General features: G+C 32.1%; 3 protein-coding genes and 3 long non-coding RNA genes across 6 annotated transcripts in view; 2 read left to right on the top strand and 4 right to left on the bottom strand.

The window, feature by feature from the left end:
- Positions 1-17,669: 17,669 nt before the first annotated feature.
- LOC134236547 (uncharacterized) lies at positions 17,670-21,162 on the bottom strand. Its single transcript, XR_009985636.1, has 3 exons — positions 20,959-21,162; positions 20,193-20,451; positions 17,670-17,777 (listed from the first exon to the last, which is right to left on the bottom strand). It is a non-coding gene; the product is annotated as an uncharacterized LOC134236547 (long non-coding RNA).
- Positions 21,163-35,643: 14,481 nt separating this feature from the next.
- Positions 35,644-48,745, bottom strand: LOC134236546 (uncharacterized). Its single transcript, XR_009985635.1, has 3 exons — positions 48,699-48,745; positions 45,452-45,541; positions 35,644-35,736 (listed from the first exon to the last, which is right to left on the bottom strand). It is a non-coding gene; the product is annotated as an uncharacterized LOC134236546 (long non-coding RNA).
- LOC134236544 (uncharacterized) lies at positions 38,194-40,263 on the top strand. The gene is made up of 2 exons (XM_062718715.1): positions 38,194-38,520; positions 38,762-40,263. Exons 1-2 carry the CDS (start codon positions 38,316-38,318, stop codon positions 39,949-39,951), a joined length of 1,395 nt encoding a protein of 464 aa, XP_062574699.1. The 5' UTR covers positions 38,194-38,315; the 3' UTR covers positions 39,952-40,263.
- Positions 48,746-51,826: 3,081 nt separating the features above from the next.
- Positions 51,827-83,353, bottom strand: LOC134236528 (uncharacterized). The gene is made up of 16 exons (XM_062718703.1): positions 83,274-83,353; positions 82,808-82,904; positions 74,435-74,654; positions 74,188-74,310; positions 70,948-71,023; positions 70,729-70,865; positions 69,444-69,512; positions 67,587-67,643; positions 67,262-67,324; positions 61,431-61,496; positions 58,099-58,152; positions 53,863-53,913; positions 53,684-53,746; positions 53,360-53,422; positions 52,633-52,692; positions 51,827-51,933 (listed from the first exon to the last, which is right to left on the bottom strand). The coding sequence occupies exons 2-16, from the start codon at positions 82,853-82,855 to the stop codon at positions 51,827-51,829; spliced, it is 1,257 nt and encodes a 418-aa protein (XP_062574687.1). The 5' UTR covers positions 82,856-82,904; positions 83,274-83,353.
- A 5,282-nt stretch (positions 83,354-88,635) lies between these two features.
- Positions 88,636-102,572, bottom strand: LOC134236527 (uncharacterized). The gene is made up of 7 exons (XM_062718702.1): positions 102,501-102,572; positions 101,995-102,211; positions 101,435-101,551; positions 101,144-101,195; positions 97,879-97,991; positions 97,210-97,251; positions 88,636-88,757 (listed from the first exon to the last, which is right to left on the bottom strand). The coding sequence occupies exons 1-7, from the start codon at positions 102,543-102,545 to the stop codon at positions 88,636-88,638; spliced, it is 708 nt and encodes a 235-aa protein (XP_062574686.1). The 5' UTR covers positions 102,546-102,572.
- A 17,915-nt stretch (positions 102,573-120,487) lies between these two features.
- Positions 120,488-123,183, top strand: part of LOC134236543 (uncharacterized) — a 3,325-nt gene continuing 629 nt past the window's right edge. Inside the window, exons 1-2 of the long non-coding RNA XR_009985634.1 lie at positions 120,488-120,669; positions 120,937-121,083. This is a non-coding gene — a long non-coding RNA (uncharacterized LOC134236543). The remainder of the gene's footprint in view (positions 120,670-120,936; positions 121,084-123,183) is intronic.

Here is a 123,183-nt window from a genome sequence, read left to right as displayed (position 1 = left end):
CTTTATAATGAAAGACAATAAACACTTTAAAATGCCAGATAAATGGAATTTTTAAAACCGAATCCCTCTAAGAGAAATTTGCCGTGGTATTTCATTTTATTTTTGCCTTTAATGACGTAAAATGGCGTGAAAACATTACTTTAATCTATCCAGAGGCCTATTCAAGGGCAAACGTTTGCGAGCGATCGCCAAAGTTTCTTATACCTCCAACAGAAATGTTCGCGGGCGCTGAATTTGTTGATTTGGCCTCTGATCACGAATGAAAAGGGACAACATTTATATTGGTTCTGGCCATGTTTGAGCAGATACTCGGCAGAAGATGTAAAAAAAAATACTTGAATCATAGACGCATTTAGGCATTTTGAGATGCCACCTCTGGTAACAAGACAGTAGAATTCTCTGTTCGTACATATATTGTATGATAAAGTATAGATACCGCTCATCAAATATTATAGTTTGAGGAAAACGTCTATCGTAGTATTTGTATAATTTGCTTTAAAGTGATAAAAATTGGCATTTTCCTATATAATCCTATATATAGTATATGTACGTGGATTTTGAGATGGTCCCTCAAAAATACCTGGAGGGTAGATTTCCCCCAAACTTTGAATGTACACTGAAGTTAATGAAAGTTATATATGGTATAAAAATGACGATTTTCGCCTTTGTAGTTTTCAAACAATAAAACCCCAGTTGCGCCTTTTACATTTTAAAGAAAAAACATGTCCTTCTAGAGCTCTTTGCAAAGTTGTAGCAAGAAACAATAACCGAAATATGACAAATGAACTCCGTCACTACTACACATTTCTTTTGAATCTCAAGTAATCTTTAGGTATTTGAAAAAGACCTCCCTGCCTTGACAGCAACTAAATCCTGGGGTTTAGAGATTCTGATTTTACACTAAAACGCCTGGTATCATCATATGAAAATTCTCTTTGAAAACACAGATTTAAACCACATTTTTCAGAACATGCAGTTTTGCAATACCCATATTTTTATTCAGAAACAGATTTCAAATCAACAATCCAAATGGCAATCGGATATTCAAAAATCAGCAAAATTACGGACGTACTGCATTATTAAGGAAGAATATGGTCTTGGACAATACGTTGCTATGGACTTGCCGAAATCAGTTAGGTCTACAATGGCGCAATTCCGGCGCAGGGTGCTCCCTCCGCGTATCGAGACTGGTCGCTACCGCGGAGAGCCAATTCCAGATAGAATATGTAATCTCTGTGATTTGAACGAAGTAGAGGATGAACTTCACTTTCTTTTTAAATGCGATCTATATAAATTCTGTAGACAGGACTTTCTAGGAAATATTGGAATTTCAAATTTACAATATAATGATTTAAATGTTCTCTTTAAATATCTGTTAACTCACTTCCCTCGTCAATCTGCAAATTTTATTTATAAAGCCTATAATTTAAGACAAAGAAAAATTACACGCATGTAAATTGTAATGTATATAAATTGTTAAAAGTGACTTATAGGTCCGATGGGCCGGGTGTTGAACATATATCATGTTTAATTGTATAATGAATGTTAAAAATAACTGTATATACACATGTCACTATAATAAAATATTTACTTACTTACTTATAAGAAAGTAGTTCACAGTACATGACAACTATGCTATAAATAAATTTCGATGAATTTTAATTAGTAACTCGGACATTTTTGTATGTGTTATAAACACTTCCAATTATATAAACATTTGCTTCTGTATTCCTTTGCAGAGTTTAGATACCACTGAATGTGAACATCAGTAAACTTTGATGATCTAGGCCACTCTATTTGTTGCAGCAACACCAGCAGGCGTCGGACATTTATAAAGTTGAAAGAACAAACCTATGACTTCAACACACAATTAGTGATCTGAATATAGTTCACAAATTTAAGGAAAGCAACTATTAAAGACATCCAGATCAATGGTTAGTACATGTTAAAAGTGCCCATAAAATCAAGACAACAATATTATTTTACAATAAATTAAAACATAACCTTTAAAGAAAAATCAACATTATCATTAAAAAATATATTTTGCTGTATTTCTTTTTTTGACAGATTTACATGAAGTATGAGTTAAAGACTTTTCAGAAGAACAAGCACAATCCTGATTCATTCTTGCCATTGCCTTCCCCAGAGGGCGACATTTAGGACCTGACTTACTTTTCAGAAAAAGAAGATGAATCGATTTTTGAAAGTTGATCTAAAAAAGATAACATTAACATGGGTTGAGGATTTGAATTACATTTTCTTGATGGGCAACTAGTTTCAAGTATTTGGTTGTCTATTCTCAAGTTACTGGAAACCTTAAATTAACTTCTTGATTATTCGTTAAATGTGAGACCTTGTGTCACTTGAAGTAATGATTTTTTGAATTGAGCTATGTAATCTCTGATTACTTATGTTTATGAGTAGTGTTCAGCTTAAAGACAAAAGGATCTTTTATGAACATTGCATTCGGCATGGCGAATTTCTATACATTGACAGTCATAGTTTTTGTCTTTTTTAATATAGGATTAAACGTTCTTTTTTCAGAATTTATCGATGTCTAAACTCTGCCATTTTACTCACAAACTGAATAAAAGTGCGAAGCACATTTATGTAAAGTTTGTGAGCAAAATGGCAGAGTTTACACACCGATAAATTCTGAAAAAAGAACGTTTAATTCTTATAATTCCAATTATGAATTTTTAAAATTATAAAAATTTTTAAAATTATAAAAATTATTTCTCTTAGAGGCCGCCATACAATCCGTTATTTTGTACGGCGTAGGAATACTTCATGCCGCAAAGAAACGAATACAAGATGAATATCGATAAAATATCGATAAAATCCAACTTAAATTGTCAAAACAATCAATAAATAAACTTATAAAAACTCATTGAATGTTGTTTAAGTCAACAAATATCGTAAATACGCGTATTCTCCAGAATAATTCGTACTTGACCATGGCCATGTTGACTAACGACAACGCTCATAGTGAAAGTAGCAGACTGACGACGTCCTCGATTTGCTCTGGTTCGTTCAAAGATTTATGGAGAATATGGGATCTGTAGGATGTAGGGGAATATATGAATTGATGCTGATAAGGCAAGAGTCTGAGGTACGTTTCTTTTTCCTATATGGAACGTCGAGAAAATGACAGCTAGCATGATCAGCGATTTTTTTTTTTAAATTCACACTCGTGATCCGACAGTGACATAAACATAATATTCCCGTCTCTCAGTCCTGTTTGTCGCCAGTTTTATTTTATTTTATTAAATTTGAAGTTTCTTGTATTCAATATTTAGCTAAAAAGATCAGAAATAACTGCTTTCATTGTTTATACGATAGCCCAGAAGCTTCGTCAAGAAAGTAGTTCTGATTGAAAAATTCATCGATGTGTAAACTTTTTCTAAAACGTGCTCTCGTCCAATCAAAACACAGATAATCAATAAATAAAATGAAGATTGGAATTATTTAGCGATCTCATTTTAAATGTGAGAAATAATTATTAAACTGAAATATACATTTATGTTGTTAAATTTTTATTTATTTATTTTTTTTTTTTGAAAATTATAAATCAATTGTTTGTTGTTTGTTGTTTTCTCATTTTATTTTGGGGAATGGGAGTGGGGGCACAGCTGTTAGTTTGAGTTATTTTCCAAAAGGATGTACATCGTTATTTTTGTTTTAAGATTAATTTTAAAATGCAAAATGATGAGATATTAGACTACACATTTTTTTAAAAAACTTCATTTGAATTAATATATTTTGTTTAAAATAAGTAGCAATAACATGCAAGTTTTAGAGTTATTTGACAACTCACTATATACTTGTTTTGTTTTTTCACAGCTATGAAGATTGTCTCAAATTTTGAGGGTTTTTTCTGTGTTCTACATTTATTGACATGATACTTATCTGTGTTCAACTTGTCGAGTAACTGAAAAGTTTAATTAATTTTTTTTTTAAAAATCAGGATTATCTCTTTTTTTATTATTATTGATTAACAATGAAATTATGTATGCTTTTGATGCATAATGTACACTTGAAATTCATGCACAAGCAGATTCAAAGGAAAAATTTTCATTAGAAATAAGCAGTAAAGATAAAGAGATTATCCAATTAAAAATAGTTTGAAAAATGTTTAAAACAAAATTTCGAGTATGTTATCAAAATAGGAAAAAGTATAATGAGTATTGTTTAGTATTTTTTATAGTAAAAAAAGGATATGACGTACTTGCAATCGCATCATCTCACTCAGGGTCTTTCCGTCAGAGTTCGGAAAAACAACCTGGAATGTATTAACATCACCTGATGTTAAAAGTTATGCTTTTCTTGTTTTTCAAATATAGGATAGAGGGAGTAAGAAGTCCCTTTTATAGTATATTTGAGGTTATATCATTACATTGAATAAAGTTAAACTCCATATTCCACAGATAAAAGTTCTTCATGCATTTATTTCGAAGATCGTGAAAAGGGGGGTTGTTGCCATGGCGTCTACCTAATACGTTCGAGGTCGTTTGTCAGCTAGTCAGATAGGCCCAAGAAGTTGCTATTGAACATAGTAGGGGTACTTGTACTTTTATTACCAATCCCTGGTAGAGTTTTTTGATATTAGAACATACTGGGGTTGTCAAACACTTAAATTCATATGGTTACTGGTATCTGTTACATGAGAACACAGTGGGTTTGTTTGTTTATCACTCTGAGGTTACTAAGATGTCTTATATTTTCTATCAGAACATATTGGGGTTCTTGTCTAACACTTCATGGGGTTAGTGTTGTCTATTATCTTTATGAGAGTACATAGTGGGGTTGCTTTCCAAACACTTTATGGGGTTAGTGTTGTCTATTATCTTTATGATAGTACATAGTGGGGTTGCTTTCCAAAAACTTTATGGGGTCAATGTCATCTGTTATCGTTATGATAGTACATAGTGGGGTTGCTGTCCAAAGACTTTATCGGGTTAGCATTATTTAATTTTTCATGAGAGTACATAGTGGGGTTGCTTTCCAAATACTTTGTGGGGTTAATGTTGTCTATTATCTTTATGAGAGTACATAGTGGGGTTGCTGTCCAAACACCTAATGGGGTTAGTGTTGTCTGTTATCTTTATAAGAGTATATAGTGGGTTTGCTGTCCAAACACTTTATGGGGTTAGTGTTGTCTGTTATTTTAAAAGAATACATAGTGGGTTTGCTGTCCAAACACTTTATGGGGTTAGTGTTGTCTGTTATCTTTATAAGAGTACATAGTGGGGTTGCTGTCCAAACCCTTTATGGGGTTAGTGTTGTCTGTTATCTTTATAAGAGTAAATAGTGGGTTTGTTGTCCAAACACTTTATGGGGTTAGTGTTGTCTGTTATCTTTATAAGAGTACATAGTGGGGTTGCTGTCCAAACACTTTATGGGGTTAATGTCATCTGTTATCGTTATGATAGTACATAGTGGGGTTGTTGTCCAAACACTTTATGGGGTTAATGTCATCTGTTATCGTTATGATAGTACATAGTGGGGTTGTTGTCCAAACACTTTATGGGGTTAGTGTTGTCTATTATCTTTGTAGGAGTACATAGTGGGGTTGCTGTCCAAACCCTTTATGGGGTTAGTGTTGTCTGTTATCTTTATAAGAGTACATAGTGGGTTTGTTGTCCAAACACTTTATGGGGTTAGTGTTGTCTGTTATCTTTATAAGAGTACATAGTGGGGTTGCTGTCCAAACACTTTATGGGGTTAATGTCATCTGTTATCGTTATGATAGTACATAGTGGGGTTGCTGTCCAAACACTTTATGGGGTTAATGTCATCTGTTATCGTTATGATAGTACATAGTGGGGTTGTTGTCCAAACACTTTATGGGGTTAGTGTTGTCTATTATCTTTGTAGGAGTACATAGTGGGGTTGCTGTCCAAACCCTTTATGGGGTTAGTGTTGTCTGTTATCTTTATAAGAGTACATAGTGGGGTTGTTGTCCAAACACTTTATGGGGTTAGTGTTGTCTATTATCTTTGTAGGAGTACTAAGTGGGGTTGTTGTCCTAACACTTTATGGGGTTAGTGTTGTCTGTTATCTTTATAAGAGTACATAGTGGGGTTGTTGTCCTAACACTTTATGGGGTTAGTGTTGTCTGTTATCTTTATAAGAGTACATAGTGGGGTTGTTGTCCAAACCCTTTATGGGGTTAGTGTTGTCTATTATCTTTGTAGGAGTACATAGTGGGGTTGCTGTCCAAACCCTTTATGGGGTTAGTGTTGTCTGTTATCTTTATAAGAGTACATAGTGGGGTTGCTGTCCAAACACTTTATGGGGTTAGTGTTGTCTATTATCTTTGTAGGAGTACATAGTGGGGTTGCTGTCCAAACCCTTTATGGGGTTAGTGTTGTCTGTTATCTTTATAAGAGTACATAGTGGGGTTGCTGTCCAAACACTTTATGGGGTTAGTGTTGTCTATTATCTTTGTAGGAGTACTAAGTGGGGTTGTTGTCCTAACACTTTATGGGGTTAGTGTTGTCTGTTATCTTTATAAGAGTACATAGTGGGGTTGTTGTCCTAACACTTTATGGGGTTAGTGTTGTCTGTTATCTTTATAAGAGTACATAGTGGGGTTGTTGTCCTAACACTTTATGGGGTTAGTGTTGTCTATTATCTTTATAAGAGTACATAGTGGGGTTGTTGTCCTAACACTTTATGGGGTTAGTGTTGTCTGTTATCTTTATAAGAGTACATAGTGGGGTTGCTGTCCAAACACTTTATGGGGTTAGTGTTGTCTGTTATCTTTATAAGAGTATATAGTGGGTTTGTTGTCCTAACACTTTATGGGGTTAGTGTTGTCTGTTATCTTTATAAGAGTACATAGTGGGGTTGCTGTCCAAACACTTTATGGGGTTAGTGTTGTCTGTTATCTTTATAAGAGTATATAGTGGGTTTGTTGTCCTAACACTTTATGGGGTTAGTGTTGTCTGTTATCTTTATGAGTATATAGTGGGTTTGTTGTCCAAACACTTTATGGGGTTAGTGTTGTCTGTTATCTTTATAAGAGTACATAGTGGGGTTGTTGTCCTAACACTTTATGGGGTTAGTGTTGTCTGTTATCTTTACAAGAGTATATAGTGGGTTTGTTGTCCAAACACTTTATGGGGTTAGTGTTGTCTGTAATCTTTATAAGAGTACATAGTGGGGTTGCTGTCCAAACACTTTATTGTCATTAATATTGTAATTTATCTTCGTACGAGAACATAGTGGGGTTGTTACATTTTATGGGGTTAGTGTTGTCTATTATCTTTCTAAGAGAACATAGTAAGGTTGTTGTCCTAACACATTATGGGGTTAGTGTTGTCTATTATCTTTATAAGAGTGCATTTTGGGGTTGTTTTTCTTATACTTTATGGGGTTAGTGTTGTTTGTTATATCTATTTAACATAGTGGGTTGTTTCTTTAACACTTTCGGGGGTTATTCTTGTCTATCATCTTTTTGTGAAAACATGATGGGTTAGTTTACTTTGATGCAACAGTTATCCTCAAATAAAAACATTTTTTGCATTGTTACCGCTATGAAGTAGTCGAAAAATGTTATAGACTATTTCCGTTCTAAGTTCTTTATATAAACAGTAACAATTTTAAGTACTTATAATTAGTTGCTTGTAAAGTTGACTTGATATTAAATAATTAATCTTTAACCCAACAAATATGCTTCTTTAACCCCACAAATATAGATCTTTAACCCCACAATATGCTATTTGTTTGAATTCCTAATGAAACCTCTGAAGTCACCACTGTACTATTAATAACCCGACAAAGCAAAAAGATAAACCCGCACCTTCCGTAAAGCTAGAACGGACGGACGCACGCCGGACAAAATGTGATCAGAAACGCTCACTTGAGCCTTCAGCTCAGGTGAGCTAGAAAATTCTTCTTAAGTACTGGAAAGCCACGATAAGTGACATTTATATAAAAGCATACTCAGGTACTTTATTCTAGTTTGTTCAAATCATAACTCCTTGGGATAGGGTGGAGTTAAAATCGGGGGTTCAAGTTTAACATTCAAATATATTTTGAAAAAATCTTTTTTCTATAGAATAGGAAAGCCGTGGTTAGTGATATTTAAAGGGAAGCATCCTCAGATAGTGTAGAATTAAATGTGTATAAATCATAATCTCGAAGGGTAAAGAAAGTTATCAGTGGTGAATTAAAGTTTTAAATAGGAAAAAAAGGGAAAAATCTCAAATACAGAAAAGCTATGTTTAGTCATATTGACATGTAAGCATCCTCATGCATTGGATATTTAAATTTGTTCAAATCTTGAGTACCCTTTGGAGTAGGGAGGGAAGTAATGGGGAGTCTAATTCAATTTATTATAAATTAAAGTATTATATACCAACAAGATGTTTAAAAGAATGTATAAAAATCTTTTTTTCTCAAGAAGTTATATGCAGTATTGATATGGAGGCATTCTCAAGCAGTATTAGAATTCAACCCCCCTTCCAGTAAACTCTTCATTCCTGATCTGATTAATGTGCATTTTTCAAGCTGATGTACTCAGGTGGGCGATGTGGCCCCTGGGTCTCTTGTTATTTGATGAAATTATGGCTCAAAAATTGAATGTTATTTTTCCTCAACAGCTATAATATTACAGTTTTTGTTTCCTCATCAACGTCACTATGACCATGACTGTCAATTTTTTTTTTCAAATTGATGGCTACATATATTTATTTTATTCCGCAATTTATTACGTTATCAGTAATTTTTTTGGGGGATACAAGGGTGTACTTATTTTCCTTATTTTTTACTTGCAGGATGGAACTACTAATATGCACATGTAATTCAGTCAATAACGTTTACTGGATGGTTTGTATGGAAAAATTATGAAATGGAAAATAAGTAAATCTCTGTTTATCAAACACCTTCAGTACGAATTTAATGACAACCCTGTGGAATCTTCGAATCCCTGTTTCTGTCAAAATAATATCCAGCGGGAATGATTGATTTTCATTGTTTAGCGCTGACCATGTAATATTTAAAGCCATATTTTGACATTAACTAACAGGAAACAAATGAATAAAAATAATGTTACCATGTTCACTTTATCTAATTATAGTTCACATTTATACGTATTTCAGTTTATGCACGGGAAATTTTTAAATAAGAAAACATTTTAGAAAAATGATTTTTCCGTTGAAAATCGGTATTATATCTTAGAAAATGCATTTGCAAAATTTACAGAAAAGCATATACCCTCAGGTACTCCTTTGACATGTTTGAAGAGTTCGAATTCATGTTCATTGCAATTGGATTGGATCATCGTAATCCCCTTCCTCTGATTGATTTTCAATTGTATTTGTTCTTCCTTTATCTATATTATGATCATTGTCTAAAGCTTTACATCAACGACCGTATTTCTTCTTTCATTATTTTAAACTGTAAGATATTTCCTACAAATCGACATTTTAGTCATTATAAGTTTGTTACAAAATAATATTTTATTGCCTATATAGATATTTAATACTCCAATTTTTTCTTTCTATTTTTTTTTTTTTTATAAATACATTTATTCAAATATGAGCCAGGATTTTACATTACCCCTACAACCCAACCTGACTAGGGGGTATGGGGTATTATAACTTATATCACATTCACTCACCCATACATACAGATAGACATTCACTCAAAAGGTAGAAGAGAAGAAAAGGAGAGGAAGAAAGTTACTCTGGCTGTTTTTTTATACAAAACATATATACATTGTTTGATATAGTTACATTGTTTTTTAAAAATAAACTTAGTTCTACTCAAATATGTTTCTATCTATATATGTATGTTTGGGTATTTTTGCTAACAAGAAAATGGAATTTAAATATAACAACTTGAAAAATTAAGCTGTGCATACATTGTCATATATTTGCATTCACACATCTCATATTATTGTAGAAAAATTGATTCAAGGACAAATACAGAGATATAAATTTACTTTTAAACAGTATTACACATTACTCATATATATACAAACTTATTCATTAAGTTTTGTGAAAACCTTCCATTTTTCATCAAATAAACTAGTACATTTGTTTTTAACTGCTCTTTGTTTTTCAATTTTATACAAATTAATCCATACAGCTTTAAATTTGTTTAAATATAAAGGATTTTCTTTACATCTAGAACAGTTTATATAATATTTCAAATGACAATTTATTAAATTAATCATTTCACTTTCAGCACAACCAAACAAAAAAGTTTTCTTGTCAATTACAATATTTAATGAAAAAAAAAATCATTAAACCAAGCATAAACATTTGTTAAAAATGTATTTACTTCTACACATTCATAAAAGAGATGTTCTAGTGTTTCACTTTCTCTATTACAAAAGCTGCATAAATCATCATCTATTTTCTTAATTTTTTTCAAAAAGGTGTTTGTTGTTAAGATTTTATGATTTATTCTGTATTGCAACCACTGTAACCTTCTATCACTGGTCACATCAAAAACATTTAAATTTATTCTTTCCCACTCTTGTTTTGACATTAAAAACTGCTGATCCCATTTTTTTTTTACCAGTGGGCTTTTCTCCACTATCATTTAGAATTTTGTATACTTTCTTATTTTCCTTATTATCCAATAGAAGAGGGATAATATGTAATGGAATAAAAGGTTCTTGTTCTTTATTTAAGTTTGTAACTGAGAAGTCTTTCATACATTTTTTAATTGCTTGCGTTACACTTAAAATTCTAAAAAGTTTGTTTTTACATTTTTGTATACATTCATGAAATTATTGTAGGTCATAAACTTGCCCTCTTCATCCAACAACGAATTAACAGTATGAACATTATTTTCAAACCATGATTTTATAAAAATAGACTTTTTATTCACCTTAAAATTTTCATTAAACCATAAAACATTTTTGCACATTTCTTTGGCCATGTTCTCCTTTTCATAACATGTACAAAGCTGTTTCCATGACTTAAATGCATCAATCCAAAACTGATTTTTATATTTATTAACTCTCTGCATACAATAACTTGGTCTAAATTTAATCAATTGCAAAATATCAACATCTGATCCAATAACTGACTGCCATTTGGTTTTAGCTTTGATTATTTTTTTAATCCATGATATTTTCTTTCTATTTTAGTGCATGAAGGTCATACCCGAATCTATGCCCATTAATTTGTATGATTTGATTCATAATGCATATTATAGGAGAGTGGTCCAGTAAAATCGTTGACAAAACGGTTTTGTCCGTTAATAACAACAACACTAAGCTGAAATTTTCAGCAAATGTTTATTTTGCATATTTAAGACCATTTTAATTTTTTGTTATAATATATAGACCAACAAATTTAAGATTTTATGCTTTTTATTGCACAGGGAACTGTCCTACAGCGCACAATAAAAACCTCAGAGTTTTATTAGTAAATACATGAGTATTTGCGATGTATTTCAAAAGACATAACAATAAGCAAGATTAAGGTAAAAAAAAATATTTTTAATCCACAGTCTATTGAATTATGTTTTGAAAGTCTGTAGGCATTTGCTTTATATTTGTCAGTTCTCCCCACCGTTTATTAGAATATACATGCTTTAATTTTTTTTTATCATAGGATAAAAATATTCATTCGCATCCTCCCTACTTTATTGATCCCCGAACAAATATACGGATGTCCTGGATTGTCACTCAATGTCCATAACTTAAGAGCGATGTGACAAGTTCCTGGGCAAAGCAATATTAATTCTTAGAGTAATTCTTTCTTATGCATCAGTGAAACCACATTAAACAACCTTTTAAATTTAATCATTCTTGCCAACGGCGAAATAACCTATATACATATTTTTTTAAACAAAATAAAATTTTGATACAGGTAGTATTTCATCATTTCAAAGCATCGTAAAAGTGACTGGATTCCCGATTGTCAGATTTATTTTCTTTCTCAAGGAAAGCCAACGTGTCAATGTATTCTTTTTCTGAAGGAAGAGGACATTCTTTTCTAATTTCTACTCTAATGTTCTCGTCCATGTCTTCGTAAAAGTTTTCTATTGTGCCTTCATTTTCAGTTCTCTTTTTAGACTCTTTTTCAAGATTTCCTAACCCTTGCTTTCTTTGAACAATCCTAGGGTTATATTCTTTTACTCTTTTCCAGATTATTCTTCCACCGACAATGAACACCAAGAGAGCCAAGAAAGATGCAACACCGGTGAGAATAACTGTTAACTGGGACCCACTTTTTGGGTTATTACTCTCTCCTTCAGATTTAGTAGAATTTATATCTCTTAGCATCTTGTCATTTTGAGGTGAATCTAAGAGAAGATCATCAACTTTTATCTAAACATGAAAGACTTTATAGTTCGTATTTGTAAAAAGGATAGGGAATGTTTCAATGTTTTGTGGATGTATAAAACATAAAGCAAAAGTAAATGCACTATCTTTGCTAATTTTACATCGACTTACAATGTATCTGACTTTATAAGTGACATTGTCAGTCATTTACAGGTATATTAAGAATAGTTACCGGGACAGCCTGTTGATATGTCACACAACTCTTCTGAACAGTTACATTGCTTTTGACAGTGTTTGCCATATCCAGGATAGCGACACTCCATGAACAATTAAAGCCGATGTAACCAGAAGGACACTCTTTGAATGTAAAGTTAAACTATTCTGTGTTAATGATTATAATAGAATTGTGTAATCTCCTGGTGCAATAAGAATTCAAAAAGTCAACAGAGCTTCAATAAAAGACAAAGACTGTCAAATTATCTACATCTTGAACACATTTTAATTTATCTCTCAGAAAATCAAAATATTTTTTTAATATAAACCAAAAAAAAAAAATGAATAAATAGCAGCGATTTTTTTTTCAAATATAAAATAAGTATAACTAAGGAGACCGTAAGAGTTCGACTTTGATACATTTTCTTTCTAATTTTATTTTTATGCCTTTTTTAAACAGCAGTTAACTTATAGCTTTCAATTATATAAAGAGTATCAAACAAATACTCCAGACAGCATTAATGACTTTTGTTTTCGATCTTTAAAGTAGGATTCTCCTCATGTTTCTTGTATTTAAAAGTAAACAAAATTTTCACAGAATCAAGAAGGAAAGATCAATAAGTGCGAGTAGCAGTGAGATTAAGTTTGACCGTTTTATATTAGAGACAAGGTCAGGTCAAGGTCATTATCTCTTTCCTTGACATAAAGAATAAAAAAAATACTGTTTCCAATCTTGTTATGCCACGTCTATTTCAAAAGTTTAAAGATTGTTCTTTTTGCCCAAAAAGATTCTACTGTATTGGGTCTATATATAAAACATGATATTACCAAATTATCAGAAATAATTCAAATAAACTGGATATTGGCTTATCCGATTTTTCTCTGTTTTTCTTGCTTTTTAAGGATATATTTGTTATTTCCATATGGTTCCTATTTATATATTTGTTCTTATTTTCACAGATTATAAAGCAGTCTTATAAATGAAAAAAATAATACAAAAACAAAAGGTTCTGATCTTTTACTTAGAGAGGAAAATACTTTTCCTGGATTTTTGGCTCAAATCTGCAATTTGATTGGAAGCGTTTAATTACTAACATGGTTCTAGTTTGTTTGCAAATTATATTTATTTGATATATTTTGAAAGTTTAGTCCCTTATTATTATTTTGTCTTACATTTGAAAATTTCATAAAGTCTTCGATTGTGTAAAATTTATAACTATATTCATTGTTATATCATAATTTTGAGAGGCAGAAAAGAAGCGATTTTCATACGCCACCATTCCGCCAAAAATATAGTCCCTGTTAGTTTTCAAACGCAGTTTGACATTTCTGTTTAAAGTTGTACAATTGGGATGAGTAACATGAAAAATATGGTCTTTTAAATTCCTTACACCTAAATATATAAGACATGTAAACAAATATGCTTTGAATGTTTAATCTAGTCAGAAACCAGAGAAGAATCCTAAGAAACCTTTTCATCAATAAAATTTGTCAAATGAAGCAAATGAAACTATGACACTTCCAAAATATTTGGGCAAACACAATTAAACTACTGCTTTTGTAAAAAAAAAAAAAAAAAAAAAAAGCAATATACAACTACAAAGAACAAGAAAAAAGTAAAAATTACTCATCAATATTCATATACATACGAATTCCTCCTCCTGTAGCAGCATTAATATATAGAACAACTGTTAAAAATAATAAAGAAATCGGTGTAATCGGTGTTAAATTCATTTTCGAATTTAACAGTTAATTTTGATGCTATTATGATCAGCATTTCCATCCTAACCTTATATAGTTTGTGAACGGACTTTTCACACGTGACTAACTGAACTGATTTTATTCCATTGCATTTTGTAGAAGTATCAGCTGTTTGATTTACTTCCTTAATGATGTTTCATATAACTTTATTCACATGCCGAATTTCCTTTTCACTTTTGTTCTCAGATCCAACACTGGAAGAAAAATTTTGTTGATGAAAAATTATTAAGAAAAAAAAATAATAAATAAAACTAATTTATAATAAATAAAATAAAATGAGGACATTCTTTCATTTCATCAATAAAAGTCGTTTTATACGGATAATTTTTTTTTTCTCTCTTTTAAAAAAAAAATCTAAAATCCTTTTTCAACAAATAATCAGATTTTTTTTAGTTTTGATAGTTGTTTACTTAATATTAAAAAATATCAAATATGCCTTAATGCCTTATTTCAAATTCAAAGAATAAATAATTTACAATTTATTATTGGAATATTTTTTTTTTACAAAAAAATATGCAATGGCTTGTACTTTATACATACATGTAATTGTAGAATACAAAAAATGATATAATATTCTGAGACTTTGTCCAGCGATAATCTTCGAAAATATCTATAAAACATTATTTTCGCCGTCCAGAAAAGAAATCACTGTTATACGATATAACATAACTTATGAAGCGTAAAGTACCCAAGTTGAAACTAGTTTCATTCCTTATGATTAAATTTCAGTGTAGACAATGAAGCAATTTTTCATCCGGAAAATGGCTTCAAATTTAGCTTATTTTAAATGTAGCCATTTTTAAGTAACTTCAAGCAGAGAAATACGTTTTTGACGTAACTTATTGACACCTTTTATAGTTCAAACACTAGTTTTGATAAAGCTATCTGGAATTTGCTAATATATATGAGATAACAAATGCGAGATTTTATTTTTATACTTGACGTAACGACATAGACGACCTGTGAAAATTAGAAGTTACAATATACTACAAATCATCCCTCTACAACCCAAATAAGCCAACGGGGACCTAAGTTGTTTAGAACTTCTTTTGCATTATTAAGATGACAGGCTGAATCATTATTTATTATTCATTCAAGTTATTTTGGTTATGCATGAATTTACTTATAAGTTCTGTAAGTTATACATGTGTATTACTATTTTGTTGTCAGAAAACAATATTGTATAGGGTCGTATACCATAACTCTATAAATTAACTCTTTTATTTTAACATGAACATAAATGTAAAAATCAATTATAATTATCAATACATTAAATAATAACAAATCTATTCTCCTTTTCCGTTTTTTACGGAAGCCAGTTTGCACCAGGTACATGAAGAAAATATATTTGACCGGGCGGCAGCCTTATAAAAAGATATGGCGTCCGCCAGATACTTTTCCGTTGCCGCCAAAAATTATATGGTGGCTCTAAGATCTTTTTAACAGACGGCCGACAGATATGTTTTCGGCAGGCGCCTGTTATTTTTGCAGTGGCACCAACCGTTCTTGGCAAACAACAGAAATAAAAAAAAATGATGCCATTATTAATTCCTTGAATTGAATATATATGCCCTTGGTTTCATATTAGACACAAAGAGTTCTAGTTAGAGTCAACTTCCCTGTATCTCCTCCGCATACATGAAAAAGCTTTTCAATACACGAATGTCCTGTATTTATAATAGTGATTTTTTTCAATATTTAGTAACAGATTTATTTCCTTCAAAATCGACAAATTATTCTATCAAATTGAAATGTTTCTTTAACAAATTTTATTATGCACCTGGATCGAACGATCCGAAGTGTATATTTTTTTGTCCTGTCTGCCTGTTTATCTGTTTGTCTGTTTGTATGTTTGTCTCTAAACTTCAACTTTCACCATAACTTTTGAACCATGAATGATTGAGACTTCACATTTAGTATGCATGCTCAACTAAATATGCTCTTTTAAATGACACCAAGGCCGATGACCTTGTGCCTTGACTACTACCTATTTGCTACAATTATAGTTTTTCTGCAAACTTTAATCTTCGCCATAAGTTTTGAACCATAAAAGATAGAGACTTCATATTTGGTATACATACACCACTGATTATGCTCTTTTAAAAGACATCAAGATCAATGACCTTGTGACCCTGAACGTACCTATACGCTAAATATAGTTTTTTTCGACAAACTTAAACCTTTGCCATAACTTTTAAACAAAGAAAGATAGAGACTTTATATTTTGAATATATACTCCACTTATTAAGCCCTTACATATGACACTAAGGTCAATGACCTTGTAACCTTGACTGTGAACTATATGCTAAAATAGTTTTTTGTATTGTTACAGATTTTCCCCTTACCAAAACAACCCACAAGATTGGATCACCCCAATTTATGCCCTAGATATAAAATCTGTATGTTGTAATTTTATTTGTAGATATCATGGGAATATCACCAATTATCATATATTATTATTGTACGCTTTATAATTCATCGCTTATGTTTATTTCATGAATATTGTTTGCTTGTATAGTACAAACCCGAATTTCCTCCATTGATTAATCCTATCGTAATGAAAAATGGCCGCCTGGCATTGTTATTCGACTCATGTAACTCTAAATACACTTGGCATCATCTCCAAAGTAATTCCCAACCAATAATTCATCCTTTTCCAGCGTTTGTAATACTTTTTAGAGCCTTGTTTACTTGGTGCAAAGTTGTTGACAAATGTCGCGCGAATAATGGCGGCACCGCACGTTATTCGCGCGTGGAGTATTTCGCACCTATCAACCAAAAGGTATATAACAGACGCTCTGAGAGAAATTCGTCAGTAGTGCTTGCGCTGCTCAACCGGGCATGGTGCCTTCAGTGCCCATCAGACTGGTACTCTACCCATAGGTACGTTTTGTACCATCAATTTGGGTAGGTCTGATGCCATTACAAACCCAGTGTTTTTGTGTCCCCATGCTTTTCCTGGGTAAACTCACATTTTTATGGGTAAAACGCCCATTTTACGGGTAAAACACCCTTTTTGTGAGTAAAACACCCATTTTCTGCAGTTTTTGCCACTTTTTGTTGATTTTGGCCATATTTTAGTAAATTCCTGACTTTTTAGCTGTTTTAACTGTTTCTCTTGATTTTTAATAAATTTATAGAAATTTTCAACCTTTTCTTATTATTGGGTAAATTTCAGAAATAAGAGACCCACGTATAATTTCTCTAACGGGGTAAACCATAGAGTAGTTAAAGAATACAAAGTATTCCAAAACCACCACTATACCCAGAAACGTTACAACTGGTGTCAAAAGTGGGATTTTCTCTTATCTTATTTTTGTTTACCCATAATTAAGAAATAGATAAAAACATTTTTTACTTAGGTAAAATTTTATTGATTCAATACATTTTTTTTAACTGTACCCATTTTTGTACAAGATGGAATTAGAAGAAAGTTTTGAAGTAACTTTTAAGTCCCTTCCATCTTCACCTAACAACTTGGAGAATGATAGGGTGGCCACACCCGTTTCCAATCCTCCTTCTCCATCAAAGGCATCAGATCTTGCCCAACCTGTGAATGAAAAGCAATTAGACGCTATCATGTCTATTATGCAAAATGTACACCAACAATTGTTGGGAATGACAAATGAGTACCAAAGGTTGAGAGAGCATGTTGATAATTTGGAAAAAGAAATAAAGAGCCCTAATCAAGATAGGGGAGATAATCGTCACTTTCCAAATTTTATACCCAGACCCATTCACCCGGTCAATAATTATGACAATTTTTCTCCCCGAAATCATTCAAACCCAGTTCATGGGCAAAGAGAATATAACCCTGGTGAAATGTCGGGTACCTGTTATTCCCCCTTACCTGAAATTAACAGGAATGTAAACAGAATGCCTTCCCCATTCCTACCCAAATCTCACGTAACAATAAAACCCCAAACATTTGATGGCTCAGAGGACTTTGACGAGTACCTCGCCCAATTTGAAATTTTAGTTGACCTACATGGGTGGGATTATAAAACAAAATCTCTGTACCTTGCCAGTAGCCTTACGGGTGGTGCCAGAGCCCTACTGAGCGAATTAAATGAAATTCAGAGAAGAGATTTTAACTCCCTTGTAAAAACCCTAAACAGGAGATATGGCTCCATTGAGAGATCTGAAATGTACCGTGCTCAACTCAAAACCAAAACTAGGGGTACAAATGAATCCTTGCCCGAATTGGCTCAATGTATTAAAAAATTAACCCGTCAAGCATATCCAACAGCTGACCCAACCATTATAAGCATTCTAGCACTGGATCAATTTATCAATGCCTTACCAGACCCAGATATGCGACTATGGTTAAGGGAAGCTAAACCCAAAGACATAAATGAAGCAGAAATTTTGGCCATTCGATTAGAAACTTACAGATTAGCAGGTGCCCAGAGAAACAAATTCTTCAATGTCATTTATGACACTGACCCGATTTCATCATTAAAGCAAGACAATCAAGACTTGCGGGATGACATACAATCCCTTACCCAAGAGATTAGAGCCCTTATAAGAAATGGTCCAATGCCGACCCATAATTTTGGGCAAAACCCCTATGCAAATTATTCCAATATAGGCTCATACAAAAACCCAGTCAAACCTAACTACCAAGGGCACAGACCCACAAATCATGGACCAAGACCCCAGGGTCCACCTTACCAAGGAAATTCAAACGATGGGAGCAATCACCCTCAGAACTCAAAAGAAAGTCCTTTCCAACCTCAAAGACAGGGAAACTACCCAGAGTCGAATTCGGGGGTGGGAAGTCGACAGGTTCAAGGGGCAGGCCCCAACACTTGCCAATAAATATGGCTCAACCACTCTCACTAAAGCCCAAACCCAGTAATGAAAATAAAGTTGAATCTGAGAAAGAAATCTCTTGTACTGAACCTACCCCAAAAGAAATTTTAGTGAGAGATATAAATGGGGGAAATGATGGAATATATGTTATTGGAAAAATTGGAAATAAAGAGACAAATATACTAGTAGATACTGGTGCTAGTATGACTATTGTCAGTACCCAATTCTTTGAAAGTATAGATACTGTGGAAAAGCCCCAAATTACCCCAGTATCTATCAAACTTACATCTGCAAGTGGTGATGCAATCCCAGTTAAGGGAGAATGCTTAATCAAAATATCACTTGAAAATGTTCAAGTTACCCATAAAGTACTTGTGGCTGATATACAAAACCCATGCATATTGGGATTAGATTTTATGACCCAGAATTCATGTGAACTTTTTGTAAAACACATGAGACTAAAGGTACAGGGTCTAGACATCCCCTGCTTTAGTAAATCTTGTGTGAAAGTTGTGTCTTGTGGCAAGATAAGTCTTGCCGAGGATATTGAAAATCCTCCCCATTGTGAATATGTTGCCTCGGCAAAGGTAGATAAACCTTTATTTAAGGATGAGGTTGAAATAATAGAACCTATCCCCAGTTTTGTTGAAAAAAATGAATTGATGATTCCCAAAATCCCTGAAACTGTAGACAGAGAAGTCACAGTTTGTCACATGAATTTGAAAGATGAATGTAGCAATGGTTATGAAAATACCCAAAATGCCACAGTCAAATGTGTTGACAAAGTACTAGATAAATGGGAAGACCTAAACAATACCCATATCCTTAATGATCCTAGCCAAGAACTCAAACCTCAGTTTCTAGACCACTTGCGATGTACTAATATTGAGAAAGTTCCCAAAGAAATTACAAATGAACCAAAGCAAGAAGTTCATTTGAATGAAAATTGTCATGTAGCTTATGACAAACTCAAAAGAGCCCTAACGAGTTCCCCAGCCACATCCTACCCTGACCATGAAGGATTATTGAATATCCTAAATACTGATGTCTCCAATAGTGTGCTAGACACAATACCCTCTCAAGGACAGAGTGATGTAGAAAAATCATCTATGCTATACCCTACACTAAGCGAGCCATCCCTAGTTCATACCTTGAGGAATCCTTCCAGGCCAAGTGATGTAATTCCGGATATGGATCCTGACCATTTTCCGATGACGCTGAATTCAAAATAAGTGAACGTGTGCTGGACTATGTGGACATCTCAAAGGAATATATTATGTAACTGTGTTAACTGTATAAAAATGTGATTTGGATGAAATCAGAACACTTGTGATGTGCAGATTCATGACCCGTCCCAGTCGTGACTTTTCGATTCCAATGGATCCAGGAAGTGGTGACGTGCAGATGAACTGTGATAAATAAAAACAGTTTTAAATAATATTTTCTGGTAAAAGTTATGTATTGATAATTGACGAAGTGTTGTTCATATTATTGTTATTCATGCCTATGTTTATAACTTGTTGACCACATTGTTATTATTGATAATGATATTTATATGTTCTTGTGGCCCATGATTATGTTTATTGCAAATATGTTACCCATTGACTATGTTTTACTTTACATGGCCATATTCCCATAAGAATTTTAGTCCCAAAAATGAGATTTGATAAAACAATCCAACATTCGGGACGAATGTTTTCATGGAAGGGGGGCTGTGTTACAGATTTTCCCTTACACAAAACAACCCAGAAAATTGGATCAACACAATTTATGCCTTAGATATAAAATCTGTATGTCGTAATTTTATTTGTAGATATCATGGGAATATCACCAATAACTGTATGTTATTAATATGTGCTTTATAATTCATCGTATATGTTTATTTCATGAATATTGTTTGGTTGTACAGTACAAACCCGAATTTCCTCCATTGATTAATCCTATCGTAATGAAAAATGGCCGCCTGGCATTGTTATTCGACTCATGTAACTCTAAATACACTTGGCATCATCTCCAAAGTAATTCCCAACCAATAATTCATCCTTTTCCAGCGTTTGTAATACTTTTTAGAGCCTTGTTTACTTGGTGCAAAGTTGTTGACAAATGTCGCGCGAATAATGGCGGCACCGCACGTTATTCGCGCGTGGAGTATTTCGCACCTATCAACCAAAAGGTATATAACAGACGCTCTGAGAGAAATTCGTCAGTAGTGCTTGCGCTGCTCAACCGGGCATGGTGCCTTCAGTGCCCATCAGACTGGTACTCTACCCATAGGTACGTTTTGTACCATCAATTTGGGTAGGTGTGATGCCATTACAAACCCAGTGTTTTTGTGTCCCCATGCTTTTCCTGGGTAAACTCACCATTTTATGGGTAAAACGCCCATTTTATGGGTAAAACACCCTTTTTGTGAGTAAAACACCCATTTTCTGCAGTTTTTGCCACTTTTTGTTGATTTTGGCCATATTTTAGTAAATTCCTGACTTTTTAGCTGTTTTAACTGTTTCTCTTGATTTTTAATAAATTTATAGAAATTTTCAACCTTTTCTTATTATTGGGCAAATTTCAGAAATAAGAGACCCACGTATAATTTCTGTAACGGGGTAAACCATAGAGTAGTAAAAGAATACAAAGTATTCCAAAACCACCACTATACCCAGAAACGTTATAGTATCTTCACCATAACTTTTGAACCACGAGAGATAAACCCTTCATATTTGGTATGTATGCTACACAAATCAAGCTCTTATAAATGACACCAAGATCAATGACATTTTGACCTTGACTATGACCTATATGCTAAAGATATGGGTTTTTAAACTTTATTGCCCCCGTTGCAAAGTGTTTCAGATAACATTTTGTAATAAGCATGAGGATTTTCATACTTCAGAATGACAAATGAAAAAAAAAATCAGCAATATCAGGTACAGTGTAGACTGATGTTTTTACCACTTTGCTTTTTCTAGTTAAATTCACCTGGCTTGGTTTATTTTTATTTAATTTATATTATACTTTTAGCACCAAGGAAACATTCTGATCTTTTTTATCTGTAAACCTTTACTGATTGTGTCTTGTCCATATCTGTAATTATATTGAAATATTACTAACATTTTCCAAGTCTATTTCATTCTCCAGTTCATAGGAGAAACAATTCTAAGAATTATCCATTTTTCTAAACTTGTGATATGATATGTAGTCTTCTCCAAAGAAAAAAAAATTGAAAACATGTTCATGTATCCCTTGTCCTTAATATGAAAATTTAAATGGAACTCAGGGAGGCTGGATCCTGCTGTCCTAAGAAATAAGAATTGTTTTAATCAAGTATATTTTAGAGTCATAAAAAATCAAAACAAACTAAAGTGTAAAATTGCTTCCTTAGGCACTACGAAAGATTTTGTATCACTTGTTTGCATTGTAATACTGTGTTCTACAGAAATTAAATTTTAAAATCTTTCCCTCAATATTTCTTTTTTAACTCTATTAAATGATAGAAAAAAGTATAGTATAATTTTTCTTTTTTTTTTAATTTAACAAGTAATATAAAAGCAAGAATTATTAAATGTATCATATATATTCAGAAAATTAATATGAAAGTCCTGGCTCCTGATGTAATTTTTTTTTTAGGTGTAAATATTAAAGTTGTGTTAATTTTGAATGTATCAAATAGGGTTTATTTTTTCCTGAATTTTCATCATATATTTGGTATATTTATAAAATCTGAAAATAGAATTCATAAAAATGATTTTGATTTATTATTAAGGACTACAATAAAAAAGGGTTATTATTCTGTGCTGTTTGCAAGGAAATATAAGATTCAAATTTACATTTTAGAATGCTTATAATACTTCTAAAGAGAAAAAAAATATCATAATTTTAAAAAATTCTTTTCGACTCAAATATGGTCACTTTAGGCATGGAATGTTAACATAGGACTTATAAACTGAACATGACCTCATTTGTATGTTAAGTGATTGTATGATCTTAATCTTAACAAGTGCTAAAAGTAATAGCAGAATTTTTTAATAGATCCAGAGATCAAAACAAAATATTGCTCAAAAGCACAGAAGCAAACCTCTTTAAATCTTCCATAAATGATGATTCACTAGTGTTGTATAACTCTATGCTTCTATGAAACAATACTTTGAGGATATTTTTTTACATTGATAACAGAGTTAGTACATGTAAATTGCGTCCATTTAAAAGAAGAATAAAAGCATAAAAGGAGATAATCTTTCTTCCAATAATGGGGTTTATTAAAGAAAGTATAGAAAAAAATCTCTTAATTTGAAATTATAAAGAGAGAGACCGATTTAGATACGTTTCATTAATAACATTTCTATCAAGAGGGGTCATATTCTGTTCGCTTCATAAACCGGAACTGTGAAAGTGTTAAGCGTAAATAGCCCCATTCAAAATCAGAATTTAAAAGACGTAAGCCTATAACTTATATATGTCGGCATCCCAATCCCCTTACAAATACCCTTAAATGGGATGTAATGGATTTTCAACTTTAAATCGTTTTGTCATTATGTTTTGACTATTAGAAGAATGTTGTACGATCCCCGTATCCTTTTCCTAAAATTATACGCCAAACCCCACAATATTAATTAAGATGTATGCTTTGAATATGAACTATTCAGTATGTTAAAATATATTTTCAGTTCGTCAAAGCATTAACTCTGGCATTGTACAAGGATAACTGTAAAACAACAATAAAAATAATTCCTCACTTTTAATTTAAGTACCTTTAATTTGGTACAAGTGCTATCGAATGCTAAATTTATTGTGCGCTAAGGGATTTATAAATATTTAACATTATTTGTAATCAAAGCAATCACATTAATAGTGCATGTAAACTGGAAAGATATTTATATATTATGCATATACACTCACATGGGTAAACGTTAGGATCGACCGGTTTATGTCTCTATTCAAATGATGTTGATTCTCAGACAAAAAAATAAATAATAAAGAGTTATTGTTAAAACTAATTGTATCGTTTGTTCTCCAAAGCTAACTTAATTCATCTAATCTTTTTATTTACACACTGTATTATAAGTATACACGTTTTTGCATGTTGATTTATATCTTATGTACCATGATATCATGAAATTGAGAGGATAAAGTAAATTAGATCGAATGAATCCTGAACGTTGTTAAATCATTAATTAAACATTTGCTTGTTGGTACCCGGTACCTCTCATACGCACTTCCAAACTTGGGCTTCCCTTTTCAATCATCTGTTTTATCGAAGAGAACAGTTGGTTCAAGCATGGCAATCAACTTCGCAGACAATAAATGTACCTAATTTCGTTAACCAGTTTTCATCGTTGAATGCATACATGCAGTTTTACTATGAATAAAATGCATGAACACCCAATAATAATGTATTGAAGTGACAAATCCATGTGCTTGCAACACCACGGAGTTACCTGGAACCTGAAAATTGAATTGCGTTTGCAAAATAACCAAAAAAGTCTATTTTGAAAGGTTTGTTTTTTGTTTTCCTCCACAAATTTTACATAAAAATGATATATATATATATCTATATATATATATATATATATATATATATATATATATATATATATATATAAGGGTTCCATGAAGAGAATATCACAGACCTCTACACCCTTTTCCCGTATACTTATTGTGATTATTAGCCAGCTGCTGAGAACACTCAAAGCTTTAGTGATATGGACATTTCACTGAGTGACTCACGGATACAAATAACTTTGTTTTCCTTTTTTTTTAAAATTATTGAAAAATCAAACAAAATTGGGGAATTGTGTAAATTGAAAAATAATAGACACCAATTTATTTTGATGGTTTGATGTAGTGGAATAATTTTCGATGTCATTTGATTACCTTGTACAAAACAAACTAAATGAGCATGCGCAGGTGGTTGATTTGTTTCCTTTAATCAAGAGTCGCTTTTTAGTTGTAATTGCACCGCTTTGTACTTTAAGTTTTCTGTTTTGTAATATACAAAGAGTCTTGGGATTGGTTATTATTTTAGGACATAATTTACAAACACATTGAATTGTACAATATATTTTAAATTTACATGAAATATTTACTCTTTTATATATTTTTACATTGTTTTTAGTTCATGTATGCATATATCAACCCTTGTTTCTTTTTAAATTATAGGTATTGGCCGTTATTCGAAACATAAAATTTTAAGATAATAGACAGTCGTTACATGTATGCCCAGAAGTTCAGTAAAACAATATTATTAAACATTTGGAAGAACAAACACGGACCTATGAAATAGAGTTGAGTCAAGGTGCTAAACAGGAGTAAACACCGCCCGTCAGCCTGCAAGACTCGCCCTATGCCAATGTCACAATGGGGGAAACAGAAAAATCAAGAAGGAATTGGTTTTTATTTACTTGACATGTTTATTCCATCCCTTTAAAAAAGATTTTCAAATCGTTTGAATTCAAACTTCAAAAGATATCCGTCACTAAACTTTTTAAAATAAAAAGATGTTTCTTGAATGCCTTAATGTTTTCAAAAACACCTAGACCCAGTAAAACATAGCATTGAACATTAGTTTAATCTACATATATAATAGAAGATGCGATTTGAAAACACGTTAAAGTCCAAAATAGGCTGCCTTTTATATAGAGTACCCAATGTTCTTTTTATTTCATTTTGAGTTTTATGGCGTTCAGAAATGGTTATTTTTGTTAAGTCTTGTGACAAGTGTTATTTTTTAAATTAAACCTAATTAAATGAAATTTAAATTTTGAATCTACATGGAAGTTCTCATTTGTTTCAAATTTAAAAAATCCTCCGAACTTTCTTTCTGCATTAGATACCATGTTAATTTGCTGTAACTGGCTCAAAAATTAAAGGTACTGCTTTTTTTTTTACTTTGATCAATGTCATGTTGACCATTCCCGTCATATTGATTACCATAAATATTTACTCTCGTTCTACACATCATTATTTTATCAAAATGCTTTAATTATATTCATGGGACAGTTAGTTCAGTTTTGAAAATGTATTGAAGATACATAAGATCAGGCTGCATCATTCTTAATCAGTCCGGGATATTGGTTGGAAAAGTTATGAAAGGATTTTCAGTACAAATTCCATTACTTTTCAGATATAAATTAATATTATAGCTTTATCCTGTGAAAGCCAGGAAATTTATGTCAAAGTCTCAATCAACAGGAAACAAATTAATAAAAATAAAATGCTCATGTTCACTTAGTTTAACTGAAATTAATATTTATATATACCACATTTAAGTGCATTTAAACACAGTTAAAAAAAACAAAAACAAACAAAAACAACAAAAGATCGTCATCGCATTCATAGGGAAATATTAAATTTCACACATTCTTAAAGTCTATAATGTACATATTTCTGCCATGGTAAATCGGGTTGGTTTCTGAACTTCTGAGCGTCGAAAAAGATACAATACTTGAAACGTATGGATTTTTTTTTCATACACCAGACTTTCATAGAACTTCCTTCTGTGTGAAGAAAGTTTTAAATATATTAAGCCTAAACGTTTTACCCAAAAGTTCGTTTGAAGAACCCTTTCGCTAGCCAAAGGTTTCTGATATGCTACGTACTGTCCTAATAATCCCTTGGTATACGGTGCCTTAAAAAGATGGGATTTTTTTTTTCATCACGTGATTTCAAATTATGAACAGTTACACAAAAACTGCATCATCAACAGAAATAAATAACGAATTTGAATTATGAATGTTTTTGAAGAATAAGTAACAAGAAGGAATTAATTCTTCATTTGTTTAATGTCCAAATCTACATCTTCAGAAAAGATTCCTATTCATTATACTTTGCACACAATATCTTAATATTTTGGAAGACACCATATCTATTCAAAGAATAACGTTCGCGTTGTTTACTTGAGTTTTTAATTCCCGAGAGCGAAGAGTCAAAATATGTCCCGAACGCAGATATCGTCATTAATTTACAATAAGACAATTGCTGATTGATCCAGCGGTGTCGATCTTTCCAAACACAACTTGAGAAGAAAAACAAAAACATTTTCTTAACAACGTATGCCGATGGCTAATGAGGAGAATATCGTATCATAAATCCTTGGCTAGCAAAGATGTTTGAAGGTATGCAATCTAAAACAGATCACGGCGTTGACCCCACATACCTACATCTAAAAGTACATGAAAAAGTAAAATTACTCGAAGTAAAAATCGTTGTTCTTTCGTTATAAACAAAAAATACTGATCTGGAGTACTGAACAACAATGTAAATGTTCAAATGTTGGCCAGGCAAAATTTATTTGGAGTACTCGTTTAAAATATAAATAAAAGTTTCAAAAAAACTACAGAGTTAAGATTTCAATGAGACACTGGTCGATAAGTGAGCAAATCTACTGAATATCCCTAAAGGCTTTACAGAGTTTGATCACGTGACCAACTAAATTCATTTCCTTTTGAACGTTTACATTGTAACACTCTCTGTTTTCTTAATTTACCAAATTCAACAACTATCCAGATTTAACTATATTATATTTTAATGAATTGAATGAAGTTACTGAAATGTAACATCGTATTAAGAATAACTCCATTAGAATAATACTTTTAGAATACTGTTTCACTACATTCATTCATAGTAATATTTGATGATTTGTACAGAGAAAACAGATTACCTCCTTTTTCAATGCTGATGCAGCCGACAATTTTGTCACAGTATATTTCACTGCAATTACATTGTTGTTGACAAAAGCGGCCATAACTAGGGTAGCGGCAACGTAAAGAACAATTTGGTCCCGTATGGCCAGTAGGACATTCTAAACTCATGAAAAATAAGTGCATGAATATGCATGAATTCATTTTAATGATGTAATAAATCAATAAAAAATGAAAGTCTTTAAGCATTTCAAAAGAACTAAATAAATCCCGAAGACAACAACAATCGACAGAGTCAACATTTTCACTCTAAATTCAAAAAACTTTTCTTATGGTACGCTGTATACGAATTTAAGATCAAACATATGTATTACTATTATACAATGCTTTAGTTATCATTTTAGATATCCTTCATTACTCAGTATACCTGAGTAACGAGTTAGGTATAAATTTGTAGCCCTTCACTTGCAAGTGGGGTGAACAATTCGAGAAAGACGTCAAACAAGAAACAAATTCAAACTAAATTAATATAGTTTGTTTTTACCTTTTCAAGAACCAGAGGCGGATTGATTATATTTTTTTTACTCTACAACTTGTATATACTCTCATTTTAATCAATAGATTAAATTTCGTTGGAATGATTTAATTAATATAGTAAAATTATCAAAGTAAAACTTCTTCACACATAGAAACAATGATCCCCCATTTCTGGAATTAAAAGAGCCTCCAATACTTCGCCAGTGATTAGTGATGTTAATATGGAATTTTCAATCATTATTATATCATTTATCGAGGCCGAGTCTAATTATTTCTACCCTATGGATTTTGATAATTTTTTAAGAATCAATTGTTACTGTTATATTTATTGTTTTAAGATTAAAAAAATCGAAAGTTTACAACCCCTATATCCTAGAGGGCTATCTCAAATGTGGTCAAATTTTACTACTGGACAGTATAGAATTTGTTAAAGAACGCCCAATTATTCACATTTTTTCATATATATTTTGTACTTCTGCCATAGAGATTTATTTTTTATTCAAGTATATGAAAGTTATTATAAAAAGTCACCAAATCGTGAAATTTAAAAAAAGTTCACCATCTAGATTGGTTAAGGAATTAAAAATTAAAATGTCTATTTTTTCAAAGCCCAACACCTCTAAAATTGCTGAATTACAGCATAAATACATTTCAGTGTAGATGAATTATCGGCGCATATATGATTCAAGTTTAGATTGCTAGTATGTTTCTTTGGATGTTCAGTTTTTAGTATAATATCTATGGACATACAAGCGAGTCATATGTCATTCTTCAGCGTCATGCATTGCCTACAAAATCCGACAATAGTGTGTTAGAGCCATTTCACCCCCACCCCCCCCCCCCCCAAATTATTGTCGTAAAACACACTGGTTTACAAATAATGTTAATTTTTTGTAATATTTGGCAAAGGTGTAGTGTCGCACAAATGACTGCATGAAATTAAAAAGCTGTGCAAAGTCATGCGTACTCAAATTAGACTTGGCCTTTAACATCAAATCATGGACCCGAGGCTAGGGTGGGGCCAAAAAGGAAAATCAAATTTTTACATACATGTAGATAGTTATGAGATAGTTATAAGTAATTATAGTTGAAAGAAGTCGGTTAACTTTATGCATAAAATGGCCCTGTAGACATACCAATTAATTGATTAACACTTGTTAATTTGAAGCATTAAAATAAAATAGAGACTTCATGTTTTCACATCGTATTAAAACTTTTCTCCTAAACGTCCAGGTCTCGGAGAACTGACTTTATGAAATTGCAATGTTTTTGATTTTTTAGGTAAACAGGTATAAAGGAGTACCTCCAGTGAAGAAAAATAATATGAGCGCACTCTCTGATCTAAGAAATAAAACATGTCTTTTAATCCTCAGAAACAGTTCTATCATTTTATAGTTGCATACTTTAGATCAGAGGTTGCACTCTATATTAAATATCGAAAAATAGCTTTGAAAATTGGCCGATTTTGCAGATTTTTTCAGAATATGAGGACATTGACGCACTTCGTGACCTCATAATGCATTGACTAGCCAGAAAATAACGTCATTTTTGATAGATACGCAATCATCAAAGATCCAAGTGATATTCAATGCATTTTTAACAAAAACTATGTAGTTTCAGTTTTTCAGAAATTCACAGGGCCAAATAAGGCAAAGGTGAACCTTGTTCTTAATGGACTTTTCCCCATCCCTTTATTTTAAAATGATTTCAAATATAGTCTTTCGTTACCATGCATAACTATTGACTATTACCTTGGCATATACTCTTCTCAAAATTGTATATATATCCTGTGCAGCAATCTCCGAACGATGCACTACAGAATAAATAAATGAATAAACACATATGTATTTTACGTACGTTTCATGTACTTATAGCAGCTTATATGTCGGTTATATATATATATATATATATATATTCGTCCAAATAAAAAAAAAAGAGTAATCTTTTTAGAATGGTTATTTTGATGAAATAAGGAAAATGATGATATAATTGATTATAATATATGTACACTCAAACATGTATTAATGTAATATATATACACAAGAACACAGCAAAATGCAATTGAATTTTGTTGGAAATAAACAAATTTGAAATTCAAAAGTCGCTCTTACCTTTTACATGTCCCTAGGATTTCTCTTAAGCCGACCGTAATAAAGAGAATGAATGCGAGGTACATTATTATCTCAACAATATCAACATCTCCGTAAACTCACCATCATCAAATGTCTAATGCACAATTTGTTCACTCAATTTGCTTTACCAAATGCTTTATTCTGACTTCGTTTGGAAATTTTAAATATTGATTTTCCCAGAGGAAACTTTTATTGATGTAAGGAAGTAGGAAAAAATACGATTTATTTCGCCCAAAAAATAACTGGCAAAGTGTTTGGCTCTCTCTCTCTCTCTCTCTCTTATTAAACAAAGCGATTCTAAATGATACATTACTATTTGTCTTTACATATTTGCAGTTTAAAAGAAATATGACAGTTTGCTTTCGTGCAGAATCTACTACATAATGAGAAATTACCAAATCTTTTTTGAGATCTATAGATATCATTAAAAATGCCATATGCCATTTGTTTGGTTCGAAGCGTTGACATACCTTGGCAAACAGTAGAGATGAAAAATGGAAAACTGGAAGCGCATTACTAGTAATAAATGACAAGGTCTTTCAGAGAAGTCTGCATGGACATGTCCTTTCTATTGTCGGTATTATTCCAAAACTTACGTAGAAACAACACGACTTTGACAACTCAATTTCTGTAGCACTTACTATCTTGACCGGAATGATACATTTAAAATGATGACTAACTATTAGTTCTGAAAGTTTAAACTTCTGTCGTTTACTTCTCGAGCAATTATGAGAACAAATTCTAATTTTGAGTACAGGAAAATACGCCAGCGGAAGTTAATAATATAAAAATCTCCGATGTTTCTTTAGACAAATGCGATATCTACAACATATATAAAACTGTTCAAATACATTCATCAGTTAAACAGTTAAAAATAGAAGTAATGTAGTTTCTCTCTTATAACGAGAAGTTGACGTTTTTGTTTCCAGTGTGATTAACATATTTTTGAACTACAAATAAAATGCAAAAGGAAAAGAAAAGTTTACTCTTGTTTTATTTCCACGATTACTTTCTATGACGACCGGAAGTGTCGACAGACGCGTTTAACTCTGTATGTTTCGCGTACTCTTCAAGGTCTTTTACTCATAAGTTTGACCTCTTACTCTCTTACACTTTCAGAGGTGTCGCAATGATAACTTCTTATTTTGAAGACGGGAATCAGGTGACCCGAAATAAATTTTGCAAAAATGTCAGACAATACCCTTGACATTTGTAGTCTGAATATTAATATATCAAGAAATCATTTCAAAGACTTCATCTATAAATGAAAATTATGGGAAAATAAAATGCACAAAATAAAAAAAAAACACACACAAAGTAAGTAGGTTTTTCTCTTAACCGGTCGATGTAGTTTTTGTTTCCGACGTGATTAATATATATGTACTTCGAAAGTACTAATGACATACACAATTTTAAATGAAATTTCGGATTTCTATTATCACTTCCTTTGACGACTGGAAGGACAGCTGAAGCTCTTAAACCAAAAAAATTGCCTACATTTCAAGATCTATCAGGCATATAACTTTGGTGGTTTAATCTCTTTTACCGTTATCGATTTGACTGCATTAAAAAAAAAGGAAAATAAGAAATCGTACGACCGGAAGTGAGTTGTGAAAAAAATTAAATATAATGCCCCACTGTGGAATTCTAAACCTCAAAGTAAAGATCAGCACATAACTTCGCGATTCTAGAGTAGACACTCTAAACACTGTGCTACTCGGGCGAAGTGAGAGAGACTTTCAGAGCTAGCTAGTCATCGCGGCTTAATTAGTACTAATTTCCCCTGAATGCAAAAACATCTAATCTATTTTTTCTTACAAATCCTTGTCAGCATTTACTTTCTAATTTCTATTTTTTTTTTCAAAAATAATTTTCAGCAAGATAGTGAAACAAAATTCACATTGCAATTAATAAATGATTTACCACTTGAAGGTATTTTCATCTGATTTTTAAAATACATATCACAACTTACCTCTGTGTTGAAATTTCTTTTTATATACTTTTGTTCCTGGACTCTTAATATTTACAGTCAAACAAATGAACAAACAAAAAATAATTGAGCGATTAAATTTTCGGCATTTTGATCATTAATAAAAGACATTTTAAGCTGTTTGTAAGGAGTTTACATTGAAAAAGATTCATCGGTTTCATTGAAAACACACTTACATTTAATTTTATTATCGGATATTCATGTATGTGTAAAGAAATCTACAATTACTGATAAAATGAAAAAAAAAAAATGAAACGAAATGTTTCTTCTATTGTTTTCTTAACATAAAATAGATCTATTCAAATTCATTGTTTACGAAAAGAATCTTTAAAAAATCTTACTTATTTTACTTATCAATGAATTTCGAAAATATTATTTTCGTGATCAATACTTGAAAGCTTTAAATACTTCTTAGATGAGTAGTAGATGAAAATGCTGAAGTTGTACTTGTATTTTTAAAGGCTTCTTGATTTATTTAAAATGAAGATCATTTTAAATATTTTTTTTTTATTCAAATAGATAGGAAACAGATAACTTTGAGATATGTCACCAAACCATTAGACTTAATATCATTTTTAGCTCTATAAATCAGAGACTATAAGAGCTTATCTGATAGTAAGGTGTCCGTCTGTCTGTCTGTAAACATTTTTTTCATATTTTTGACCTGATTCCAAATATAGAACGTAGCACACAAGTTGACTACACTAAGATACACAATCGCGTTTTGAATTTGATTAACGGTGATGACGTGGTTACTCCAAAAAAATACCTGAAAAAGTTATTCCTCCTATAGTGTTAGATTGATTTTAATAAACATAGGCACACAAGGAGACTACACTAAGATACACAATTCTGTGTTGCCGTGGATACTTAGAATAGAAATTTGAAATTACAAAGTTTGAATATACAAAATTTGAAAGTTTGAAATGCATGCAAAATGCTTCTCATCATAGAGTTTTGTTTGATTTCAATATAACTTGGCACACAAGTACTTAAGATACATTTTCTGTGTATCGGTCGTGGCTACTTAGAATAGAAATTTCTTTAAAATACTTTCAAAATGCTACTTTTCCTACAGTTTTGGTCTGCTTTTAATATAATGCAATTAAGTAGACTACAGCGAGATACCGAATCCTCTTTATTCTTTTATTTTTATTTTTATGAATGGTGTTGCCATGGTAACAAAAATTTAAATTTGTCTAAAATTATTTAAAAGCCTTGAAGCTACTCCTACAGTTTTAGTCTTATTTCAGTCTTGTCACAAAAAGATACTAAATCAAAGATCATTATTCTGTTCACTACTGTTTCAAAGTTTCAAGACCAACTGCTACTTTTCTTGTGATATAAGTGCAAACCAGTAGAGCTACAGTCTCGACAGAGACTTCTGGTTATTATTAGAACATTTCATTTGTAGTTCAGTGCCTTAAGCTCAGTTGAAATCATTAAATTTACGGTCAAAATAAAGCAAAAACCCTACTTTTTGAATATAGAAAAAAAATTATATCTTCAAGTAGTATGTCATCGTTCTTTTTTTGACACCGAACTAAAACTACTTTTAGATTTTAAACGTTGCAGTGGACAATGAAAATATTTGTGATTGTTCCATCAAATGGATTTGTTTGCTGTTTCATTTTTTATTATATTTTTCTGTTCCCACAGATTGTTTTATTTAGCTATTGATGGTCTGAAATACAGAAATATGTCAATAATAAAAAAATACACCCTTCCCACCAAATTATTTACTTTACATTAACATACTTAATAAGTTTTAATTGATAAAGACACATGAACATGAATTAAATACCCAATGTATGATAACAATAAAATATAGATGACATGAATATTTAGAGAAAAAAATGTTTAGGAGTAATAGTAATAGAAATGGTTTTAATAAACAAAGTCAAATTAGATAATGGAAGTAAAATGCCATACGTTTCCTTCCAATAGCTGTCTGAAATTAAAAAAAAAAAACGACTGAAGGAATTTCATTTTATTTAATACATCAAATTACATCATATATTTTGATTTATGATAAAGCATGCGCTTCACACTGATTTTCAAAATAAAAAAAAATACATTTTTACTTTTTAATGCTGTATAAACACTCTTCAGACATCCATAACATACTAGTAAACAAGTATAGAAAAGAGCTCTAGAATGTCCGATTAAAATTATATTTTGAAAAAATTACAGTATGTAGGTACATGTAAAAACGTAGGCAATCTACTTAAACTCACCGAATACATTATTTCTGTACTTACTGTGATTTCTCGGGGAAAAACGATTATTGTTGATCAATCAATATACATGTATGTACAATCAACTTCTTACTTACCGAAACATAAGGTTTTTATTTTTTTTATTTATATTTTCAGAAATGTTGGAAAAAAGAAAATACCTTTATTTCTATACATGCAGATAAATTGTCAAATAAAAGCAAAAACATACTATATATTTTGGTGTTTATATATGATGCTATTTACACCATTCGCTTCACTTGATCATATGTTAGCTTTTTTATCTGCAATGTGCAGTAGTTCATCTCTGATAACAAAGATAACGTTCCGTTAAAAATGCAAATTTTTGAGCTGAATTTTTGACAAACATTGTCACAATGGCCATAATACAAGAAAATGTAAACGAGATTGCATGCTACGTGTAGCCCTGCATCGAAGTAGGGGAATTTTGCCTTTATATCTATATGCTAGCAAGTAAATCGTAGATGGTAAGGAAAGCAATTATTTTGGAATTAACTACTTGAAAGGCTAATTAAATGTAGTTTTCTAAATTTATCTTTTTTATATATTTATTTACAAGATTTTATAAACAATATTCGCTAGATTTTGCCTAACTCAGATCAAGAAATATTGTGATATGTATAAATACGTACAGGAAAATATAATACCTATATTTTGTTATAAAGCAGAATGTCCAACAGAGATTAGTTTTGGGCCGAGAGTTCTTAAGGAATCAAACAATCTTTTGTTACAAGGTTTACTTCAAAATGTAAAACTTTACTAGAGAAAAGTTTACGATAGAACTTTGTACCTCAATTAAATTCTTATAAAACTCAAACAAAACTATAAAAATTAGCTAACATTTCATAAAATAAAGAAAATAACCATATGAGGTAATTATAAATATACAAAATATAATCAAACAAAATTGTTCACAACACATACTCGTATAATAAAGAACTTTATTAGTCAATTTCTTTATTCAAAAATGAATTAATTCTGAAGTCAAAGCAATTTTTTCAAGTCATTCTGGTAAATAAATTAATTTATCTTCAATCAAATTCCATGCTGCTGAAAGTTTCGTCCGTTGGTGAAACAGAATGCTGTGTTTACTCCGAAGAAGATTTTGTATTATCCTCATTATTATCATTGTTTTGTCCTCGATCTACATTAAAAGAATATGGATATACTTAAATAAAAAAAATAAAAATGAAAAACGATAAAAAATTTCATGCAGTAACAATATAATTTTACACAGAATCGTGAAGAACAATTGTTGTTCTCTTAAATTGGGCTGTCCAAAAAATATTTTGTTTAATTAGATAAACAACACTACCACAGGCATGAGATGGTATTCAAACAAAGACAATTTTTAAGACATCAGTACCCGCAACTTTATTTTTAAATTGATTCAGGTTATACGGCGCCGCTGAAGGGCCAGGTAAAAAAAAATATTTTTATTTGTTCGGACAAATTAGAAATTCGTTCGGACGAATTAGTTATTTGTTCGGACGAAGTAGATATTCGTTCGGACGAATTAGTTATTAGTTCGGACGAATTAGATATTCGTTCGTACAAATTAGAAATTCGTTCGGACGAATAAGTTATTTGTTCGGACGAATTAGATATTCGTTCGGACGAATTCGTTCGGACGAATTAGTTATTTGTTCGGACGAATTAGATATTCGTTCGGACAAATTAGTTATTTGTTCGGGCGAATTAGATATTCGTTCGGACAAATTAGAAATTCGTTCGAACGATTTAGAAATTTGTTCGGACAAATTAGATATTTGTTCGGACAAATTAGATATTTGTTCGGACAAATTAGATATTTGTTCGGGCAAATTAGATGTTTACACAAATTATCCTTTAAAGAGAGATATACAATTTGTCTATTCGGGAGGATTCATCCTTTTTTAATACATAAATAGCTCTTTGGACCATGACATACACATGTAGCAACTAGACATGTGATATTAAAGTCGGGTATGTTGATTGTAAATATTCGGAAATAATGGATCTATACCGGTATATATTATTGGCCTAAAGTCTGCCAAGAAGTTACTGCTTCTTTGAAAAGATGAGATCCACTCCTTAAGGTTTTACTCCTACTGCAGGCAATTGGTACGGGAAAAAATTGGCATTGAAAAAGTAAGCCCCCCCACCCCACGAAATAGGACTGTCAACTTTGGGCAACTTTTCCTGAGTCACCCCCCTTTTTTTTGTTTGTCAACTTTTCAGGTAACTATTTTTTTCTCAGGCTCCCCCCCCCCCACTTTCAAAAACGATACTACGTGGCTGCATTGTATTAAAATATCGAGCCTCTTATTCGAGGGTCTTAATTTTTTTTAAGGTGGGGCTTACTAGCTAGGACATTTGTAGAATTGCTTCTATACCGCTGTTCCCACATTTAAGTATTTTGTGATAAAGGAACAAAAAGAGGGAATCTCCATCTCCAATGGATTCTTTCTAAGATCGTTAAAAACTACTATTAAGTATCTATATCAATTTTATTTTATATTTAAATATCAGAAAAGCGCATGAATTAAAACATGCAGGTATAATATTGATCAAATTAAACACACACCCCTTTCCGGGAAAAGGATAAAAAATAGATGAATACATGTACGTTCCTAGAAAGTGCAGTAAAATTTAAAAACACATCATAATGTAATGCAAGTTATGTAAGGTTCTCAATGATTAAGACAATCGATCGTTTTTTAAATAGAGGAGTGGGGGGGGGTTGTTACTTGAAAATATTTTGACATTCATTCATGATTTATTTTCCCCGTAAAAGGGGTTGCTTTCATAATTTCCCTTTCTATGTGAGTCATTGGCCTATCAGACCTTCGAACTCATGGTACTCAACTGTAAAAGCGTATAAACAAAATTAAGAAATGCTGAAAGTGAAATTAAATAGTTTGTTCGACTACATGTACCTCTTCAATAACGGGAGGGGGCTATAATTATGCTCTGAAAATCAATGGACTAGGGAATATACAAGATTGATCGGTTGACCTCGTAATTCATCGGCTCGCAAGTCATATGAACAACCTGGGATCAATACGGACAGGTTCATTTTTGTGAAGTTTTCTAAATTCACAAACAGGAATATTTAATTAAAAACTCATTGAGGACTTTTTAATCATTTTATACACCGCATATGTACCAGATTGATTGATTGAATGTTTTACGCCGAATCGGCAATATTTCAGCTACAAATCGGCTACATATGTATCAGAAATGAATTTCAATAATCATTCACATGTCATGATTAATAACTGCACGGTAGTGAATATGTACATAAAAATCATAAGAAAGAGATCAACATTAAAACGACTTATCTTCAAAATATTTACTGATAATGTTGTTCATTAAAGTTATTTTGCAAGAATCAAAATAAAATGAAACGTCTTGGTGCAAACCGAACATTATTCGCGGTTTCCTGATAGTTGTTCACAATTTCTCTAATTTGTCCGAACAAATAACAAATTCGTCCGAACGAATTTCTAATTCGTCCGTACAAATAACTAATTTGTCCGAACAAATTTCTAAATCGTCCGTCCGAATTTCTAATTTGTCCAAACGAATATCTAATGGTTTAAAGTAGTGAGTTATCGTTCCTAACATAGTGGCGCTACATGTCCCGGTCCTTGTGATACTTCCGCTTCGTAGTAAACACACGTGAAACAATAACGATAAGAGTACATAAGTAAGTAATTAGTTGAATTAGAACACACAACAATGCCCAGTAGTTGCTGCTGTGTACCTGGATGTCATGAAAGAGGCGGGCATCAGTTCCCGACCGAAAAATCAAGGAGAGACAAGTGGATTATAGCAATTAAACGCTTGGACGAACATACGAGAAAGTTATGGGAGCCTTCCAAGTCTGCCGTTGTTTGCAAACGACATTTTAAACCTGACGATTACGTGACAGAAACAATACAAGGTATTGTGAATCAACATTGTTTTGATCACTGTCGAATGTTGTAGCAAATGAAAAGATAACATTTCTTGCAAACTGTGTCAGCTGTGTGTATAGCCGATTTGTATTTTTATACAACCCACTTTTTTTATTTTCATGTTCTTTAAGTTGCATTAAAAATTTTCATTGAAGCACACATATGTGAAAACGAATAAAAACAGCGTTTTCAGTATCAATAGATATACACTACATTGTTTATCAACAGGACAGAAACCATTACATGGAAGACTAAAGAGCTCCTCAGTCCCTAGTATTTTCTGCTGGACAAAGTCATCGGCGGCATCAACTTCAAGATCTTCTCGAGTAGAAGACCGGGTGCAGAAAAAGAGAAAATTTGAGGAAGCTTGCCATGATGACCTTGAGGACAGCATTAATAAATCAAATGTAGATTTTGTTGAAGAGATTGTGTCAGCTGATGAGTCAACAAGCAATGATACTAACATTACATCATATAGTCAAGAATTTAGAGAAATGCAGACACAAACACAACCACAACCATTATTTTCAGTAGATCATTTTGAAAAAGATGATGCTGCCATTCACTTTTATACAGGTCTAGAAACATATAGTAAATTTATGTATGTACTTCATTCACTTGGACCTGCTGCATATTGTCTCAATTATATTTTTTTTCGAGTGCAAGGAGTGTCGATTCCAGATCAATTTTTTATGACTTTAATGAAATTAAGAAGGTACACTACAAACTTTGAACTTTCTAGATTTTTCAATGTATCTGAGAGCACTGTAAAAAATATTGTTTATACTTGGATTATATTCATGTCAAAGCAATGGCAAGAGGTGTCCATATGGCCACCTCAATCCCTTGTCAGATATTTTTCACCTTCAGATTTTAAAGCTAAATTTCCTAAGACTAGAGCAATTTTAGATGCAACTGAGTTTCCTATTAAAAAACCAAGTTCACCAAGAGCACAACAAGCCACATTTTCAACCTATAAAAACAGAAACACAATGAAAGCTTTGATAGGTTGTACACCAGGGGGTCTCATAAGTTTTATTAGTCCAGCATATAGTGGTTCAACCAGTGACAGACAAATTGTAGAAAGAAGTAGTTTGAAAAATCTGTGTGATCAAGGTGATAGTTTAATGGCTGACAAAGGTTTTAATGTACAAGATATATTTGCTACAAAAGATATTACAATAAATATTCCTACTTTTTTTAAAAACAGAAATAGAATGTCAGGTACTACAGTTTTGCGTGACAGAAAAGTTTCGAGCAAAAGGGTACATATTGAAAGGATTATTGGTTTAGGAAAAACGTATCAAATTTTAACACATCCTCTTAAAAGTACTGAGGCATGTTTATCATCAGATATTGTATTCGTTTGTTACATGTTGTGCAATTTTCGCACTGGAATTATTCCAGCAGATGCTTGATTGTTTTATGTAAATTAAGTGCATTTTAAATGCAGTTAAGTTCAATTAAAATACCACTTGACTATTGTGAACCCCTTTCGTCATTACTTCATATTACTGTATATTAAGGACAGAGATATTTTCAAAATTTTGAACAGTCATATCTCTTAAACTTTTAATCATGTAAACATTACCAAGTCATAATCAAGTACATTTGAGATTTGACTATTTCACAAGATCAATTGATTGTATGGAATGTGTAAGAATTTTTTCTACATGTACCTTTTTTTTTACTGAAATTCAATGTCATGTCAGATTTTCACTCATTGTCATTGTAGGACTTGTAGTAATATTTTTCAAGTACTGCATCCTTGAAGAAATTGGCGTAAAACTTTTCTAATTTGTCTAGCATTTCATGTATGAATGTGTCATCCCGTTTGATTTGAATATACACAATGTCATTTACAGTTAAATTATTTGCCAAACAAACAATCAGAATACAAGATTTTGCACCAGTACAAAGAATTTGTCCTTGTATTTGATAAAAATAATCATGATTATTATCAAGAAAGTATTTCCCTTCCTGGTTTGTTTTCAAATATGGCACTGTAGTCGGTGAAATTTTCTTGTTTCTAGAAACATATGGACATTTCACCTCTACGAGTTCCTCTTCATTAATGATTCCATCTGGTGATGCAGCTAGAAATGGATAATCTTTACAAATTATTAGGCCACTTGCCTGCACATCTTTATGGTGATCATTTTTAAACTTCTTTATGGCAACTGATTCATGCTTGTGGCCGTGTTCAATGGCATTTGATTTTATATTTTTGGTAACTGTGAGAGATTGAGCAAGTTTTCTTTTGTCAGTTCTCTCTGTGCATTTGCATATCCGCCCAAACATTGATGAAGTTAAACGCTTCGTTCTCTCTGCTTTCCAAGTTTTATTATTGCCCTGCCCCATTGTTTGATGTTTGATCTTCTCAATTTGAGAATTGGATATATGAGAAATGAATGATGTTTGAAGGAAATGGTCTTCAGGTGTCAGTTTTAGGTAGTCATGGTCATGTGCCACTGCCATCATATTGGCAGGGGTAAATGTTTGGAATATTGGGACTTTAGAAATTCCAGGGAAATTGAGCCATACATTTTGGAAGTGATCAGGATATGCTGGGTTATTTTGAAATTTTTCTGGTCTTGGGTCAAAGTTGACAGTTGTAAATTCATCAGCACCAGGTAGATGTAGATCTGTTGATTTCATTGGGCTACCTTTAAATCTTTTACATTTATGAAAGGTCTGTAAACGCTGTGTGCAAGTTTCTTCTGTCTTGATGAACTTCTGTTTTGCAAACATAACCGCCCCATACATGACAGCTCCAACATGTTTACAGTGTGCATTAGGCCCCATGCCTGCAGCACATTCACACTGAGCTTCCGATATTGACCCCTCCTCAGTTATTTTGAGATCAACTGTATACGACACACCTTTTCTCATTTCGGCACGACACTTGCCTTTGATGTATGTGAAGGGGTTAATATCAATGGAGATACGGTAACATATTAAGAAATTATCATTGTACAGTTGAATAAAATGATTATCAAACTTCTTTTCAAATAGTTCAAAATAGGCTTGAACCGTTTCCATAGTCAAACCACGGAATGGGGAATCGGAATTGACGTCCGAGTATGTATCGTAATCAGGTAATATCATGTAAAAATCTGGGTCAAGCTTCTCAACTCTTCCAAAGTCGGCATTTCTATCGTATGCGTCAAGTCTGTTAAAAATACAAATACTCGGTATTTATCATGTTTTTAATCGTTTAATTTTGCAAATATTTGCGGCATTACTTGATTTACCAATTACAGAAATTACACATGTTAGAGTTGGACATATAGCATGCGGTTTTCAGTATCGAATTACCTGTCGACCAGTTCTGCTTTCCGACCCGATATTCTTGCATTTCGTTTTCTTAGTTCGTTTTTAAGCTCAATTATACTCAAGGAACCGTATTTTGAATTATTCATGATAATTTTCAACTGTTTTGATCTTAAATACACACGTAACAAAATACAACAACGAACGATAGTAATCTCGCATCCAATGTAAACAAGATGCTATGGACCGGGAATAGTATCGCCGCCTAGCGGGAGGCAGGGGAACGCAACTCACTACTATCTCCCATTCGTCCGAACAAATAACTAATTCGTCCGAACGAATTTCTAATTTGTCCGAACGAATATCTAATTCGTCCGAACAAATAACTAATTTGTCCGAACAAATAACTAATTTGTCCGAACAAATATCTAATTTGTCCGAACAAATAACTTATTTGTCCGAACGAAAATCTAATTCGTCCGAACGAATTTTTAATTTGTCCGAACGAATATCTAATTCGTCCGAACAAATAACTAATTCGTCCGAACGAATTTCTAATTTGTCCGAACGCATATCTAATTCGTCCGAACGCATATCTAATTTGTCCGAACAAATAACTTATTTGTCCGAACGAATATCTACTTCGTCCAATCAAATAATTAATTCGTCCGAACGAATATCTAATTTGTCCGAACAAATAACTTATTCGTCTGAACGAATTTCTAATTTGTCCGAACAAATAAAAATATTTTTTTACCTGGCCCTCCAGCGGCGCCGTAAGGTTAGGATAGGATAAAATCCAATAAAATAGGATTCACACACGATATAATAGAATTCCCGTGTGATAAAAGAAAATAAAAAATCTATTACATCCAAACACGATAAACGCAAGACTTAATAAGATAAACTTTTTGTTTTATTGCCGTGACATGGAACCTTGGTTTTTCAGAGATGTCTCATTAAAAAAGACCCACACTTCCACTTCAAAGTGCCGACTGCAAGGTGAATTGGTTATTAGTGCTACTTTTTCCACATACATGTAGACAAGTCGCAGCCAATATTTTAACTGGCGACCTTTCGATCATGGACCGAGTGACCTAATGATTAAGCTACCGTGACGGTCTAGTAAAATACGAGCTATATTTGTATATCTCATACTTATTTTAATTTTTTTTAACAAAATTGCTGAATTAGGTTTATAGATTATATTTTTCGCCGAAGACCGTCTGCAATTCTCGCATTCCAGTCGGTCATTTTCCTGTCATATGTGCGAGGAACGTTAAAGAACAACATTAAGTCGGATACTCCAAAACATAGTCTTTGTAATTATCGAAGTATGCGTTCTATCATACTTTAAAATGTTGTTAGAATTGTGATGTAAACGTTTTTTGAAAATTTACCGAGCTTTAAGTTTTGTAAATCGAACCATCGTATTAGGTTTTGTACATTTTTTTTTAATTATTTAATTTCCTGACTAGACATTATGATTCCAGCAGCAGTTTTTAGGCATTAAGAGATGTTTTCAGCTATATTATTTTTTCATATATCCCAAACAAAACTATTAGTTTCTTTTCATTTAAAGCAAAAAGATAAACGCACTTTGGATTGAAAAAAGACAATTCATTAGCAAAACGACGAAATAACAGTTTAATTATTACTTAATGAAATTAATCATTTAGACATCAAATATTTTTTTATCAATGACAGTAAAATGATCCTTCTGTGGAAGATTTTTGGGCCTCAGAGTTGATGTTGTCTATATGCAATATTTAATGAAAGATTACATTATATCATTTTGGAGCTACAATTTAGTTCAACAGCTATACCTTTCTATGCAAAAACAAACTGCTACACAAAAGACTTAAATTGCTCATTTTGGGTTATTTTTCAAAGATTTATTGCTATAAAAAATGTACTAATTTTTTTTTATTTCATAAATACATTTCTTTCCAGTGGTTACGTTATCAAAAACAAAATTTATTTAATTTTTAGTAAAAGAAAAGATCATTCATATGTACAAAATATGAAACATAAGTCATATAATCAATTCATCTTTGGCCATTTCACGCATTTTGTAAAAGCCTTTTTACGATACTCTTTTGAAAAGAAAATTGATAAAGTTTGGCAAAGTTTTAGTCGAAATATAATTAAATGCTTGTATAAAACAATTGTTTTACGTGATATTTCACCAAATTGTTTTTGTTTGCCCTGCAAAAGAGTAGTACTGCAGTTATGGAGAAAGTCCCTTTAATATTTTTTTTTAAATGTTACACAAAAATATACTATTCTTTATCCTATTACATAATTCTTCTACATAGAAATATCTAGATATTTTTCATGGTGTTTTTTTTTTTTTACATTTATTTCCATTTTGTGAAAGTGTAGTAAAATAAATGGGCAAACACGTTGGTGAATCACGGAAACCAGACCCATTGGCAAGTTCGATAATAATAGTAATTCAGAACGACCTCATACTTTTATAGCAAATTAAGGGATTTCCATTTGTTTCGACGTTTACCGGTATATAACCTTGCCAGATACAATGTCTCACGACGTTTACCGGTATATAACCTTGCCAGATACAATGTCTCACGATCTTTTCAGCACATATACATCATAATTACACATGTGGTTATATTCATTTTGACTCGAAGAATACTCATTTGCATACCAAAAAATGATCATCTAGCAAAGAGTTCGAACAGAATACAGCTTTTAAGATATTTTGCTAGATGTAAATGAACAGACTTATTTTCTTGAATATTTACGTATTATTTTTTTTTTATTTTTTTTTAAACTTTGATATTTCTACTTAATTAAACAAATATCTTCTTGCACGCTGAACCGTGTGGATAGAGGGTCCTTAATAATTCTTTTGATTTCAGAGACAATTCCACACGTTTACAATGACTTTATACATGGAAGAAAATGGACTGTGAATTAAAGAACTATACTCGGTACATTGCATATCTTTGCAATAACCAAAATTAAATTTTGAAAAATTCTTAAAATGTGTTGTGTTGAATAAATTGTATGAAAATTATAATTTAACAGAACATATAATACTTTCAATATAGGTTATTGACAATTTTAGTTTTTTATGACGTCACAAAATAGTCGCATTTTGCATTAACTTTTAGAAAAAGGACAAAATGGACTAAATTCCGACAATTTTAGCTATAGACCTTACAGAGCACAGGTCTGTTCAGAAACAATATTTGCATATTTAATAGATATTATCATTCTGCACATTATATCAAAATATTGATGCAATTTTTACATTTTTCTGTATAAATCATAGAAATTTTAAATTTACGACATTTTACTGACGTCATTTCAAACATATAACGTCATTGCTTACGAAGATATTCAGTGCTTTGAAGTCAGCATGTATCCCAATTTTTTAGAACATAATTAAAAATTACTCCGTCAAAGTTTGATATTGGAAACAAATATTGGTTACTAACAAAAAAAGTCATTAACTTTAATTCAACAATCAAAATCTAAAATTTTTAAAGTATCGTATGTAAAAAGCTTGGCAATGTCAGACTATTAAATTTATGCTAAAGAGAACGTTAATTCTCTTGAGATTTTCGTACAATTTTAGCTTATTAAGTGTATACACAGATATTAAATGATATTTACTTTTCACAAGCTTCCTGCCTTTAAGAGCTTTCAATTCCTCTTCCCTTTTCATTCTATCCGAACGGTTCTGTAAAGGTGAACCTTTCGTATCTGAAATGTATATTTTAGTTTTGTTTTAATTTGACGACCACAAATCATCATAAACCTTCTTTCCCATTCAAAAATTTTTTTTTAAGAAATGTCTCTAATCCTTGTCCAAACAATCGGGTATAACCTGGTTTGGTTCAGTTTACTCTTTTTCATAATCTGCAAGGGGATTTAATGGATACAAATGATTCAACTGGATGTCAAGGGGGTGTGTCCCCATACTAAACCAGACTATACAGAATAATTTGCGTTCCCTTTTTTGAAATCTGCCAATGAAAGGCTAGAAAACAAAAAAAAATTGTCATAAAATAAAGCTTAAAAATACAAAAAAATGCTTTCAAAAATCAAGAACTTTTATTGAGAAAGAGATATTTCTCAGCTATATTAATGACCAACGTGGATATTGCGAACAATATAGCTTACATGTAATAATACCTGTATGTATCATGTATATTTAGAAATCGATGAAACAAAGTAACCATTTTCATATATATATAAAAGGAACCGGTTGATATCCATCATGGATAGGTTGAAGCCGTTACTAGTACCAAAGTTTTACATGTATCTTGATCAGCCGTGTGTCACGTGACTAGTATAAATAGAATTAAATAGATGAAGGTACAAAATGTAGCTAGTGGAAGACAACACACACATTTTTGGAGAAAAAAGCTTAGTTTGTACTGTAAGTTAGTAGTGGTAACTTTGTATGAAATGCGTATTGTAGCTAAGAATTCCTGCATTGTTTTAATTCTTTTATGAAAAAAATATTGTTATGCAGACCAGAACGACTTTCAAGATAAACATGATATAAGCCCTATATATATATATGTTTGTATATTTGTGTGTAAATATTTAACAATATTAATACCATATGAAAGTGATATAACTTGTTTCTGCACTTCTACACCCTAACCGCACCTCACATTAAATATAACTCTCACACAATCACAACCATATCTTACTCCCTTCAATCAGACACAGAGAGAGAGAGTACGAGAGAGAGAAATAGAGAGACGGAGGTAGAGCAGGTGAAAAAGAGAGGGGTACACAAAAGGAAAAGGAACATAAAAATGAAAATGATATTCCAAAAAAAAAGTTTTTCTTTATTTAACTTTTTTATTTAATTGTACTTTTTTGTTTTCTTTTTTTCTTTTTGCTGATGGTGTATTACACTGGCAAGATAAAATCTTTTTTCATGATTACATGTACCTTCATCTTTATTCGAAAAAATATTTTTCAATTTCTTTTCATTTAATAAATTATTAAATGAAAAGAAATTGAAAAATAAAAATATGTTTATTTGAGAATCAGTTATTTGAGCGTTTTTCAAAACATAACGATTTTAATAATGATTGATACCTTTTTTTTTTATATTGAGTATGAATACCTTTCTAGAATATTTTTCTTTAGACATGTCAGATATACACTTTTTGAGTATTATTTAATAATCTGCTTTTTCATTCAGGTATAAGCTTAAAAGAAATGCAAAATAAAAAAAATTAGTGTCAAGAACAATTTTATTATCATTTTATTCAAAAGTGAATTATTAAGGAGGAACAGGACCTTTAGCTGAAAAAATTCCTGTCAATGAATTTTTTTCGTATTTTTTATATTTCTAAATAAATATGTACTTAACATTTTAAAACGGTCCTGTCATGGGATTTCTTGACTTATTTAAAAGATATCACTCCACAAATACCGCCCTGTTTAGAGTTTGTACGGAGGTTAGATACTTCATGTTTACGGGCCCATAACGGAGTCCATAATGCGATTTTTTAAGCACAAACGATAAATATGATAGATAACACTATATTCTTAAATATTTCATTATATTCATGGTGTTTAAATTATCTGAAAGCAATTGTTTTAATTTTATATAGTATTTGGGTTGGATAATTTCTGCATTTTTCAAGGCAGCTTCAACGACAAAAACCTCATTTGGAAAAAATTCTGTCAATAAATATTTCTAAATTTAGGATTGAATGTCAGTCCTTCAACGTAATTATTTACTGCATAAATATCACAGGGTGAAGCTTACCTCAATATCGCACAGGACATCGTTGAATTAGACGTAAGCATGATAAAAACGCTTCACGTTTGTATTTTCCGAGTGCGGGAAATCAATTGTGACGTCACACGAAATTATAAACATTCAAAATAATCTAAATAGTGAGAATCTCTGCTACTAAACACGAAAAAAATATTAATTTTAAAAAATCTGCTTCAGAAATTTATCACGATACATTGACTGTGACCTGTTCATTATGAAATAGAACTGATCATGACGGGTATGTGTACTCGTATGTGATCTCGCTGCACTGAAAATTCAAACACTACGTCTATGACGTCACTGACGTCAGACTGCAGTGTAAAGAGAAACAAATGTGTGGATTTGGCAACTTCACAATATCTAAATGATGGCAAGATCTTTAAAAATTTCATTGATAATAATTTCTAAAATTAAATGTTTAAAAAACAATTTTAGCATTTAGAATAAAATTACACAAGAATTGTTGATTTTAACAAAGTTTAACATGTATATCATCATCGATTATGACGTGATATGTCTTTTTAGTCATGTGACATGTGTCCTGTCTCCCCTTAAATGATTTTAATTTGTAGCAATGTCTGTTAAGTGAAATTACTCATCCCATAAAAACTGTAAACATGAATAACATTTATTCTGTTAAGAACTACATAATAGTACTGTATTGACTATAGGTAAAGAAAAACAATATTATTCGGATGGGGGGGATGTTGGCTCAAAGTCATTCACTTTCATGGCAGTGAAGGACAAATTATTTATTTTTTATGTACATGTAATTAAGTCAGATTATTTATTTTCAACCTTAAAAAAAAACAAATCAATAGCTACTAAAACCAGTCATTCGTAATTACAGCCATCAACTTACTTTACATAATTAGATATAAACTTGATTCAACTTTTCTTTGTTTTATTTTTTCTTCAAACTTGTAGCTTTCACTCGTATAAATTAGATTGACATTATTTAGCTAAACGGCGGGATGTAGTTCTCTTATAGTCTAAATCACATTTGTTCACTGCCATTTTGAAAGAAGGCCGTTTTTCATTAAAATAAAAATGTTTAATTGTGTCGACGATTTAAGGAATTTTCATAATAAAAGTGAAAATGGTAATTACCTTCAGTTACTAATGCTCCTGTGCCAGCAGTATCTCCATCTTTTTTATCTGTTGTTTGCAAACGACAAGAACAAACACAATTATACTTTACTCTTCTATTGAATACATTCATTTATATATTTATAATGAATGGAAGTTATATCAAACAGCAATCGTACATGTACAATGTAAGTAAGTTAATTCAGGTTTATTTTTAACAAGATGTGTTTGTGAAACACTGATGCCCACGTATTGCAACATAGCGATGATTAAATATCTCAAATGCAACTCAAATATATTGTCACAAGAAATACAATTTTGAAATATAAAAGCCCTAGCACCACCTTTTAAAAATTATGGTTCAAAGCTTCTTCAAAGTTTCTTAAGAATAGGTGAGCCAAACTCTTACGTCAAGATCAAAAGGTCAAAGTTGTTGATTTCTGAAGAAGTTCTTCTTAGAAAAATTACATACTTGAAGTATGATAGCCTTTCCTCTAACCGCTCAGAAAGAAGAAGGTATGGTTTAGCTTTATTGCGCCCTAAAAATGTAATGACATCAAAAAGTTTTGAAACTGGCTTAAATATTAGTTAAATAAATGACTCTGATAAATCAGGAAAGAATATAACATGAAAGATTACCATTCTGCAAATATGACGTCATTTATGTGAAGCATTTCTCTATTTTCAACAGAAAAAGCCCCAAAATGCCACATTTCAAGGGTGATTTTCCCTTAGAAAACAGTATCCAAAGCCGTCGCTCACGTTAATTTTTTTTATATTTTGTGCATAATTCAATAACAAATCACATATCTAAAGATCTTCGTGCCCAGTGGGAATCCGGGTTAGAATAGATCCTCAGTACCCCCTTGCTTGTCGTAAAAGGCGACTAAATAGGGCGGTCCTTCCGAAGAGACCGTATTAACCGAGGCCCAGTGTCACAGCAGGTGTGGCACGATAAAGATCCCTCCCTGCTCAAAGGCCGTAAGTGCCGAGCGTAGGCCTAAATTCGCAGCCCTTCACCGGCAATAGCGACGTCTCCATATCAGTGAAATATTTTGAGAGGGACGTTAAACAGTATACAATCAATCAATAAAGATCTTTGTGGTCTATGCCATTGGACAATGTTATCTGAAAGAAAATCCCATTGAAACTTGGTGTCTTCTGCAACTTTTTAAGAAAATACGGGAAGATCAACATGTTTATGACGTCATAATTAGCATGTAAAAACACATGTGAGAAAAATAACTTGAATGATTTTTTGCACTGAATTTCAATTATTTAAAAGCATGAGTTTTCAACTTTTACACTAGTTTCATTTTTTTTTTTAGAAAATTACTGGGCAAAATGTATATGCAAACCATAGCTTCTTCTCATGGCCAAAGTTAAAGTAAAAGTTTTTAAACGTAGGTCAACCTCAAAGGATTAGGTCGAAGGGTCACATTTTTTGGTATTCTTGTCAGAGTTTGTCACAAGGATTACATATGTGAAGCACGAAAACCCTAGCCTTCTCCGTTAAAAAATTTAACGATAAGTTAAAAAAAATCAAAGATGATCAGATGGAATCCAATGAAAGTTCTTTTTACACAAAATACACGTGAGCGGAATGAAGGTCCTTGCAGTAACCGTTTAATAGTGATGGCCAGTAGAAGTGTGATAGTTATTATGTCAAAGTAGGTCAAAACCCAAAGTCAAGGTCAAGAGGTTAAATTTGCAGCCACCAAAGAAGACTTGTCAAAAGAAATACACCTATGAAATACAAGAGGCCCATGGGCCATATCGCTCATTCGAGCGGTGTGGCTAAGAAAAAGTAGTAATTGGTTTACTATTGAAAAGTTTAAATCCAAAAGTTTGGCCCCGTCCTACCCCCAGGGGTCATGATTTGAACAAACTTGAGTCTACACTACCTGAGAATGCTTCCATATAAATAATTTCTATATAAAACTTTGGTCGGCCATTGTGGCCCCGCCCTACCCCTGAGGGTCATGTTTTGAAAAAACTTGTATCTACACTACATGTACCTGGGGATGCTTCCATATAAATATGAGCAATTATAGCTTTGCTGTTCTTGAGAAGAAGATTTTTAAAGACTGTTCCTATATATTTCTATATAAAACTTTGGTCGGCCATTGTGGCCCGCCCTACCCCCGGGGGTCATGATTTGAACAAACTTGAATCTACACTACCTGGGGATGTTTCCATATAAATATTAGCAATTATGGCTTTGCTGTTTCTTGAGAAGAAGATTTTTTAAGGATTTTCCTATATAATTTCTCTATAAAACTTTGGTCGGTCAATATGGCACCGCCCTGCCCCTGAGGGTCATGATTTAAACAAACTTGAATCTATACTACCTGAGGATTTTTCCATATAAATATGAGCAATTATGGCTTTGCTGTTCTTGAGAAGAAGATTTTTAAAGAATTTTCCTATATAGTTCTATATATAAAACTTTGGTCGGCCATTGTGGCCCCGCCCTCCCCCCAGGGGTCATGATTTGAACAAACTTAAATCTACACTACCTGAGGATGTTTCCCCATAAGTTTCATCTTTCCTGGCACAGTGGTTCTTGAAAAGAAGATTTTTAAAACATACCATCAAATTTTCACTAATTCTCAATTATCTCCCCTTGAATGAGGGCGTGGCTCTTTATCTGAACAAACCTGAATCCCCTTTTCCCAAGAATGCTTTGTGGCAAGTTTGGTTGAAATTGGCCAAGCAGTTCTTGAGAAGAAGTCGAAAATATGAAAAGTTTACAGACAGACAGACAGACGGACGGACGGACGGACGCCGGACAAAATGTGATCAGAAAAGCTCACTTGAGCCTTTGGCTCAGGTGAGCTAATAAAAACCATAGCTCGAACTACCCAAAAGTTATAGGCAAGGATAATGGTATGTTTTTAGGGACAAACAGACAGACAGACAGCGAGATGTTTGGGATGCCAACTCTACTCTCGTTTTTAGATTTACCTTGAATGTCACTTTACTTTTACACTTGTCATTTACTTCAATTGTTTAAATTGAGAGTAAAATTGTTTTTACATTGACTTTTCATGCAGTTCACTTTTTATTTTTATTCTAAAAGTTATATATTTTAAAGCAAAAAACCAATTTAAGATATGTGCAGCATACATAAGTACCGTCAATGACTGCTATGTGTTTGATTCACACTCATTACTTTCAAATTCACCTTCTAACTCCTCTTCTGACTGCTGCGTTTTACAGTCCCTTTGATTTCTTTCTTTCTTTAAATTTGGAACTACAATTAAAACAAATCCTTTGCTTTTGAATTTATGTGTAACTAAATTTGATACAACTTCCAAAAATCAATTTAAAGGGGCATGGACACAGTTTCAGCTAAAATTTCAAAACTTTTTTTTCCTTTTTTACAAATATATTTTACTAGGGTCTTTCTAACGATCATCTAAAATCGAACGCCAGTTGTCCAGACATAAGACAGATTTAGAGCTCCAAACCTTTCTTATGTTAACAAGACTACTATAATGTTCTTGTTTACACAGGTTAATTAATAAATGTTCGTTTTGTTATAGATATGATATTTTCTATGTGTAAACAAAAACAAGGCACGAGCCTTGTTTACATTATGAAGAACTTAAAGTTCTGTATCTTGTTTGTTATTCAATAAATGATGTTCAAATTTTTGTTAATCAATAGATGATGCCTTAGGTAGGAATTGTAAACATTAACAATGGTTTTAAAAATCAGTTAAATCTGTGTCCAGGCCCCTTTTATATCATTTTACTTCTTCCATTTAATATATAATTTATTCAGTAGTATTAACTAGAAGTGATAGGGAACACATTCTCATGAGTAGTGTATGTTATATTTCGGGTTTGTTTTGAAAGGTAATACTAGTGGATGCATAGTTTTTCGTATGCACAAACAAATATGACTTTTTCCAATAGTACAGTAGAAATAGTAATTCTTGTATTATTACCTTTAGGTTTTTCTATTTTCTGATTTTCTTTATTTGTGGGAGTACCCGAGTCCCCATGATCTGTTATTTACAAAAATACATTAAAGTTCAATGGTCAGAGGATCTTTATTTCTTGTGCTTTGACAAATATAAAGTTTCCGAAGATAGGGGGGATATTAAAAACTTATCATAACCTTTAGGTTTACCTATTTGGACTTTTTGTGCGCCACTAGCACCTGTATTTTCCTGATCTGCAATTTACAATTTACGACAGAAATACATCGATATTAAACTTGTACGACATTCATATATCTGTAGAAGAAAGATTGTTACAGCCTATTATCTTTTATCCTGAAGATAAACTATGCCTTTTATCATGGGAATGACGATTGTTTTTTGATCGCGCAAACAAGTAACAGGAAACAATTTTTTTCAGTTAACTTGATAGATAAATGTGTCTTTGAAGAATTCATTAATTCTTAAAAATCACCTGTTATTAGACATTATGCATCTGTTTTCAAAATATTGTAAACAAATATCTTTCTGCTATATTTTGTTGGAAAACGAATTTAATAGTGCCTGCTCTACGCTTGTATTATACTTCAATATACCTTGAATGTTAATTTTCTCCTTTTGTTCTGTAAAAAGTGTTTAAAAGAAACACTAAATGTATTAACAATAAGCCCCATTCAATCATTGTTGAATATTCATGTGTACATCATTAACAATAATGACTTTTATATATTACCTTCCGATTGCTCTTTAGAGTTCTCTGCTTTTGAGTCTTTAGCTTCTTTTTCTTTCTTTGTAACTACAATTAGGGTAATTGAATTTAATATATATAACTAAAATTTATTAATTGTAAGTTTTCTTCTTTTATCAAATAAATTCATTTCATATAGATTTATTTATTTATCAATTTTGAATGGACGCTCCCTTGAAAATACACTTTACATTTTTGATTCCTTAATTATGTTACATCGGGGTAGAGGATGCATAATTTTATTTTATGCACAAACAAATATGACCTTTTCCGCAAGTACAGTAGAAATAGTTATACTTGTATCATTACCTTTAGGTTTTTCTATTGTCTGATTTTCTTTATTTGTGCTGGGAGTACCTGTGTCCCCATGATCTGTTATTTACAAAAAAATATTAACATTTAATGGTCTGAAAATATTTTTTCTTGTGCATTGACAAATATTAAATATTACAAGTAAAAAGAGGAGATTGCAAATAAGTTATCATTACCTTCAGGTTTATCTAGTTGGACTGCGCCAGCAGTACCCGCGATTTCTTGATCTGAAGTTAACAACATAAATGCATCGATATTAAACTGATTTTATCAATTTCAACTAGGATATTAATATTTTTAGAAAAAAAAGCCACAGCCTATAATCGTTTATCCTAGAGACATACTGTGCTTATTTTCATAAGTATGACGATTGTTTCTTTATCGTACAACATGTAACCTCAAATATTTTTTCAGTCACATTGGGAAAAAATGTGCGTTTTGCAGAATTCATCAATTTCTAAAAACACCTATTATTAGACATTATGTATCTTACTTCATAATATTTAAAACTAGAGGTATAGTGAGCAATGAGTTCACTAAATGATAAAACCCGCCTTCCATTTGGTTGTAATGGCAAAGTCAACTTTTTACTGAGGCCGGGAAACCCAAATTATGTATCGGATCAAAAGGTAAAATATGATGTGCTCAATGGAAACATGTAATAAATATTCTGTGAAAGTTTCATAAAATTTTACTCAATAGTATAAAATAGGAGTTGCAGATAAGAGATGGGTACCCAAAAGCGTAACAGACAGACGGTCGGACGTACAGGCTAGATGGACAGACGGACGGACCTACCGAATACAGTTTACCCTCTCACTTTTCAAGAAGGGGTATAAGACATTTTCTTTCTAGGATACTTTGAGGGAAAACTCATTAAGTGAATCTTTTAAGTCTGTTACTAAAAAGAAAATCTACATGTTTTAATAATAAACTCTATTTAATTTTTGTGTACAGTGGACCTTCAGATATCCGGACGCCAGATATCCGGATGCTTCAGTATCCGGACGCCTTTTCATTGGAACGGAATTTTAAAATTCTTATTTGTCTTGTTTAACTGGTAGTTCAGATATCCGGACGCTTCACATATCCGGACAAATTGACTGGGAACCAAAGCGTCCGGATAAATGAGGGTCCACTGTATATACAATGGCTTATGTATATTATTATCATTAACAATAATGAATTTTATATAATACCTTCTGATTGCCCTTAAAGTCCCCTGCTTTTGAGTCTGTAGGTTTTATTTCTTTCTTTGGAATTACAATTTGAACAAATCCTTCTTATTTGTTTATACATGTGACTGAATTAAATATGAATAACTCAAATTTATTTTTTTGTTAGCTTTATTCTTTAATAGAAAAAATTCTTTTAAAATCAATTTTCAAGGGGAGTTACATTGAAAACACATTCTTGATTATGTTGTATCAGAATTATATTGAAATGATATTGAAAGATAATTCGAAAAGGTGCATGATTTTCATAAACATATATATTAACAAATATGCCCTTTTCGCAAGTATCGTGGAAATAGTAATTCTTGTATCATTACGTTTAGGTTTTTCTATTTTCTGCTGTTTTTTATTCGTGGTGAAATTACCTGTGTCCCCTTGATCTGTAATTTACAGAAAAACATAAACCGTTAAACTGGTCTGAGGATTTTTTTTCTTGTGCTTTGGTATATATAAAATTTCGGAAGATAAAGTTGAAATAACAAATATTTTATCATTTCTTCAGGTTTACCAATTTGGAATGTCTTTACAATTTCAACTACTTCATTCATATACGAATGTTGTTCAAAATATTCGTGGACGATGTCAATCTTCGTTATATTACTCACAAGAAATTTAAAATGACATTATTAATGTGTATAAATATTTCTTTTGCTGATTTGTAAAGTTTCATTCCATTCGTTTTAACAGAATCAATTTTCTTAATCTTAAAATCAACATGTCTGTACCCGTGGAGCTAGCACCCTTAACGGCAATATAACGTCAATACATAGCGTCAAGATTTTCTAAAAAATACTATTCAAATATATTTCACAGTTTAATCCAATGCCCACTCATTAAATCCTTCTTTAATATCTGACATTCATTTTTCAAAGAATTGCTCTCCTTGTATAATTTCCGTTTTTAAGGTTTCAATTTCTATTATTACTTAACTAACCGTTTTTAAGGTTTCAATTTATTACTTAACTCTGCTTTCACAGGACACGCAACTGTGAAGCAACTATGTCTTTTTTGACGTTCTAACTATTTAAAGTTTTTTACAGTGAAACCGTAGCTTCACGGATTATCCTAGTCAATACAGGGTCTCTGTCACTCAAATACTGTCTGTACTATTTGTACATACATGCGCAAATCGCTTAAGACAAATTTTCTTGATTCCTCAAACAATTTTAGAGTATATTCAGGGTTTCTCGTGAGTAAAACATAAATTTGAATCGTTTTTTTTTTCTCTACGGCGTTCTAAAACGTCATCGTTTTGTCTTTTTCAATGAGGACTACCGATCTTCTTAAGTTAATTTCTTTTCAACAAACAACATATAAAGCCATAATTTTGTATACTTAGCGATGCAACAATTCTGAATTTGAATTGTTAGATTGTTTTTCGTTTTTGCTCCATTTACAGAAAATATGCATGCATGCATTATATAGTGTATTGTTTGTAACCTGCTCTGCAATCCGTTTTTTGCATTTTTATAATCTGGTTAAGTTTTTATTAATTCGTAATATTTTGGAAAAAATTGATACAAATCAAATGGATTTATTGTAAAATATTTTTACCAAATTCGGAGAATATATGACGTCAATTACACTTACTTTTATACAAGTATTCATATCAAGCAGAATTTATGCAAAATCTTATGCGTGAAAAGAAGAAAACACTTGCTGTAACCTTTAACTCGACATTTAGATATATCGACGACGTATTGTCAATTAATAATGGTAATTTCCATTCCTACGTCGATACGATATATCCTGGTGAGCTTGAGATAAAAGTTACCACAGAGTCCGACACTACTGTTTCATACTTTGATATTTTAATTGAAAAAGACACTAATGGTAATCTAACAATCAAACTATATGATAAACGTGATGACTTTAACTTTTCTATCGTCAATTTCCCTAACTTATGTAGCAATATACCTTCGTCGCCTGCATACGTAGTATATATATCTCAGTTGATTCGATAAGCAAGAGCATGCTCTACGTATGAACAATTTCTAAAACGAGGTGGGTTATTGACAAGCAAGTTGATGAAACAAGAATTACAGCAGTCTTGTTTAAAGTCATCATTTCGGAAGTTCTTTGGTCGATACAATGACCTTGTCAGCAAAAACAGTTTATCATTGAGTCAAATGCTGACTGACGTTTTTCATACCAAATGTTAGTCCATTATTTATACACTGATTTGAGGACGGATTTTCCCGTTATTTCCTGGTTATGACAAGGAGCACACGGCGGGTGAGACTGGACGACAGGGGATGCTCACTCATCCATGGCATCTGATCCCACCTCTGATATTTCGGGGGTCCGTTTTGCTCTGCTCTTATTTCGTATTGTTTTATGGAATTTGAGGTTGAATACTGTTCGTTATCTCCATGTCCTTCTTAAAGAAGATATGAACGTTGTCCACGAAATTTTCGAACAACCCTCGTATTTGTAGATGAAAGATTGTTACAGCCTATAATCTTTTATCCTAGAGGCAAACTGTACTTATTTTCATAGGTATGACGATTGTTTCTTTACCAATCAACTCGTAACCGGAAACACTTTTTGAATTCACTTTTAGTTAAATGAATGTGCGTTTTGAAGAGAAAGTCATCATTTGGAAAAAAAATCCAAAACAGCTGTTACTAGACATTATGTACTTAGTCATTATATTAAAAAAAATATTTTCCTAGGGTATTTTGGGGGGGAATAAATTTAGTGGTGCCGCTTTACTCTTGATATATACTACAGTATACCTTGAGTATTATTTTTCTTCTTTACTTCTGTAATTTAAAAGAAACACTAAACGTTTCTACAAAAAATACTATTTAACTTTGTGAAATATGCATATGTACATCATTAACAATAATGATTTTCATATATAACCGTCCGATTGCCCTTAAAAGTCTTTATTTGTAACAGTTTACTACAATTGAGAAAAATCCTTCGTTTGTGTCTCTAAATGTAAACCATTTAAATATACGTTATATAAGTTAAATTTACTTAATTTAAGTTAACATTTTCAAATAAAAAAAAATCCTTTATATATCAATTGTGAATGAAACTTATATTTAACACAAGTTCTTAATTAGATTGTATCAGTTTGTATTGAAAAGTAATGCAAAAGATGCATAATTTTTCGTATTCTCAAACAAAAATGTCCATTTGCACAAGTAAAATATAAAAAGTAATTACCTTTGGGTTTTTGATTTCCTTTATTTGTGCTATGAGTATCTGTAAGCCCTTGATCTGTAAATAACAAAAATATATTAATGCTAATGGTCTGAAAACCTGAAATAACAAAATATACGTGCATTAATCACTGAATCTGATCCTTTAATTTTGTTAAAATCAGAACATACATGTAGTTAAAAATGTGATAGTTTGTAGTTAAGAACTTAAATTGTGGCATGTTTTAAAACTAGCACTAAAGAAAAAGTCTCAATAAGCCATTATCTCTGGTAAATATCTTTGTTGACAACCCTGCGCTCTATATTTTCTAAATAAAAGTATCATGATTTTGATCTGTTTGGTGAGTACATTTAGATAGGATTTACCTCTTGTTGACATGCTAAGAATAGATAATATGTCACGTGATTCCATGCCGCCACTAGTGAATACATTCGGAAAGCGTGTTCTCTGTAGGAAGCGTCACATGTAGCTTATATGTGAAAAATGCAGACACCTGCTTTCATTTTTTTAAAATTCAAAAAAGATTTTCTATAGACTCCGATGAATATCACTTATATTAACTTTGGGACACTTTTTCGGGACATATTTAAATTTCCATTCACGCAATCCCAAGTTTCCTGTTCATTGGGAACAGCACACGAATTAATATATACGAGTAGATGTATATTAATACACATTTAATCAATTTCTTGCGAAAAAGAAACAAAAAGGCGAAAAATACCAAAGACGTCATAATTCTTTTTTTTCAAGGTTGGAGAAGGGTTTTTTTTCCCTCTTTTTCTTTACCAAATTCAGGTTTCTTGTATATTTTTTTTCTCAGCACTCCCTGTGCGCATTTGCCGTTATTTATTATGCGGTTGCTTGTGCTTCTTAAACTATCAAATAAAGAAAGTTGATATACTCCGACGTAGTGGTTTAAATATCTTGACATTTTATACAACAATGATAGATTTAAAAAAAAATGTGATTCGGGATTTTCAAAACACCGACAAAAAATACATTACGAACTAACAAAAAGACTTCCACCCACCCAAAGTCCAAAATAATACAAATGATGCAAAATAGAATTCAAGGTCATTGAAAATTATTTTTCCCAATTGTTTATTGTTTTTTATTTATTATCTCATGCTACAACTCATCGTTATCTTCCCTTATATACAATATCTAATTTAAATGTCTCTGCCCATGTGTATATAATAGAGAAACTGTTCTCTGTTCGAAAGAAAATGTTCCGGAATTTGTGTGTATAGTAGGTGTTGAAAATCGGCTTGTATTTCTTGATATTCTAAGTTATTAATAATGATTGTACAAATGTTAATTAGAAATACTTTGTTATACACAATGAAACTAAAAATAATACCATATCCTCATGTATATTCTGTAAAATAAGGACAAAAAAGGGACCACGCTACTATACTAATTGGAATACTCCTTTGATTCAATTGAAAGCATACATGGAGACCACAGGAATGTCAGACACCTCGGTCCAACGACACCCCGGCCATTGACATCTCGGCCCAATGACGCCTCGGCTCAGACAGGTCGGCCCAAGATTAAAGACAGGTCGGCTAATCTTAAAGACACCTTGGCCCAAACCGAATTTCATTGAAAAATATACATATATCCGATTCCTGGATTTGTGACTTTTAAAAATAAAATATATTTATGGAAAAAAAGTAAACAAAAACAATCAATTTTTCTTAAAGCGGCACAGTGAGTCAAAATCATATCTTAATTTTAAGATTCTGTAGCATACAGAGAAAGACTTACGAAAATTATGAGTATATAGCGAAGATATGACAATTAAACTGCAAGATTTGACTGCACAATATAAGTGACGGAAAAACAAAAGTTGTATCTACCGTTTCGTTGTTTCGAATATGTCAAGGTCACGCTACTCTTATTTTTAGCTCAAACTTGTAAACAAAATTCAACTGGAGCATGCAAAGGTGAGAAATATGTTCTAACAACTTTTTAAAAAGATTACATCAAATTTTTTGGTCTACTTATATTCATTCGTGGATACCTGAGACCATGGTAACTATGGAAACTTATTCAACACTTTTCTGCGCACGCGTATAATAGGGAGGAAGAAGTACCAGGGTATTTTGCAATATTTTCGTTCTGGGGCAGACAGAAATTATTTTTACTTTTATTTTTCCCCATAAACATTTAATTTTTTGGTTCTGAAACCTGTAATTTTCTGAAACCTAATACTTTAAGGAATTGAACAAAATTTACAGAGGTCATGCAAAAATTCTACATTTGTCATTTTTCCCCTTTGTGCGTCACTGTGCCACTTTAACTATAAATTAAGAAACTTCTCCGAGCATATAAACTCTAATTAAGGAATGAGAAGACATAATTAAGGTGTTTAATCAGTCCATTGCTAAACAAAAAAATCTGCGGCGCTTTTTCTGGAGTTTCAAATGTACGTGTGTCATACAAGAGACGATGGGGGTTAATTACGAGCAAGTTCATTAATGGTTTTAACAATAAGAAAATTCATATAGGTTTTTTTTTAAATCCGTTTGCGCATTTACCCATCACGGTAAAAAATGCATATGCATATAGAAAACAGGGAAAAAATGATATCATACCCCCCCCCCTTTCCCTATCTGATATTTAGAAAGAAAATATACATGTATAATCGTCAGAAAGACATTAAATTAATTATCGAATAATGCCAATTCAGACACACAATTAGTTTATTCTATCAACAAATTTTGCTTGAGCCGAAGTATCTTTTACATGGGCCGACATGTCAATAATTCTGAAGGAATTTTGTCAAATTTGAAATACATTTCACTTCGGAAAATATAAAGCACAAGATTGCCAATATGAGATTTTTATATAAAAGTTGCATCTGATTCTAGTGTATGAAATATAATTCAAAAATACATGTAGATAGGCAAGCTTGTCCTCACTACATATTTTCTGATAGGATATATCCTATAAAATTGATCTAAAATGATATTTTAAGAAAGAAAAAAGAAAATTGACATATTTTCGGACCTTCTTGTCACTTCTGTGTATCTCATAGCCTATAATAAATACTAATTCTATTGCAGGGTAGATAAGTGGTCTTCAATCAATAAAATATGTCATTAGTCCAAAAAAAAAACCTTAAGCCAGGGGCATAAAATGGGCTCACACTCTCCTCTACTTAATATCTTTAGAATGCTAAAATATTTAGCATTTAGTTTTTTAAAATCTCATTTTAAGTCATATAGTACTTGTGTACACTTTCTAACTCAATCTCTGTGCAACATTCATATTAATTAAGAAAAAATTTGTTGTTTTTTTTCCGCCAATATAGTGGAAATTTTTATTACCTTCAGGTGTCACGATTTTCTGATTGACTTTTCTTGTGTCAGCAGTACCTGTTTCTTCTTCATCTGCTGTTTACAAAAATAATACATTAATATATCAAACAAGTTAACTTTCAATATTTTCAAAAATACCCTTCTTATTTAAAAAAATGTCTGCAAATTTCCAACAAATAACCTTTTCACTTATTTTTGGACATCACTTTTTGTTTCGCCGCTTTCAGAAATCGAGGGGACATTTAATCTCATGCATCTGTCCGTTTGTCAGATGTTATGATTTTTGACCTCGTTACCTTGACGTTTGACCGACTTTTCTACAAAAATTTAACCTTGATCATATCCTTTGAATTGAATCAATATGGATATATGGAATTCATATGGAATCAAGTCAAAAAGAAAAACACGAGTCTTTTTTAAAAATATGTATAAAATTTTAAAAATAATATCTGCACTATATTTTTTAAAGTGATATTCTACGAGTTTAAAACAGATTTCTTTCTGATCAAACATCATGATGATCATCTTGTCCACATATTTATGACAAAAATCCACAATTTGTCAGATTCCCTTTCTAAAGAAGAAATTCTTCAAAATCAAATGTCAGTTTGAAATATTTTTAATATTCCACAGAGTCAAAAGGAATTTGAACTACCCTATATATATTTGATTCCGAAACTTCATAAAAATCCTTACAAACAAAGACAAATTGCGGGTTACAGTAAATGTTCAACAAAGCCTCTTTCGTTAAGTACTCTTTATTAACCCTCTAGAACCCTACGTAGCATATATGCTACATATTTTTCTAAGCTGTGTAAAAGGATAAAAATAGACTGAATACAGTAAAATCCCACTGTATCATATCTGCTACATGGCCATAACCAAGACTTGGTTTCGAACTGATTGCTAGCTCTACATCAGGTGTGAAATATGATCCTCTGAAAATGTCAGCTTCCATGAGGATTCAAGGTTTAACAAATACCAAGAAAATATCTTGCTGGAGGTGCACTTTTACAGGCGAGATGTACTTGTTTTTCAAATTAAATGTGATATTTTTGTATTAAAAATTAAGTTCTTAAATATGAATTACACATAACTTCTAAATATATATTTCAACATAAACAAAACAATGTAGCATATATGCTACAACGGTCATTCATTTACCAAAAGGGGAAGACAACTCTTGGAAGGTATTAAAAAACCAAAAATGAAAAATAAATTAAATAAGAAATTTCTCCAGGTTCTAAGTAATAAATTTTATTCATATCTGTTAGCATAAGCACAAGACCAAGAAGACATGTAAGAGACATTTCAAAATTGATGAATAATTATGAAAGTGATTGTGATAAACTAGATTTGGACAGTTAGGGGGATGGGTATCTACCCGATAAAGATGGTGCTGAAAGTGAAGATAAATCTATTGAAAGTATATGTACACGTACATCTTTTGGCACATAATTGTGGTTCTGCAGTAAACAGTTGGCTATGGTATGGCTGTATCCTGTTGCAACAAAAACCATCAACATTATGCAAATTCATTGACGAAATTGCAGCTGTGCTAATTGAGCCTAAAACTAAGATACGACAGCCATGTGTTTCTCCCCCACATCTTCCTAAATCTCCAAAATATATAGTCAAAAGGCCTGCTGACATAATATGAAAAGTTCAAGTTAGTCATTGGCCAACCTGGGAGAAAAAACGACAGCGGTGCAAACTCGATCAGTGGTTATGATGGACTTTCATTTGTGAAATTTCTCAAATGTGATGAAGTCTTTGTCTTAATAAAGACAGAAATTTACACATATAAATGCCAAACTAATCTAGTCAAAATATTATTTCCCCTAAACTTTTAAAAAATGAATTATAATATATATTTCTATACATTTTATATTTTTTACAATCTTTGGTGTTTTTGCCAAATTTTACACGTCAAGTAAATGAAATTCTTCGCATATTGAACATATAAACATTATACTTCACTGAATATATTATTTTTAGTCTTATTTTTTAACAAAAATAAATCAATACAAGTAAAAAACATTTATGTATCATATTTGCAACATATGTACTGGTATCCCGGTGTAGCGTATATCACCCCTACTAATGTGTTCGGGACCTTTTATTTTTCGGTGTTCAGCAAATTATAAAACCCGATGAGTTCAGAGTAGCTCTGACAGTGGTTCTGATGAGAGTTTACGAGACTTCAGCGAGATAGGGTAAATTATTCACGGAAATGTGGCTAGGAAGTGACTAGCACGTGGAGACATAGTAAACATTAAAGTTATGTTGCATTTTAGTTTTCACAACCCTATCATATCATTCTGTAGGAATGTACTTCAAAATTTCTTGAATTCATCCAAGTTTAAATTATAAGTCTTCTAAGTATAAGTATAAGTATTCTCTATGATACAATTTTCTGCTGTCATGAATTAAAATTTCTTTTTGGACAAATATTGGCATGGGAACCGGGACTATATTTTTGGAGTCAGATTAGCAAATGAGGCACCAATGTGACTTTAACCGACAAATCAGCTAAATGAGAATTGCATTATGGGTTACTACGAATACTACAGGAATTTTACGCTTGATAAATTCCGTTATTGTACTATCGGTGAATACAATTGTCAGGTGGATTTCCTGACCAACACACGTGAACACGAGTTTAGTTATGTAAACATGTTTTGTCCATTTAAATGCATACGAGAAGCTGCTCGTTTTCCTTACCCTTGAAGTGTTGTTGTTCTCAACTTGACACTAACAACGTATGCATTTTATTAAACCTATGCTTTCTAGTTAACAACAACTTAAAATCACCCGTGATATATCTTTTATAGTTTCTAATGTTTGCATTTTGTTCACATTTTTTTTATTTTTCACTCCATTGAGATGATCATAAATTGACCTGAACCACGTGTTCAAAGTAACATGTAAACACATATTTGGCGTAAACGTATTCAATCAACAATTGGTCAGTTGCTCGTGTCGACGGTGGTAAGATCCTCTGTGCGCATTAATAGCAATAGCCATATAAGGCAAACAAAGGTTTGTCAGTGTAGATGATATTACTCATTTTTTTACCAGCGTATCGGTCGCTAGTAAGCTGTTATTTTTGCAGTAAACTATGATAAAATGTAAAATTATTATTTATCCCCCCCCCCCCTTTAGCCACCCATTACTGTTGAAATTCGTGAAAGTCTTTAAGCAAGGCGGTCTGGAAACACATTTTACATGGGACGTGTTTTCAGAAGAAACAGACTATAGCAATTTCCTGTTTACTGCCAACTTCATTTATAAAACCGGTTCTATCCTATAACCTTTGAATAGGTAAACCTAAACCACGTGTCTTGAATTTAAATCACAATAACATTAGTAGGGGTGTATATGCTACAACAATTTTTTCCCTTATTTGGAGAGAGAAATGTCAAAAAAGTGCAAAAATATTTTTAAATGATATAAAGTAACTCTTAGATAAAGTATAAGAATTTTACAGATGTATTAACTGCATTTGGGTACAAGAGGGTTAAGATATTAACAGTAGTTGAGGAAAAACTTCAGGAGTACTGTGCAACAATATATTCAAGAAGTGCTGTGAACCAGATGTGAAAACTCAAAGTTCAAAATAACTTTTGAACAATTTGAAATCACAAGATTTTACCAAAATCAATAGCTTAAAAACATACGACTGTTCAACTTTATTTATAACCATTCCCCACAATAAACTAAAGTCCGGGCTATTTGATGTCACTGACATCTGCTTTTTATATAAAAATGGAACTCGTAAATTTACTAACCTGGTCATTGGTCTTTTGCAAAATTATTTTGTTAAAACATATTCTGATTGCACACCCAAGTACTCTGAAGTTGACATCAAAGAGATACTTAAGTTTCTGATTGACAATATCTATGTGGTTTTTGGAGACCAGGTATTTCAACAATCTATTGGAATTCCCATGGTAACCAATTGCGCTCCGTAATATTAAGCGGAAGTATTTTTATATTAATACGAAACAGAATTTGTGCAAAAAGAAGAAAACACTTGCTGTGGCCTTTAACTCGACATTTAGATATATCGACGGAGATTTGTCAATTAACAATGGTAATTTCGTCGATACGATATATCCTGGTGACCTTGAGATAAAAAATACCACAGAGTCTGACACATTTGTTTCATACTTGAATATTTCATTTGAAAAAGACGTTAATGGTTATCTAACAACCAAGTTATATGATAAATGTGATAAATTTAATTTTTCTATCGTCAAATTCCCTTTTTTGTGCAGCAATATACCTTCATCACCTGCATACGGAATATATAGATCTCAGCTGCTTCGATGACCAAGAGCTTGATCTACGTATGAACAATTTCTAAACGAGGTAAATTATTGACAAGCAAGTTGATGAAACAAGAATATCTTCCGTCTCGTTTAAAGTCATCATTTTGCAAGATCTATGGTCGATACAATGACCTTGTCAGCAAATACAATTCATCATTGAGTCAAATGCTGACTGACGTTTTTCCTAACAATTGTAAGTCCATTACTTATACAATGAATTGACGACGGATTTTTCCATTATTTCCTGGTTATGACAAGGAGCACACGGTGGTAGTGACCGGCCAGCAAGGGGATTCTTACTCCTCCATGGCACCTGATGCCATCTCTAATGTTTCAGAGGTCCGTGTTTGCTCGACTTTTCTTTTGTATCGTTTAATGGACTTTTAAGTTTGAATACTGTTCGTTATCTCCATATTCTTCATATAATTCAATATTTACGATAGACTTCGTCCTTAGAAACAGTCTTAATATGCGTAATAATTTTTTTAATTATTAGATCATAATGAAGTTTTCATCATATATGAGCAAAAGCTAGCGATATTGACAACAAATAACAAGTGCAGTCGATTATTTAAATTGACAAGACATTTGAAATTTGACATCACAAGCCTGACGTAGAAGTAGGTTATACGAAAACCTGAGGTAAAACTTACATCGTTAATATTTTGAAGTGCATTTTATTCCATTTTTCTAAAATGAGTGTGAGAAAAATATGAAATATCTAAAAGTTCTATTTAAAGTGTATTTTGATTTTTGTAGTTACATTTTATCAATAAAATCGTTTGAAAATACTTAAGAGAGCGTTGGTGCTCTCGTGAAGTTACGATAGATTTTGCACTAAGGATATTTTGTGTAAACGACTTCGATCAGACGTTTTCACTTCAGATAAAAAATATGTCGTAATTTTTTTTTGTGGAATTGGCAACTGGTGTCTCTTCTCTTCGTCTTTTTTGCAACAATACAATTTCTTTACCATTAAAGCAAATACAGTGTACCAACGTTACCACCTTCGAAATAATTGTGACCTATTCAAACTACAGGCTCTTCAGATATCTCACTAATACATGTACTCACTGTACCACTCTTAAATATGTGACTTGCTTTTCTCTCTTCTCCTTGCCCATTTTTTTTGACGAGATTCTTAAATAAAAAATTGTCCTTTTTATCTTTCGGTATGTTTTTTGCGCAATTCATATAACCGGATATGACATTCACTGTGAAAAATTATAATCTAAAACGATTGCGATTACGAATCCGGCCATTGTGACATAATTCTTACTCTAATACGATATTTTCGTATTTTAAGAGTGGACCTACGTAAATGGTACCCGCTTTTTCTATCGAACTACAATATACCATAGTTGTTATTTTCCTCCTTTACATCTGTTATTTAAAAGAAACAATTAACCCCATTTAATCTTTTTGCAGCATGTGCATCATGATCATTGAATGTGCATCATTTATGTGCTTCATTAACAATAGTAATTTCTGATATATTACATGTACCATTTGAAATCCCTTTAAAGTCCTCTGCTTTTGAGTCTTTAGATTTTCTTTCTTTCTTTGGATCTACAATTTAAAAAACTCCTTTGTTTTTGCCTATATTTGTAACTTATTTTTATGCAAATTACAGCCAAGAATTTAATTTTACTTTTAATCAAACTTTGAACACATTAATTTAATATATAGCTATATTCAATGTAAGTGATATAGAACACTCTCTTTTATATATTATATCCGATTTGTATTCAAAAGTATATTTTTCCTCGAGGTTATACAAATATAAGATTTTACGAAAATGAAAAGGAAAAAGTAACGAACTGATCATTACCTTCAGGTTCATCTTCTTGGACTTTTCTTGCGCCAGCATTTCCTGTACCTTCTTGATCTGCTGATTACAACAGACAAACATAAATATTAAACTGCTTTGAATATTTTCAAGTATGGCATTCATATATTTGTAGATGAAGGATAGTTACAATTTATTATCTTTTATCCTGAAGACAAACTGTACTATTGATTTTAGGTATGACGATTAATTCTTTATTGCGCCAACTTGAATCTGAGATAATTTTTAGTTGAATTGGTAAATAAATGTGCGTTTTGAAGATGAAGATGAAAACATTTGTTAATAGACACTATATACTTTTCATCATGATATGATAAAGTCTTTCTGAATATTTTGAAGGAGAAAAACATTAAACGCTGCCAGCTTTACTGTCATACTAAAATATAGCATGCTTGATATATTTTCCCTTTATTTTTTTTTTAAAGAAACACCAATTTTTTTTCAATATTCACCATTTTATCGGTTTGGAGTGCATTCCAATACCAAATATACGTTGCAACCACTTTTGAAAAAACTATTTTAATAATGATTAAGAAATAAAAATAAAAAAAATGATTGAACTATTGATTTTAATAGTGTTTTCATCAATAATTCCAATTGATATTAAAATAATCAATAATTGCTGACAATGATTTCAAAACTACCTTGCAAGGTCTATCGAAGTATCTAAATATAAAGATATAAAGATGAATTACCCATTCTGTTTTCTAATACGATAACCTTATTTATTGAATTTAAATCTATATCTAAATCTAAATTTATTTCTACGTAAAGCTGTTTTGTTTTCATTTTTGTAGAAATTTTAATTAATATTCGGACACTTTTTATTATACTGACCTAACAATAATTCAAACATGTATGCAAATGTTATAAGCAAGTTCCCGTTCAATCTGGCCGAATTGGCGAAAAACAATAAACAATTGAAATCAATTGATATTTGCAATTTTGAAATAATTTGTTGTATTAAGTTTTCTTTTTGACATTGATTTTGAAAGGAAATAAATAAATACATGTAGATGTAAAAATTGAAATATTTAGACTAGACTGAAATGAAGGAAGAAGAATGATTATTTTGTGTTCAAACTTCCTGATGAAAATATGGATATTTTAAATAAAAAAGAATAAAGAATAGAACTACGTTGTAGCCCATGTTCATGGGATTACGTACACAACAAATACGAATACGAAAGTCAATATATACTTGTCAAGACATTTAAAAGCAACATTAACGGAAGGTAGTATTACGTTTATTAAAATATAGATGCCATTTTAATAGTGATTAGAATATAGTGGCGTTTTGAAACATATTTTCAACTTTTTTAATTGTCATTAATAAGTAGTTGTAATTTATTAGTACACTCATTAAATAAATTAAAAATGTGGGAGAAAATAAAGTACCATAAATCTTTGTATTTGTTAATGGTTAAGTTTTTTTTAATAAGTCTTGCAATAGGGTTTTAGTATTACTTATCAGCAACTATCAAAATGATTATTCATATCACTTTTGAAATCATTATTTCAATACTATTGATAACTTTTTTTTTTCAAATGTGAACATGTCCAATAGTGGTTGCAATCTATGTTTGGTATTTAAATGCATTCCAAGCCACTATAGAAATAATTATTCCAATGGTGCTCGTTTTTCAATAGTTGTTGCAACATGGCATTCTTTTTCTGTTAACTATAATACTTCGTCCACTTCATTCCCAGTGTTATTTTTCTTCTTATATTGAATACAAGAAAATGAACATTTTCTTCTCTTACATTTACACAAATGGCATAAAAGTTTACCACAGGTAGAATGGAAATAGTATTTCACTTTTTATTACATGAACATACCTTCAGATGAAAGTGATTCCTGGTTGACCTTCCCCGTTCTCGGTGTGCTGTTATAATCTTGATCTGCTGCTTTAAAGGGGGGATAAATAAAATTTTTATATTTAACTGGTCTAGATTTTTTACAGGCAATTTGGTGGAGAAAATGAAGTCAAAGAAAAACATCCCTTGAACTTATATAAGGTTGCCATACTTCAGGTCTAGTGTCGCTATCTTATTGAGATATTTACAATGCAATTATGTGAAAATGTCTACAATAATTTACTATATGCACTGATATCTTTAATCTTATTATCTATATTCCAACTAGGTCCCTCAACATATTGCTTCATATTATACTGCTTTTCGGCGATAATTTTTTTTACTACTTAGCCAACATTTTAAATAGTTAATTTTTACAGACACTCCTTTCATTTTGACTTTTTTTAGGCTCAGGTCTTTGATTACCCATTTCTTGAATTGCATCAGGTGCACTTCCTTCCTCTAAAACAGATTTAAATGCTTTTAAAACGATAAAGGTAAAATGGTCACTGTGATGAGAAATTATTTGCTCCAAGTTACAAAGGCCATTTATCAAAATCTGAAAAAACTGATTTGAGATTTTTTCACTTTTTCATCGCATATTCTCAATCGATCTCACTTACTTTTTACTTCCTACATTGTATTGCTATGTTTTATTTATCGGACAAATAACTGGGCAATATTAAAATTTTTATCTTTTGCAAACTGATTCGGAGTAATAATTTGCTTGCTCTGTGCTCTCTATGTATCTTTATGGCTTTTGCGTGTTGCTAGTACATGTATAAGGTTTCTAGCATATTTGAATCCATAGTCTTGCGAAGAAGCATACTTCGCTTCATTTAATGTGTTTTCTATATCTCCATTAGATGTAGGTAAATTACATGCATATTCTCGTAGGAGATTAAATGTCGGTGTAAATTCAAAAAAAAAAGAAAAAAAAAGAAACAGAGAAATATTTTCTTTGAAAAACTGCACAATTTTCTCTCCATTAAATGGAAAATATCGAAATTATTTGTCACATAAGAACTGTAAATATTCTATGGTTATAACAATTTGACAAATATGAAAATCTTGCCTTCTTCTCTCAAAAGACCCTGTTCTTCTTGATTTTGAGACTTCCCTTTCCTTGAATTTTTGTTGCATTGTATGACTATTAAAACATATATTTTAAATAATGAGTTGTTGAGTTTTATAAAACCTTATGAATCATTTTTAATTTTAAAGATCGATCTAGAGACACAATATAGCTGTATATACGTGTTCTTACTTTCATTCCATTTGATTTGTTTCCTTGCCAAGAGTAACAAAATAAACAAAACAATAACCAAAACAGTCAGTAAAGCTACAATGACGATTGCAACAATCAGGGATACATTGCTTTCAGATCCAGATGAAGTCGTGTGCCTAAAAAATATCATAACACAATATATGCTTACGTACTCACTTGACCATGCTGTATTAATGTTCCTTTGATGCAAGTACTTACCCATATTTACAAGTCTTGATATTGGTTGTGGTATTGTTTTCAATTTTTTTCCGAACATGCTCATAACACTTTTGATCTAACAACAAAATAAGAAGCAGTGAGTTAATACTTATTAGTAATAGCTCTGATGTGAAAAATACCCTCCCATAGATCCCACTACATGACCTACCCAAATCAAGAATGTTCTAATACTTCAACGTCTGATCTCAGTAGTTGCTGAGCAATTTACAACCAAACTTACAGATACATGTGCATACAGAGAGAGAGAGAGAGAGAGAGAGAGAGAGAGAGAGAGAGCGGTAAGGATAAAAAAGAATACCCTCTTCCTTCAGAGGGTGCGGGTGATTAATTTTTCAAATATAAAAAAGTCTTAAACTGCAGCGTATTTTTAAAAATATTTTATAATCTTTATCCCAATAAAGAAATAAAATTTTTCTATGCTTACTTATTTCTTGGATCACATTCCCTGAGAAATGTAATTACCTAATCTTGTTTGAGAGTCTCATACAATAACAATCACTAGACGTAAATTATTTTGTTAAATGCAAAAGTTCTATGAAAAACATCAACGTGTGTTTAACAAGGTATGTGCAATACTGCACGTGATCATTAATTGAATCATGTTCACGTACATGTATTCAAATTCTAGCGTAATCACAGTTTGGAGTTTTGATGTAATCAAAAATGTGCGTTAAGAAGGTCCATACTTTTACGGATCCGGTTTTAATTTTACACACCAATGTAAAATTCTGATTATCACTTTTTGTAATTAAAATATTTTGGTTGGTTGAAAATGAATTAATAGATTTATATTTATTAATTATAGTGTTTATTTTAATAAAAAGCATTTGATGTATATTATTTACGGAAATTAACTCTTTACACTGTGTCCATAGGATTTATATGCTTTTAACACATACAAAGACACACAATTCTCAATTGCCTTTATGAATCTAAACCCTTCTAATTTTTTTTTAAACATACTAACTTGAGATATATTCTTATAGATTTTGAACCTCTCTCATCTTTTTAAATTTTACTTTCGTTTTAAATTTTGTAAAGAATGATTGAAAAATTTGATATTCCAAAATAGGGGTATACGTGTTGTTGAAAAAATTCATATTCCAAGATAGTGGTATACGTGTTGAAATGGCTGTTTTGTTAAATTTTTCTGGCCAATCATAGTAAATTTTGTGCTTTTGTTAATAGCCTGAGATATAATTCTTACTAATTCTAAAGAAAAATGACATGTAAACATAACTAAACAATTAACATTTTCAGAACTGTTAAAAAATAAAGAGATTTTGAGATTTTAATCTTAAAAACGTGGATAGATTTAACAAAAATTTGTTAATGTTTTCCAGGAAAAATTTCAAATATTCTCCTGGCAAATGAATGTTTTTGTTTCCACGAGTTTTAATATAGATTTGATGTGATTTTGTGCATAGCTAAATAAAATATAATATCACACTTCTTTATCTTTAATTTTGGCTGTTGAATTTTTGTTGAAGGTTTGTACTCTGAGACATGTTGTGTGAAAACTAACCTGCAAAGATATGTCTTTTATGAGTGTTTTAGTAATTATATGAAGTATTTAAGGTACATGTATTCAAGGTAGAAAATGATCAGTTTGACAGAAAATTTTGAAAGTACGAGCCTACCTTAAGTGTTGTGTATATGTAAATGATGTCTTAGCGCAAAAGCCGCAAAAATATAGAGACTACAGTATTTAAAGGCTGAGATTTTTAACCGTACGGTTTTCTCAGGTAAAGGGAGGGATTACATTTTACATGCATGGCACCCCGAGGTATTGATGGTCGTGCAGACCGTGGGAAACGCTTATCCCTATACACAAACAGTATACACAGGAAGTCAATGAGTATTATCTGTACAGCTTGCTGACCTACTGTTTATCATAAAATCATCATCATTAGTATATCTCGACATCCTGAATAAAAAATATCATTAGTAATTATAAATGATCATTGTAAAATTCCATAATTTCTGACATGTTAATATCAAAAACAAGCAGAAATCTCTCCGGGTCGACTTCTGTTAAAAAAATCTACGGTATATACCTTACATCGTTTGTCACAGAAGCAATGACTTGAGTTCGTTGTTAAAAAAAATAATAAAAAAATACAGGCATAAAATCAACAGTAAAATAGTCATCCTTGCCTGTCCGTTTCAAAATCTTAAAAACTATTCATAATTATCGTAAACATCGTTGCAATTAAAGCTTCGATCACGGTCAAATTGAAACAGTTACTCCCCGTTTGAATAAAAAGTCGCGTGGTTCTTTTTTCAGCAAATGTATTTTCTGTATCTTGTGAAAAATTCGCCATAAGTATAACGATGGTTTCGTTAAATTAAAATTACATACAAATGTGTGTATTTTTATCGATTAGTAAATTTATATTACAATTTTAAAAAATTAAAACAAAATATTGATTTATTGCAAAATTCTGTATTTCTTTCAAAACTATTTCTAACACCTGTGACCTTGAACGGAGGTAAGAACCCACGTAGCAAGAAATGTTCGGTTATAAAAAAGGAAAAGGGAATGAAAGAATCTCTTAATACTTTAAAACTTGTCCAGGCGAAGTTGTTACTAATTACATCTTTTTTCAACCTTACCATCCATTTCAAGCAAAAAATGGTACCTGTTTTTTTTCTCCTTTATTTTCACCGTAATTTTTCCTCCGCGTCTTTTTACGAGTGAAAACACGATTTCCTTTAGTCACCTATGCACTTTTCATTAGAAAAAAAAATTACACAAACTCGATGTATTTTATTGAAACACTTTGATGACATTTTCATTTTTCAGTGTTTGTAATACAAATAATTATAATCAATTATAATCAAGCTAAAACTGCTTGCATCGAAATGGCTTCCTCATTGCGATGGTGATTTAGCGATAAACAGGAAAAACGAAAGTTAATTTAATTGTGGCCACGCGTTTCCAACAAGGTGAAAGAAAGGTACACAGGGACTAGCTAGCAGCTAAATGTCAATCATTTTTTCAAGTACCCAATGATGGACCTTAATTTTTTTGATTGACAGGGGAATACAGACCAGGTAAATTTTCGAAGGCAGTGTTCAGTATCTTGGGCTTTAAGTAAAAGATAATCAATGTAATAACCAATATTTTTGAATAAATTTATTATCATTAGCAAAATAACAAAACGTTTACGACATATAACTTGATAAAGGGACTGACTTGTGTTATTTGTATCTTACATTTGTAAGCGTCTGTTGATATGAATCGCGAAGGACATTTCTCCCCCTCTTTGAAACTCGTACAATCCAATTTAAAATTATCTATCACTCTTTCCTCTTTGGTGTTAAACATAGGACAAAAACCTACAAAAGTAAAGTTTTGTTCCATTTGTTAAATAATTTAATAAATGTGCTTGAGCATACACGCATAAGGAATATAAAAAAATCGGTTTCTTCAATGGAATTCAAAACACTGAGTGTATCTTACCAGACATCCACCAATTTGGTGCACACACCTCAAGAAATGCATCCTCATTCTCATTCATAAGACAATGATATACGAACGATTTACAGTTGTGTGACAGCATTTTTTGACATTGTTTTGCATCTGAAGCGCGTTGCCACTCAATTGTTGTGTTTGGACAATTTTCTACTTCTTTAACAGTCGGCGTACTTGCTAGACAGCTTTCACAGTAAATGGGATTAATCTACAATATATTAGCAATATTCTTGTAACATCATTTTAAGTGTTGTTATGGACGTGACATTATATTTGTGCTATATCGTAATGTCATCTCTTTGAAGGCGAAAGGAGAGGTGATACAATAATAGAGTATTCGTCAGTCTTGCGACTATCCGTCTGTCTGTTGCACTATGGGATACCCATCTCATATTCGCAACCAGTCCTAAACCACTGAATTATATCAGACTTAAACTTACACATTATTTATTTTACATAGTCCCACTGTACATCTCGTTTTTGATCTGACACTTTTTCTGTGTCTCCAATAGCAAATCCTGGACTTTGCCACCATATTGATAATCGAGACGGCGGATGAATGTATCATTTTGTAAGTTCAGTGCTCAAAATGCATCTAGTTTATTCAATAAATCATTTCTCAACATTTTGTAAGAAAATTTGCAGGACTGAATTAAATTTTAATGTGCACAACTGCTATAGCTTTTTAAAACACATAACAAAACTGTATTGATAACTAAACATTGAATTTGATTTCTTAAAAACAGTGCTTCTCCATTGGGTTCGGAGAAAGAAAAGGGATTTTCGGAAAATGTCTTTTTATGATTTTGTCACACTAATCTTAGCACATAGTAGATAGGCAAGGTGTTGGCAGACCATCCCCCCAACATTTAAGCCCTTCATGATGAATGCTAAATTCTAGAAAACAATGACCATATCACTTCATTCCATTCCAAACAGAAGCCTTAAATGTATTTGAAGTCAAAAGTTTTGACAATGCATGTAAATATCACTAGGAAACCTAAGTCATTCATGATCAAATGCATTTAATGCCATAGTCACATTCCTCGGCCGATTGCCGACTATTTTATCAAAATACGCATTGGTTGCCCATCGTATACCCCGTCGCTGGATGACGTAACTGATACTTTATATAAATAATTAAGGACTACTAGGCCGATGTGGACCGATGTATGGGAATCGCTCACACCACGGATTACCACAGGTCTGCGGCCACAGGCCAGGAAATGTGACTAAGGTATTAGTCAGAATTTAAGCAATATGAAACATTTCAAACAGTCTGTAACACGTACTTGTAATACGACTCAAGAAATATAATCTCTAGTCATAAAAGAAATACAGTATAATCAAAAGAAAATGATTATAACTGCATAAAATTAAAATAAGGTATAAGAAAAAGCTTAATTTACATTTATGTATTGTCAACCCTTCTTCATTACACTTTCTTTTAAACGTTTAACATTTACAAATGTTAAAGGAAGAAAAACACTCCTTAATCAGCTTTTAATTTCTTTTTTTATTTTGAAAATGGATATGGGAAATTATCACTATAATGTCAAAGAGATATGAAGAATTTTTTATCCATACATGTATATAACATAGAAATAATTTAGAAAATCAGAATAAAACCTCTTATTTCTCATTTTATTAAATTTAACTCTTTGCGTTGATTTTTATGCCCCCCAGTAAATGGAGATATTTAGTTTCTGTCCTGCCTCCCCCCAACCCCATCCCCGTCTGACTATCTCTTCTCTCTCTCTCTCTCTCTCTCTCTCTCTCTCTCTCTCTCTCTCTCTCTCTCTCTCTCTCTCTCTCTCTCTCTCTCTCTCTCTCTCTCTCTCTCTCTCTCTCTCTCTCTCTCTCTCTCTCTCTCTCTCTCTCTCTCTCGGCCTGTTTTTTTTTTTTATGTTTGTCTGTTTGTACACATGTCTAATTTACCCATGATTTTTGAGTGGGTGATACGATGACTTTTTTTTACATGAGTATTTCCTGTATCAAGACCTTTTTCGGATACAAATATTTGACCTCTTGACCTTGGGATTTGATACTTTTATCGAAAATGTCCAAACCTGTATCATAGTCATAACTTTTGAACTTTATACTTTGCGTGTGTATTAATATTGTAGAAGATCTATCAAAGTATAGAGAGTGTTTATCTTTTACCTTGACTTTGAAGTTTGAATCACTTAATTAGCTTTAACCTCAGCAATAACATTTTCACAGTTAGTACTAGGCTTCGAGGATGTATTCCGTGTGACAAGACATTCCTTCTGGATACCAACATTTTTTATCCTTTGGCATTGGAGCTTGACTTGCATTTGAAAAAAAGTAAAACATCGCTTGAAGTTACTTTACGGGGCCCCAATATTTCATAAACACATTTTTTTCTGACAACGATTCAGAGTGATTTTTGTTTGGATTCTGTCAGAATTTTATTTGCTTATATGCCTTATATAATAGGACAGTATACAATCAATCTTATATAATAGACTGTAAGAGGTTTAAGGTAGTCCGATCCTCAGGTCCCGAAAATCAGGATTTTGGTAATTTAAAATCTTCACAAATATGTCTCTGGGGCCCGTTTTTCAAAAGATCTTACATTTGTACGACTTAGACCAAAAACTTAAAATAATTGTTTGTGAAAAAATATTTTACCACTTTTTATAAAGTTAAAAATAATTTTTGATAAAATATTGATTAAAAAGTTATATGGAGAATGAATTTTGGTCATATGTCGTAAGTACTTTTGAAAAACAGGGCCTTGATTCTGAAAATGATGTGTATTTACCTACAAAATTTCTTTTAAGTTCATCACTGAAGTTAATTAGATTATGTAGGGGGAGGGGGTATTATATAGTGAACTCATTGCTCACAGTACCTCTAGTTTTTATTAACATGATTAAGTTTAATTTTTTGTAAAAATAGACGGTGTAAAACATTTAAACTATCAATACAAGACTTTGCAAATCACTTTTTATTTTATATCATGAACTGTATTCAAGGCTAGATGAAAGACAACAAGTATTTCTATAAAAATGCATTAATTGTTGTAATTCATAGGGTACTGACGTTAAATTCTTAAAAGGTCATTTCTAAGACCTCAGAGAATCTTGGTTCATATTGAGATGTTTGAAATGAAAACCTTTGCATGAAAACAAAAATCAACTTCAATCTTAATTTAGTGCCTTTTTTATTAAATAATGATTTAAGAGTTATCCTTCCTATTCAACGATCGTTAATATTATATTAAAATTTTATTGTAAATATAAAAATCAAGTGTGAATTACTGTGGTGTAAATCACATAGACTAGCACGTAAACATATTATTGCATGAAGCGATAGCTATGTCTAAGTGTCAAGTCTCTGTGATTTACATACCAATAACTCACACAAATCTTAAAACCATTTCTTAAATACAAGCATAAAAGCATGCATTGCACAGATATTTAATACGTCAAAGGTATTAAGAGTAATTTTTAAAAGATGCACACTATGAATTCAAATTTATTTCAAAACAACAGAGGTCTGAATCCATCTGGTAAAGCATTGTTCAAGTTACAGACTTAGAAGGAGAAAAGCGTTATAGAATTTCTTGCTTGTTCTTACTAAAAACAACATATTCAAACATATTGTATATAAATTAAAAAAAAGAATATGAGTAAATTTCTTTTTAAGAAACACGTTGTTTTACCTGATATTTATTACTTTTAGCTCACCTGAGCTGAAAGCTCAAGTGAGCTTTTCTGATCACCGTTGTCCGTCGTCCGTCCGTTCGTCAGTCTGTCTGTAAACTTCATATTTTCAACTTCTTCTCAAGTACCACTGAGCCAATTTTAACCAATCTTTGTACAAAGCATTTCAATTATTAAAATCAAGGGCCAAGTCCGCTTCCAAGGAGGAGATAATCAAGAAAATACAAAACTAGGGTGGGATCATCAAAAAATCTTTTTCTCAAGAACCTCTGAGCCAGAAAAGCTTAATCTTATGTGGAAGCATCCTGGGGTAGTGTACATTCTAAAGTTTTCAAATCATGACCCCCGGGGGCAAGGCGGGGCCTCAATAGGGAATCCATGTTTTACATAGAAATATGTAGGAAAAAACTTTAAAAATCTTCTTTTCAAGAACCATTGGGCCAGAAAAGCTGAAACTTATGTGGAGACATTCTTGAAAAGTGTAGATTCTAAATTATTAAAATTATGATCCCCCGGGGGTAAGGAGGGGCCACTATAGGAAATCCAAGTTTTACATAGAAATATGTAGGAAAAAACATTAAAAATCTTCTTAAGAACCACTGGGCCAAAATAGCTGAAACCTATGTGGAAGCATTTTGAAATAGTGTAGATTCTGAATTGTTCAAATCATGACCCCCAGGTTAGGGTGGGGCCACAATAGGGAATCCAAGTTTTCCATAGAAATATATTGTAAAAAAAAACATTAAAAATCTTCTTCTAAAGTACCACTGGACAAGAAAAGCTGAAACGTGTTTGGAAGGATCCTTTAATAATGGAGATTCTAAATTGTTCAAATCATGACCCCTGGGGGTAGGGCGGGCCGTAATAGGGAATCCAAGTTTTACATTGAAATATAAATGGAACAAGATGTGTTTGTGAAGACTATGCGCCCGGCGGCAACAAAATTCGAACAAGAGGTCCATGGACCACATCGTTCACCTGAGAATCTTTTGTCATATTGTTCTTTACCAGATTTCGCCCTTGTAATACATATTGTGGCCCCGCCCTACCCCCTGGGGTCATGATTTACTACCCCAGGGTGCATCCACTTCAGTTTCAGCTTCTCTGGCCCAGTGGTTCTTGAGAAGAAGATTTTCAAAGATTTTTCCTATATATTTCTATGTAAAATATTGATGCCCCATTGTGGCCCTGCCCTACCCCCGGGGGTCATGATTTGAACAATTTAGAATCTACATTACCCCAGGGTGCTTCCACATCAGTTTCAGCCTTATTGGCCCAGTGGTTCTTGAGAAGAAGATTTTCAAAGATTTTTCCAATATATTTCTATGTAAAAATTTGATTCCCCATTGTGTCCTCGCCATACCCCCGGGGGTCATGATTTGAACAATTTAGAATCTACAGTACCCCAGGGTGCTTTCACATGAGTTTCAGCTTTTCTGGCCCAGTGGTTCTTAAAAGAAGATTTTCAAAGATTTTTCCTACATATTTCTATGTAAAACAATGATGCCCCATTGCGGCCCCGCCAAACCCCCGGGGTCATGATTTGGACAATATAGAATCTACAGTACCACAGGGTGCTTCAACATGAGTTTCAGCTTTTCTGGCCTTCGGCTCAGGTGAGCTAAAAAGCTATTTATAGCATATTGGTCACAGTCAAGGTCACAAGGTCATTGACTTTGGTGTCATTTGAATGAGCTTAATTAGTGGAGTATGAATACTAATTATGAAGTCTCTATCTATTATGGTTCAATTAAAGTAATGTCAAACGTTAAAGTTGACAACAGACAGATAAACAGATAAACAGATAAACAGACAAACAGACAGGACAAAAACAAAATATGCCCTGGATCTCTCGATCCGGGCGCAAAAAAATCTTTGAAAATCTTCCCAAGAACCATTGGTTCAGAAAAGCTGAAACTTATGTGAGAGCATCTTGGGGTAGTGTAGTGTACCCCTAAGGGTAGGGCGTGTTCACAATTGGTATTAAAAGAGGGGAAATCTGTTTAAGAACAGCATGGCCAAAGTTTCTCAGGTGAGCAATGTGGCCCGTGGGCTTCTTGTTTTGACCTATTTTGGTTGTAGATGTTGTGTCTACTATGATTGGATGGACTTAACTGTCCAGAAAAAATGCAGTTAATTAAAGTTTCAGAAAATGTTCATTTCTTTCCATCTTTTAAATCCCTGATAGCTTAACCTTGTATAGATATGATTTGAAATGCTCTTTTTGAGGAAAATTAAATAAATATTGAAGGCACTAAACCTTCAACCAAACCTGGCGCAAGGTATCCTTAGGTAAACGGGATTCAAGTTTGTTCAAATGAAGGGCCACGATCTTATTCAAAGGGGGATGTTGCAACCACTATTGAATTAACGACCACTATTGAAATAATTATATCAATAATGGTTGAGATTGCATTTCAATAGAAAACATTATTAGTAACCACTATTGAAATACAACCACTATTAAAATAATTATATCAATAGTGGATGAGAGAGCATTTCAATAACAAACATACGTAATAACCACTATTGAAATACAACCACTATTGAAATAATTATTTTAATAGTGGTTGAGAGTAAATTTCAATAACAAAAATACGTAATAACCACTACTGAAATGCAACCACTTTTTTAATAAATATATCAATAGTGGTTGAGAGTGCATTTCAATAACAAACATAGGTAATAATCACTATTGGAATACGTCCACTATTGAAATAATTATTTCGGTAGTGGTTGAGAGTGCATTTCAATAATATTGAAATACGACTACTATTGAAATAATTATTTTAATATTTGGTGAGATTCATTTCAATTACAAACATAGGTTGCAACCACTATTAGAGTAATGTCCACTTTTGAAATTTTACATAGAAATATATACGACAATTCTTTAAAAATCTTCTCAAGAACAGCAAGGGCATAAATAGTCATATTTATATGGTAGCATCCTCATGTAGTGTAGATTCAGGTTTGTTCAAATCATGACCACCGGGGTTAGGACGGGGCAAAAATGGCCAATCAAGGCTTTACGTAGAAATATATAGGGAAGGCCGAGGCCATAACAAGGAATCTAAAGTCTACATAGGCCATTATTAAATTTAAACTTTTCAATAATAAACTAATTTCTGCTTTTCCCCAGCCACATTGCTCGGGTGAGCAATGTGGCCCACGGGCCTCTTGTTATTCTGATTTCATTTGTAAACAAAAATATGGAGTGTAAAGAAGAAGTAAATGTATATCACCGTTTCATCTTTTTTCAGCAACGTATATTTGCGGTTCGTTTTGAATTTTGTTACACTTATTGTAAGACATTTTGTTATAAATAATATGGACGTTAGGAAACCAACATCTTTCTGTGCTTGATTCATCTCTTATATGATAGACTTCTGATGATAGAATGCAAAAAAAAAATCATGGACTATCTGACCATTGGCTAGTATTTTATGGCAACCTGTTATATATTCAATATATCAAAAAATATCAAAGAATGACTGCACTTAAGCTATGAAAGTTGGATCCCGATGTTTTGCGCAAAATAAAATTCCGAAATTCATTCAATTTATGTTTCATTGGTATTAAACAATATCTTAAGAGCAGGTTTTGGTATATTATATAACATGAAAGTATTAAACAATGCCGAGCGACACTAGCTTTTGAGATGGGGGTCTAATAGTTTTGTCTCATTTCTATTGTTATTCATACATGTCATATGCATACCAGTTTTCAACGACTTTGTTTACATCGAGCCGCAACTTGGCCATTTTTATTATTTGCACAGAATGTGTATTTGAACTTAAACTTATACATATCCAAAGGACAATGTTGGTCAAGTTGCGGTTCATATCTAATTTTTAAAAAATGTCCCCAAACTAGGGTCGAGATAGTTACTAAATTAACCAGTCACCGTGCATCAACGATTGATATTATAATCACCTTAATCACGTAACATTCTGCTGTTCGATACGCTAACTTTTTCATTGAACATATCATTGTGTTTAAGTCTCTGTTGTGACAGTATCTATCGTATTTCAAACTTCAAACTATAGGGATATTTAAGCGCAAATTTTAATAGGGTTTGAAGATATGTCTCTTATTTAACTTTATGCTTTACATTAGGGGTGTTTTGAAAAAATTCTGGTATTGACAGTGTCAATAGTAAGTACATGTATAGGCTTTTGTTGCCTCTGTATTATGGTTTGTAGAGCGAGACATCTACCCCATCCCTTAATATTAGAATCATTTAATAATTGTGCACCATAAAATCAACAGGATCTCTCTCTTCTCCATTTAAATTCATAGTGCGAAAAAATCATATGTGCTAATGTTTACATTCCACAACCATGCGGTTTAAATGACTCCGCCTATTTGCGAAAATCTTAGATTCAAAAGTTAATTGTCCCGTTCAAAATTTCCGGAATTTAAGGCTTTTACATGTTCTTTTCAATTATATTTTCTGTGATTATAGAAATATGTATGACAAAAATTTCTAGAAAGAAATATCAAAAGCATATGCTTGCGCATTAATCATAGATTAATTTAGCGATATATTGTAACGTAAAGCTTAAAATGGGTAGCAGAAAAGGTTCCAACTCTCAATGCTTAGGTGCAGTCATTCTTTCTTAAGATTGAGTGTTTAGAGTAATCGCTAAAAAGATCTGAAACAAACCTGCCAAAATGGTATCAACAAGGCAACTATCTGGTAACATGCATTCATGATGCTTTTAAGGAGGGAAATAAAACGTGAAAGTCCTTTTCTTTATTTCCTGAACAAAAAAGAAATCTTTCACATTATTCCACATCAAGTATTTATCTAAAAAAAAATAATCATGTATACATGTGTTTTAAAGTATGCAGAGTACTGAATACAGTTTTCAAGGCGGCGTCTACGATGGTTAGGAGAAAATTATTTATAATGCATTTCATTTAAATCATAAATCAAACTGCTATTTATCTCTTTGAAGCCACAGTGTACCTTTAATCAAATGGGTATCGCCATGGATTCTAGACACAGCAAAACATGATACTTTTCTTGGCATAAGTATTTATCAGAAGACCAGTACAATACACGACAATAATCATACCTTTACTTATGAATTGAATACTAATATTAAATAAATGACAGATACACCTACCTGAGGTACGCACGATTATAACGACCTACTTTCGTTTTAGATACCTTGCTAACATTTCGGGTTTTCTTGAAGTTGCAGTTTCGGATCTGCTATGAATTATTCAATTATTGATCGTCATTAGTTTAATGCCTCGGTATATTTTAACACAAGTATGAACGATTCCGCTTTAAATTTAATATCTGTCCTTATCGAAAACGAGAAGACTTCAAATCTCAATCGTGTTTTAGTCTGTCCTTCTATCACAAAAACAATTACCTCGGTTATAATTTCTGAAAAAGGAATTAGAGCTTTCGTATTTGTATTTTAATAGGTCATTACCCATGACAAGACTTTCCAAATAGACCATTTTAATATTGAACCCGTGACCTAGGCTTTAAGGTTTGCCTTACTTTTCCTAAAAAAATACACACAATAAAAGGGCCATGCAAGTAACTTTTGAGAGATAACATTATTATACATATTTATTATCTTAAAAGGCGTCTGTAAATAAACTATGATTTAAACTGTGACCTTGACCCTAAAGTTTGACATACTTTAAAAAAAAAAGGTACATTTGATTTTAACTTTTAAGTTAGAAGAGGTAATACTTTGCTACTTGATTTAAAATATGAATTTAACAATGTTTTCCGGTATTCCTTTGATTCTTTCCTCCATGGCATTGACCTTTATGGAAATAATAGTGTTCCATATATGGAGACTTTTTCCATACTAATTGTTAGTCCAGTACTTGCACACTGCATTGATGACAGATCTTTCCCCTATTTCCCGAACATGACAATGAGCACACGACGGGTGTGACAGGTCGGGAGAGGATGCTTACACCTCCATGACACTTTATCCCACCTACGGTGCTTCGAAGGTCCATGCTTGCATTGCATCAATTTTGTATTTTTATGGACTTTTGTGCTTGAATATTGTTTGTAATCTCCATATGTTGCATTTCAATTAAGTTCGTCAGATAGTCTGCAACTGTTGTTTTTTGTTGAATACGCTTAAGTTAATTTTCCCACAAAGAATGGGCGGACTTAACTGCCCAGAAAAATGCCACAAATTAATGTTTCATGAAATGTTGATTTCTTTCGATCAAAAAAAACACACCATTTTCATAGTACATAAATGACATTAAAATGTTCCTTTAAAGGAAAACTAAATATATTTCAAAGGCATAGTGCCTGAAGTTTCCTCGAATATCAAAAGATAATCAGATCACGTTTTTCATCGTCTGAATGATAGACAGCGCATATTTTTGGGTGTTCCTAAGAAAACTGTAAATAAATAATGTAATATTAAAAAGAGAAGAGCCAATAGACTTGATTAAAAAAAGATATTCAAAATAAACCTTTGCTTCCATTGTTATAACCTCCATTTGACTTCGATTTACCTGTTGAATATCACAATTCATCACGTAAAGTCCACTTAGCTGCATGTATATTCGTGTAAACAATTACATTGTATTATTCAGCCTGACCCGATCAAAATCTCATTTAGGAGCGTGTTCTGAATTAAGCAAATTACATTTTGCTCTGACCTTAAGCTTGCGTGTTCCCATATTTTTCTCAATTTCATATTGGCACGGCTATTATATACCATATTCATATTTGACATCATGCATTGTATACAATTTTAACAATATCGAACCTGAATATATACATGTATGTGACCTAATGTTTGCGTATAATTTCTGCATGATAAATGCAGTTCTGTGGTGTAGTGGAATATCTCTAGCTTCACATGTGAGAAGTCATGAGTTCGAACCCTGGAGGATCCATTTTCTTTATCTTTTACTTAGGCCATATAAAATTAATCTTTAGATTCTCATCCCCACCCGCCCCTCTCAAAATGTCCCGCCCCGATATTTTTTATTTAGATTTTTGGGTATTTTCATGTATTTTCATTCAGTAAGAATTTGGGTCAAAGTTTAAGAGTTATCTCCCGTCTATATCAAAAGTCGCGTGTCGCTATTTATAGCAAAAACGCCATGTGAAGAATGGAGAAAAATCGGCAATAAAAGCAGTTTAAATGTGTAAGGAAAAGATAATTTGTCAGTATAGAGAAGGCAGAGAAGAAAAAATAGCATAAACACATATAGATACCATCACTGGCAGGAGCAAGTATGTAGAGAGATTGCTACTAAGTAAAAATAGACGAGGAAAGTCAAGTTATATGTAACGATCTCCAGCTGTGTGACTTAGCTTTGAAAAAAAAAACGAATTTACAACATCGTAGACAGACTTAAGAGAAGGCCTAGATTTTTCAGTAGAATAATTATTAGAACATTTTTATAGATTTTGCAAAATAAGAAGTCACGCATACACAATTTATTGGTATCCCCACCTCATTTTGTTCAGGGTGTGCCGTATAATGTGTACTTGATAATTTGTTAATTAACGATAGATATTTTAACTTTTAAAGCAAAAAATTTCTTTAAATATTTAAAAGAATATGAAAAGAATTAAATCTATTCATATTTGCATTAAGGTAATGAAAAAAATGTGTACGGGGCGTCCATTGTTTTGTTGATACTTAGGCCTATATATAAATTAACAATTATAAAAAATAAAAAATAAAATCCGCCCACCCGCCCCATTTTTTTGCAAATTAGGACGAGAATCTAAAGATTAATTTTACCTGGCCTAAATGTAAATATTCAGCATGTGAAATGAAAAAGTTATGACGTCTGCTTTCATCATTACAGTGGGATGAATATTCTATACAAAAAGAATCTGCTTTACACATAATAAAGAATAAGCATTCAAATCTTTATACCCATATTGGCATATTTAATTTGCTTCAGTATACATGAAGAATATGGGGATAACGAACAGTATTCAATATCAATGTCCATAAAACAATACAAAATAGGAGCAGAGCAAATACGGGCCCCCGAATTATCAGAAGTAATAATTCATGTAAGTACTAAGGGTGTTTGTTAACATCTTCTAAGTTGTTTGAAAATTTATTTTCAGATTTGTACTCTATTAGTGTCCCCCACTTTTCGCTTAAGCGAGGGGACAGTAAATCCCATTCGTCTGTCCTTCTGTCCGTCCGTCACCAAAACGTAAACATTGCCCATACCTTTTGATTTAGTGGAGCTATGATTTCATATTTCACATGTTTATTCCTTCTGACAAGACCTTTCTTTGGCTACCACCAAATTTGACCTTTTGACCTTGACCTCGTTTGACCTCTTATTACACAAAAATTTTTAACTTCTACTTTGGCCATGACTTTCGAACGGTAAATACAAGGATTTTAATATTTCAAATATGTTTTTCTTGTCGCAAGTACTTTCATTGGATGCGATCAATTTTGAACTTTTGAGCTTGACCTTGATAAACTGTAACCTTTGCCAAAACTTTTGAACAGTTAGGGCTAGGGTTTTCATACTTCAAATATTTAATTCTTGTGAAAAGACCATTTATTGGATATTAATAACTTTGACCTTCTGACCTTGACCTTGACGTTTGAACTATTTTTCAAACTTTAACCTTGCCTATAACTATTGAACGGTAAAAGCTAGGGGTTTCATACCTCACATTTGTAATCCTTGTTACAAGACCTTTCTTAAGAAACTAAACACTTTGACCTTGTAGTTTAGCCTTCTTTTCAAAACTTATCCTTGGCCATAACTTTTGAACAGGTGGCTGTTAGAGCTTTCATATTTCACACTTCACATATTTAATCCTTATGACAAGACCTTTTATTGAATATCAATAGCTTTGAACTTCTGACCTAGACCTACTTTTTAAGACTTTAACCTTGGCCGTAACTTTTGAACAGTAAGGGCTAGGGCTTTCATACTTCAAATATCTAATCCTTGTAACAAGATCCAACATTTGATAACAAGAACTGTAACCCTTTGACCTTGACCTTTGACTGACCTACTATTTAAAAAAATATAACCTTAGCCATAACTGAAGAATTAGGGCTAGGGCTTTTACATTCCACATATTTTATCCTTCTGATAAAACCTTTCATTTGATATCAAAAACTTTGACCCTCTGACTTTGACCTTGAAGTTTGACCTGCTTTTTTAAAAACTTCAACCTTGACTATAACTATTGAATAGTAAAGGCTAGGGCTTTTATGCCTCACATATGTAATCCTTGTGACAAGACCTTTTTTATGAAACCTATTTTTTTAAAAAAAAATATCCTTGGCCATAACTTTTGGACAGGTGTTGTTAAGGCTTTCATATTTCAAAACCGTATTTCTTGTGAGAAGGCCCTAATTTGGGTAACAATATATCTAACTTGCATTTCAGAAAAGTTTTATCTCTGATTTAACTTGCCATATGGTGTCATTAGTGTTAAACAAGCACATCTTGTTCATTATAACTTTTAATTGAGAAGAGATAGGGCTTTCATATTTGACATGTGCATTACCTGTGACACGATATTTCTGAGCATGGCATGATTTCTGACTCCTTGACCTAACCTTCACGATTGACCTTATTTTTTAAAAGGTCAGCTTCGGTGATAATATCTAAATGACATATGATAGGGTGTTCATATTTGACACAATATGTCATAAAAAATGACATATCACCAACAAACACACCAAAAAGCGGGGGACAACAATTCTTGGAATTGCTTGTTGTATAAAATTCGAATCGATAATCGGGATGTGGAAGTGTAATAGTTTTCCGCAAAAAAAAAACAAAACAAACAAACAAACATGGTAATCTGATTAAGGACAGAGTAAGCTATCAGGATGTTCATCTTCCTTCAGACATCGATACAGGAACAATAGCTGAACATTTTCAAAACTTACCTTAACATTACATTAACTTTTGCACAACACTAGGACACTGAAGTAAAGCTTATGTTTAAATTACAATTTATTTTATAAAGTTCCAGTATATGGTCCCAATTTATTGTTTAAATTGTTTACTTAATTCTAGCTTGTTTGTTTTATATATAAATCAATCAGTATGTTGTATTGTAAGTTATAAAAATGACAGTCAAACATTTACGAAGCGCTCTGATCTGGGCCGTACATCTCGGAGTTGGGCTCTTCGGAGCAATGTTCTAAGAGGGAAAGACACTATACAATCAGGATCCACTAAATGATCAGTGTCTACGATCAGGAGCCACCATACGATTAGTACTTGTATTCTCTAATCACTTTCAGTACTTTAAAATAAACTGTTTGAAGAAAAATTGGCTTACATGAAGAATATGGAGATCTGTATCCATTAATATCAACGATGAAAGGATAAAAGAAGCAAATTAGATTAGTTTTCACCCCATAGGTATACATTTGCTTAGAATTTCTAGAAAGATGTCCTGAGATGGACATTGTCCGCGAACTTTCGAACAGCCCTTGTAAATAATTGTTAACTGTAATTTTTAAGCCGTCATTATACAGTTGGACATTCTCTATATCCTGGAATTTTATTTGCCTTTAAAAGAGCCTCTTTGTAATCTTCCTTTGATTGATTGTTGTCCGTTCTTCGTATTCCATGAGTGTTAACTAATTCTTCTAAAACGAAAAAAAAAGAAGATTTCAATAAATCCCTTTTGAATAACTAGGTAAACAATTTACATTATTCAATTCTTTGGAAAACAAAAAAAAAATATATTGCCTAAACTATTGAAGCAAGGAAAAGATGTGAAAAAGTTTAAATTTAATTTATGATAATAAATAAATAATATTACATGTATAATATGATGCATAATAATATACATCTCATCGCGCACTTTTTAATCTCACATAGTTTTCGCACAAATTAAGGTCACATTCTTCTTTTACTAAAATTAACATTTTCAAGCTTCAGTTTGACGACATAGCCCTAAGATCTATTATATAGATATATCTAAGGGTTAATGTCCTTTAGAACTATTATCTTAAGTTTCCAAAGTGACTGTATTAAAGGGGAATTTATCAGTATTTTGTTGTCTTTATACACAATATCGCATTATTAAAATGTGCCTGACGTTAAACAATGAGCTTAAAAAGTGTGCGGAGCTGTATACGTAACTTTATACTATAAAGTATGAATTTCTTTACCTGTCCCCTTTTTGGGGATCTTGCCTAATTTTAATGATTTGAATCTGCGCTATCTAGGGAGGCCTGTATAAATTTACTTGTCACGGTCCTATGTTTCTTCAAATTATTGCAATATATTTATGTAAAATTTGTGGGCATTCATTAAACATGGACAATGGCTAGAAGGAAGTGCAAATTTGAATCTACCCTATCTTGAAATGCTAGGAAATTAAAACGATTGACTTTCTTTTGATAAGGAAGTTCAAAGATTTGGCTGCTATACATTTTTATTTAAAACTTTGATAAGCCATGATCTAACTCATCAACTCAAACGTATGATTTAACCAATGTTTGAAATGCTAGGAAATTAAAACGATTGACTTTCTTTTGACAAGGAAGTTCAAAGATTTGGCTGCTATACATTTTTATTTAAAACTTTGATAAGCCATGATCTAACTCATCAACTCAAACGTATGATTTAACCAATGTTTTTAAGACAAAAATTCAGCAACCCCAAAATATGGTCATTAAGATAGCCCATAACACTGCACAATAAAGATCTCTACTTTTAGGGCAAGTATTTTTCAGGTACGGTGATCTGTAAAAGCGGTAGAGAAAATATTTATATACAGTTACTTCCTTTTTTTTCAATAGATTAGAATATTCTAAGCGCTATATCTTACTACGAATAAGTAATTCGTAATGATCCCAATGCAAGTAAGTATTAGTGATTTCTATTTACAGATTGATGAGTTGTTTCGATACGCAAGAGCATATTCTACATGTAAGTGTGAAGCATTTCTAAAACGAAAAAAAGTTATTGACAAACAAGTTATTGATACAAGAAAATCGAAAATCTATTTCAAAGTTATATTTCGTAAGATCTAAAGATGATAAAATGGCATTGTCAGCAAATGCAATCTACCATTTAGTCAAATACTGACAGCCTTTTTTCGTACTAATTGTTAGGCCATATTTTCTACATTGAATTTGTCCACGAATATTTCTGTTATTTTTCGATCATGAAACAAATCTCACACGGCAGGTGTGACCGGTCGCCAAAGGATGCTCATTCCATAGAACCTTATCCGACCTCTCATGTTTTAGAAGTTCACGTTTGTATTTCTCAAAAAATTGTATAATTTAAATGGGTTTTTCAGCTTGAATACTGTTTGTTTACAGGGTTCTCCATCGTTTGAAATTTTACTATATGGCAGAGGTTACGCGAAACACTAAAATTTTGCGGTATTTTCAAGGTTAAATTTGCTACTGAATCACTACTATTCATTTTAATTACAAAAGAATGCACACATTTTTTTCAGAAATCACTAATTCGTTACACAATTGGTTTGGTCGATATTAAAGTAAAAACACGTTCTGAAAAGCAGAGGAAATTCTCGTTGATGCATTCGACCTACTTACAATTTTTGAAGGTAAATTTGCCTTGATTTTTTTGTAAGTTTTCTTGATCGAATTGCCGAATTACATAAAAAGTAAGTTAAAAATAGTAAATACTTAAAAGAGTTCCTTGAAATTCTAAAACAATTTATTTACATCAATTAAATGATCCCGGTACGATGTTATGTTTCACTGAGACTGTCAACATAATTCTAGAGTCGTGGCTGCATAGAAAAGACATATCTAAATATTTTTTAAAAATAATACAATGTATTTTAATGCAACTACCAATTAATTGTTACTTGGAAGTGTGAAAACAATTTTTTGGTCTATGTTCCTTCATGCGTAAAGTCCGGCAAGGGTCTAGAAAATAAATGATTATACCAAGTAAGGTCCTAATTAAAAAAAAATATATGTTAGGATTTTCTGATTATCACAGATCTTACTGTGTCGCATGCATAAAATTGGAATCGTTACTGTATATGTGTCGGAAAAATTCAACTGTGTCGGGACTAACACAGTTAAACAGCTTATGGAGAACCCTGATTACTATCTCCATATATTTCAAGCTACGTCCCTGAAACGTCCTGTACCAGAACATAACAAGCGGTTGAAAATGATTTTAGGCAAAAAACAAACAAACAGAATGATCAATTAAACGTTTTTAACAGGTCTAAACAATATATGTAACTAAATGAGCTATTGAAATCTTACCTAAAGGCTCGACAACGTTTTTTTCTATGTCTTTATTCTCTGAAAATAAATAATGCAACAGGACCTAAATTTCTATTTTCCCATGAGATTTTTCTCGTGACAGTTAAATGCAGATTATTGAAAAGCATAAACAGACTGTATAGAAATTAAATTTAATGATATATTTTTCTGCTCCCTTTTCCCTTACATGTAGCAATTCTTCTTTAGCATCAAATCGTACAAATACAGTGTATATTGTTTGTTTTTATTGTTCAAAAGATCCTATATTAATATTAATGGGTTTTTAAAAACACGTCGTTTAGATAAGAGCGCTAATGTAGCAAAATTTATTTTTTTCCCATGCATCTACACAATGATATTCATCAAAGGAACAAGTAGAAATAGAAAACACGAAATTCTCATGTTCAGTTCAGCAAAAGGTAACAGACAAAATCTGCACAAAATATTTTTAACGAGGTTCGCTCCCCGGCTTTTCAGTAGATTTTTGTCTTGGCCTTTATCTAAAAAAAATTAAATACTATATTCGACACTCATGGCAATTGAGTAGTAAGGATTTTTTTTTGTTATCACCTACTGCGACAACGACATACTTTCTATACGGTCTTATCCGAAGGACCGGTGTCCACATTCCGTAATGGGATTCGAACCCGCGACGATCTTACTTACTTACTTAATCTGCGATTAAAAGCAAGCGTTCTAACCACTACGCAACGCAGGTGGCAGAATGTTTTTGCGAACTGTACAACAATGACAAAGGCATTTCTGTTTTGAGGTAGGTTTCATGAGAAATGATGACTCTTTATCACCATAGCGAGTCAAATGACCTTATAAATTGCACATAACTCTTTAACATCAAAGAAACAAGAAAACAGTGATGAAACTTTCAATTCTTACCGGGTAAATAAATACATGTAATATAAACAAAGAAAATAAGTCTTGATTATCAAAATTGTTTGATTATCTGTGATAAAGATATGCGTCTGAATGATAGAGACTATAGTCGAGAAGATGTACGGAAAGCTTCTAGTCAGATACATATCGAAAAAATGACACCCTTTAAAACTATACGACCCCCTCAAGTAACTGTTGGCTGCATAAAATAAATTTAAATCAAACACTTACATCATTTGTCATAAAAATAGTTTTGACAGAATGAATATAAATCACAAACTGCATAATGTACCTTTTTCTGAGAAAAGTAAAATTAAATATTCTAAAACTTTATAATAGTACGGAAGCGTATTAGTGCCACTTGCACACTTATCTTTTTTTTAATTTCTACACTTTAATCTGTAAATTTTACACTTTAATCTGTAAATTTTACACTTTAAAGTGTAAATTTTACACTTTAATCTGTAAAATTCACACTTTAATCTGTAAAATTTACACTTTAATCTGTAAAATTTACACATTAAAGTGTATATTTTACACTTTAATCTGTAACATTATTTTACACTTTAATCTGTAAAATTTACACTTTAATCTGCAAAATTTACACTTTAATCTGCAAATTTTACACATTAAAGTGTAAATTTTACACTTTAATTTGTAAATTTTACACATTAATCTGTAAATTTTACACTTTAAAGTGTAAATTTTACACTTTAATCTGTAAAATTTACACTTTATTGTGTAAATTTTACACATTAATCTGTAAAATTTACACTTTAATCTGTAAATTTTACACTTTAATCTGTAAAATTCACACTTTAATCTGTAAAATTTACACTTTAATCTGTAAAATTTACACATTAAAGTGTAAATTTTACACTTTAATCTGTAAATTTTACACTTTAATCTGTAAAATTCACACTTTAATCTGTAAAATTTACACTTTAATCTAGAAAATTTACACATTAAAGTGTAAATTTTACACTTTAATTAATAAATTTTACACATTAATCTGTAAATTTTACACTTTAAAGTGTAAATTTTACACTTTAATCTGTAAAATTTACACTTTATTGTGTAAATTTTACACATTAATCTGTAAAATTTACACTTTAATCTGTAAATTTTACACTTTCAAGTGTAAATTTTACACATTAATCTGTAAATTTTACACTTTAATCTGTAAATTTTACATTTTAAAGTGTAAATTTTACACTTTAATCTGTAAATTTTACACATTAATCTGTAAATTTTACACTTTAATCTGTAAATTTTACACTTTCTTTTGAACAACCTGAACTGCAATAGGTTATAATCGAACAGTCGATTTGTGATGTTTTACCTCTGAGACTTGAGAAAAAGTATTAAACTGAGATGTTTACAAATGTTTGTATATTTTTATTTTACATGTACTCGTATTTATTTATTAGTATATGATAAACAAGGATGGACTATTTCCTCATGGGTCTCGTAATATTCCCCAGCATAAGAAATCAGGGATCTGCTTTTGTTTCAGTATATATACATGCGTTTCTTTAGTTTTACTATAGAGTAACGAAAGTAAAAATATATATCTCAAAGATTATTTTATTTGCAGTTCAGATTGATATTACGCTTCCGTTATCATCTTGCATGATTATCGGTCTGTTGGCTTTCAAATGCGTTACTGGGAATGTGTGAAGTTGCTTAATTGAATAAACAAATAAAGTGTAAATTTTACACTTTAATCTGTAAAATTTACACTTTAATCTGTAAATTTTATAGCTTAAAGTGTTAAATTTACACTTTAAAGTGTAAAATTTACACTTTAAAGTGTAAAATTTACAGATTAAAGTGTAAATTTTACAGATTAAAGTGTAAAATTTACGCTTTAAAGTGTAAAATTTACAGATTAAAGTGTAAAATTTACACTTTAAAGTGTAGAAATAAAAAAAAAGTGAAGTGTCCAAGTGGCACTAATACGCTTCCGTAGATCATAACCTATTGCAGTTCAGGTTGTTCAAAATAAAGTGTAAAATTTACAGATTAAAGTGTAAAATTTACAGATTAAAGTGTAAAATTTACAGATTAATGTGTAAAATTTACAGATTAAAGTGTAAAATTTACAGATTAATGTGTAAAATTTACACTTTAAAGTGTAAAATTTACAGATTAAAGTGTAAAATTTACAGATTAAAGTGTAAAATTTACAGATTAATATGTAAAATTTACACTTTTATGTGTAAAATTTACACTTTAAAGTGTAAAATTTACACTTTAAAGTGTAGAAATTAAAAAAAAGTGAAGTGTCCAAATGGCACTAATACGCTTCCGTATAATAGAGCAGCCTGGTCTTCACCATTTCCTCTTACAGTGTAAAATAGCGCAATATTTTGCAATATCTGGACGTTCTGCAAAAAAGCAGAGAGAAACTCATCTTCTGTTGTTCACTTGAAAAAAAACACATCGCAGTACTGTGATGGCTACCCATAGCTTTAAATGTAACACTGAATACAATGTCGATTTTAAGTTTTATTTTTAAATTACATGTATATACCTAAATTCGGCCAATTCATATAAAGAGTACCCAATGCTATATATATACATATTTGTTACGCTATCACAATGACCTCGTTAATTAATTGTTCACGGTCGTGGGACGGTCATTTTTATCTTTTTTAAGTGCTTCACATAAATCGCTTCGGCGCAGCCCTATAACACAATTATTGCGTGGACCCTGCGGTCCACGCAGTAAATATATAAGCGACGTTAAACAGGATGCCATTGGCATACGACAGGCTACGCATGCGCGAGAATGCTGGGGAGTTTGCAATCGTATTATCTCGGGGACTTTCCGTCAGAAGTCGGAAAAACAACTTAGCCAGTCGGAAAGGCCCGATAATGTGCGATTGGGAGAGTTCGCCCCCTTGCTAAGACAGCTTACCCGCGAATTCGCCCTTTTCGAGAATATACCTTGTTCAATGGCAAATTTCGCTTTTAAACCTGCATATCGTATTTACTTATTTATTGGCGCTCTTAGACATATACTTTTGTATGATTGCGCCCATGAGAAAAGGGTCCTTATGACATTATAAGCGACGTTAAACAGAATGCCATGGGCATACGACAGGCTACGCATGCGCGAGAATGCTGGAGAGTTCGCAATCGCATTATCTCGGGTCTTTCCGTCAGAGGTCGGAAAAACAACTTAGCCAGTCGGAAAGGCCCGATAATGTGCGATTGGGAGAGTTCGCCCCCTTGCTAAGACAGCTGACCCGCGAATTCGCCCTTTTCGAGAATATACCTTGTTCAATGGCAAATTTCGCTTTTAAACCTGCAATTCGTATTTACTTATTTATTGGCGCTCTTAGACATATACTTTTATATGATACAAACTTAAAATTAATTCTATGGCAGATGCATTTTAAAAGTAGGAAGAACTTGACTTCATCGGCATTTGTTTTTTGCATCAAGGCTCGCAAAAATAATTCTAATTACAGCAATCCAAGTATAGCGTGATACAGGCCTGTAGCAAGAGTTTTTCCATATGGAGAAAAAGGGGGGGGGCTGAAAAAAAATATCTGCGTACTTGTGCTACACGTGTATCATCCGATATATTTTTCAAATTATATAGATTTCTTCCGTATAAATCCAGAACAGATGTCAAGTCCCAGCCATTATGGGTTATATTATCATTTAACAGTGCCGGATCCAGGAATTTCGTAACGGGGGGGGGGGGGTGGGGGGTGGGAAGCAGTAGAAGTCCGAAGGTCAGGTGGCTGTACCGAAGCTCCCCGTGGGTCTTTTTTTTTTTTTTTTTTTTTTTTTTTTTTTCAAATATGAGATGTTTTTGCCTTGATGTTAGGATAATAGAAGTATACTTAAAAACTTCAAACGGAGAGGGGGGAGAGGGGCATGCCCGGCGCGCCAGAACTGGATCCGCCTTTGTTCAATATAGCCAATTTTTTGAAAATGACAAAACTATATAGGCCAATCGGAGATAAAATTTAACAATTTTGCTATGAAAGTGCTGTCAGTCAAAGTAGGCAGATCATGATAGAAACTGTGATCAAACTTACATGAATATTCACTAAACCGAGAAATTGTCTTGAATTGACTGAATTTCGGTTAGAAACACATGCATATGGTCCACGTATTGTAGTCCTTTTTTAAAGGAGAGCAAATTGTTTATAACTTTTGGCATGTCAATAAACTCGTGTCAACCTTAATAACCCGAAATGTGTTTGGGAAAAGTTATACTATTACTCTGGTACAAAGTATTTCACATTAACTTCAACTTATCGACAAATCTGAGGGAGATTTTCCGTTCAATATCGTCATCTGTTTTAAAACAAAGCCATCATACATTTTTCCCAAGCAAGATTCAGTTGGAGGAGAGACTCCTCTTACAGATTTTCACAAAACATCTCAAATTAATTCTCATTGATGACCTGCGCCAGGCTCTTTTATACACATGTTTTGAATTCTGCCTCTATCCACGAGTATGAAAAAGGATAAGTGTCAAACTTATATTTTCGTTGGTGTTATGAACACGTTGACTTTTACACAAGAGTAATAAAACAAAGTTATCTAAATTATTCTGATATATTTTTTAAAAAAAGTTTAAAACACGTTTATTTTAAACTAGATTTCTGCATATTTATGTGCAGATTGAAATACGGTGTAAGGTTTATGACACTCTCCCCTTCATTTCATCGCAAGTTTGCAGTGACCTGACTTCATTTTCAATTATGACATCATACATTCGTTATTCAGAAAAGTATATGCAGAAAGTACACTGCAATTTTCTCTGGGAAGTCTTATCGTACTATCGATCTTGGGAATGAAAGTATGAAAGAACAACGAAATGAGTGCGATAGAAATCGGAAAACAATGAGATGCAATCAATATATGTAGTTACAAATTGTATACAAATTCTCCATGATATCAATCCAAATCTTACCAAGAAAAATAGGAACCGGATCTATTGTCTCTTCCTTATTTGCTGAAAGAAAAAACAGTTTCTTTCATCTTTAATAAAGTTTATAGATGTTCAAAACATTCATGTTGGTTCTTTCCCTTAATTTGCTCCATCAACACTCTTAAAAGTACACAAACCATGTTTGGATTTAATTACATATGGGAAATGATATATTGGGAAAGATTCTTTTTCAATAAGCACCTGATCGTACGTGTTTGAATTCGTGCAAATCCTCAAATGAGAAAGCCACGACGAACTAGCATCTTAGTCACTACTCCCTGAACGTCTACTGACTGTAACAACTCTTTATTTATCACGCTCAAATAAGAGACACAGTAAGTGTTTAGCTGTGTTACCTTGATTTAACAAGATTTAAACATTTTCCTGAAAGTGTTGTGTACTAGAGTACAGGGGCAGGATTCATTAAACTTCTTAATATATTCTTAAATTTAAAAAATCACTTAAGCAAGCATATAACTTTTGCCCTAACACAATTACAATTCTAATATGTACAATCAAACAGTCGTGTTAAGATACTAATTTTGGGCAGAAAAAATACATCTGTCAGTGTATCTGGAAAGTAATTGACATATTGTATTATGAGACCTATTTTATAATACTTCAAGTGACTGTGATACATTATATACTTACCCTTTTTCTGTCTAAGGATTCTAAAGAAAAGTGCCAGGAGAGCAACCAATGCACTAAACACAAGTAGACTAATAACACCTGCAATGATTGCTGTCATCAGTTGGAAACTGCCTCTGAAATATAAATGTACATCTATGATACCGTATCTTAACTTATTACAATTCTTTCCCATTATTTTCTTGCATTTTCTTGCATTGGTTTCCCTTATGTATTCGATGAAGCGTTATGATGATAGCTAACACTTATTAACTATTTTATTAGTTAACACAATAATTATTAGTACACAATTGCAAATGAATAAAAATATAATTCGTCACATCTCTTATTTACCAATAGATAAAGGTGTGCAATCCATTCAACTAAATGTTCATTAAGAGGTCTAGAAGAGTAGTTGAAAAGCAGAGCACTTATGCAAAGAAAAGAGTGATTTATGGAGTTTGGTCAAGAACCAGTTTTGAACATGTTCAACACTTATGATTATGAAAAAAATCATCACTCATATGCTACACTGAAAGAAGAGGTCGATGGTTATACATATAATATATATATATATATATATATATATATATATATATATATATATATATATATATATATATATATATATATATATATATATATATATATATATATATATCATTGCACAAGCTATATATATATATATATATATATATATATATATATATATATATATATATATATATATATATATATATATATATATATATATCATTGCACAAGCTGAAAAGCTTCTCGAGATATGGAAGTTTGGCGATACAACTATAAAAAGGAAATGTGTGCTTTACATTCACACAGAATGTATGAATTTATGTTCTTGCCTGTTGACCTCAAAATCCTTCAGAGTCTTTAACAGGCCATAGTAATTTTTGGTATAAATTTTCACTAGAAAGATCAAAAGCTCAAGATCAAAAGATAGTGTGCAGAAGCCAAAGTGTTAAATCAGACAGACTATTTTGATTCTGACTTTGACCTTTAAACCTTAAAATCCATAGGAATCTTCTATGGGCTGTGTGTGTGAGAGAGATAGGGTGTGTCTGTGTGATGGTGTGTGTGAGGGTGGGTATACATGTGTGTGTGTGTGAGAGAGAGAGGGTGTGTGTGTCTGTGTAAAATTTCATTGCAAAAGCTCAAAATCCTCTCGGGATGTCACAAAGAATTAAAGTGTAATAGATGGACAGCAATTCAGAACTCAGCTTTGATCATTGTTTGAATATGAACAACTATGCCTTGTGCTTTCGAAAACTTGTGTATTTCATTTGGCTAGACATCTTCTTGGATAAAAAAAATATTTTGACCCGTTAACCTTCACTTTTGCGCTTCATCTACATTTCAAAAAGTTTTATTTTTGGCATGACTTTACGATTAGAAGTCTCAGGTGGTTTTCTTTTGACAAGATCTTCCAAGGGAACCATTATTACTCATTGAAGGTTGTTTTTTTTTAAATATTAAACTTTGGCAATATCCTTTGAGTAGTTGGTCTAAATATTTGATATACACATGTAACACATTCTGAATTTCCTTCAGCACCATTGTTTACTTTTTTTATCTTGACCATGGAATTTGACCTACATTAGAGAAAAAAATCAATTTTGGCCATAAATCCTGAACAATAATCGCTGCGTCTTTCATTTTCTTCATGGGTATTTCTTGTAAAAAGATCTTTCTTTAAGTAACCTACTTTTTGATCTCTTGAAACATATATGTTTGACTTGCTTTAAAGACATAAGCCGTTGCAAATGGTTGTCAATGCGGAGCATCAGTGTTTCACAAACACATTTTCTTCGAATTAAATATGCATAATCTATACATGTACAGTCGCTAAAGATCTTCCAAATAAATTTTCAATAGATCGAAATCCAAATGATTTAATAAACTTCGAATAAATATATGACTTTTTGAGAATTTTTTTTTCTTCAAATAAGTCTCCTCATTCCAGTCCTACGTACCACAGACTGAAAAATGTCAACTTCATATAATCTAAGATTCTAGCGTGCAAATGCAACAATGCCATGTACCTATAATTTTGTAATTGAGGTGAAAAAAATATATTTCTTTAATAAATTTGCGACATCTTTAAGCATGAGGCTTGGTGTAAACTTAAAATCTGAAAATCTTCTGAAAAAAATGAAATTTTCTTATCTGTTATAGTACCTCTCTTACTTTTTTTTCTGCAAATTTGTTATTTATTGTATTTTTAAATACCATATTTAAAATAAATTTCATAATATTCCTCCTTGACTCTATATGTATTTGACTGTCAGTAAAGGAAACAAGAGTTCTATCACCTTGGCGTGTTTTATTGAACGTTTTTTAGCCGATAAATAAAATTAATGATAAAAATGTGGAATCAAAGAAAGGGGGTCATTTATCTTGATAAAAAAAACAAGGGCCTCAAACATGATTTATTAGTTTTCATTCATTTAGCTAGGTCTATTAGAACATGTACATACATGTACATCCAAATAAAGGACTAGCTATGATAACATTTATGTGCGAATTGCACTAAGTAAGTTAAACCGATTTCTGGCAATGGTGTTCCAAAGTCGGCGACCAGGGTATTTTCCAAAGCAGTTGTATATAAGCTTAGAAAAATAAATAAGATTATGAAGAAAATAAAGTAAACAGAACATTTTCATCACTCATGTTGGCTAGGTATAAGCCATTATTTGTGAGATCTTTTTATTCCCAAATCAGATGAGAACAATCGAAGGAAGATTGTAGAATGTCAGATATAACATTGGAAAAGATATTCACCAGAGTTTTTGTGGCATCCCAAAGGATAAGAATTTTTGGGTGTCCTGTTCATGAAAATAAAGACCTAACAAAGACATAGCATGAAGTATAACAGGGAATGTCTTAAAGGATTCAAAACCATTAAGAATATGCATTACTTACTTTTATTTGTAGCTGACATGTTGCATTATCAATTGAGGGCATAGAGTCTTATATCTAAGCATCAAAGAAAACGTACACTATCCAATACTCTGTTTACTAGGCCGTGTATCATTATATGTGTCTTCAATTGAAAAACATCACAAAAATATTCTTATTTTTGGGGGTAGAACCTATTGGGATTTAGTATGATAAAATGAAATTTCGAAGTGTTTCAAAGAGGTAATATCGACGCTGGCAATCGGGTCTAAAAACAAATTTTTTTTTTCAGGATATCAGCAAATTATATGTAAATCAAATTGCGCTTATTAAGTGAAAAATCAGTAAATATATAATAATTGCCTTGACTTACGCTTTTTTTCCTCCACTTCTGTTAGTCGACGAGACATTATAGCAGCTTTGATCTTGAAACGTTTTTTTTTAAAAAAATCATTATAAAGTTTAAATCAATTAGAATGTATTTGAAATATATTCTTTTGTAAAGATTTATTTGAAAATAACAAAATTATGAACTTGAATGATAACAAAAAATGAAAGAATACGGTGCTTGTTCCAATTTATGAAAGATAATGAAGGAAAACTTACAAGTAAAAGGAAGTCATAAAATATTCAAATGATAAATAGTTGTATTGGCCAAACTTACATTTATAGGCATCAGTAGAAATATACCTAGAGGGACATGGTTTGTTACTTTGAGTGCAGTCCAAAGAAAAATTGTTTTTAATTCTTTTCTCATCACGACTGAACATTGCACAATAGCCTAAAATAGAAAAAAAAACGCGAATAAAAACTTAATTATGCAATATTCAGATCTAGACATATATACATTATGCATGTAGAACTATATAAAAAATTACACATTATAAAAAATATATATGTTTGCTTATTAGTTTTTTTTTTCTTTAATATCTTATCTATTTTTGTTGTTTGTATATGACAGCTAAGCTCTCTTTGTTGATCAGTTAAAAAATATATCAAATTTTCTTTAAATGATAAATCCACATGTTAGTACTGTAGTAACTTAACTCAAAAATTTACTGCCTAGTGATCAGATTAGAGTAAATATCAATTTTCTTCGCATGATCTCTTTTTACATAGATTTCCTTAAATAATACCGCACTGTTTTCATTTATTTTTTTTTTTAATTTAACTTCAGATATATATTTACAACAATAAAATTCACTAGTAATTTCAAATTATTACCTGAAATAAACCAGGTCTGTGCGCAAACTTCAACCATGCCTGTGCCCCTTTGATTCAAAACGCAGTGGTACACAAACTTGGATTGACAGGTCTCATTATATTTCAATTCACAATTTATTTCCCTAGCTCTTTTGTCCCATTCTGTTTTGGTTATCGGACAAATAACATCCTCCCTTTGCATTGCTCCTTCACACGTACCCCCAATTACCTCGTCAAACTAATAATATAATTTATCTGCATTAAGAAGTCAAGAGTTATGTTTAACAGTGTGTTCTTGTTGATTTGAATTTAACATTAAAAATATTTTGATGTACGTGTACCAACAAAAAAAAAAACAACTGTTTTGAAATCTTTTTAAAACTGCATGTCCATTCATCGATTTGTGAATTTTTAAGATTTTTTTAAGTATTATGTTAAATGTACATGGAAACGTAGATGTGAGTGTCCCTACATTATATTTGCCAATAGTTTATAAGTAAATTTTGATGAAAGCAAATTATCCTTACCAGTGCAAAAACTACAAGAACAACGATATTGAAAAGAGCTGCCATTGAAAATAACCATTATTTATCTGAAATCTAAAAGAAAATCATATAAGACAGGATTAGTAAACAGTCTGAACTACAATATTCAATGCATAACCTACAGAAATAAGAATTTGTGTCTTTTAAATGTAGCCATTATTTAACCTTGAGAAAAGAAACATTTTAGCAACTATGCATATTCAGTTTACATTTTGATATTACTTGTTCACAAAGTTCTGTGCTTCATACATGTATGTATTAGCATTCACTTTTGAAATTACACAACCGTAAATAACTATTAAAACTACATATCAAATAAATATTTGTTACTTTAATTTATTCAACAGTTATATTGACATTGGCATTATGTCATTGTCAATGAACAATGCACAGCGATAATAAAGCACTGATAAACATCTCTTCCAGGTTTCGTGGTTTGTAGCCCAACATTAACATTAACACGAATGTTGTTAAGAAAAAAAACTCTGTCTTTTATACTACTCTATTTGAAACTCATACGAAAAGAACAGTTTTATGCACAGGAGTTCGCTTACCTATCAATTTTGCCGAAATTTTCGGTAAATAAAAAAAATACGTAATACCTATAATAATAACACGTCTTCATGCACGGATCTAGAGGGGGGGTTGGGGGGGGGGTCAGGACCCCCCCCCCCCCTGGGATTTACCAGGTAAAAAAATGTATATACTAAAACAAGAAAAAAGTTACCATGGACCCCCCTTGGAAAACGCAGACCCCCTGGTATACAATAATAAATGTGAAATGGGCATGAAAAGTTAAAGATTTGAGGCAATAGAAGTCACCACAACCCCCCCCCCCCCCCCCCCGAAATAGGTTTTTGACGTTTGGAAAAAAATTCTGGATCCGCGCCTGCGTGTTAGTATTATACGTACGTATTTTTTTTTACTTAAGGAAAATTTCGGTATAATTGATAGGTACGCGAACTCCTGTGGTTTTATGCTAGAAATTCAAAAAGAGAGGACTGACACTTTTACATTGCATTTTAGACCTATATATTTCAGCATTCCTAAATTGACAGAAGAATCTGAATAACCCTTATTATTTCATTGTTTCTATGGTTACATCCGTACCTTGTAACTTTCAATAAATCTACGAGAGCAACTTAGGCTGTTAAGAAAAACAAAGTTATACTTGCCTGCTTCTCCATAAGAACATGTGAAACCGAAAGTACATTTTGGGATTTCCGATAATGAACAGAGAAGTATTATTTAAAGAAGCGTCTTTTATTACTGTCCGGAATTTGCATGTCTCTTGAGAGAGAACTTTCGTTTTCATGTGTATATATGAAATAGGGAAAAACTCGTCAAAGTCTTGTCCAAAACAATGTAAATTCACGTAAAATTTGTTCAATTAAATCACAAAACGTAAACTGAATCGGTGGCGGATCTAGAGGGAGCACGGAAATTGCCCCCCCCCCTTTCCTGCATGACTGGGCCAAAATACTGTGGTGTGTGTGGGAGAGACATGACATAAGATTAAATATGTAAATTTAGATTATTCGAGCTTCGGATATTTGTAGTCATTTTTAAAACATGTTTGATACATATTAATTCATCATCAGAAATAAAAAAAAAATATTTGATATTTTCAAACATCAGATCTATCAATATTATTGTTATGTATTTATTCGTTGTTGTGGTGCTTGTAAAAATTCGAATAGTAGTTAATAAAAAAAAACAAATATAGCTTCCATTTTATAACAGTATACATATGCCCGTATGTAATCCATTCCCACATTTGTAAAAATTAAAAGATAAAATTATGAAATTAAAGTGGGACGAAACATCAATGAATTCTATTTTCATTTCTTAAAAAGTGCAGGTAAAAAAATACAAACAATATTGCTATTTTGTAAATAATGAATGATCATTGTAAACAAATACTAAGATGTGGCTTGTTTTCATCATATTTTGTGGGGGAAAAAATCAGAGACACCCTACAAGCATATATGGGTCAATATAAAAAAAAGCAGCTAAATGGTTCATATGAAAATTGGAGATACAATTAAATATTTCCGTTTCTTTTTTGTATCTAAATTGATAAAGCTGCACAATATTTTGGGAAAACAACATTTAGCAAACAGTAGGGAAGCTATTTTTTTCAGAATGTTCTCGTAAAAGTTATCAAATTGTGTTTTTCTGTCATTGGTGTTACCTTATAAAATTTTGTTGTATAGAATCAATTAAAAAACTTATGAACGCAAGCCATGATAAAATGTTCTAGGATTATTCAAATTTACTGATAAGTCCAAAATATCGTTGTCCAGTGATGAAAATTAAGTTTTCAATCATATTTGGACATTGACATGAGACAAAAATAAATAGACACTAAATAAAAAATGCTGTAAATGTGGTGCCATGTGTGTACAGTTCAAAATAACATAATTTATGACTTTTTTCAAGGAGTGAAATTAGGTAATATAAAGTTATTTCTTACATTTAAACTTATTAAAAGTAAAAAATAACAAGTTTTAGGTTGGTTACTCCACTGACTCAACTGTAACACCAATGATCGAAATTAGTAATACTAATGACTTAGCACTTAACAATTAGCATTGAAACATAGTATAACATGAAACTTCATGTGATAGACAGAATACACTGCATGGCTAACATACAAAAATGAAAAAAAGTTTCTGGGATTTCATACTTAAAATGATCTTATAACAAAAAGAAATCTGGTAACACCAGTGACAGAATAGTTAACTTTTATGGTAACACCAATGACTGGTGAAGTAACACCGGTGACAAGAGATATGCAGTGTTTGTTAATCATTTGTTTGAAAAAAAATAATGTTTGTAGGGTAAAAGGGTCTCAGTTGTGAAGGATATGATGTTTTAAATCCCACATTCTTCATTAGAGAACTAGAAGATAAAATTTATTAATCAAAATCTCTTGTCACCGGTGTTACTTCACCGGTCATTGGTGTTAGCATAAAAGTTAACTATTCGTAGAGAGATTTATACAAACTAAGTTAAACTTGACTAATTTTACTTTACTTGGGTGATAAACTCTGACATTCATGCACGGCCAGTGAATTTTTCAGAAGGGAAAATATATTTTTTGAGCATAAAAAAGGTGTTACATGTATATGATCTGAAGTTGTCATTGGCATTACCAGATATTTAAAATTCCGTACGTGGAAAAAAAAATTATTGGAAAATAAATCAATTACTTTCAAATACCATAAATTAGGTTTGCAAAGTAGAATACTAATAAATAATTTTTCAATATAAGAAGAATATATTTTGCCTCCAAAAGTACTTGTTTTGTCAATGGTGTAACCATTCCTGTCATTGGTGTTAAACTTTAGAAAGTAATGCCAATGACCGTAACACCAATGACGTATTAGTCATAAAATGATCTAATATTTCTAAAAGTTTTGTCAACATTGCTTTTAGTTTCCCTAAAGAACATCTTTCGTAAAAGAGTTCAATGAATATCTAAAATCGTTTTGAAATAACGATGGAAACACCACTGACAAAAAAAGTTTGTACTAGTGTACTTTTTTACTTCTGGAGTCCATTAATATGTTCTGATCATGAATATCAAGGAGTAGTTTCTGTTGATTTTGGTGAGAAGTGATGTAATATGACTTAGGACTGTTTATATTTTCTTATCAGGAATGATAACTCTTTTGTAGCAAAAACAAAAATAGTAACACCAATGACGCAACTTTCCTGTACAGTCATATTAAATGCTGTATCAGTTAAATGGAAGGTGGGGCTAATATTTTTTTATTCAAAGATATATTCTATTTAACGTTTATCTTATGTATACATGATTTTTCAGACAAAATTTCATATAATTTTTGGCATATTTATCCTTATTTGAAGAGGGAAATTCCATTGACAGCATGTATTTGGCTGATTGGTGTGATAAAATCATCCACTACCTTTAATGAAATTAATTATGTGAAAATTTCTATTAGTAAATAGAAAGTACATATGTCATAGATTGGAAAGCAACAATCCAAAATTGGGAGAAAATAAGAAATAGGATTTTACAAAAAGTGACACATTTAGCTGCTTTTTTTTATATTGACCCATGTATATTAGTCGCTGGGGGTTTACATTTAAGAAATGTGTTTGTGCTATCACAATGTGAGTAACAATCTGATATTAAATACAGTGTAACCTCTATCAAATACAACCTTCAAGAAAAAATATTAAGTAAGGGATGCGAACTGGCTTGTATGTCTAGTTTAACAAATTAAACGAGAAAATAGCTGATGAAGCGAGGTGGTATCCAAAATGGCGTCCTCCCTTGTGTTTTTTTTTCCACCGAGGTACTAATTTTTTAACTGATTTATTTTCTCTACAAAAGCCCCTGTGATTTAATTTTGTACCCTAAATATGAGAGGGTTGATACTCGCACATGTATACATGTACGTGTATAAGGAGTCTCCGATCGTTACGTACAATAAAGGTCAAGGTCATAGCAAGAAGTCAAAGGTCGAATTTTGGTACTTCATCTACAGCTATGTATTTGTATTATAGAATTGACATCATATTTCACTTTTTACCAGTATAAATATTACTCAATGAATATGAGTAGCAAATGGGTTGTCTTAGTAAATCCCATTACACAAATGTGCAATAGATCAATTGATAATTTTGAAATAAGGTTCTTTCTTAAGTCGAATGTCTAAATTCACAATCTTCTTACAGGGATCTGATAGACCACACTACATGTATGTGGAAAAAATGTAAGGTTGATTATTTTTTTCATGATCTTATATAAAAGGAGATTTAGAATCCTAGAACAAATTTATCAAAGTTTCAAAAAATTTAATTTGCGAAAAATGTCGGCCTATCTATTATATTGTAGAGTATCTATATGTCTAATAATTAAAACTTCTTTAAGAGATTGTAAAATTATCTTTCAGGTTGCCATAATTTAACTTTCGGAAATGATGCTAACTTGACATCTACAAATATTAAATTGCCTATTACATTCTAAAACCGTACTTAAGGGATAGACCTTTGTCTTATAAGGACTTTATAGTTTTAAAAAGTGTGTTAATTTCTTTCTCAACGAGTGTTTTTTTAATATTTGTAAGCATTCTTATGAAAACCATAAGTGAATGTCAGTGTGGTCACAGGAGAGAGACCACCCCTCACAGAAATCCCAGATCTGCGAGTGAAATGTATAAAAAGCATGTTACCTTGCTCAAAAATGTATGACGCACAGACTATTTAAACATCTCATTCAAGGCCATACAACTTCCGTCAACAACATTGACATGATGCACAGTGCTTTGTTCAATATATTCGATTTCTAAAGGCGTGTAAAGAATGCAGGGACGATAACTATTTTGTTTAAAAACCAAATTTACATGAGGGTCTACGCGATTATTCTCCTTTCCAATTGGAAATGCTGCAACATTACATGTACATGTATCTTCACCTCAACTAACTGTTCAGTTACCATAACCATTATGAAATTGAAAAAAAAAGACGAATCCTGTTTGTTTGTTTGTTATTTACATGTATCGTCTCTTTCAATTTTTTTCACTTATATGGAATCAGCACCACTTGCTGTTTGAGGACTGCAAAGTTTTATACGCCATTGTTTTTTGTGCCTACATAAACTTCGACACGGCACCTCCTCCGCAGTGTATTCAAACACTTGACGTACATGTTATGATCAGTGACACTTTTTACAAAGAAAAACTTGATCTTTTACAGCTCCGTAGAATTTCTTTTATACAATAGAAATTGCAAAGTATTAGTAAAATGTAAATCAACAAAAAAAAATTGCAGCTTTGTTACAAAGAAAAATGTAATAACGAAACAAAATGTAAAAAACCTGGATTTTGCGTTATTACATTTTGCGTCGAGATCAATACAGAAAGTAATAATATGCTTTTTCGTTGTTACATTTCGCGTTATTTTGTTTTTGCACTAAAGACAATATAAAATGTAATAAAACAATATGTAATAAAGCAATAAATATTAAAAAAAAACAATATGTAATAAAACAAAATATAATTAATGTTTTTGATTGCTTTTAACACAAAAATCATAAAATTCGTTCAAATATATACATGTTATCAACATGGGCTGAACAATATATTTACAATTAACCACGAGACCAATTTTAGGGCTTTTACGTAAATACATTTAAAGGTATCGTTGTTCTGACTCTGACTTTAGTTATATTGAATACACTGTACTTGATTATGAAACATTAAATTAACTTTGATTGGCATACTATTGATATTCTTTTTAAATTTCTAACCAATAACACATATCTAATGACCAAAGTTTGACCATAGATTCATTAAAAGCTCTTGACATGTATCATCGGCATGTGTACATTCACCTGGTTGACAAATTATAAGTGTATATGTGTGTCGAGCGAGAAGGGGCATGAATAGGGAGGGGGGTTTAATTCTATTGTTGACATGCAGAAACAATCCATTTTATCATTTGATGGATCCAATCGGATCATCTTTCTGGATGGGAAGAAAGAGGGAGAGAATTTTGTTTTTGTTTGTCTGCAATGCTGGTGATTTGCATGGAACAGTATATTTCATAATTGTCAATTAATCCCTTACCGCTATATATTTACACATTTTTCTATATAAAAAAAGATAAGCACACTGTTAAACAGCCCCAACAAGCATGCCCACAGGTTTTGTTTTGATAAATTCTGATCAAAAATATGTAACAATAATATAAGCAATATAAATGGTGTTAAAGCCAATCGAGAACAATGTAACATTAGTTTTTAGCATTTTTATAAAAAAGTATAAGGCATTATCCCGTGTTTCTGGCACCAAGTACAATTAACTGGAAACAAACTTAGGTTCTAATATACGAGGGTTGTCCCGTAAAATCGTGGACAAGTTGTCTAGTGTAAAAAATAAACATCACTGCGTTCTGAAATTTTCACTTTTATTTAGTACATATTTTAGTAATATACACAGCAAATGTCAGATAAATATATGCATAAATAAACAAATTATTTGATTTTATGCTATGTATTATATCACCCTACGGCGCATGGATTATAACATCACAGTGTCTAAAACAGCGTCACGTTTTATCTTTGCAGAAAATGAAGTTGGATGAGTCCGACTTAAATTTAGGAATTTCATTGATACACATTCTTTAGTCTCAATAAACAGTCGAAGAACCAATTGGCACCCTTATGCGATCTTCTGAAGATTTATCATTAAGTTACGGAAAATATTCTCACCATCATTCAACTAAAAGAAAATCTCATATCGGCGGTCTACTGTGACAGCATCTTAAAAATTGCTATTATATTAGGAGATTGTCCGTATGTTTTGTACTCCCAAGGGACTCGATCAAAAAAGACTTCGCTAAGAAAACTCCTATTACATTTGCATACTTAAGATATGGTGATATTTTTATAACCTTTTTTTCTTCTATGGTCATTTCAAGTCTCTAAAGGTGTCATTACAACATCGATTTAAAACAGAACTGCTCTCCCATGCGCCGTAACGTCATAAAACGTCATTTTTCGTGTGTTCTGTTTACCATGTTCCCATTTTGAATGCTCGAGAAACTGCCAAAAATTTACCAAATGCCTTAAAATTTTTACAAAGACTAAAAATTGATTGTGGAATTGAATTAGGATAATTTTAATCCAAGTCTTATGTATTTAAAACTTTAATTTTGAATTCAAACTTGTGTATTCTTTGATAAAACCTTGGTTTTTTTGTCCGTGCGCCGTAGGACAATACCAATAGCACATTCAAGCATAATAAAACCTTTATTTTTGCCTATATTTTGTCAAAAAAATTATCATGCACTTAAATATGATACATAAACATTTACTGAAATTTTCAGCTAAGTGCGCCCAATACTTTTCGAGAAAAACGCTTTGTCCACGATTTTACGGGACAACCCTCGTATTTTTTTATTAACGTATTTTCTAAGATACATGTAAAATATATAAATTCGTATATCACACTATCTAATTCAAACATTTGATGAAAACTTTCTTTCATTATTGAAATCATTTCTAGGGTTATGCTGGTGGTTTTAAATTTTGAAATACGTTTTTTTTTCTCAGTTTATACAGCCATTTAGTCTTTGGACAATATCATATATCAAGGACTCATTGAAGGATTGACCAGTGGACTGGGAGTATTTACTTCTCCTATGCACCTTATTTCTTCTGACGAATTCCGAGAGATTTATGTATTTGTATATGTAGGTATTTTTCAAACTTAATTTTGTTCTTGAGCGTTAATGTTTTTTTTAATATAAGGGACATGAATCATGTTGGCTACAAGAAGAAAAGGAATATATTGGCTACAAGAAGACAAGGAATGAGAATTCTTTCATAAAAGTTACATTACTTAGGCTCAACTCAAATACTGTATAAGGATAAAGTAGTACTTTGACTGAAACAATATTAACATATTCATACATCACTTTATATTGTAGTAATATAGTAAATATTTCTACATTCCACACATGGATTTACTGTCGACCAGGGACAGGTCGACGGTTGACGGTTGACACTTCCCTTGTGTTCTAATGTCGACCGGGGACAGGTCGACGGTAGACAGTTGACACTTTGCATATGTTCTGCTGTCAACCAGGGACAGGTCGACGGTTGACAGTTGACACTTTTCGTATTATCTACTGTCGACCGGGAACAGGTAGACGGTTGACAGATGACACTTCCCTTGTGTTCTAGTGTCGACTGGGGACAGGTCGACGGTTGACAGTTGACACTTCCCTTATATTCTAGTGTCGACCGGGGACAGGTAGACGGTTGACAGTTGACACTTTGCATATGTTCTACTGTCGACTGGTGACAATAAACCTAATCACAGGTATTAATTCTAGACTAACCCTAATCACAGGTATTAATGCGAAACTAACCCTAATCACAGGTATTAATTCGAAACTAACTCTTATCACAGGTTTTAAAGTGAGACTAACCCTTATCACAGCTATTAATGCGAAACCAACCTTAATTACAGCTATAAATGCGAACTTAACCCTAATCACAGCTATTAATGCCAGACTAACTCTAATCACATTAATAAATGCCAGACTAACCCTAATCACAGCTATTTATGCAAGAATAACCCTAATCACAGCTTTTAATGCGAGACTAACCCTAATCCAGTTCTGAATGCGAGACTAACCAACTGTCAACTGTCCCCGGTCGACAGTAGAAATAGTTAAATGTCAACTGTCAACTTCCCACGTCGACAGTAGAAATGATTAAATGTCAACTGTCAACTGTCCCCGGTCGACAGTAGAGATGATTAAATGTCAACTGTCAACTGTCCCTGGTCGACAGTAGAAAATGTCAACTGTCAACTGTCCCCGGTCGACAGTAGAAATGGTTAAATGTCAACTGTCAACTGTCCCCGGTCAACAGTAGAAATAGTTAAATGTCAACTGTCAACTGTCCCCGGTCGACAGTAGAAATGATTACATGTCAACTGTCAACTGTCCCAGGTCGACAGTAGAACCGAATCACTTCTTTTATATAAATACAAGCTTCCGCATAGGGACTACATACCTTTATATTGGAGTTGACAGGTCGACAGTAGAACCGAATCACTTCTTTTATATAAATACAAGCTTCCGCATAGGGACTACATACCCTTATATTGGAGTTGACCCCATACTTATGACTTTGCACCTGAACATTTTACGCGATAAACATACATTGTAATTTACAACTATCGGTGTTTGAGACCAGGTTATTATATGAAATTAGATCAAGTTAACATGTTATGTCGAATTATAAGCCAGGACAAAATCATTTTTGATGAAGGAAGGTTTTTTTGTTAAAACAGGAATTTTTTTGTTTAAACAATATACAACAGTTGTTACCTACACTTGTTTGATGATTAAAATTTAGGTAAAATTACATTGAACTATGTTTTAGTGTATCTCATATCATTGCTATATTTGGTGAAATTCAACCTATTCTTAAGCATTAAATAAATTTTATTTTCTGTACATGTAAATGCTCATGAAAAAAAAAATTATTTTTTTAATCTCAAAATGTTCTTGCCGAGTAAAGGTTTTTATAATTTTTTAAAAAGAAATTTAAATGGACTATGCTTCAAACAGTTTCCATGAAACGGGGAATCACATTTATTGGTAAAACTATAATCAAAGGACGCTAATGTCACCTTAAAAGGAATGTATCCGACATCTTTTATTACTGGGCTGCTTAACCGTGTCGGGAAATCTGCGTTACTGTGAAAGGTAAGCATTCATATTGATTCTACTAGTTTTGAAATGTATTTAATGAACATTCTGGTCAGCTTACAAGACCGGTACCAGCACTGAAACAGCCATCCTAGGAATAAAAGCAGACGTAGAAGCAGTACTGGATGAAGGTGATGCCATGCTCCTGGTCCTTCTCGACCAGAGTGCTGCATTCGACACGATTGATCACACCCTCCTACTGGAGAGACTACATTGGACTAACAGACACAACACTCCGTTGGGTACAGTCTTACCTGAGTAGCCGCACACAAGCAGTAAAGATTAACAACAGTGTGTCCTCAGATGTGCCACTGTCCACTGGAGTGCCACAAGGGTCTGTTCTCGGTCCCCTCCTCTTCCTGGTTTACCTTCTATCACTCAGGAGAGTCATCAATCAGTATGACATTAGGAGTCATGTATTTGCAGGCGACACTCAACTGCACAACCGTCTGAGTGTAAAAATCAATGTCAGGCGTACGGAACAAGTCAAGGTTATGGAGGAGTGCATAGCGAGTGTCCGAACCTGGATGGCTGTAAACAAACTCAAACTGAATGATGCAAAAACCGAGATAATGGTGATTGCCAGTGCCCATAACCAGTACCGTGTTAAGAACATTCAGCTGAAGATTGGTGACGCAATAGTGACATCTCAATCTATTGTTTAAAACCTCGGTGCTACCCTGGATGCCACCTTATCATTGGAAAAACAAGTCAACTCCATGGTAAAAAAGATATATTTCAACATAAAGAGAATCTCCAAGGTGAAACAACATCTCACCCAGGAAGCGTGTGCAAAGGTCATCAATGCAACAGTCGTATCCAATCTCGACTATCACAATGCCCTTCTGCTTGGCATAACCGATCGAACCATGCACCGATTACAAGTGGCACAGAACAATGCTTCGCGTTGTCTCACAAAAACATGCTACAGACAACATATCACGCCAGTACTTCAACAACTGCACTGGCTGCCTGTAAAACAACGTGTTGTGTTTAAAGTGCTGACTACCATGCACAATTCTCTACACTCCTCCTCAGCATCACCATATATGAGATGATTGATTGTATACTGTTTAACGTCCCTCTCCAGAATATTTCACTGATATGGAGACGTCACCATTGCCGGTGAAGGACTGCAAATTAGGGCCTATGCTCGGCACTTAAGGCCTTTGAGCAGGGAGGGATCTTTATCGTGCCACACCTGCTGTGACACGGGGCCTCGGTTTATACGGTCTCATCCGAAGGACCGCCCCATTTAGTCGCCTTTTACGACAAGTAAGGGGGTACTGAGGATCTATTCTGACCAGGATCCCCACGGAAACCATGTATGAGAGAGTTATGAGAGTTATGCCCTACTTATCAGCCAAAAAGGAATTTAAGATCATTGTCTGACAAATGGAAAGTTATAGTAAAGAATTCATCAAACAAATATGGTACAAGAGCCATAAGCGCATTAGGCGCACAACTGTGGAACAGGCTGCCTTTAGAACTACGAGAGCTTGAAGCACATGGAGCATTCCGCAAGAACCTAAAAACACTCTTGTTCAAGCGTGAACATAACCTATGAATGTAAAATTCCAGCACAACATCTAGGACTCCATGTGTAACCTCTCGTAAAACCAAATTCAGAAGTACTTTCCTGTGTACATAACAGTTTTTATTTTCATTTTATTTTGCCTTGTCTACGTTAACCAATTTCATCTTAATACCATGTTTTATATAAGATTCTTCTTTGTTTTATCGATTATTTACTTTCCATAACAAATTTATAGGTTTTATTGATATATTGTTATTAAATGTTAGCAAAACCATGGTACAGCGCATAGAAACTATATGTGATTTTGCGCTTTATAAATTAATAAAATAATAATAATAATAATGATTAATTAGCACCAATTTTATTCTGTTTGTTTTAGTAATTTAAATGATTAGAAAATATCCTGCAGTTGCTTCACGCAGGAAAAAGAAAATAAATATTTGAGTAAGTGAATTGTGATGGTAAGAACTTTCCTGTTTCCTGTTTTCTTTATAAAGAGACATACAGATAACTGAGTTCATTGTTAAACTGGGAAAAACCAATTCTCTAGAATGTCCAGTCGGTAACTATGGTGGGAATTGCTCAGATGACTCTGTAAAGCTCGGCAGGTGTACATGTATGTATAACTGCTTGTCAGCCTTTTGTCCGAAGACCCTGAAATGCTTTCTTAATAGCTCAGGTAAGCAATATGATATGGAGGCTACAAGTGCTTGTAAAGACATCTCCAATAAACTTTTGTAGAAACGATTTTTTTTTTTGTTTTTTTTTTCAAAATTTTTCTATGATATGTATATATTTATATATTACTTCCAAAAAAAATTATCATTAAGTTAGTCACATTCAATCATTCAAGAACTGCATCTTGAATAGCTAAAAAAAAGATTGAATATGATTTTTCCCCTGTACACTGTATTCATGTAATGAGAGGGGTTGCTAATAAAAGTCTAGGTAGTCTGTTTTGCCATTCTCTGCAAATACATGTAAGCAGAAGGAACACGAAAAAGACTTACATATCTTTAGAAGCAATTAAAAAGATGAAGAAAAACATGTTTCAAAATATCACCAGAATATATATAATATATATTTAAACAGAAGCTTTGTAAAATATTGTCAATTGAAGTGTAGGCTGTATTTCAAGGCAAATTAATACCATTTGTATGGAGGTCTGTCTATTTCCAGGATATGTGGTGTGTTGGAAACGGAGTTGCATCTGTTCAAACTGTTCTGAAGAAGACTGCAGGAATGCTACTGGATACGTTATACAGAATAGTGATTCTAACGGTAAGAATTAACTCATTTATACGGTATATGTATCCTTGATGTCGTTATATCGTCTTTATTGCAGATACCTTAAGACCACAAACTGAGAACATACGCAGTTAACAGATAAGTACAGTTAAGGTGCGCAATGGATAAATCGACAATATTTTGTAATTAAACGTGTATTCATAATCGGAATGGCGATTATTTAAGTACATTATTTATATCGAATAATTGTATTGATGGTTAATAACTACATATTGAGGACGATTAGATTTTTATTTTTAGACTGGTCACGTGATGCGACAATCACGTGATTTTAGCACATTTACTTGCAGTACTGAGGTCATTTATAAATTTCACTAATGCAAGGGCATAACCAGGTTAAAATTCTAAGTTTATTTATAAATATTTTCAAAACGCATTTTAGTTTCTGAAAAGTGCTACGATCCTAACTAGAATTCTGCAATTTCATTATTAAAAATCATATTTGTATGCCCGAATGCTGTATTTTTACTGGTCATCGGCATGAATTATTGATATAATTAAATTATTTTCAAGATTTCATCAGGATCGCAACACTTTTCAGATATCTTAATACTTCTAGAGTTGATTTGTAAAAGCTTACCAAATAAATTGAGTGTATGCCCTTGCACTAGATCGAAGACCCCCATATTGCCCCCGGCCCGCTGTACTTGCATACAAAAATGCAACAGTATCAATTAAATACCATATATACAGAAAATGTATCAATTGAATCGTGAAGAAAACATTGATTCCAAGTTAACGGCCTTTAGAATATCTGTGAATAATATTTTATTTAAGTAAAGAAAAAATGTTCATTAAGAAAATATTACTTGATCTGCATCTCACTGCATACAAACATACGAAATGACGTCGCATCGGCAAGTTGATTGCGATCAGTGATTTGTTTATATGTTATTATTGTTTATATTTTATTTTGGATTCCACTAAGGACAAAACAGCATGCAGTAGTAAGTTTTTATGTAGTTTGATGGTTTCTTAGAGTTTGAAAAAGCAAATCTCCTCAATTTGTGGTATTTTAAGAAAGGTATGCAGTATATTTTGCATGATGTCATAGTTAAGTTTTCCCGTACAAATTATGCTCAACCCCCTTATCGTAACACTAACAGTGCTGCTTATGCAAAAAGTCCAAACTAATTTTTATAACAAAAATAAAAAATATATACACATAATGTATTTATATTTAGATTATATACGTGTTTATAGAAATGCCAATACTTTAACTCTGATTAAAAAATATAGATAGAACGTTAAATGAAGTTAATGAATGAATATTAAAAAATATTTTTCTGATAGCATACACAAAAATCATAGCTGAAAATACACCAAAAGGAAAGAAAAAAAATTCCTTTGAAGTTAAGAATGAACATTTTTTGTCTTTCAGATACATGTACAAAGTTGCCGATTACAAAATCATTGAACCTTTTCATCTTTGCAATGGTGTATACGTCTTTTTAGGAATTAATGTTTTTGTTATGATTTGCATAATGCTTGAATTGTATCATTGTACTCAAGGACGTCGTTATAAAGAAGGAATAGGATCTGACAATGATCCAGTGTTTCAGGATATTGAATAAATGTATAGAACATGAACAACAATGAACATAGTTTTTTAAATGTAGGATCATGATTTTTTTTAATTATTCATGACATTAATGTTAAAACTATTCCTTTATTTTATCTGTTCTGATAATAAAAATATTTCGATGCATTGTTGTAATTTCCTGCTCTCACGGCCTTAACAATCTTTGTGTAATTTTTATATTTTTTTCCTTTACTTATCTCTATTGGATTATGAACGATATTTTATGTAATTCATTAAGGGCCAATAAAATCCTTCAAAGAAATATAGACGCATAGCGGGTTACAGTTAATGTTTTACCAAGCATTTTTCTTTACTTTTCATGAAGAATTTACAGCAATGAAGGAAAATATCAGTAGTATAATACAAGAGTATATCAAGATAAGAAGTCAAAGTCAGAAAAAGATTCATAAAAATTCCAAGAACTTTTGGAAAATCATCATAACCATCATAGACGGGATTAGGAGCCATTAGAGAATTCATCGTCAATCAATATAAAGCACCTTGTGCTTCTTGTCATGATCAAGCACTCGTGAAAATACATAGAGATCACAGCGTGTTAATCATGACCTTCATGTAAAAATTAGAATGAATTTGACTTAACATTGGAATTTTATTGATTACAAAGTCATTTAAAATGTATTGAGAAACGAATCCGTCAGCTTTTGACATCGAACGCAACTCTTGATATATTAGTTAAATAAATTGGTTTGTCAATTACTATTTATAGTATTCCAAGTAAAATACACCGAGAAATATTTTAGTTAAGGAAGTTATATTTTAGGGAAAAAATAGTTTTCAATATGACTTTACATTGTCGAAAAAAATCATATGTCCTGGTATTGTATTTGGGTATTTTTAATGAATATGATTTGAATCGTTCTGTAACGTTGTATTCATTAGTATTAATTAGTTTATTGATGTGGAATAAAATTCTTAAACGTTAATATTTCAACAACACCAGGAAAAAAGTTATTGGCCCTTGTTCAGGTGTTTTAAAAAAGCAACACAAGAAACGCTCAACGTCATGTCTTTTGTGTTTTCAAATTGGAAATGCGTCTGTCTTTTACTGTTAATGCTGAGTTTAGTGGTTCGGTCAAGTTTGAGTCAGAATTGTGTCAGGTAATATCTCATTTAAGTACAAGTTTGTGTCCTTCAAATATCATAAACATAATATGTTACGATTTCTGATTTTTTTCAGTGAAGATGGCCAGAAAAAATGTTGCATGGGTTATTGGTACGCACATGAAGTCGACAAATGCTTGAGTAAGCCAGTTAGATAATCTTATAAGAATTAAGGAGCATTCTTTTCTAGAAGGATTCCTTGTAATTGAGATGTTTTTTTTTATTCAGGATGTCCAGATGGGTACTATGGAGAAAACTGTTCATACGTCTGTCTTTATCCCTATTTTGGAGAGTTCTGCAGACAAGAATGTAACTGTTCTGCAGTTTTTTGTCATATTGCGGGAGGATGCTTTCCCGAAGACTCTAGTAAGAAAACAAGAGGCCCAGGGGCCACAGCGCTCACCTGAGCTTGAATTTACTCCCCCCCCTACAGGCGTTCATCATTTGAACAAACTAGAGTCTACACTACCTGAGGATGATTCCATATAAATATCACTAATCATAGCTTTGAAGTACTTGAAAAGAAGATTTTAAAAGGTTTCCCTATATATCACTATGTAAAACATTTTGGCCCCAACCTTGCCCCGGGGGTCATGATTTGAACAAATTTGAATCTACACTACCTGAGGATGATTCCACATGAGTTTCATCTTTTCTGGCCCAGTGGTTCTGCAGAAGAAGATTTTTAAAGATTTATCCTATATATTCCTATGTAAAGCCAGGGTCGGCCATTTTGGCCCCACCCTTGCCCCGGGGGTCATGATTTGAACAAATTTGAATCTACACTACCTGAGGATGCTTTCACATGAGTTTCATCTTTCCTGGCCCAGTGGGTCTGCAGAAGAAGATTTTTAAAGATTTTTCCTAAATAATCCTATGTAAAACTTGGGTCGGCCATTTGGGCCCCACCCTTGCCCCGGGGGTCATGGTTTGAACAAATTTGAATCTACACTACCTGAGGATGATTCCACATGAGCTTCATCTTTCCTGGCCCAGTGGTTCTGGAGAAGAAGATTTTTAAAGATTTTTCCTATATAATCCTATGTAAAATTTGGGTCGGCCATTTTGGCCACATCCTTGACCCAGGCGTCATGAATTGAACAAACTTGAATTTACACTACCTGAGGATGATTCCACATGAGTTTCATCTTTCCTGGCCCAGTAGTTCTGGAAAAGAAGAATTTTTAAAGATTTTTCCTATATATTCCTATGTAAAACTAGGGTCAGCCATTTTGGCCCCACCCTTGCCCCGGGGGTCATGATTTGAACAAACTTGAATCTACACTACCCGAGGATGATTCCACATGAGTTTCATCTTTCCTGGCCCAGTGGTTCTGGAGAAGAAGATTTTTAAAGATTTTTCCTATATATTCCTATGTAAAACTTGGGTCGGCCATTTTGGCCCCACCCTTGCCCCGGGGGTCATGATTTGAACAAACTTGAATCTACACTACCTGAGGATGCTTTCACATGAGTTTCATCTTTCCTGGCCCAGTGGTTCTGGAGAAGAAGATTTTTTAAAATTGCCATTAATTTTTAACAAATTCATGATTATCTCCCCTTGGAAAAGGGCGTGGCCCTTCATTTGAACAAACTTGAATCCCCTTCACCCAAGGATACTTTGTGCCAAGTTTGGTTGAAATTGGCCCAGTGGTTCTTGAGAAGAAGATGAAAATGTGAAAAGTTTACAACAACGACAACGACAACGACGACGACGACAGACAACGGACAAATTGTGATCAGAAAAGCTCACTTGAGCCTTTGGCTCAGGTGAGCTAAAAAGATATCTTATACTTATTAACGTCTTATTTCTTTTCAAATTTATTTTTTAGTATTTTCTTCATTTAATCATCTTAAGGTATGATAATTGATTTTTCTCAAAATTGTTCCAACACTATCTGTTGACACTATCTTTCCATCATATTTAAAAAGAAACATTATATTGGAATATGTTATTGCCATGCTCTAAAATAAGTAAATGAAACAGAAAATGAAAATCTATCTTATCTTTATCTATAATGTATTAAAACATTTTTTATTTGTAAATTTCACATTTTTTTTCATTTTATTTTAACAGAAAGTACACTTTGTGATGGGTAGGTTCTATGATAACAAATTCTCTTTTTTTTAAGTTTCTTCTATCATCATAATAAAGATTAAAAAATAGATTCTTCCATTAAAGTATGCATTGAAACAATGATCTTTATCCGTATATAATTATATACTTTAGAATTTATCACTTTCTACTAAGTATCTGTTTGGGATTCTTTCATACAGACGCAGTGGTGTAACATGTTGCAGTAATTATTGGTATAAAAAGGACACCCATGAATGTGTTGGTAATAAAAGAGAGATATATGATATATTACCCACCATTTTGCTATTTCGGCCATTGACTTTAAAAACTATGTTGAAATACTCGAAAAATCCCCTTTAATTTTTTTTGTAACGGTTTATAGATGGAAAAAATAATCATGTTTTCCGTGCCCTTTTTGCAATGTACATGAATACTGTATGTTTATATAAACATGCACCGTTCTCTTTTATTATTATTTCAAGCTACTAGTAATGAAAAGATTAAAGACACCTTTAAAATTGTGTTGCAGTTTGCAATCCAGGATACTATGGTATTGACTGCGCGGACGTGTGTCCATTTCCACAATATGGTTTTCTTTGCACAAAGAAATGCAACTGTTCTGTAGAAAACTGCAACTATGCTACTGGATGCTCTATGCCAAAAATTAAAACTAAGGGTAAGATTAATTAATTGGTGCTTTACGCCTAGTCGGCAATATTTTCAGCCATAGTTCGGGGAAATCAAGGAGTAATATTCAAATTGTGGATGTTATTTTATGTTGGTCTCTTCTTCTGTTCTAAAATGCTGATAAAAATCAGCAATTTTGGAAGTTAGCCCAATGAGAAATCTACATGCAACAGACAAAATGAATAAAGACATAATAATTTAGCAGAAATACCCATGTAGCTAATCGTTTGTGATTGATATTTTCTAATAAAATTAAAATGAAGGAAACTTATTTGCAATTCTTACATGATTATTACCGAGATCAATGAAATGCCGCGGAGGTTATTCTCCAATAAATCACGAACGTCATCAAAAAGTATCAGTTCAGAGACACGTAAAATAAAATACTTGTTTAGACCACATTGATATGTCGTCTTTTGCAGTATAAACACTGTAAATTGCAAAAATTATGATAAATATTGGTTTTAATGACTAAGAGGGGCTATTCCACGGACCTCACTACACATTTAAACAACATGATTCTAGTCCCAAAAAAGCAGTAAAACAGGGAATGACTTTGTTATTGCATATTCATTAAAATTAATAAATATATACATGTATTACAAACAAAACGACCATTTTCAATGAAAAGAAAGCTCGAATCGCCTGCATTCCATGCACAGGTAAGCAAACTAATTTTTCTTCTGGTATTAAATGGAACAGCGTACTCGAGAGAGACATGGTGACCTATTCTGTTTCTCTATAGAGGAAACGATCCGCCGTATCTAAGCGATCTTAGCAGAATAGAAATAAAGTCCTTGTTGTTAAATTATGAATGATGCAGGATAACTTCAAAGGTCAAGAAATCGCAGCACAGTTAAGGTTACAAATGGAAATATCGGCGATTTTTTAAGAAAAAAAATACATACTTTATTAGGATGGGCGATTCCTTTTAGGAGTTCACTGATATCAAAAGTACGTAATGAGGTTTAAATTTACATGTTGGGGACATTTAGATTTTTTATTTAGACTTGTCATGTAATGTCGACGTCACATGACTTTGGCAATTATACTTGCAGTTTAGAGGTCATCTATAAACTTCAATATTGCAAGGGCATAACCAAGTTAAAAATCTAAGTTTATTGTATAATCCTTTTCAACAATGTATGTAGTTTGTGAAAAGTGCTGTGAACCTATATAGATTCCCTTTCTTAATTGGTAAAATTTAATTTGTCGGACGGCAGGTTAAATATTTTGCTGGTCAACTACATTAGATATAGCTATAATAAATTTATTTGCAAGATTTCAAGAGGTTCGCAGCACTTTTCAAATATCTGAATGCTTCTTGAGTTTATGTGTAAAATTTTAACAAGATACATTGAGGGTATGCCCTTGCAATAAATCGATTTATTAGGGCCCTTCCATTACTTTTTCAATGAATCTGCATACAAACAGACGACAGTATCGCTTGTCTGGAAAATGCACGTACAGTTTACAAATAAAATACTAAAATAGACATCGCATTCAAATGAATGGCTTTTTATTTAACTGCAAATAATATTTTATTTGAGAACAAAACACATTTTTCATTGTACAAAATGTGACTTGATCAGCCTCTCACTGTGTACAAACTGCGTCATTTTTGCGAGATGACGTCACATTGACAAGTGCATTGCGATCGATGAATCATTTATATACTGTTGTGTGAGATTTAACAAACGACAAAACTGCATGTAATAGTAAGTTTGTATGCAGTATACAGCTATCCAGTTGTTTGAAATAGCAAATAATTTCATTTTGTGGTATTTTGAAGACCTTATATTATGTGTTACGTCATAGTAAACATTTCCCGTACAAATTAGTCCCCGCCTCCTTACTGTAACCTCAACTGTGCTGCGATGTTGTTTGAAAGATAAAACCCGAGGCGTTAGCCTCGGACTTTATTTCTTAATTCAACATATACCCGCGTGTCTCAAAAAAGTTTTAAAAGTTTATATATATTCTGACTTTATTTATACTTTTATAAAACTCATTTATCATTTATGAACAATTTTGCCTATCAATCGAATTTGGGAAGAATTGGGTAACTCTGATTGAGAATATGCTGAGC

The sequence above is a fragment of the Saccostrea cucullata genome, unplaced genomic scaffold (genome assembly GCF_032062105.1).
Source record: "Saccostrea cucullata isolate Sc308-1 unplaced genomic scaffold, CSIRO_AGI_Scuc_v1 ctg340, whole genome shotgun sequence".
NCBI classification, from domain to species: Eukaryota; Metazoa; Mollusca; class Bivalvia; order Ostreida; family Ostreidae; genus Saccostrea; species Saccostrea cuccullata.
Note: the sequence above shows the minus strand (reverse complement) of the source record. Positions and strands in the feature narration are given on the sequence as shown.

Bases quoted from the DNA above. Each gene is read 5' to 3' on its own strand.
- LOC134236544 (XM_062718715.1), top strand. From the start codon at position 38,316: ATGCCCAGTAGTTGCTGCTGTGTACCTGGATGTCATGAAAGAGGCGGG. The intron at 38,521-38,761 runs GTATTGTGAATC...GTTTATCAACAG, and splicing joins CGTGACAGAAACAATACAAG to GACAGAAACCATTACATGGA.
- LOC134236528 (XM_062718703.1), bottom strand. From the start codon at position 82,855: ATGAATGCATGTTACCAGATAGTTGCCTTGTTGATACCATTTTGGCAG. The intron at 71,024-74,187 runs GTAAGATACAAA...TTTTGTTGTTAG, and splicing joins ATCAACAGACGCTTACAAAT to ATCAAAAGTGTTATGAGCAT. The intron at 52,693-53,359 runs GTAATATATAAA...TGTAAATAACAG, and splicing joins CTCTAAAGAGCAATCGGAAG to ATCATGGGGACTCGGGTACT.
- LOC134236527 (XM_062718702.1), bottom strand. From the start codon at position 102,545: ATGGCAGCTCTTTTCAATATCGTTGTTCTTGTAGTTTTTGCACTG. The intron at 101,552-101,994 runs GTAATAATTTGA...TTTCTATTTTAG, and splicing joins ACAGACCTGGTTTATTTCAG to GCTATTGTGCAATGTTCAGT. The intron at 97,992-101,143 runs GTAAGTCAAGGC...TTTATATTTCAG, and splicing joins AGAAGTGGAGGAAAAAAAGC to AGGCAGTTTCCAACTGATGA.